At 47.1% G+C, this 142771-nt stretch overlaps 2 protein-coding genes and 1 pseudogene across 9 annotated transcripts in view; all 3 read right to left on the bottom strand.

Moving 5' to 3' along the window:
- Positions 1-10511, bottom strand: part of LOC144107494 (ELAV-like protein 1-B pseudogene) — a 10947-nt pseudogene extending 436 nt beyond the window's left edge. The window contains exons 1-3 of one of the 4 annotated variants that reach the window (XR_013309286.1): positions 10435-10479; positions 9454-9478; positions 1-1902 (exon numbers count right to left, since the gene is read on the bottom strand). The exon at positions 1-1902 is cut by the window's left edge and continues 436 nt beyond it. The product of XR_013309286.1 is annotated as an ELAV-like protein 1-B pseudogene, transcript variant X2 (transcript). Of the gene's footprint in view, positions 1903-9453; positions 9479-10434 lie in introns of all 4 variants that reach the window. The other 3 variants (XR_013309288.1, XR_013309285.1, XR_013309287.1) reach the window with 3 other exon arrangements.
- Positions 10512-26331: 15820 nt separating this feature from the next.
- Positions 26332-59046, bottom strand: LOC144107568 (uncharacterized). Its single transcript, XM_077640640.1, has 7 exons — positions 58792-59046; positions 35488-35651; positions 34145-34314; positions 31760-31935; positions 29003-29063; positions 27452-27666; positions 26332-26733 (listed from the first exon to the last, which is right to left on the bottom strand). Exons 1-7 carry the CDS (start codon positions 58893-58895, stop codon positions 26580-26582), a joined length of 1044 nt encoding a protein of 347 aa, XP_077496766.1. The 5' UTR covers positions 58896-59046; the 3' UTR covers positions 26332-26579.
- Positions 59047-62695: 3649 nt separating this feature from the next.
- On the bottom strand, positions 62696-99625 carry LOC144107564 (constitutive coactivator of PPAR-gamma-like protein 1 homolog). Of its 4 annotated transcripts, none has more exons than XM_077640637.1 (15): positions 98568-99625; positions 92023-92187; positions 88908-89199; positions 88203-88303; positions 87337-87499; positions 86347-86465; positions 85896-86099; positions 82751-82961; positions 81860-82155; positions 79947-80105; positions 79237-79449; positions 78836-79161; positions 69735-69810; positions 69015-69121; positions 62696-68702 (listed from the first exon to the last, which is right to left on the bottom strand). In XM_077640637.1, the coding sequence occupies exons 1-15, from the start codon at positions 99201-99203 to the stop codon at positions 68489-68491; spliced, it is 3282 nt and encodes a 1093-aa protein (XP_077496763.1). In that variant the 5' UTR covers positions 99204-99625; the 3' UTR covers positions 62696-68488. The 4 variants fall into 4 exon arrangements, with proteins under 4 accessions (XP_077496763.1, XP_077496762.1, XP_077496761.1 ...); XM_077640636.1 differs by having other exon boundaries at positions 85896-86102; XM_077640635.1 differs by having other exon boundaries at positions 88908-89238.
- Positions 99626-142771: the final 43146 nt, after the last annotated feature.

Here is a 142771-nt window from a genome sequence, read left to right on the forward strand (position 1 = left end):
CGACAAAGGAAGAAAAAAAAATGCCCACACATACTTATAAAAGAGAAAGAAAAATATTGAAGACGAGTGATGAATGCCGGTACTCTTCCGCTTCCCCCAGCTCTTGAACAGTCTTGTCAGCTCCATTACCAATCTACCGTTTCTTGAGCAAGACAAACAGGGGTAGAAGGTCAGGCATGTGTCCAATACATGATTCGAAGGACAAAAATATATATATCAAGCCCCACCCCTCAAAACGCTACCAGCCCCTAGTGGCGGCCCGCCGTTTTCTTCTTAGCACGCAGGCGACATGTGGCAGCGTGTAGCCAATCCAGAGCGGTTCTCGGAAAAACAAATCAAAAGCGGTGAGGGAAAAAAAAAAGAGGGGAGCTTGCAACTGTGCCGCAGACAGTCACCAGGAGCGCAATGCTCTAACCCGTGGGTTGCGAGAAGTGTATCCAGAGTGCTGCCCAAAGCTTCCCGATGTTACAAGCATGTACCATCATCCTCAGCAACGCATCAGCTGCCGCAAGGTCTTCAAAGCTTCACAAGCTAAGTGCTGCACTCTGGTTAGGACCTTTCGCAACCGCCTAGCAACATTCCCAGCCAGAACCTCTTTACTTTGGCTGCTTGAAGGAGACTTGCAATGGCCGACCCGCATAGCGGAACCCGTTCAGGGCCTCAATAGCCCACACGCAGTCCTGATAGTTGGCCATGGTGACAAAGCCAAAGCCCTTTGACAGGCCTGTGGCCGTGTCGCGGATGATGTTCACCTTGGTCACAGTGCCATATTGGGCAAAAAGTTGCCAGAGCGACTTCTCGTCTGTATCGGTCCCAATGTTGTAGACAAAGAGCACGTGCCCACCAGCGTCAGCTGCAGTTGGAGCCGGAGCCATGCCACCCATTGGATACTGGTAGGAGCCCGTCAGTGGGTTGTACCGGTAGCGACCTTGAGCGCCACGCATGGGCCCACCGCCAGCACCAGGGGGTCCGATGAGCTGACCCTGGGCACCCCGGCCTGCGAGCGGCCGCAGCTTCTTGGCGTTGTCCTCTGCAAATTTGACCAGGAGCGGCTCGGTGGCACCGGGCAACGTTTGGCCCGTCAGTGCTGCCATGGCGGCTTCGGCGTTCTCGCGGAGGTCATAAAGTGCAAAAGCCACGCCCTTGTTGGTGGCGCCCGAGTCATCCTTGAGCACCCTGAACTGAATCAGACGGCCAAAATCAGCAAACAGCTTCTCGGCCTGTTCTGCCGGGAAGTGCTTGGGGATGCCACGGATGTAGAGGTTGGCGTGTTTGATGGTCTCGCCGCCGGGCCGCGCATATGCCACCTTGATCTTCTTGTTCTGCAGCTGCAGGCCGTTGAGCGTCTCAACGGCTCGCGCTGCATCGCCAGCTCCTTGGTAGTCGACAAAGCCAAAGCCATAGCTGTAGCCGGTTGCCTTGTGGCGCACAATCTTGGACGACTTTATGGGACCGATGCTGGTGAAAAGGCTGCGGAACTCCTCGTCCGTCAGGCTTTGGGGAAGGTAGTTGATTATCAGGTTGGTCTGGCTGTTGCCTCCGTCGCCTTCCATGGCTTCGTCTTGTTCCAGTGTGCCCGCTGGGTCAGGCCCTCGCTGTTCTGGTTCGGTATCGCTTGCCCTGCCTTGCCAGGAGCTCAGAGGTGGTGACTGTCAGCTTGGCTCCGGAGGGAGGAAAAAAAAAAAAGGCACTTCCTTCGCAGCACTGCAACGGATGTGTGATGATTCGACCAGGCAGTGGAGTCGGCGAACCGGCCAGGAAGACAGGAGGGCCCCCAACGTCAGCAGCAAGGAGCAGCAGCGATGACGGTAAAAGACGACGGATCCAAGCCGGTAAAAAAATAGCGAGAAAAAGAACAAAAAAAATTACGAAGAAAAAAAAACGGGTAAAAAAAAACACTGGCTGCAAAAGAGCAAAAAGGTGGGAGGGAAGGGGGTTGGTTAACAGGTGCTTCCTTGCACAGCTCTTTGCCATCACATCAAAGCACCAAAAACGATGGGCACAGAGACTGCAAGAAAAAAAGCACAAGCGGCACGGAGAGAAGGGCTGTCATGGAAGCATCGACGTTACCGTCATGCCCTGGCAAATCACGAGGACACATGAGGGACAACGCTACAACTAAAAAGCAATCACACCAGAAGAGCGCCGTAAAAGTGCCAACTAGATAATAACAAAGGTAGATCTGCCAATCAGTTATTAGCAAATTTCTTTCCCACACTAGTCCTAGTAGCAACAAACACATAGAAACTTAAAATGCCAACTGGTGTGAGAACGTTCTCAGTGCTAACAAAAATCATTCCAAGAGATGGTACTTTTGTGCAGGGGAGCTAAAGAGATCTGCCAGTATCAAACAGCAAACCATAATTACCGCCTTCAGTTGATTTGTAAAAATGAAGCACGTAACTTCAGGCACTTAAACTGCAACATGGTTTCCTGGTTGCAAAAATTCCAGAGACAAATTGCAAACTGGGCAGCTATTCCCCTATGCAACACTCCTTTTCCGCGAAGAAAAACCTAAAGTAGAGATTTCATTCTGTCTGAATCCATCTACTCCAATTCAACATTTTGAGCGCATTGTTTGACTTCAGGCTAAAGCCATAAACTAAAATTAAGCCCTATTTCCAACCAGTCTCAACAAGTTGAGGCACTTGATTTTGAAACACCGGCTACTGACACTTCTCATGGTAACAATAAATGAGCTTATAACTGACTAGGAATTCCTCTCTAAATATAAATCATTCTGGTAATTAATGAATAGCCAATCACTGTTTATCACAACCAACATTTAGTTTTAAACCGAAGTGCACAGTTCAGTGAGATATCACCACGTGGTGATTTGCATGACCACAAAGCTCCGTGACCTAAACAGGACAATATATTTAACCCTTTATGGGACACATACGTCCCACTTTTTCCATTGCCATTTTTGAGTTGAGCCAACAACCACTGCATCCATTGCTTTCATACTTCTCACACCACCTCCTGGATGACTAAAGAACCTTTTGCGCTTTTCTTTTAATAGTAAACCTGGCGGCAGCACATATTACATAAAACAAACCGTTCCATTAACGTGTGCTGCATGTGTTTTACAAAGGATATTGGCGCACTCTCCAGCCGGTAAATAATCACTAGTGTCAAAAGCTTATTTCTTACGCACGAGTCCCTAAATGCCTTATTTACTTTCTTTTTTCGGTCCTTCCTATACTAGTTGGTCAAAAATCTGTGCAACATGTAATGCACAACTTTCTAGCGACACATTTTGTCTGTTTTTTATATTGTTTTCGTGTTTTTGTAACCTGGTGGTGCTTGACAAAACCAAGGCAAGTGAGAGCACGATTGACACGCAAAGTCTGTAGAGTGCCTCTTTGTGCAATTTGTTTCCTGCATTTTCAGAACGGTAAGCAGCCTGCTGCAGGAATACCCATGTCTGCTGTCCGCATGTCGAAAGCGAATGGACGTAGCATGAACATTTCTTGAATAAGGTCATTCCATGCCAAACGTCCAACACGCTGCACTTGACCATTTCCAGTTTGTTCATAAAAATTCATGAAAACTCATACTAATGTGCGCAATCAAAGCCTGAAATATTTTTGCCGGAAAAAAAATTGATGTGCGAGGTGAGGGCAGTTTGAATATATAGAAAAGGTGAGAAACCAGGCACTGTTCAGTAATTTATAACAAATTCAAATTTTACAAAAACACTTCGCAATTGTTTTTATTGACATTTGCAGATTCTGGCTTTCGATTTAATTCAGAGCATGCAGCTTTATGCGATATAAATATCTTTAAAAACTCGAAAGTATGAAAATGTACCCTTTTTGTCGTTTTTTGTTTTGAATATCAACTTGCTCTCGGAAATTCGAAAATAGTCATTTTGTTTCTCTAGATGTCTAGTACCTACAAGAAATGTTACAGGTGATGAAACTGCATACATCGAAGTAAAAAAAGATACTAAAGTTGCAAAACGCGTTTTGAGACAAGAACACTCGTTAATTTCACCCTGAGATGGTCCAAGTAAAAACACAAGCAACAGCGGGTTAAGTAGAACAGTTTATTGCCTTTCATTTCTAAAATTTTTATCGATGTAATTTTTGTTTAAGCAAGAAAAGAATTTTTGAAGTTAAAGTTCTCGTGCCGCAAGTTGCGTCATTTCTTGACGCCTCTTCACAGCAGAGTACAACACTGGCCAGCCGAAATGTCAAATTCTGGTTCCTAAGTGAGGTTTGCACTGCATGCAAGCATGAGAATGCTGAGTAGTCGAACAGGTATTCATGGGAAAAGATTTGCCCAACGCTGCAGGGGCGGCATATGCCCAAGTGAGCTAGTTGTTCGGTGTAGCTCTGTCACAGCCAGTCATTCTTGTCAGCGCCATGACAGACGTAAGCACCAGCTTAAAGAGCTTATGAGACACCGATCTGGAAATGACCAGAATGATCCGATGTTGAAACAATAGGCGACAAAGAAGCACCGCGTGGTACCTGACCCTTGTGGCCGTCAGAGGCTCATGCTCGGTTGTTTTCGATGTGATGTCTTGGTCATCTTTGATTTCATCAGTGCAATTAGCTCCATCCCTAAAAATGCTGCACGACAGCGAACGACAGTGAACTGAAGTTATCTGACCACAAGTGTTGTGCCATGCCAGGTGCTGTGTTCTGCAGTGAAGAGACTTTAAGAGACAACACAACTTGCAGCGCGAGAGCCCAACTTCAAAAATTCCTTTCTCGCTTTAAACAAGAATTACCTCTATAAAAATTTCAGAAAAGAAAGGCAATAAACTGTTCTACGTAACCCGCTATTGTTTGCATTTTTACTTGGACCACCTCAGGGTGAAATCAGAGTGTGCTTTTGGCTCAAATCGCACTTTCTGCAACTTTGGTCTTTTTTTTTACTTTTATGTACGCAACTTCCTTACCTGTAACATGTTATAGGTACTATACATCTAGAGAAACGTAACGGCTATTTAAGAATTTCCAAGAGCAAGTTGATATTAAAAAAAAACGGCAAAAATGGTAATTTTCATGCTTCTTTTCGATTTTTTTATATTTATGCCATATAAAGCTGCATGCTCTAAATTATATCGAAAACCAGGTTTGTGCAAATGTCAACGAAAAAAATTGAAAAGTGTTTTCTAAAAATTTATAAATTATTGAGCAGTGCCTGGTTTCTCGCCTTTTATCAATATTCTAACTGCCCTCACCTCAAAAATCAATTTTTTTCAGCAAAAATATTTCAGGCTTTGATTACGCACATTAGGATAAATTTCCATGAAATTTTTTGAACAAATTGGAGATGTTCAAGTGCAACGTCTGGGACGTTTGGCACGGAATGACCCAATATTTTTCATAGAAAGCAGGTTTTTGTACGTTCTCTCATTTATTGTTTGCATGCCTACACTAAGTTCACATCATATGACAAAAATGCTTTTTTTTTTCTGAAGCGGCTGTCTCTCAGTGGTCAGTGGAACGCATATGTCCCATTTTTTTTCTTTCATTACAGAGCTAAAATTTCATATTTTTAAGAATAAACTACTAGGCATTAATTACTATGCCACCCTTAATAGACAGGTTGCATTGCTCACTACCTTTTGTCCTCTAGCAGGAGCAAGCTGATCTGACATTAACACTCCAGTGCCGAAACAAGCATCATGTCTTGATCTATCTTCTTTACACAAGTATACACAGTTTTAAGTGTACAATTCAAAGTTAAAGGGGTGATGACATGGTCTACCAAAAAATTATGCTTTTACCTGGAAGCTACTAGCCAGGACATTATTATGCCTACTTAAAGGAGAAGCAGAGCTCTACACCAGCATTTGTGCTAGGCAGAAGCTACATAGAGAAGGACACGGTCCTTTGTTGCCTTTGTCCCCCTCCAACTTACCATCTTCACCATCCCCACCCTTCCCTTCAGTCGCAGCAAGCAGGGAATGTCACTTTATGTTGTCACGAACTGCAAGCGTGCCAGTGTTGCTTGACTTCCACACAGTTCAGAACTTTTAAAAATTCAATTACGAATTACATGATGCACCAAATGAGCTCATATTTTGTCCAATTGTTCAGAGATGCATAGCAAACATGCAATAAACAGCTAGAGTCTGAAAAATAGTGTCATGACCCCTTTACGCATTTAACCTCTTCTATTAGCTGTTTTAAATCCTTGATGACAATTAGATGCTACAAAAGTGATTACAATGGATGGCCAGTGTCCTAATAAATCTGGCAAATCAGCATAGTAAGTGGCGCCATCAGCACTTTCAAGAATCCTGCACTACCAGCAGCTTTGCTCACACAGTGCTAAGCTGCAATATGGCTGTTATCTTTACAAATTGCAAAACACTTCTTTGCATAACTGTGAAGTGCTTTACCTTTCCCAACATTTACAGCAAATGTCACTGCCTGAAAATATGTGCAATGCTGCAAAAGAAAAAAATCCTCCTAAGAACTTGTGGCCAGTTTTCGCAGAATAGCCACAGCTCCACTTCTACAGAAATAACTCCAGTGTAACATTCTTTGACATTTGCCTACATACTAGCTTCCAGAACCAGCTAAAGTCCACTTTCTTTCATGTGGTTCACTAATTTCAGGCTTAATTAATGCATGACGAAATGCGCTCAATATGAATTAAGTCTCTGGTGCATGCCAAAGCCTGTGCTGAACTTGCCCCCCCCCCCCCCCAACATGCTGGTTGTAACATGTCTCAAAGTAAATTACATTCTCTATAAACAGATGCTCAAGCACTGTACCGCCTAATCAGTGCTACAGTAACATAAAGGCCACCAGATTAGCAATTTGAAGGTCTAAAATCAATCACTATTAAATGATCTTTACTACAAACTCCAAAGCCGCTGACTTCATGCTCACAATGAAAGCTTGGTGCCTGCTACTTCCAATTCAGCCAGCTTGCAGTTAGCCCAACCACACTTTTAAAAAAGGTGGCAGTTCACTTTCCACTATGCCAGCTGCATTACACAGAAGCATTCTAGCATATCACACACCTAATGAAATAACACGCGTGCAACTTTTCCTGCTTCATAATTCTTATGACTAGCTAGGTACTAGTACCAAACCTCTCGTGCACAACGGTATCAGCAGCACACACTGTTACCAAGAACAAGGAAACAAAAAACTACGGGGAGGCTTTTAAATTCCCTTAAGGGTGGAATGCGATAGCATTAGATTTGACATTTGCCGCGGATTCAGTTGCTACTTCTGCGCGTGTTTGTGTCAGTTTCTTTGCAACTGTCGGCTCATCAACCGGCATATTCGGACTGCTAGCTGTAGTAGCAGGTATGCACTATGCTGTGATGGTGCCAATATTTGCATGTATTTTTTTCTCTAATTTTTTATTTCAATCTTACCTCTCTTGACCAATCAGCACATTTTGAGACACCAAATGGCCCCGGGTTGCTCCTGACATGAATTCTAATGCTATTTAGAAACTAGGTTGCCCACAACCCCATGGGCAGGTTGTGGTGATGTCACAAGGTCACGTGACCTCTCTCTACCAATAGGGTGGCCCTCAGGTCAGGCTGCGATGACCTCACACAGTCACGTGTCCTCTCCGCCCAATCAGTGAATTCCACGTCATTAGATGGCAAATTTTGCTACTGACGTGAACTCTAATGCTATTGCATTAATGCTGTTTCTATGCTATTCCTAACAGCAACCTTTTTCCACGGCTGAATTTCCCCTAAAAAGTGCACAGCTTAGATCCACAGGTAGCTGAAATTCTTCCACAGCCCTCCACTACACTACCTGTTACTCTATTCTTCCTTCATCCCTTCCTCAAGGAGTGGTTCAGGTGTCTATCAACAAGCAACAGTTACTGCACCCTTTCCTTTCCTTGTCTTGCTTACACGCCTGTCTTGCTTACACACAGCTGAACAACCCATGGGTTCTCATGGGCCATACGTCCAGACAACTTTCTCCGCACGGAAACTGCCAGTAGTCCTGCGTGGACAGCTCACTCAAGAATGCCGCCCCTTTACATACATCTTCCACTGCAAAGCCACAGTAAGCCTTTTCTGAGTATAATGCCCAGTTTCATGACTAAAGCTTCTTTAAAGGAAGCACTCCAAATGGCCCAGGAAACTTTTGTTTCCAGCAAGCAGACTCTTCAACCTCATGCCGACTGCCAAACAAAGTCGACAAACCGCAAACAGACGTCAAGAATATGGCGGCATGCAGCAGCTGCACTTCCAATGATGAAACATGCCATACAGTGAACAAAGTGCGCTGAAGTGGAAGGAAATGCTGATACATGACCAGCTTCATAGTGCACCATAGCTCTCAATGTTTGCATTATACATTTTATAGCTAAGCGTTAGCAATAACTGTTTGCCAGCACATTCCACTCCTTGACATTTCATTTCACACAGCAGAACACTGCTTCTTGAAAGTTCCCAGATCAATTTACATGTGCATGCAGTATGTTAGTTTTGAGCAAGTTTTTACGTGCCAAAGCGACCCATAAGTTGTGAACCATGCCAAGCATGAGCTATGCATCAATTTTCCCGCAGAAAGCAGTAAGGCTTGTATGCTTCCATTCTAGACACACTGAAAGGCACTAGCCACTGCTTGCTTTCAAATGAAAGAGGCATGCCACACAACCCGGAAACTAGCAACTATGGCTTTTTTGCAACCTCACCCCACAACATGGTAATTAATGGTAACATGACGGAACCACAAATACACATACTTTGCATGGGAAAACAGACTGCACCACCTGTGTGCCCTTGCTCAGCATGCCGCCATACAGGAATCATTACCACGCACACGCGCCAATTGCCTTCCATGACAGCCCACACACACAATGCTCCCTGTCCGCAATGTCTTCCAGTGAGCCTCCTCATGCACTGCTCTTGTTTTATGAGCAGAGATTTTCAGTCTTGCGTCTATGCAAGACTATGCTTGAAAGAGTTTGACAATGATAAGTTTACAAAGCTTGGCCGTTTTTAAGCTGCTAATGACATCCACTCGTCACTGCAGTTTTTTTTTTTACAGTCCTCACAACCATATCGGACTGGTAGTCCTTTAAACATGGCCGGCAACACCGTGCCACACAATCAAAACTTCCTTCTGCGAGTGACTCGTGGAACAAGAATAGAGAAACAGAGCCTCCCTTAGAGTATGGCGCTCGGCTGTCTGCTTTATGCTGCACACTCTGGAACATCCTGTACACAAACAGCGGCCGCTAGCTAACGAACGTAGAATTTTGTACTAATCGCATGACCAAGACAGTGCACAAAATGCGCAGCTTTTGAGACGCATTCCCTCAAGCACCAGATCGGTCCTTTTCCAAAGGTCAGCTCAGAATACAGAGTTGCAGCAGCATTTAATGAACAATATCAGCCTGTTCATGAGAAGACTCATCTGGGAGAAAAAAAATCACCATGGGCATTTTTTATTCGCAAAAAGTTACACAAAAGAAATGAATATAGAAAAAAATTCTTACAAAAAGACGCCCTCAATGTGCGTTACTAGAAAAGCAAAGAAAAAAAAGCACGTGTTATTCATCAACACTTGCACAGCGCACTCAAAAATACAAAAAAAAAACGTGAAATAACATGCTAGGCGCCGGTATGAAAACAGCAAGGTAACAATCGAGCCGCCTCCGTTCCCGTTGACGCTCTATACGTTAGAAGAGAGAGAACACCGGGGTGCGTGGAGTCGCGAAAAATAAACGCGATCGCCAAGATTTCGGTGGCCCGCAAGCGATCCGAAAAAAAGCGCGAAAGGCTAACGGCACCCGACGCATGCGCACCTGAGCACAGGTAATCCAATAAACAGCGTAGGCATGACCTTATTACTGCTCGAGCCAAGCAGTGCGCTTTAGAACGAAGCGCACTTACAGTGGAGAGCGCCTCGAACATCCAAACAAGCCGACATCACTGCGGCGACCCCACCCACCACGGCCCGGAATAATGAGAGATGGGATGGAGAACGTGAGAGAAAAACCGGCATTCCCCGAAGAGCGCGGCCATAGTGGCCATAGGGCACTGCAAGCCAGAGGCCAGGCATGTTCAATGGACGGATGCCGGCCGGAAGCGTCAGCTTACTATGCGAACGACGCAGTACACTTCGTAGCTTTTAATTTTCTGCCAGAAAGTGAGCAACGAACGTCGGTAAGCGCGCAGGAGAGTTTCTCGCCCGCGCTGGCAGCACGTCTCCTCGACCAAAACGACGTCGCGTCCGGGAGCAAAACAAAAATACAAGATCCAACTCCCGCCGACGCTGCCGCCACCATAAACGTTAGGCCTAACATGGTTAGCGTGCATTGGCGCAGACTCCTCTTTCGGAGTGGAATACACAACCAAGCGCCGGGCACAACGTGGGAACAGTAGCGCGGTCGTGGAGTCGCAAACTACGCGGCGTATAAACAAAAAATCCGAGCGAAAAGAGCGTTAGTTACGGAAAAATAAAATCGGTTACTCACAAAGACAGAAATTCACGTCATAAACGCTGCTGCATGAATTTTCGAAAGCCGACCACTGGCCACCTAGCGGCACCGAGGTAAACCGCAGAAATCAATAAACTGCGCACGCACTGCATTACATGACAGTCCATGACTTTTCGGTTTTGATTTTTGGAAGGCAATAGATCTTAGCTTAACAGATGCTATAGTGCTCAGCTGTTAATTTTAGATATCATTAGCAAAAGATTGGGCGTTTAAAGAGCGAACGTAATCTAAGTGTTCAGTGATGTTCCAGGGAGCTTCGAGATCTTCGGTTATTTTTTATTCATCATGGGCACTTGGAAGGGAGGCGGGGTCGGCTCAAGACGAAGTACTTACGATTTCAGGATTACACTTTTCAGTAATGAGCCTTGCGTTGAGACCTCTCGTATTGAAAACAAAGCAAGAACCAACGTTTGTCTGGTGAATCTTATTCATAGGTTGAATAATGCTTGTATGTAGATCAGAGTTACGTTGACACAATATGAATTATATATTCGTTACTATAGTTAATTAACAATGTGGTCTTTTAGACCAGCTTTAGACCAGCTGCACGCTAGACCCACTAGACCTCCAGACTACATCGTGCGCAACGACGCGCATTATTGGAAACACTGGTAAGCGCGCTTGATTCAAAATTATGTCTGTAAGCTTTCTAGAAAGCATTGACTCAACTGTCCGCACACAGCTTAGAATACGTTGACCGTACCATATAACTTATGATGAGCACCGAGAGATCCGTTGCCTGTTCAAAACAACCAGCCAGCCTCAAGCATGCGCGCGTGTATCAACTGTTTTCTTATGTGCGCGGGAAAAGTGACGTACGTTCATTATTTTCAAATAAAATGAAAAGAAATTGGGTATGATGACAGTAAAGGCATAGAAACTGATTCCCTATCGGTGACCTCCCCACTCACCGTTTAACCACTTTAACGTTCGCCCCAGAGCACGCAAAGAGGGATGATGAACGGAGTGAAAGAAGAAAGATGACCACAGACAGATTTATCGAGGCAGTGGGTGGTAACTGCTCTACTCTGTAACGATTAATAATCTAATCCACTGGGCCAACATTCTTCACTCATTTTCTAAACTTCTCCATTTGTTTCCACTTTCTGAAACGTGGAGTTGATAGAGTTCTAAAAATTTCGCCATTTTTACCAAAAGCACCTCAGTAGCGACTTTCGTGCGGTAGGCAAAAAAAAGGATCCGCCTGCCCGTGCCTCCCCGCAGCTGCAGCAGGGGCTGGCGGAACTGTGCGGCTGCATGTATATATAGTGGCGGAAAAGGGGAAATTAAGTAAGCCTGGATAGGTTCCTCGTAGATAAATACCGCAGTAGTCTATGGCCCGTGGCTGAAAAGCGCAGCTAGAGCCATGGGTCTCGACACTGTCTGTCTCTGCAGCCCAATGGCCGTTGAAATTCACATATGGACGTCCCACGTACGTCCTAAACGCCCACAGGACGTCCAGAGGAGTTTGAGTGCCCATTGGGTGGATGTATGCGTGTAAGATTTCGTAACACGAAACTGCGTGTTAACGCTCATCCGCCGATACATCAACATAGTATGTTTAAGACTACGCAAAAAAAAAAACATCTAGCGGCGCACGTAATTATCACCCGGAGCATTGGTGCGCACGGGGGGCCGACTGGCGCTCGCAACCAAGGAATGCGTTTTTTTTTTTGGTTGGTAGCACTTTTTTAAAGTGCGTGGAAGCCGATTATACAAGGTCACGTTCGTGTCATTTAATATTTTATTGACACTACATTTAATTGCATGATAGACATAACACTGAATCGCAGTAGGGGGAAGTCTGCATGCTAAATTGCGCCATTCTTTTGTCGTCACGTGGGTATACGGTTAGAAAAGCGTACATTATTGTGTGCGAAAAGCAGTGTAAGCACGAATGCATAGCTGCTTTGATCGCATGATATTGCGAGCACGTCTAGTCTAGCTGCGTGTACTCCACGTATAGTTTACTGGCGAGTGGTATTTTTCGACCAGACTCGCTGCGTACGTACGTCTGTCAATCACCTACTTTACTCGGCAAACGATTCATTAAGAAGGTAAACTAACAGAAGCTCTTGGGTGAAACACTGTAGCGAAATGGCACGGATTAAATCTGATTAAGTGCAGCCTTAGCTGGCAACGTACTGCGCGGCAGGTATGTAAGCATCACGAGAGGTAGTGGTCAGCACAAGGCTAAGGCGTACTGTATGCTCATGTCCAAAGTTGACACTGTTTCTGCAAACAATTTGACCGAAGTTAGAACGCGCAGGCTAGTGGTGTCACGAACTGGTTAATTTTGTATTCAATAGCTAGCGTCTAAAACAACGGCTGCAATGACTTTTTGTATTTTCGGCGTATTCGCGGAATACGCCTTACGTTGTCAACTCAAGCCCATGCACTTCTTGCGAAATTTCTAAGTTTATTTATTTCCAAATACTGTTAGCCCTTGCAGGTTGTACAGGGTTGTAATGGTATAATCAATCAATACAACACAGTTCCAGTTCTATTACAAAGGTTTCAAGTGAACAAGTTTTGTCGAATACGCATCGAAGTTTAGGGCACCAACCACTCTTTTGATTTGAAAAAGCCAAATCCGCGCACAGGGCCTCTCCGCCCCGCTAGCATGTCGTATAATGTATAAAGCCCCTTGATAAGCAAAGCTAAACTAGCTGAACTAGGGATTTTAGCATGCCGCTAGCCACGCCTCTCTCAACACGCTCTTCCCGACGGCGAGCTCGCTAGCGACTGCAGCGCTATTTCGTTTATTTGAGCATGCATTCAAGTTCGTGCAAGCACACCTGTTACCTAAAATCGATAAGATTAATTGTGCCTTATTTGTTCTATAAGGTTTTTCAGGAAATATCGTTTGTGTTGTGGCGTCAAGTGCGGCGTTAAACGCTGCTTACCTGCTTAGCCTCCTCTAGCGGCATCGGCAGTGGCACTGGCGCGCAGTTCAATCTGTTCTGCCTGCCTGTTATTGAGGAGCTAAGCCTCCAAATTTGCGCTTCTCTTACTGCCCTGGTGATCTCCGCACAGGTATTGTGGACTCCCATACTAAGCAGTTTCTCCGTTTATGAGTTAGGTGGGATGCCGAGAGATCTTTTGTATGCATTTCTTATCAACTTGTCTATTTTCTCCTCCTCTTGCTGACCAAGATTCAGAAATGGAGTCGCGTATGCAATCCTACTCACTATGAATGCTTGTACTAACCTCAGGAGACAGTGCTCTCGCAGGCCTTTGCTTCTGAGGGAGATTCACTTAAAGATACCTATAACTTGGGCGACATAGGTGCTAAGCTTCTTGATAGTGGTTGTGTTAAGTCCGTTCATCTGGAGAAAGTATCCTATGACTTACAGTGTCAACCCTAGGTACTAACCTACCCCCAACGACAACCTGTATTGGGCCGTATAGGTGAGGGAAGCGAGTCTCTTTCTTAATCTGGTCTTTGGTATTAAGCGAGATCTCAGATTTTTGAGGGGGGCAGGAAAGCCCTCTCCAGAGCATAGTTTTCAACTACCTCTGCCGCTGCTTGCAGTCGGTACGAGATGTCAGCGTTCGTTCACCCTGCTGTCCAAATGGTTATATCATCGGCATAAATGCTGCGCTTTAGCCCCTAAATTTCATTTAGCCTGTGGGACAGTCCTCTCATGGCAAAATTGAACAGCATTGGAGAGAGGACTGAACCTTGAGGGGTCCCCTTATTGCCGAGCCCAATCTGCTTTGAGGAGAGCCCTACAAAGCTTATAGTGGTCTTTCCATTGCTTAAGAATCTTTTGACATAGTTAAAGCACTTGATGCCTACTCCGGCCTCACTGAGGCCTTCAAGGACCGCTCTATGCTCCCCATTATCGAAGGCTTTTGTAACGGGGGCAGGGCAATCTTAGGGCTGGATCTTACGTGAAGCAAGAGTGCGATCAAATTGAGGTGTTTGAATTACCCGCGCGAGATCACGGGGTTGTGATGTCACGACTCCATCGACTGGCCTTTTTCAGCCATGACGCGGCCGGTCAACGCACTTGAGGCCTACTCCGGCCTCACTGAGGCCTTCAAGGACCGCTCTATGCTCCACATTACCGAAGGCTTTTGCAAGATCCAGCACCAAGCTTGCCCTGCCCCCTTTAGTTCCGTCGGGATCATCAAGTATATCACGTTTAAGCCATAATATAACGTCCTTTGAGCTAAGGTGCGGTCTATAACTTACCATTTCAACAAGCCAGAGTCCCCCGCTCTCCATGGAGCGCGAGACTTTTGTCTGCACCACCTTTTCCATGAGCTTGCTGAAGCAAGACGTCACAAAGATGGGTCGCATGTTGCCCAGATCAAGACTATTGCCTGGCTTAGGGATAAGTATTAATATAATAGGGATAAGTATTACGCTAAAACGCCTTCTGGCGTGTGCCGCACTAACCGGAAAATCCGGCGTCTGGTAACACGGTAAACGGTAATGTAAATACGGTAACGGTATGCCATAGACTTTTCTTCATGTATGCGAGAAATGGCGCCGAAGAACGCGGCGGCGGTGCTGTATTTGGTCCGAAGCGGCCGTGCAGGGCGCCGCCATGTTTGTTTACAAGCGAACGCTAACTCTCCGCAACGCTAAAAGGGATTCAGTAGAGTGTTTGCGGGCCGGTAAGTGGCGGCGCATGCGCAGACGTCGCTTGCCGGGCCCGGTAAATGGTAACGTAAACACGGTAATGATATGCTATAACTCTCTATTAGCCCACTTAGAAAAGAGAATTATCATCCAAGTTTTTTTAGAGTGGTGCTGGTGACACCGTCAGGACCTGGAGCCGATTTCTTTTTCAGTTCCTGTAACGCGCCCCACACCTCTGCAACCTCGAACGAAGAATCAATGCTTCTATTTTCTCCGCCTTCATATTCCGGTAGTGTTGCCATCTGGGAAGAGCTGATCCGGAGCCACGACCCGGATCAGCAAGGACTCATCATCCGTCAGGCGGAGACAGTTTGCCACAAGACTCTCTCCGCGGTCTCAGGTGCCGAGAGAGCCGACTGGAAGGCACCCCTTCCTAATTGCTGCACCCCACCGTGAGGCCCCATGATGACAGAAATAAAGTTCATTCATTCATTCATTGTTTTGTTTCAGCTTTCTTGTCGGCTGACTTGTACGACGGCGTGAACGCAAGCCAACCGTTTCACCCTTTCTTTTGCAGCGGTTCCGATAGTTGGCAGCGCAGTTCAGTGTTCTATGCCACGTATTGCCAAGGAGGATATATAAAACTTGCCTTGCGTACTGCATATCTAGGTCAACTTGGTGACGCGCGCGTGCGTTGGGGAACACAAGCCAAACGTTTCTTCCTTAATTTTGAACTTTTCTGAAAACACTGCCTTACTGTTGGTGAAGTTTTGCCATTTGCTATGTTTCTAGGTGAACTTTCTGACGGGTGTGCACGCCGTTGGTACATCTGCCTTCCGATTTTTCTCATAATTTAATCAGGTAGTGTTCAGTGGGGTAGCCTTTCATATGAAGCTTACAGGTTCGTTTTGTTGCGTGTTTAGTCCTATTTGTTGTCGCAACCACAGTACTCGTGAACCATATATGTCAGGGACAAGGGGGGGGGGGGGGGGGGGGGCATCCCCCCCCCCCTTCCAAGCAGTGTTCTTGTTGCATGAGCTCTGCCCCCCCCTCCACCCCCCCCCCCCCCCCCTTCCCACCCAGGCTTCGCCGTATACAAATGCCTCAACCCCCCGACCCTGAAAAAAATTTTTGGCGACGTGCCTCATATACGTAGTTTTCTTGTTGAGCGGCATATGGTTTAATTATTTTAATTTACGTGTATGCAGATCAATAAAGTTCAACCTATATTTGGGGTTTTCATTGCTTCTGTTCATTGCCTAGCTTTTCATAGTTCAGAAATTTGCGGGCATGCAGACAGCGTGATTTGGCTGCTTGAAAAAAATTTGGCTTTTCATGCTTACGGGTTTGCTTGAGAGCTAACAAAACGATATTACGTACTTGCTAGACATTGGGCGCGTGCTATTTTTTTTTTTATTCACATTTTCAGAAGCTTGTAAAGGAGCCAACAACCAATTAAGACAACCTGCTTTTAGTTACCTTGAAAGAATTGCACCAAAATGAGACTGTTCTCTTTTGTAATGAAATACACTTAAGGTTTTGTCTCGGACCATATGCATTCATCAGTTCTGCACGAATATATGCGGAAGTCAAAAAGCTGCACCACAGTGTCCGTTAATGATGACAATAAAACTGAGTTTAAGTATGGCACTTGGTAGCTTTGGAAGGCAATGGTGAAGAAAATTCAGTGCACTTACTAGCAATCACAAGAAATCATTAGTAGACATTAAAATCACAAAGAGAATTCATACTGCTCAAGGTTCAGCACTCAAGAGCTGGTCTGCTAGCCTTTTTTTTTTCTTGCTGATTAAAGTTTTTTCCACACCCGAGTGCCATTGAAGGCAAGCGTCATATGTCGAAGTAATATTTTGCTTCAGTCTGCTACATCGCTTTGCTGTTTGCTCTTTCAATCTCGGAAGCAGTCAAAAACAAAAGTGCTGCTAAAGAATTCGAAACTAAGAGCCCATTCGCGTGATTTGAGGGTTTTACACAAGCAGCACAGCGCAGTCTTAAACACTGTTGCGAGATCTATGCACCTTACAAATCAACACAGAAAAAAGCAGTGAATTTTTACTGAACATTTACTGATAAAAAGAACATGACTCAAACAGAGCTGACCATGCTGAGCACACAAATATTGGTCAAACAAATGCGCAGAACACAAAGATGCATCATTGAGCACTTCAGCTTCACACAAATGACTCAATAATAAAAAAAAAACAGTTAAGCTCATGCTGTTCGTCTCTTCAAAACAAAAACTAAGAGCAGCTGAAAATGCATTCAGAGAAAAAATGATCTGCAGATGATGGGAGAATGTTGACAAAAGAACACCCGTACCCAACAACTTTAGAGAATAAGGCTTAAGTGTAGTAGTTCTTGAACAGATATGCTTTTTGCACATGCGTAAGCAAATTAAGTGGTTCTGTTTCAATATCCTCCTGGAAACGAAAAATCCATATCAATTTATGCACTGGTTTCTTTTACCTGCCAGTCAGTACAAAATTCATGCATATGGTATAATACACCACAATAACAAAAAGAAAAAGCTTCGCACGCTCTGCTGACTGCATGAGAGGAGTAGTGTGGTGGAGTAAATCCGACTGTGACTGACTACCACGATGGAAGAAATCCATGCAACATTTTCGCATAGCACTCAGGTACTCAGTTGGAAAGGCATCTACTAACGCTACAACAGGTCGACTGCACTAAAGCACTAACTTTGCTCGCTTCCAAAACGATAAGATTTTGAGTAAGGTCAGCCAAGTACAAGGTCAGGCAATGCACGATATCCACCCAAGAGTAGAACATTCTCTTGGCTATAAAATTTAGCATGACTTCACACTGTGCACACTTGCCACAAAAACTGCAGAATGAGAAAAAAGAATATTCAATCTGCAAACCACACAAGATCATGGCCTTTTCTGCATCTACACTCGCAACACGTTTTGCCCTGTCAGCAGTCTCCCACATGCACCCAAACAAAGGCACACATATGAAAGGCCAATCTGCAGGGAGATAATACCACCGGGTTGAAGTTTCCCTTAATCTAGTGGCCCCTATGCAATGCAAGAACACACGTGGAAGATTTTTGAAGCTGTATGCTCAGCCAGGAGCTTGGTTATTACAAAACTGCAGGTCCCCTCTGTCATTCCAACACCGCAAAATGCACCTGCATGGCTTCCCTATCAGGCAGTCACATGCAAAAGTTCATTAAACAAACGGCACTCAGAAAATTTTTTGTGGAACATTTTGAGTTGGTCTCATCATATTCCTTACAGTTATCTCACTTTGACATAACAAATAATTTCTCAAACACATAGTAAAAACAGTTTAAAACAGCACACCAAACAGCAGGTTATTGACTGGAGCTGGTCTTCGTCAATAATACTGTAATGCCGCAAAGACGTCACTAATGTCCATTGTAAACAATTTTGCACATGCGCCGAATAGCAAAAACTGACTTCCAAGTAGTAACTCCCTGCACGAAATGCCTTACAGCTGAATGCCATGCAGCATCCACTACGGACTGCAACTACCTGCATTCTCTGCAGTAGCCACACCTTGTCGAGTTATTGCAAACTAAAGGCAAAAGTGGGCACCAGTGTGAGGAATCAGAGTGTACAAGGTTTACTGCCAACACAAGCTACCCAAACGCAGTGTTTCCAAGCTCCTCAAACAGCCAAGTGTTTGTGTATGATGTTACATGCGCAATTGCACACCAGAACTATGCAAGCTGCAGACAGCACACAAAGTAGCTCTTGTCATGCATACACATGCTTGCTGTGATTACGTTAAGAAGGGTGCAATCAAATCGATGTCGAGTACACTAGGTGTATCTCCAATTACATTGTTTCTCGACCTTAGAACACTGCCCGAAGAATGACCTTAGTGATTAACATGGGCATTCAATAGTAACATGACTGTCACTACCGAAGCCCCATTTTACAATGGTAATACGCACATAAAACTTGAACCACGGTTAAAACAATTCTGGTGCATTTTGCGAGAGTAAAACTAGGGAAGTTTTGTTGACTGTTGCCCCAGCGATAGTCATTCTTGAACTCGTTATCTGAACTGACAGAGAACACCCGCACATATACAGTTCAAAATCAGGTCCATTAATAATTCATTACAGTTTTACGATGAATTGTCACTGTGTTGCTTTTAAACAATTCTTTGCTTTAAAGGGACACTGAGGAGAAATTGAAGTTGGCTTGTATCGATAGAATAGCAGCTCCTGATCACAAAAACGCCACTCTTACAGACAACAAAGCTCTTGTAATGTAGAAAATAGCAAGAACCAAAATACAGGTGTCGCCGCCACAGGCCAATCTCGCAAGTACAAGCGTGATGACTTCCTAGGACAAGAGGCGGCACCTTGGAGGAATTTTGCTTACTTCATGGAAGCCACGAATCTCTGAGGCTGGCAAAGGAAGGTTGTGCACCGCACCGCTAGCCGTCAGAAATCAAGGAGTCTGCGTTTACGTCACGTATCACGTCACTCCGTTCTGAGACGTCGTAAGAGTTGCCGTGGCGTCATAAGAGTTCCCTGAGTTTGAATCAGAGCGGTGGGAAAAAGTTTTTCATCTTCGAATCCAAATTTCTCTGAAATAAATTCATCTTTCGCGCCCGGGACAAGCGGCAACAAAGCCATGAAATGCCGAACTATCAGATTTTGCTAACAAAAAAAAAAATGATAGAGTTCTCCTCAGTGTCCCTTTAAAAGAAAAACACATCCGAAAGTAAAAGCAATATATACATATAGGAAGGTCCTAAGGTGTACCCTCGGTGAATCCTATTCACTGTTTCCAATAAAACCTACCCACCGAACAGCAAAATTTCAAGGAGACATCCATTTTGCAGTAATGTGTGCCTTTTGTGCTTTGCATAGGAGATCATTTTGGCACAAATAGTTGTGGCCACACATCCTACTGACTGTGCTGGCTTGGCCACAATCTGCACACACTACACTTATGGGTGCCTTGACAGGGAGAAAAAATTTACTTCATGAACGTACAGGGTACCTGATCCTGAAAATTGAACGCAGCCTGTACATCAACTGGATGAAGAACACGATGACTGTTGAACAGAATGATAAAAAAATAGATGAATTCGATCCTAAAAATTCTTAAATTTAACAAGTAAACTACAGTTGCCCAGCTGACAGCCATAAACCACTTTCTTGGGTTCACAGTATTGTTCGAAGCTCCGTTGAACTCAAACAGTCTGAGGTTTCATTGCAATACTATGAGCAGTCTATTCCAAACAGACGAGCGGAAACTTCAAGTCAATACCTGCCTGGCATTACCATACATGTAGCTCGCAAACTCTCTCAATCCTAACCTCAGCACCAGGAGGTCAAACAGCTTACAGATCATAAGAATTCATCCCATTGTCCATCCTAAATTTAACACCTTGCCGCACGAAATTAGTAAGAAAAAAAGGCTCAGGTAAGTAGAGTCAATTAAGCAGCACTCCTTTGCATTGCAATGCAAAAAGCCAGATGCAAAAAGTAAGAAACCACTTTGTAAGAAGGTTTTAATTAAAAGATTAGATCGATCAAAGGCCGCCGCAGATTACTAATGTAATGAAGCGGGCGCATGCATTGATTAAGGCTCTTGAGAAAACCATGCTGACACGATTATGTAGCACAAAAGTTTCGCGCACACAATGCTTGATTATGGCTCATTCAGGGCCGCAATGCTGGAGCAGCAAATAGATGCGAAAAAAGTGTGGTGCGGCCAGAGCTGGGTCGCGAAGGCTGGTAACTGAGGTCCCAGTTATAAAGCTCAAGGTTCACGGGTGCATAATTGCAAGCAGAAGTAAAAAAAAAAAAAAGTTTGAATGATAATGATGCCTGTCTGCGAATGGCATGAACATGCGGAAGTGTTCTCGAGTGACATGGAAAGAATATGGATGACAGTCGCGAAGGCATAATAAGACAGCACCGGACGCGAAGGGGAGAAACACTGTTCAGCAAGCAAATAACAAGTCATAAAAAATATAATGAATGGCACAACATGCAAAATGGTCTTCCAAGTAACGCAGCGAGTGATGAAGACAACAAAAGCCAGTATATGGCAGACTCTATGGATAAAACAAAAAAGGAGCAAAGTAACCGGACTAAAACGAAGCACAACAAATGCTGCGTGCCAGATGCAAAAAAAAAAGCAAACATGTAAACAAAAATTGTCGAAAACCAAATATGCAAAATGAAAAAGAGAATGGCTTCAAAGGGAAACTTTTCTCGCTATACAGCAGCAACCTTTGCAAACAATGATCAACATATATGACCACACAAAAATGCAAGCCACCACCCTTGGAACATAGATAGAAAGAGTAACATAACTGAAAATACAAACGCACGTAAAAATATGCTGGTGAACAACCAAAAAATACTCCTCTATGGTTATTGTATAAGCACACCATTCTCAGAACAAAATAAATCTGACTGGCTCAGGAGTAAAAGTAAGAAAAAAAAACTTTTTTTTTTTTCAAGAGTTGTCTTTTGAACACTGCACCTTTTCTGTGTTGTACCACGAAAAAAAAAAAAGGGGGAAAGCTGCTACAACGTTGCAAACACGATTATGTAATGGAGACATATCTCCTGCAGCGATGACTCCCCCATGCGATTTTTTTTCTCAGGACAATAAAACACAAAATTCTCTCGTGACTCGATGGGAGTGAGGACGTACGTACGTGCTCAGCAATGGCTCACGTGACCCGACACTCAGCACGGTGCAAACGTTTTGGCACGAGCACTATAAGGTAACACTGGCACAAAAAAAAAAGTGTGCGCCAACTCTTATTTTTCTTCTCTTTTTCATCTCTAGAAATAAAAACCCTCTTTGTTTTGCCAGTGGTCTTTCAAATGACCAATGCAAATTTGTACTTGCTAGTTTTTTGTAGTTGCCTCGGTTAAGACCTGACTAGCAACCTCTTGAGTCGTCTGGCCCCTGTGCCACATCTCTACATGGTGCTGCATTAACAGGCTAACGAGACGAAAATTCGATCGGATGCCTTCTTTCAGCTGCCCCCGGACATACCAGCCCGAGCAAACCAAAGGAACACCTATTTGGGCGAGAGCCAAATCGCCTCGGTCAGTGCCGCCCGCTATGTGGCCCTGAAAGGCGAAACCTTGCAGTCAACTGTGACAGCACACCACGAACCACCGCACATTCTAGCACTTTTCAAAGCAGCTGCAGCCTTTGACCCCACCGATCTGTGAAGGGCGTGCTCTCTTCAGGGACTGCTGGCAGCTAATGACATCGGACCAGAAGCGAGAAAAATGTGCGATGACAGCCTTGGATATCACACGAACCTGTGTGCGAAAAGACAGCAGCATTGGAAAAGCAAATCAAGGAAAACCGCCTGCCTGGCGTACAGCACTAAAAAGGGATCATCTGAGCAAAACACAGATGTGTAACCGGGAAAAAAGAAATGGCTGGTGCTTCCTTCTCACAAATTCAATTTGCTCTGTGTGACAAAAATTTCCATGAAGCTACGCGTGAATCCCACTGCAGCTTCATAGTCATGCAGTGTTTGGAGGCGGCCATCAACTACCTCAAGAAACCATGGCAAACCAGGCTTATGAAGCGATTTCACGATACCAAAGAAAGAGTCCTACAGGATACTTCGAGAATTGGTCATCAGTGCTACCCTGTTCCTCTACACACAGCACTGCAGTGCAGTGCAGCACAGCCTTGGTGAAAAGTAATCAGGCTGCGTGATCTGCTCTTGAGCTGTGTAGTGGGGCACCTATGATGCACAATTCCAATCTCCCAGCAATACAGTACCACAACTTCCTGTTCCAGCAGCCGGCTTGTCTCACAGCTTCTTAAATCAAGATTCTGGCTCAAAATCATCTCAAAATCAAACCTAAAGGTAACGCACACACAGGCAAAATGCAAATGATCTATGCGCTGTTAATTAATCGTGAAAATGAAAGATAAGAAAAAAATTTACCGTATATACTCGTGTAGGGGCTGCACTTCCAACTTGGCAGCCAGAAATTCAGAAAAAAAATAAAATGTCGGCTAGAATTGTTTCATGTCTGCATACTTTTCCCATGCGTACATTCCCCTGGGAGCTATCAGATGAAGATAACTGCCTACGACACTTGGTACAGGCCACAGACCACGTCGTCCCATGCGCCAGACTCTGGCTGGAACCGCGAAAACACGTTACCTCAACACTTCAAACTCATCTTGGTGCGCTCAGCACTCGGGGCCAGAAAGGACAAAAAGTTATGTTGCGCAACAGTTAGAATACAGTGCACCCAAATTAGCGGCGAGTTTCCTTGCAGCGACGCAGGCACCCGCCAAGCTTGGGCGTTAGTGTAATGCATGCCATGGTAGCATGCCATGCGCTTGATGTCGCTAGGCCTAGAGTGTCTCGCATCGAAGCCACAGCGAAAATGCTTTGGATCTAATCATAGCTCATCGTAATAGGTCTACCATGTTACCAGTTTGTTATCACATAATAATCGCGCACTAAAATGAATGTATAACTGATTTCCGCAAGGCCTTTGATAGGTGAACGTGCAAAAAAACAGGCCAGGTAAAGGCCGCCTCACACCGACAGCTGCGGGTCGCACACGTGGAGTGCTGTTTCGGATCATTGGCCAAGGCATACAGTCAGTCGAGCGCCTGACTTTCGGAGGATCTTAATAACTCATGACCATATGTTGTTTGCCAGTACACTGATTTAGCAACCTGTTTCACATCAGGAGGTCAATTCGCACTGGGCCATCGGGTGCGCGTCCTATCATCCATACTTTTAGTGCATTGTGTACTTGAAGGATTCGCTGGGGCTGCGTTAAATTATCATAAAAATGCGTGTCCAGCATAACTGGGGAACGCGTAATCTGGGCTCCGCTATAGCCGAATAATTTTACCAAAAATATGATGGTCCTGTGTAAGGGTCGCACCTCGTCAAAACCGTTTGGAAAAATGTAATGTGACCCTTAAATGAGCATATATGGTATTCCGAGCAAAGCGATTTGAACTGATGTCTTAAGCATTTAAAATACAACGTTAATCCACTGTGCCACACAAGCAATGATTGAGCGTTTTCAATAGTGCCCTTATTTGTTATAAAATTTTTCTATTCACCGCTAGATGGCGCTGCTTAATCAAATGCTGTGGTGGCTAAAAGCAATTGGTGGCTAAAAGCAAGACAGGAGTAAAATTTCACAAGACATGGCTAGGTGGCTTGAGCCACCGCCCGATGTAAAGGGTTCAGCCGTATCCATCCATCCATCCATCCATCCTGTGGGACTGTATCATTGAGAGAACAAGTCATGTCTCATGGCACACCTGAAGCAACTAAATTTGTGTAAGGCAAGGGTTCTCCTCCCCTTTCAAGATTTTTAGATATCTGAGGATGTTGCAAGTGCTCCACTGACCTGAAGACTTTTCACCAAGGGTGTACATGTTTTGTCGAGCAGAGAAATTTTTCACACCCACTGTGCTCTGGAGGTGCCTGGCTGAAAAGTAATACATCCACCACCTAAATAACATTTCAGATTAATCATGTGCGACTCTCAGCGAAAGGATTTGTGCAGTAAGCATACCCACCTTGCTCTACATGTCACTGTGCTCCAGGCCTGCAACACCAGGCCGATTCCCTCGTCTAAAAACCCAACTTTGTATATAAACTGCCCAATTCGAGCTCGGCACCTAAGGATCTTCATTCATCAGGACAAAAAACAAAAACCCAGACTTATATACGAAGACAGCACTTGCTTCTCAAGCAAGTATCTGCCTCTGGTCTGGACATGACCTGAAAACTGACCAGTCAAGCTCACCCTTCAATACCTTCACTCTAAACCAACCATGCACGTGCAATACATTCCACACCAGGCCATTACAAAATGAACAGCTTTCGCCTTCAATACATTCACACCAGGCCATTACAAAGTGAACAGCTTTCTCCTTCCTATGTATGCAAAAAAACGCAGAACAAAAAGCGATGTCCACAGCCTACATGCAACTTCATCACTGCGCCAACTGCTTTCAAAACCTGCCACTGCAATAGAAGAAAAAGAGCACAGGGGCAAAGCGGAGAAGCGCTGAACGAGATAACAAAAAAAAAAGAGGCTGTTCCTCTTGGGGTGGCCAGACAAACCTTACACACATTCCGTGCAGACGTTGAACACACACTAACTGCTAACTGTCGAAGCACTGTGGATCAAGAATCGGGATGACACGATGTAAGTGGAATCGAAATGAGACTGCCACACCCCTCAGTGCTTTCGACTGCGCCCCTTAAAAGCTCTCCCAATGCTTGGGGAAAGGGATTGAGATGAATATGATGGAACAATGGGAAGCCCACAGCCGCGCAACGTCGGCAAGATAGGAAGTGTCCCACGCACATGCTCATTTCCAGTCTTCCATTCATCCGCATCCTTCTACGCCGAGCAAAGACACGCTCTCCACCTGCTCAGACACAGCATGCTCAGGCAGCATGGGGTAATGCATCTGTGAGGACTGGCTATCAACAGGACTGCAAGCTGGCTGAAGAGACTTAGAAAAAAAGCCTAGTCAAGGAGTCCAAAGCAAAAACAAAAGGGGGGGGGGGGGGGGTGGGGGAGAAAGAAATGAAAGCTTCTCCTGGCCCAGCTGAAAACATGCAAGCCCAAAAGTCCAAGAGCATCAGATTTCAAGCCAAAGGCACTGCAAAAAAAAAAAAATCAAAGCATCCAGTTCGAGATCAGCTTCAAATTTTGCAACAGCGCCGCTGGCCCAAATATGTGCAGCTCTATCATAAAACTGCCACGAAAAAGAGAGGAGAGAAGAGCAAAAATCTCAGCCTGCTGGTGGCCCCTCCACCACACCTCAGTCCTGCCTCATCAAACATGCCACACAAAACAAACGCCATGCAACAACCATCAACAATGGTTGCCCGTGAACAGCCCCCCATGTCTTGTACCAACGGGAAGCATACACAAGCTTAACTCGGACACTTCAAATGTGCTGAAGCACTCCACAACATCACACAAGGTTGCAGACCGGCATTCATGCTGCTGCTGAGCAGTTACGCCACCTTGGCTGTTGCTGTGGCGAGGTCCCACTGCATCGAAGCGTTCATAAACCAACACATCCGCCTTCCTTGGTGCAGCCTTGGCGCTCTCATGCCGCAGTGGTGTGCTCGGACCACCATACATTTCATAGCAAAGAGCTTGCGTGCAAACACTGCAATCATTCTTTTTTTTTCCCACCAGGACCTTCACTTCAATCCAGTGAGACCTGCTGCAGGTTTCCACAGCTGTGCTTCACAGTAACCGGGCTTGCCACAGGGGCTCAAGCTTTTGCACGCAGCTGGGTGCCTTGTGCAGCAAAAAGGCTCACACACACACACACTGCAACTCCGCTTGCACTGTTGAGCATCCGTCGGCACTAAATCAGACTTCCCTGCCCGACGCGGATGCATGCCTGCTCCATGACAAAGGGCATCCATCAGCGAGGAGATCTCCTGAGAAGAGTCCAAAGAAGACATGTGTCAACTCTCCTGTCAGAGGCCGTGCTCAGATGCTGGTGGAGTAGGAGCGCTTGCGCTTCCAACAGTCGGGATGGACCTTCTTGACCTCGTCGGCGCGGACCTTGGCCTCCTGTGAGTACAGCTTCTTTTCCTCAGACTTCATCTTGCGCCACTGGTCGCCCAGCATCACACTGATGGCCCTGCGTTCCATAGTGAAGTTGAGTGTGATGTATGTGCACATATTTTTATAAAGAATACCATGAGCATGACATTAGACTTCTGTCCTAGCAGTGACAACATTCTGAAGCAGGAAAACCTCCCTGTGATACGAGCAGACCAGGCAGATAAAATCACACACTTGAAGGAAAAAAAGGATAGGTGTTATTAATGGAGGCACCATTGGGAACAAAGGTTCTAGGCCAGTGGCAAAAGCAATTTTGGACATAGGCGACATGTCTGTCAGAAATCGCATCATTTCTCAAGCAGAGATTACAGAATGCGAGTTTAACTTTCACTTACACAAGTGCGGTCTTGACCCGGAAGTTAATAATAGAGCTGTCAACTTCATTTGTAGCTCACGCATCCTAGAGACTTTTGTTCCCGAATGTACATGAACCACTGGCACTAAGTGGTATGAATGCAGTGCAATATAAGTGGACAACCAAATGCACTTCAATGAATTTGAAACATTTTTTTCATGAGTGTAAATATTTAAGTTCGAGCTTCCTCAATTCACAAACTGACGTGCCCTTTTGAGCAATTCCAAACTTTACAAGTACTTAAAGCTGTTACCGTTACTCAATTCATAGGTCAAACAGAACTGAATTACCTGACTCCATGCCCGGAAGGCGCATGAAATTCACAATATTTTACTAGCAGTGCATTCTGTTCCCAAGCCATGTCGTGGGCATGCGGTACCTGTTGTCCTTGCCAGGGTGCAGGTGTGAGTACTCGCCACGGTGCTTCTGAGCAAACAACATGAAGCCATTCATGGGCCGTCGAGGCTTGGCCGGGTCAGGGCACGACGTGTGGCGTGTCCTGGTGCTGACCGACTTCTTGGATGGCGAGCACTGCACAGACACTGCTGCCGGTTCCGAAGGTGCCGTGGGCGCTGGCGGGGCTGCTATGCAGTGCCTGCACAGAAATAGTGCAGTAAAAAAAAATCTGTAAGCCTGGTTTTACTAGCAGTAATTTGTGGCTAACCAATAACGAAAAAATAATTGGTTCTTTGGGAAAGGAAGGTTGCAGTAGTAGTAGTAAAGAAGTCATGGAATGATTAATTTCATCTCCTGCATACTGGAGAGGTTACACTTTTCCTTGTTACAATTAATGCAGCATCAATGAAATCTCTTCTACTAAAAATTGTTTTCATTTTAGCTAAGGAAGCCTAGAAGACGAGAAACCAGAAATGAAGTTATTTTAGTTATTTCAGATTTCCTGTCTGTGGCCTAATAGAGTTAATATAAAATAACAATCACAACACAACTTTTCGCACTCATTTCTACTTCGACACCGTTCTCTAGCAGGAAAAGCAAAACTGATTTAAAAAAAGATGAAAAGAAGACAACTTTTGAGGTCACAAGCACAGAAAAGTGAACATCACTGTAACATTTCTTGCCCAACACTGGCCACTAGTGAACACCGAAAATCATTACTGGCCACTATTAAATTCACTAACAAACTGCAAACTGTGACCACCTGCAGTATAAGGATGATGCAACTGTCTGATGACACAGACTAGGTATTCTCAAAATTGCTTTTTGAGAATGCCCTTGAGCTCTTTGGACCGTCTTTCTGGTTCCCTAAGCACTCAAATCAATGCCTGCCCATCCCTATTCTTCACTGCCAATAGCTACGGCCAGTCATTATTGATTTGTAAGCACTTCTTGAAAGGCCCGCTAATCTGCATGCATTTATGCATATATTTCGGCCAGGAAGAGGCACGGGCAGCGACATGTGGTTCCCTTAGCACTTTCTGAAAGCTGGTGGAAAACCTAGAAGCCAAAATGTTTGAGAACCTGTTGCAGCAACATCGGCAGGTGCCATTAGTAATGCTGCTAAACACAACACAAATACAACAGAAGTACACCTACAATCTCAGCACACTAGCTGAAAGTGCTCCTGCAGATTACAGAAGGCCAAAAGAAAACTTCTTACCATAGTTCTGATGTTAAAAGTTTATGGGCTTTTAACGTCCCAAAGCGACTCAGCTAAAGTTGTGAACACAGAATAATCATAACATTCCTCAATGGGCAGTATTGTGATGTTGCCGTTAGCGCTGCAAAAGCTAAATAAAGACAGCTATACTTACTTACTGAAAAAAAAAAAAAATATCATTAGTCCATGCTAAACAACCTGCAAGAAGTGAAGAAAGAAATGCACTTAGTAAAGTGCACAGCCCAAAATGAATGCTTGCAATGGGCTGCAAAGTCGTGGGCTCTGGGCAGTAATCTTTAACAAGTGGCTTACTTTTGCCATGGTGCTGAGTGTGTATGCAGCTGAACGGTCTTCAGGGGTAAGCGGCAACACTCTGGAAACATGAAAAGAGAGAAAAAAAAAAACGAGTGTTTGGTACACACATATAATGAAGCACTGAAAATAAATAAATAAATCCTGCTACAAATCACCACTAATGTTTATGTATGTGGTTAATGGTTTATGGGTTTATGGGATGCCGTAATGGTGGGCTCAGGAAAATATTGACCACCTGGGGTTCTTTAACGTGCACAGACATCACGCAGACCACGGGTCTCTAGCATTTCGCCTCCATCAAAACGTAACCACCACAGCCAGGATCGAACCTGCATCTTTTGGGGCAGCGTGCCGTTCGGTATATCAAGTATTCTGCAGAACATGAAATGTTCTCACTGTTTGATATAAGCAATAATTTGATATATCTGGGCTCGACTGTGCACAAAACTGCCACAAATCTCATATGCTCACAAAAGAGTGGCATGTTTTCTGCTTCCCCATCTGCTGCAAATCACAGAACTGCTACAAGTCACGTGTGCTCGCCAGCGTCACCTTTATACTTGAAGAAACCCTTCAGATTGTTTTGACAGTCATATTCCGATGCATGGACTCCATAAGGAAAGTCCTGTGGGAATCAGTGTCAGGTTTAAGCATGCTGCGTAACGGCAATCATTTATCAAAATCCCTTGAAAATGACAACTCCTTCCAACTGAGCACCGCTGTCAAGCTATGGTTTGGTTTATGGGGGTTTAACGCCCCAAAGCGACTCAGGCTATGAGTGACGCCGTAGTGAAGGGCTCCGGAAATTTCGACCACCTGGGGTTCTTTAACGTGCACAGACATCGCACAGCACACGGGCCTCTAGAATTTCGCCTCCATCGAAATTCGACCGCCGCGGCCGGGATCGAACCCGCGTCTTTCGGGCCAGCAGCCGAGAGCCATAACCACTCAGCCACCGCGGCGGCGAAGTGTCAAGCTATCAAAATGAGCATGAGATTCGAAGCTGCATTGGTGCGAACAGATCTGTTCCGCTGGCCAGTGCTTCAGACTACTATGCCACAACTGTAGCCACACATCCTCACATTGTTGAACAGCCAGTCTCTTGTGCTGTGATCTGGATGTCGTCGCCTTCATCAACTTCCTGTGTTCTTGCGAGTAAACCTGCAGTATCTCGCGCTGTGCTTTCAATGCCATCGTCTTCAACATCTTCCATTCATAAATTGGCGACAATCAGTGTGTACGGCAGCCATGGCGCCACGTATAGCGATAAATGTGTGTGTGTGCATGTGGAATGCTACATTATATCGCACACCAGGCTGAACACTATCTAGACGTCTGTTATTTTTTTTTCCTGCAGCTCAGAGAATTGGTACTGCTGCACTGTTGGTTGGAAGGCTACTGAGTGGCAAAACTAGTGAACTGTTAGGCTAAGACATCATGACATACCCATGGGTGAGACAGTCATTATTGCAAAGGCCATCCAATGACAGCGAGAGGGTAGGCATTCCTCTACTCAAGCCAGCCTGCGGCATTGAGATCTAAACCCTTCCCAGTCTGTCTCAGTTGCCGGGACGATGTCTTGCTATTCCTTCCATACCAACCCGCCCTCCAGCCCTTCCATCTCAACCCCCCAGAGCATATGCAGGAGGCCGATTCTGTATGGTTCCTTGTTAAGCATCAGCTTGCGAAATACCGAGACCACTGACAAAAAACAATCGTGGCAAAGACCACGGGAGGGTTTCTTGGCTACAGAGCACCAGTGCCAAGAGATGGTACAGTGCTTACAAGGAAAAGCGTAGCCCTAACTCCACAAAGTGTTAGTTAAGAAGGAACATCATCAATTGGGAAGGGAATGGTAAAATGCACACTTGGTAAATTTTACTCCTTGAAACAGGATGCTTGGAGGAGGAAACTCTCGCAAGAAAGGGTTGTTTCAGCAGCGCCCTTTGTCCCAACAACAATCCCCCCTTCCTTAGGCAAATGTCCTCTCATTAGAATCTTCACAACTATTAAAGACAAACTTAGAACTAACCGAAGTCGGCCTGCATCCATAGATTACTGTGTTAAATTGAGACAGATGCTACTTTCATGGGAAACAGTGCTTTCATAAGCTAGAAAACGCCAAGCAATTAAATACACGTGTTGCTACAATCGGCCGCTTTTGCACGCAAACTGCTGCGCATCAAGAGTATTTTTTTGTGCGGATCCCTGAGGCCGGGCTACACCAATCCACTGAACGGAGTCCTTTTTGGCTTTTGTGTCGCAAGTTCGAATCAGGTGGCCGGAAATGGTTTAAATCCGATTTTCTCACCAATAAATGAGCCTTTTGCTGCCGGACTAATGTCAACGCAGACAGAAGAAGTCAAAGAATCGATTTTTACTGACGAACAAAAATTAGGTGGAGTTGTACTGCTCAATGTACACTCTAAACATGAATATGCCATATGCGAGTAGAAAGACAATAAGATGTCCTGTAGCGCACCCCCTTTTATAAAAGGAAATACGCTAGAGAACAGCTTACTCCCTTTTTACTCCTTTCATGTTTAGGGTGCAGCTGCAAGCTCACTTTTGACTATAACGCAGCCATGCACCACTCACTGAATCCTTCTCCAATTTCGTTAACACTAAAACTTCGTGTGTTTTCTAGAGACGCAGGTAATTACAAAGCTGAGACTGCAGTAACTGCTGTGCATCTTCTGAGGTGCAGTCTAAATATTTGTGGGGCTTAGCTGCCTGCTCAGAGTGCTCCTTCACCTGGGAGTGTCGTCGATGATCCCCATGGGCTGTGTGGCGTGCGGACCTGAGCCCGGCGGGCAGTGGGAGACAGCATGGCCCAGGCGTGGGGGCAGCGGGGGCCGTGCATAGGAGTGGAGCGCCGACAGGCTGAACGACCGTTGGCGCCCCGGTGGGGACAGTGGCGGTGCTGCTCCCTATTGGGGAGGGACAAAGGGGATGTCGGGAGCATGGAGGAGGGGGGAGGGAGCAGATATGTTATTTCTGTATAGCTGTAGACAGGCCCTCAAGCACATATTCCTAGTGTTTTTCTGAAAGCCAACCACCTGAGATGCCATGTGACTTTTTTTTGTCTGCTGAAATTTTTGCGACAGTGCGTGTCAATAATCTAAACAGTTGGCTTGCCAGGATGAAAGACTGTCCCTTTCTTGGTGAGCAGGGTATCTTAACGTTTGGTTTGGGTGGATTGGTTTATGGGGTTTAACGTGCCAAAGCAACTCAGGCTATGAGGGACACTGTAGTGAAGGGCTCCGGATAATTTCGACCACCTGGAGTTCTTTATTGTGCACTGACATCGCACAGTACATGGGCCTCTAGCATTTTGCCTCCACCAATATGAGACTGCCGTGGCCAGGTTCAAACCCGTGTCTTTCGGGTCAGCAGCCAAGAACCATAGCCACTGAGCCACCACCGCAGCTTGGTATTTTAAGGCAACTTCTGATGCCCACAACTTGAGCATTTCACATCAATTGCATCATATATTTTAAGAACTCTACAGCACATACCAATGCTGCCAACAAGCTACTTCTGGAGAGCTAACCGTCATCATTTTTTGCAGTGCATCTAAGTGCTCCAATAGACCCTTTGCGAAACTCCATAAGTCAGCATCCCTGCACAGCAAGCACCCCTTTACCATGGCGACGCAGACCGTCCTAGGGGAAGAAGTTGGGTGTAGCCTTACAGACTTCCACTCCACGAGCAGCACTTTGACACAGCTGCCTTTCACCCTTCCTAGCTAGCTACAGCGACGGGGAGGGCGAATTGTACCTGCGAACAAGAGCTTAGGAGCTTAATCTCTTCATCGTGACAGCAATTAAAGGCAGAAGCATGCAGGAAAGGGGTATGGCATTAATCTGACGATAGATGTCTAGAGTGCTGCACCATATTTCTGCCCCCAAAACCGATTTGGCCGCCATGGTGAAGGGGTTTACGCTATGCAGAGAAGCTGACTTCCGGAGTTTTGCAAAGGGCCCACAGCCACTCTGTCCACCCATCATGGGCAATGCCTAAAATCCATGCAGATAATTCCAACCTGCCTTTTTTTTTTATCCTTTGAGCAAAAGCCTTTTACCTATGGAAAAACTGGAGGCAGCACTTAAGCTGAGTCTTAAGGGTATGATGCAATAGCGTTAATTGGTGAATGCCCATGTATGCGGAAATGTTCATTCTATACTTCAGATTCATAGATTGCTGGGAGTCCTCATGCCCATCCTGGCACAGTGGTGCAGCAGTTAAGCGCTGCGCCACTGCGCTGCAATGCCAGGTGCTACCACCGGCGGGGCTTGTGCGACCCAGGTTGCCCTTCCCGAGCAACATCTCACGACCAATCATTAATTTAACTGCCACCTGCCATGGTGAGCAGTTTGCTCACAATCCCGTGAACAGGTTGTGATGTCACAAGGTCATGTGACCTTGGTGGCCCACCTGCCACCTAGGTTGCTTCTCTGGGGATTTTTTGTAGTATTTTAGCTCACCAGCCAACGACGCCGGCTTTTTTCCAACACTAGACCCTTACTGCTATCGCATTAAATGTTAGCAGTCCGATGTGTTTCGGGGAACTCTCCAAAGTGAAGTAAATTTGAAACAAGGGAGTAATTACTCATTAGAATCCACCGAAGCGTAGCCATGCAGCTACAAGGGAAAGCTATACAAAATTCTCAGAAAACTTAGCAGTTGAACAAAAAAACGTCACAGCTAAATACAAACAAAAACGAACAAACGTTCTCACTTCAAATTTTTGATTAATTTAGGCCTTGCCCTGTCCTGTGCCAGCCATCCTGGTAGTTGTTAGAGCAAATGGCTTAAACAGGTGGTGGTTTTGCGTTTGATCCCTGAACCAAGATGAACTTTCCTTCCACTAAGACGTTTCTGTCAAAGCTGCATATGTTTCCCTTGTAGCAATAAGGCTGTGTTTGGGTGGATACCAATGAATAATTACTCACTTAAAGCAAGGGAACTGCTCCCACCACAAGCCATCATACCCATTTCAACACTACCAGCAAGATGACTACCATCATTTCCTGCACTCTGACAGCATGCCAGCCTTCCATCTACCTGCTCCTCCATCTGAACATGTGTGCACCAACACTGTGCAGAAAATGAGCATGGGCGGCAGCAGTGGCTCACCACGATGGATGACGATGACGATGAAGGAGGGAGGACAGGCGGTGGCGAGTCCCTCAGGAGAGGGCTCTCGGGGCTCGTGGCGATGATGGCCAGCTCGTGCAGCCGGTCGAACACCACCTCTGACCCAACTGGATACTGGGGCCAGGATGACATCACAGGTGGGCTTGTGTCTGCACACCAGCACACACACACCAGTGATTTCCCTACACACCCCTTTGCTTTTCTGAAGGCACCCCCCTAATTAGTAACTTTTTTTTTTACACATGATTGGGAATTTTGTCAACTTTATCATTAGTGTTGGAATCATAAATGTTGCTAGTCCTATGCGACATATTAACAACACAAATAATAAAATTAAAAATGACTACCACTTCTCCTATGCCCTCAAAAACCGCCCTTCCCCCCTCCTCACAAAAAATCAGACCCCTCCTCACGATTTTCAATTCCTGGATGAACTCGTGACAAACACAAGCTATACTCAGCAATGGGCCTCAAGCCAATTCTACCAATTGTCTCTGAGAATGTGGTGGTGATGATGACGGATAAACTGGCAGCCACAGGAAACACTACTGTAATGACGTAGGTTGTAGCCACTGCTGGAACAGCATGAAAATTAGTAGGAAATCTAAGAGAAACAAGATAGCTAGCTACCAGTGCATCATGAGACAACAAGCTGTGTCCTGCAATGAGCTGGAAGAAAGACGAGAGAGAAGGGCACTTCTGAGAATCAAAGCTGCATCCTGCAAAAGGTTGGTGGAAAACCTCTAGCCATTGATGGTTTCTTCTAACAACTTGTACCACTTGGCACGCATACTTGCTGTAACAATAATCCACCGACATGGCCATCAGTTACGGACAAATGCTATTCAGACCTCTACATTGAAAGGCAATGTGCCGGCTTTTCCCCGCAAAAATAACTTGGTTCTACAACAAACGACTCTATGTACTGATGCCCACTGACTTCACACAAGCAGCATCAACATTGCGCTGACATACGTTCCCTTTCCACGATGTTCACCAGCTCTACAAGAGCATCAACAACATTATGCTGACATACATTCCCTTTCACAAAAAAACATCCTTCTCAAAATATATTAGCAACATATATCTCTGCTGCTGTTGCCAATAGCTACAAATTATGGCCAACAGTAACACCGTGTATTTAAGCATTGCCTCCACAATCATTTAGAGGCCTCAGTGTTACGCACACTGGACAGACGAAGGAGAGGTCTGCCTATTAGGGAGGACTGAGCCTTTCACCAAGCTGAGAATTCTGGCCTCGGGAAAGTGATGTAGGCCCCCAAACAGGATAAAGAAAGGTGGAAGAAGCACCTGTCACTCACCCATGAGCCGCTCACTGGAGACGTAGGCCGAGTCCTTGCAGTCTGTCGATGTCTCATCCCCAGAGCTGGTAGAGGCACCACCGACGCCAGCTGTCGGGTCCGGACTGGCCCCGTCACCTCCTGACCCCCTCCGGCTCATCATGGGCATGCTGGCACTGCTGCTGCTGCAAGGTCACACACAAGATGGCGCCATCAGTGTGACTCATGTGCACAGGGAATAGCCAGGTTCATGCACGTATAGATTTTGTGTCTATAATAAAAACTGCCTGAATTGTTCCACATGCAGAAAACTGTCAGAGTTAGCTGTTGAAACACTATCCGACATTCTGTCAGCACACTCGAGACATTTAAATGGATGTCGTCAACGAGCAGTGCACTCACACTCACACTAGAAGCATGCAGACCTGCACAAGTGAAGGCACAGCACTTACTCGCAGAGCCCAGGGCAGAATGTTGCAGCCCCAAAACCACTCGGTTCATTGCAGGCACTGTACGGCTACTATTTTGATATTGTTTCAGATTAAAATTGCTAAGCTCCTGCTTATTTTTTACCACTTACACCAGGCTGCCAATATCATACCCACAGCATCGGGGTGTATGATGTCACAAAAAACAAAGCCATATGCTCTGCAGAACGCATCCTGACCAGAAGCTGCTGCATGCACGACGATATATAGTAAAGCCTTGGGATTTCAGTCCTCCCTGTTCTATCCCTAGTAGCAGCCTATTTGTTCAGTGACAGGGAGTGAGAACGAATTATTCTGAATGCTCGCATCACTGCTTGAGTGGGCGTACCACCTCACTCGCTACGTATCACTTAAGCATCCTGGCATACTATTAGACACATACAAGCACTGCCTAGTAAAGGGAGCAGGTTTCAGCCCTTCAGCATGGCTTGTATTCCTTACCTCCATCCATTTTGCCAGAGCCCAGGCCAATAACACTTTTTTAGCAAGGAAAATTTACTAAATATAGCAGGTTCTTGGCTATGGTGAGCGTTAAACCAAATGTTTCCACTGATTACTTGCAACCTGTGTGATGCAAGAATCTTTTCAGGCCTGTTAGCACTGATGGGCTTGGCTTTGGGTGCCTGTATTAAGTGGAAATCAGTTCCTCATTCCTTCCTGTTTTTTGCAACAGCTCTCATCCAACAGCTTGCATTTATGTATGTAAACTGTTGTCACATGTTCTGTCAAACACAGCGACATCACTAAATATTTTTGCATGGCCACGCTTGTGGGAGCAAACACAAAACATTATTGTAGCAGCTTTTTTTTTTTTTAATGCCTTTTTCCAATTGCTGCTTGAGCTCCATATACTCTATGTCATGAAGCAAGCACTACCAGTATTTTATATCTACGCTCTTTCTACCACTGCTGAGCTTCTGAAACTTTCATTTCTCTTTATGCCAAGATATCCTTTTACACACTATGCACTCAACTTTCCCCCTCACAACCAGGCATTTGAAAAAGGTATCTTTTTTCTTCTGTTACCAGCTGTATCTCTAATGAACCAAAAACTATTGACCAACGATTTGTTAGCTGCAATGGTGCCACTTTGTTGCAGATATACAGCAAGAGAGCTGGATTTACATAGTCAAAGTGTGTGCTACCTGATGGGAGGCTGTCATTATCATGCATGCCTTTAAACACTCTTGCCCCGGCTGTGCAGCTTGTGAAAAATGCACATGCTGGGCCACAACAGAGAACTCGTCATTTCTCTATGCCACATTTAAAACGCATGATACTATAGCTCAATAATATCAGTGACCAAAGTGACACTCATCTGAACAGGTGACCCACTGGGTTCTTAATCTTTGTTCAAATCACGAAGCGACTCGTACTCACAGCAATAGAACGGGGTATTAATTAGCAAATCACAGATGGCATGCCGTTTCTACCAGCTATTTTATCTGATGTGAGTTTGGTTTGGTTTATGGGGGTTTAACGTTCCAAAGCGACTCAGGCTATGAGAGATGCCATAGTGAAGGGCTCCGGGAATTTCGACCACCTGGGGTTCTTTAATGTGCACTGACATCGCACAGTACACGGGCCTCTAGAATTTCGCCTCCATCGAAATTCGACCGCCGCGGCCGGGATCGAACCCGCAGGCCAGCAGCCGAGCGCCATAACCCCTCAGCCACCGTGGTGGCCCTGATGTGAGTGAACACTAACACTACCACATGGCAAATCTGTAATTAGCCTCTGTACATAAACCCTTCCCATTTCTGTACACATGCCGCTTGGTTACTGCCAAGGTAACCCAATTCTTGTGACTCATAGCACTGTACTTTACCTATTGGTTGCCATGTGTTTAATTTTAACTTCAACTCTTCTTTGATATAAGAACGTAATGCATTCAGCATACCGGCATGCTTGCTTGCTTGCTACACAGTGTTGTACCCTTTAGGCTCGCTTGTATAACACTCATCTCAGCTCCTGAAACAGAGCACACAAAAATGCTATATGCACCGGTGTCACGACAAATATGCACATGTTCCACTACCACCTGTGGAACAGTGGTGTTTTCCCTCCCTCATTCCTGGGCGCACCTAATTAGCATGAGGATCATGGTTTCCTTCCTGGACACACTCTGTGGTGCATATAGCATGAAACGTTCAAAATCCACTAAAACAGGAACAAGCCTTTGAACGATGAAAGAAATTGGTCACAAAGTACAAACACTACTACTCTTCTACAATTTCGGGAAACCCCCATATTTCAAATGCAAAAACAAGCAGTGCCTTAGGGTGTAAGGCAGCATTGTCCAAGATAACATTTCTTAAACATAGGCAGAATGTGCAAGTCACTGCACCTGGGACTGAAGACATGGCAACGCAGCAGAAGCAGCAAATCAAAGAGAAGAAGATTAGAGGATAGTGCTGTGATTGGGCTCTGTAGTGGGTTTTTATCTATATCAAGCCCTGCGTAAGGGTGCAGCAGAGTAAGGTAGTTGCAGGAGAAAGGGTCTCACTTACTTTAATCTACTCAGTTTTAAATGTCATACTGGTTATGCAAATATATGCAGGCTTGCCCAAACTAACAAGCTGCAAGGCTATACCATTCTAGCCTTTGTTGAATTCGGAGAAGGCACCCATTCTTTTCTTTACATTGCATTGAAATATTAAAACAAAAGCTACAGCCCTCAATAAGAGCTGAAAATGAACTGGGGCACACTGCAAAGCATTAGCAGATTAACTTGGATGCCCTGAATTATGCGAATGACACATATCAGTCACCGAACCAAACAAATAGTAAAAAACTGTGCCTGCTCATTGCGTGTATACCCTTGCATGTCTGGCAAAGTAACTAACTTTTACATTTGTTTGATAATTATTTAAAGCTACAAAAACATTTCTAAGTAGAGAAGTTCTGTTCAATGAGTCAAAGTAATTTTCATTTGATTATTAATCTTTAAAGCTACAAAATCATTTCTAAATAGAGAAGCGCTGTTCAATGAGTCATGTTGACAGCTTCCAGTCTGCTGACACTGCCACCTTATCAGAGGGTGAGCTATTATTGCTGCTCAGTTATCATTCTTTCGCTTGCATCAAGGCTGCTGCATTCTCTGCAGACATACAGAGGCCTGACAATCACAAATGATATGCCACACATGGACGTTGTTTACTGGGCAATCTCTCATCATGTGTCATAAGTTTAATCTGTGCTAAAAATGTATTTGGTAGCAAAATGTAGCCCACCCTATCAATTGCAATACATGCCATTCACAGTAAACCCGGCTGCACCTATAATGGATAGCACAGTTGACTTCTGATAATCAAATCTGAACTTGAAGTGGACAGAAAATTTGTTTCAGTTACACAGCGTTTCAGTTACACAGCAGTTACAAGCCCTTTCAATGCACTTCATCTTGACCAGATCAAAGCGTCAGTTTGAATCATCCAGCGACTGAGGCAATAGATAGGTTTAAATCAACAAGACTCCACAGTATTTACTTTACTGCAAAAGGAGCAGGAGGTATTCATTGAGGTCATGCTACCAGATGGCGTGAGCGTCGTGGCAAGCGCGCCATGTTTGATGTTGTTTCACGCTGGCTCGTGCAGTGTCGTGGTACGCTGTGAGGTACCCGGCCTGAACTGGTTGTAATCCATAACATCTTTGCACGTTCTTAAATGTGTCAATGTCCATTTTTCTTTGTCGAACGCATATTGAGCATGAAGTTTGCTGCAGAATTCTGTGCCATGACATAACTGAGCAGAAGTGGCCTGCTGCACGCAAGAATGTACAGGACTTGCAGCTTTTAATATCAGTTGATAACTATCAGCTACTCATGCAGGTCACATCGTGGATAAACAGCACATGATTAGTTACCCAAAATCCAAAACTGGCGGCCGCTGACCCGAAAGATGCAGGTTCAATCCCAGCCACGGCGGTCGAACTTTGATGGAGGCGAAATTCTAGAGGCCCATGTACTGTGCGATGCCAGTGCACGTTAAAGAACCCCAGGTGGTCGAAATTTCTGGAGACCTTCACTACGGCATCCCACTAGCCTGAGTCACCTTGGGACATAAACCCCTCATAAACCATAAAACCATAAACAAAACTGGCGCCGCAGAAACTCATATTTCCGGTGGCTGTAGTCCGTGAACTGCTGAAGCTTCACAGACGGTGTTTTAGCAGAAAGGCAAAGAGTCATAGTTGCCATTTTTACACAACAGAAAGGTAGAAAAAATACTGTCATGTGCTTGCAACATGAATGACAGACCTAGCGATAATGTTTTACAGTTTCAATTGCAGCAGTGCAGCGTTACTTCGAATCAAATGCACATGAACTGGAATCTAGGCCGGTTCGCAGCGACGCGATGTGCAGTGATTTCGCTAGATTCTGCAGCAACACATCACTTTCAGCAGACAGAGATGACAAGTTAAGCTAGCTAAACGAACAGACACATTTAATTACCTCTCCAAAAACGGCACTTCGGCCGTCGGCACCCTCAGCATGGCTCTTGGGCTCGCCTGCTTCTCAAGCAGTTGCACCCTCTCCAGATTTGTATTCTTTAATTCCTTGGCCTGTCAATAAACTCAAGCCGTGCACAAGGCGGGCTTCGATATCGGTGAATTCAATGCGCGGCAGCAGTCCTGTACATTGCACACCACGCCGGCGCCTCCACATTCCTACGGGTCGACGTTTTCACAAAGTGGAACCTTTTTCAGCGTGCCCGCTCTTTTATATTATGCGCAGTTCACGGAGTACCCACTCAGCCACACAGTGTTACAGGTTGGACAGAAATTATTTGCGGCGAGATGCGAAATACACTCACATTTCACACATCACCAGCGAGTTAAATGCAGCGACTGGCTGCAGCGACTGCGCGCGTGACCAACAACATGGCAACTGCCGCACCGGCCGCTAGTGCCGCTTGCGGATGACGTCATGTGAACACCTCTGACCAAAAATGTGTGGCGCAAAGTATGAAGTGCTGTGTTTAGCTGCTATTCTCCCCTGTCACAGCGCTGAAATGGCCTGTCCATAATGATACACTGACCAGTCAATGCAAATAGCGACTAGCACAGGATATCAGATGGGTAAAGCACAATTACAACCAACTATTCTCTGGATCAGTTACAACCCATTCTAGATGGTACAAAAATGGTGGCACAAACTTTTTCCCAATTCCATCAGTAATTCTTATTTTCACCTGGGACAGCTCTGCTGATTGGCATTTGTAGTACATTAAATGATGAATTGCTGCAGAGACAGCTGTGCAAGAAGCAAGGATGAACTGCTCGACATTGTGTCGGATAACTATTTCAATGGGAAAATAATTGAACTTTGGTTGCTTTTATTAAAGGTCTCCTGGCACTAATGACCCTGCTCGTCAACAATGCTTTTGGCCTCTCCATCTGATGCAGTTCTGCTTGCTGAGCGACTTTAATGTGCCCAGTGTTTCGCAACAAAATTTACATCCGTCCAACAGCAGCCACTTGGCATTTTTTTTCTCATTTTTTCAGCTCATTAGAGTATATGACCTTAAATAGTTTGCTAATTTTCGCATGCATCTTGGTTCAATGCGTACCAGTATCATGGATTCGTTGTTTTGCAATCATGGCAATATAGTCAGCTCAGTTGTTTCAATCGATGCCAGGAATAAGTGATCACCACATAGTAGTAGTGATAGAGCTGTACGAAAGAGTTGAAGTAAGCAGGTCACATTCAAAAATGGTATTCGTGTACAGATTCTGTTGGCTGTAAAGCACTCAAATACCTTCAAAAAATTTTTTCACACCGTTCAAGCACAGCCTTCATTCAGGTTCTTCCCGAGTAATGCAGCTCACAGTTTTGCTTACGATGTCACTATTAGCTCTGACAAGAGTTGAAAACTGTTTCTGCGGGCTTTAAAAAATTCTTTAATGTTGCACTGCAAAATCCTCTTCAGTATAAATGATCATTCCTCGGTACTTCTGCATTCCAGTGCTGGGATAAAGAGAACTTTGGTGACATTCAATTATTTGTATTAATCACCAGCTGACGCATTATCTCAAACCCCACAGGGATCAGCTTTAAAGTCCTTTTTTTAAATTCCGTTTGCTAATTTATAAATTACTAATGATTTTCCCCCAGGTCTTCAACCTACAGCCCAACTTTATGCTGACACCTGCATCCGACATTTTGAGAAGCACCGAGATCTGAGAAAGTTTGAGGACCGAGGCCCCACGCAATGCCCAAGAGAGTGTTCAGACATCTCTGGCTCCGACGTGAGGGTAATAGAGAAACACAGGCTGTTTCACAACTGCAATGGTAGGAGCACTTGGAACACCAGTGCTTGTATTGACAGATCAAACAGACAACACACTGTAACAAAGGAAAGAAGGAGGGCAGATAAGGAACAACAGAAAGGGTGCATTATGACGCGGAGTGAGGCAACAAGGCCCACAAAGATTAGTGAAGTGGGGAGTGTAATGGCCAGAACTGGTGGACGTTAAAAGCGACGAAAAGGTGTCTTCCGTGCTCAACATTTAGCTAGTACAGCAGCCCAAGCTTTATAACATTGCAAGGCAGATCAAAGGTTAAATGTCTGGCATTTGAACCAGGTGCTAAATCCACAAAAGAGGGGGAAGGGGTGCATTTTCGAAATAAGCAGCCATAGAAAGCTCAGCAATTAAGTGAAGCAATATGACTGACACAGTGACCACACTGCTGATAAGATACTATGCGTCATGCTCCTACCTCTGTCACGGTTCTGAAGTGTGAAAGGCTAGCAGATTACACTAATGGACGACAAGGAAGCATTCTGGAACCTAATAGATTATCTCTCAGCTGACCACTGGGAGCAGTAAATTGCCTTCCCTGAAACTTTTCGAATGAAACTGTTTTCCTTTGCTAAATCTGCTCCTTGAACCTTCTTCCTAACAACAAACAGGCTAAACAAAACAAGACTTTGTTGCTGAAAGTTTCCTAGTGCAGGCCTTCCTGTTCCACTATATTATCTACGTACAACCTTAGTAAAAAGTTTAAGAGCCCACGGTGTTTTGCTCCTTGGCTGCACCTTGTGACTTATGTATTCCCAGCACTCCAAATCTCTTGAAGGTAAAAGCAACACCGGCCCTTCCCACTTTTAAGGTTCGGACTTCCATGGACACAACAAAAGCCTCACCACACGGCTTAGATTGCAAACACCCTTGGGCTCTAAACTTTTGACAAAGGCTTACCTCAAACAAAACATTTATATGTGCACATAACTACTACCTCACATTTTCTGCTATTTCTATATGTCACCAACAAAATCTTGCTTTACTCCTGGGTTGTTTCCACATGAAAGGTAATATTAAAATTTCCTGGTATTTTAAATTTGGCTGAAAAAAATTAATACGTCAGCAAGACCCAAATAGAAAAATAGCCCCTTCAGGCGCTGGGTCCACATATGTGGACGCGACTTAAGCCTCCTCATATTTTCGTACCCAAGGCGAATTTCCACCTTTGAGTACCGCACTCTTACCATTCTGACCCTCCCTGCTAAGTTTGTGGCGCCATCTCTTGCAGCTATTGTGAAATGCGTTTGTAAAAAAAAAAAATATGTGCATCATGTTGTTCTTTGGCGGGACGATAAATAGTTTTCTTTTTGCATTCTATCTTTACAAATGATCGTGAATGGTGCAATTTAGGGCTCGGAATAGGTCGATCTGTTAATGTAAAAACGGCACACCAAATTTCATCATCACAGACGAAGAAAAAGTGCTGCGGTGGACGTTCAGAGTGGTGTGTCCACATATGTGGACATGGCGCCTTAATGCCGAAAATATCAGTGGCGTTTTCCCGCCACAACACGCGTTTTTTTTTGTGCACGTACGGTAGGAAATGGGCTAGCTTACTGCTTACGGGCGTTGAAAACTATTCTTGTGCAGAGAACGTTGGACGACTCCAGCACTGAAGCGTTTTTTCATGAAAATAGCCGATGTAGAAGCATCTCCAAAGAAGTGCAGCCGACCGAGCAATAAAGACCCGCAGGTGGTTGCAAAGAACAGCCACTTAGCTGAGCCGCTGTCAACAAACACAGTGCGCTATGACCAGTGAATAAGGTCAGGGAGGTCTAGGAGGGTCTTAGGCCCCCTACCAGTATTCAAAAAGGGATCTGAGACCACCTGTGCTAGATTGTAGAACGCATGAATCCAGAGGAAGCAACCATTTTCAGTGGCAGTCAAAACATTTTTTCTCTCGTTTTGAAAATTTCGCTTCAGTTTCTAGCAAGAATCACTACATTTTCTATGAAACCCGAGATGGAGAAAAATACAAAGTGGCAGCACTACACAAGAAGGGATGGAAAAGGGGAACCCGCGCCCTCACACCATAGTCAGTTCAGAGCTGGCCGCTCATCTTGAAGGCTACAGAACAACAATCAGCACATTGGTAGAGTGAGGGGACATTTTGTTTCAGGTCTCTGACATAAATTGAGCAAACAACGACCTTTAAAAATCACTTCTCATTTTTGTAAATACCATGTGTAAAACAGGCTGCAAGATGCTATCTCTCTCTCCCTTTCCACCTGTGCTCAGATCACTCGAGACCCCTTCGATGCAGCCGGACTTGAAGTATTACTTATGGTGAAACCAACCCTTGGCCCCAAATTCTGAATGCGTTAATTACACAACGGTGCTGACGTGAAGGCTGCACACCTAAAATCCACGTTCGGTGTTCGAAATACGAAAATTTCCTCTGCCCGTCGTCATAGAATGACTGGTTTTTTCTGTTTTATAAGGCATGAACTACAGAATAATTCCCTGAAGCGTATATTCAGACAGCTAAACATTTATTCATGTCTAACGATCAGTTAGAAAAGGCACGCAAATGTAGCAGTGTTTACGTTCATGTATCAGGTTTCAGGCGCTATGTCCACAAATGTGGACACGGATAAAATATGCTCAAATACGAATATTTTTGCGTAATTTTTTGCACATCACTTCTGCTTGGTCTACTGATCGTCAGTTATGCAAAAGATGGTTTTTTCTTTAAGCAGATTTTATTGGCGCCTGAAGGGGATAGAGATATTCTTTGCAAGACATTTTTTTCTGCAGATATTATGCTCCAAAGTAGAAGAAATTACTTTAAATTGGTACCTTCTGAAAGTTATTGCTAATAAGAAACATTAACATTTCAGCAAGTTGGCTAGACATGCTTTGCGAAGACTGGCACAGCAGGGCACGACACACATGAGGAGAGAACATGTTATGCGCATCGGTTCCTGCTAAGCCACTCTTCACAAATTATTAATAAATTGCTGCCTGGCCCAGAAGTCTATGCTGACACATTCATGCACTGACACATACACTCATGTGCCTGAATATAAATAGTGAATGACACCATTCTGTATTAATATAGGAACCCCCAGAACGGAGAGAAATATTGACATTTCTGCATTTTTAAGTTAATTTGGAGTCTAAATTAGACATAATTTAGGAATATCTTTCTTAAATTTTTTGCCAGCAATGCTTGTGCTGAAGTTGATAAGAGCCACCATGTTGTTTATTAATTTAATGGCAAATGTCCCGATTTCTGCGAAAATGGCCATAACAAAGGCTAGAAAACATGATGTGGGACAACGGTGTATGATAGTGCAATAAAAACCAGAAGGTCAAGTGATCTAATTAGTTTAACATGCCAAAAAAAAATTGAAAAAGTACTTTTTGCTGGTGCAGAGAAATCATTTTTTTCTAGAGTTCTTTCAGTGTGGTGACCAGGTGCCTACATAATTGATGATGCACATGAAAACACAGTGACTCTTATAAACATTAACATAAACTATGCTATTATAAGATTTCAGAAAATATTGCACAAATGTTATGTGCCCATACCTGGGCTTAAAATTTACGAAAATGCAGAAATGCCAAAATTTCTCCTGTTTGGCACTCCTATTTTAATGCAAAATGGCACTGTTCATCTATCTCTGGGCATGACAGGGCTAAGTGACAACAAACTTCTGTGACGAGCAACAGTTCATGAACAATAATTTTCAGAAGATGCCCAGTTTGAGATGCACCTTAAAGCATGACACCCGCAGAAAAAAATTTTTTCCTTTAGATGATTGCTCCTATTATTCTATTTGGGTTTGTCCTAGTCATATTAATTTTTTCCAGCACAGTCTAAAATACCAAGAAACTGGTGTCTCCTTTCACATGGAATGACCCTTCTTCTAAACCATTGCGTAGTTTTTTTCAATTCCATTCATATCTCCTCGTACATCAAAACAAAGCAGGATTTTCCAAACGTATCTCCAAACCTGGCAATACCTCAATATCATCTCGTAGTCATAATGCTCCAATAAACATTAATGGTGACTCATCATCTTTTTTCAGCCAGGCTGCAATAATCTGTGGCAACACACTTGTATTTGATAATCACTAAATAAACAGACAAAGATGTACCAGAGAAAAAAAAATCAAATCAGCAAGCAGCTGATACCTAGATCATGTGAACACACTTGAAAACAGTTGCCCAAGCTAACTGTCTAGTGAATCTCGGTGCTACCGAATTAACCACAAACAAGTTGCTATCCTGGAGCACAAAGAATGCCAGCATAATGCACAGGCAGCCAGAGGACTGCATTCTCTGAGAGTTGCTTTACAGTAAAACAGGTCAGTTCCAAAGCCACACCCTTCTGCCGAAGGACGGAGCTGCCGCTAACAGCAGCAGCCGTCTTCCTCTCAGATTTGATAAGCACTGACACAAACAGCTTTCGAGGGCTGCCGTAATCAAGCTCTGAACGCACTGCCAGGTAACGAGCTTGTTTGCACGGTCCAAGATAGTGAAAGACCATGGCACTGAGGCTGTGCGCTCTACTTGGGTCGACGTTGCTTTGGCTATGGGCCAGAGCCTGTGGTAACAATAAACATGGCATTCACCTGTGCAGTGAACCACATGCATGGTCACTCACTGCGACTTTAGGTCGAGTGACATTTTTTGGGCGTCTTTGGTGTGCCTCGTGCTTTCAGCTCCTGTAACTAATGTCAAAAGAATCCGTTTATGCCTATCTATAATTCCCCCTTCAATAAACTTTCACCAGAGTTGCCCAGAAACTAATGCGGTGTGCTGGGGCTCACAACACAATAGAACCTTAAGCACACCGGTGCAATTATGGAAGATAAAATAGTGCATCGGTGCCATTTATTGAAGATGTCAGGACAAACTGCATCCAATTTTTGTTCTTAGTAAAAATTGATTCCACAACTCTTTCTGGCTGGGTTGATGTTTTTACTGCAGCAAAAGAAGCATGTAATGCTGAGAAAATTGGATTTAAATGTTCAACATTTTTTTCCCAGCCTCCCAATTCAAACCTGCAACATGAAAATCCCCCCCCCAAAAAATATGCCACAATCACTGTTCGCAAGTGTATAGCAGTGTAGATCTTGCTTCAGGGACCTGCGCTAAATCTGACTAGACGTCACGCAATTCACTTGAAAAACGAGCAGTTGTGGCAATGTAATCTATCTTTTCACCTTCCCTAGCTTGTAAAAACTCAGGTTTCGGTTAATATGGTTTTTACCATTAGAAGAGCCTGTGTGCTGCATTTCCATTGCCTCGAGCAGTGTGTTATGTCAATCACCTTGAAGCAGTGCGGAAATTGTACAGAAGAGCGGGTCTCCCAAATTTCCACAGATATCAGTTGGAAGCTACCCTACATATTACATAGGAGGTGTTACCAATTCTTATGGCTAAAAATTCAAATTCTGTTATCCTGACATCCGAGAAGCGCCAGCAGCTTCTCCGGGGTACAACCATATTCTGTATCTACTCCTGGTACATGGGCATTTATTACTGCAGTAGAAATTTCGGCCAGCCTTGACAATTTTGAGATAAAACAAACGCTTGTCCAGTAAGTGGAACAGGATATGCTTTCTTTCTTTTTTTCACACGCAAATGAAACAATTTTAAACGTTCCCCAATTCTCAACGTTTTCTCCAGTCCATTTAAATTTTAGTAATGACTAGTACAGTGATCACAACTCTCCCATGGCTGCTCCTATGAGCTTGAAATGACTAAGGTGACCGCTTACACCTCCAGGTTCCACTCTGACAAGGGCATGCCATTTCTGCTGGTGCATACTAACCAGTTTTAAACACGGATACAACTAAAGTAAAATGTCTAAAAGACACAAAATAATACAATGCAAGTTATTTTCAAGAACGTGTGCACAAAAATAACATCTTTTCTTCCAATACAACCACAAAGGTCTTCCCACAAGCAATTACTGAAAGAAGCACGGATAACTAATATGTTTTGCAAGTAAGCAAAATGGTATGGTATGCGGAGTTTGATGTCTCAAAACTGTGCACAGGCTGCAAGCAAGTAAAGTACAGATGCAGCCATGTTTATTTTTTAACAAAAAAGTGTGTCAGAACCAACAACACCAATTAGTGGTTTTTTGAGGAAAGGAAATGATGCAGTAATTCTCTCCCATCTGGGTGGACACTGAACCCCACTGTAAGGGAAGGCAGGAAGGTGGGAGTGAAAGAAGAATGAGAGAAAGAGGTGCCATCGTGGAGGTCTCCAGAATAATTTCGACCACCTGGAGATCTTTAATGTGCACTGACATCACACAGCACACAGGAGTCTTGCGTTTCTCCTCCATTGAAATGTGGCCGCCGCGGCCGGGTTCGAACCTGGATACTACGGCTCAGTAGCCGAGCGCCTTAATGACTGAGCCACCAACCACTCAATTCAAACTTGTGAACACATTGCATCGAAAGGGACTCCGTGATCGGTGTTTTGAAGTGAATGGCAGTGAAGCTTAGCCTTTGGGATCCGCAGCCAAAAAACTGTGTCAATGCAGGCAGTTTACCTGCCAAATTTGTCGGTTATAATGTCACATGTACCTTGTTTTGTTTTTTTTTTTACCTTTTGTAGCTAATAAAAGGTTTGTTTTAAGTCGAACTCGCATCTCTGTTATTAGAATACGGTAATGCATCGATACAGGTCAACTTCAATCTGTCCTCAGCATCCCTCCAAAAAGACACTAAACTGAATTTCACTCGCTGCAGCATGTTAAACAGTATGCCACATAGATTATTAGTTGATATTATATCCCAGCTCCGCGGAATTTGTTTACAGAGGGCAGTAACAGAGGTAACTACTAGTGACTCTGGTGAGCCAAGCCATATGATGTGTCCATCGCCACGACGTGTAGCACCTGACATGCCATTTTGACAATGCAAGATTTTTTTAATTCACTGCAGTTGGCATCATTGCCGCTGTTTTTTCCCAAAATTTATTTCTCAAGGACTACTGTACGATTTTCATGTGCATTTCACTTCAGGATGTTTCTGTCGTGAAAAAGAAAAACAAAAGCAATGACAGTACTTTTCTCGAGTATTTTAAGTCTTGCTTTGCTGTGCAAAGTGATACTGTGATCGATGTTGCAAAATAAACTGCCCACTTTGATATGCTTTTTCTAGGGAAGCAAAAAGAATGTGTCAAAGCTTACTATGGCCTACAGATACTGGTCTCGTAAAGGAGTAGAGAATGCGCCTATATGGGAGTAAAAAGGGAGTAAGCTTTCCTCTTTACAAGGGAGTGCACTGGAGCACAGCTTACTCCCTTAATTTTTTTCTCCTTTCTGTTCAGGTGTGTGCTGTCTTTGGAGTGATGTGCAGCACACCTGAAAACATGGACAATCACATGGATTGCATCAACAAGCAGTAAATAAATTATAACCTTTTTCTCTTGTGCTGCTTCGGCTTGAATGGCCGAACAGTTGAGGTCCTGTGAGGCATATAAAAATTGCAGTGTACTCGCTGCATTCTACATTTTAATTCATACCACCTCTAACACAAGCCTGCCCAAGGGTTGGAATAGCAAAAAATGAGCAAACAGTAATTATATCGCAGCTTTAAAATGACCTACGTGACCTCAGATTGTCTGTTAGGTCACAGCTGTTGTTTGGCTATTGAAACAAATACAACAGAGGAAAAAAAGTCAATTATAAATTATTCAGCTGGCTAAGTGAATTCAACGTTGTGAATCATGCTTTCTGTATCCATTTAAGCCTACTCTCATGCTTCAACATGAATAAAGGTAATAAGAAGCTCCGGCTGTGTTGAAAGCCTACAGCAATGACAAGTACACAAAAAGGAAAGGAAATAAAGGAAAAAATGCATAACTTCTATACACAACAGCAAAGCTCATGAAAATGAACGAGCCTCACAAATTTCAATGCGCTGCAACAGGGAATCAGAATTATGTACACCTTGTAGCTATTCTCTCACTAATCATTGTTCTTTATATTTTTCTTCCACTCCATCATACAAAAAAAAAAAAACATTAGCTGACACCATGCCTCTTTCTTTTCCTTCCAGCTATTCACTCTGCACAATAAAGCGATACATAACCTCATTCAAGATTCAGGCTGTTTATTAACTTGGAATAGTGATAGAAGTGCAATGAAAGAAGTGCCTATTTACCTTTGCGCAAAATGTTACATTTGACAAGTTCTGACCTTTATATGCGAGAAAGTGGATGAAAAACGCAAAAGGCGAGTTGTCGGTGAAAGTTATTCAGTGACATCTCTCACTGCTAAATTTTTTTTTTGCACTGAAGCATAACTGATTTGCCAGTGCGAACTTCTTGATGTCCTAAACGTGAACATTAGTAAGCCAGAAGAAGTAACAATTCGTAGTGAAAAACAAAAACGCGACAGCGAAGCAGTGTTTAACAGCGCATTGTGATGACTGTCGGCAGGTGTGCAGCACACTTCCGTGACAAAGGTTGTCTATTATTCTGATGCTGCGGGCGGCTATCCTGTACACAGCTGCTGTAGGCTAAATGGAGGCCTGCGAAAGGACACGTGCGCTTCTTCCAACAAGAGGAAGGCTGAGAATAATCAAGCGTTAAATTCCACATCTTGCGCAAATCAAGACAGCTTTTGTGAGCAACCACATTTTAAACCTTCAAAACATGTCACGGTTGGCAGGGTTTGGAACTATGGTCAAATTTTGGATATTACAAAGAAACCCACACTAGTATACAAACGCATAATTTAACATTTATCTGTGCATTATATGGTGCTCCTATGTCTACTGGTTCTTTTAAAAGGCAATCTGACTGTATGGAAGCACCCAAAGCATTTTCCTGGGTGGAGGGGAGGTTGTTTGGTTCCTGCCCTGCAGTTCATAGTCACTGACCCAAGTTGGTTTTGTGAACTGAGATTATTCAAAAACACTCCAAAGACTGGTAATAGTGCCTCAGTTTACTGATTTGACTTTTCTCCGTATCTAATCAAAAAAGTAAACTGTATGCAATGTGTGTTACAAGAGCCCTCAAGAGATGGCGCTGCACGTCAAACACCAAAATCGAGAAAGAGAAGAGTTCAGAGGCTGAGGGGCGCAAAGAGCCTGCAGGAGTGTTGCCCAGCATGCGATTGCAATGACCATTCTCGAAGGCTAGAAAGGCCTTAATTACTGGCTGCAAAGGGCTCAGCAAATTCATTTTGATGTGTGCCCCAAATAGAAACTGTGATGACAGGGTGAAATAAGACACGAAAATAAAAGAAAAAAAGAAGATAGAAAAAGGAAAGCAAACCACGCTTGTCAACCTGAACATAACATAAGAACATACGAAGAAAGTGCTGCTGAAATTAATAGCATAGATGTGCCAACTAAACATCATGAGTCTCAATGAAAATAAGTCTTCAGCATTAAGGGTGCTTTATGTTAGTACCAACAATCCACTATGTGCAAGTAAAGTATGCAGAGGCATAAACCTACAACGCTGCTCCCCTCCCAAACTACGCGTATGTCAGCAAGCCGCTTTTTTGCCCAAACCATTCATTCATTCGTTCTTCACGTATTCTTCCTTCTTTCATTGTATTCGCGGCATTCTGTGGTCACACATTAAATGCTGCGTAGTAGTCTGGAATAGCACATACCTGAACTCGCCACAGACAAAGTTTTCCACGTCCCCAAACGAGCTACACCGAGACAAAACGGTGGGTGGCTCTCGTCTTGACGGGTAGTAAGCCGGCAATAAAAGGATTCACTGCATGACGTTCTTCCCAAAAGAGAAAAAGAAGGTCCACTACAATACCCTACATTCGTATTTTTTCACCACCCGAAGTAATCGAGCTACTCTGCGCCTGCTTGACAGAAGGAACGCGTGCACCAGGAACCACAGAACGCATCTGGTGGCGCGCGCCGACGCAATTGGTTATTCCATAACCCTTAAAATGTAGTGTGAACTATAGTGGCCAAATGGCTCACTGTGTCCACGATAGCATCCTAATGGGCACTGGAACTCCCTTCGACATCCTGCGGACATTCTAAATGTCCAAAAATGCCAAAAATTAACGATGCTAAAATTAAAATGCTAAAAGTTGACAATGCCAAGAATTAACTCCCCCTTTGACGTACGCCACCCCTGTAACAATATCCTGCGGCAGCCCTTGGTATAGTACAAGAGCACAGACCTTTGGACGAGTTGGTGCATTGCAATCACGTACAAGCGCAAAAAAAAACAAGGACAAAGAAGGGCTGGACAACACGAGCGTTTACTTCCAACTGAAGATTTATTAACAAACAAGCACATTAAATACACCTTGCTGCATGACATCAAACTGACCGCACACAAAAATATGGTTTCCTTTTTAGTCAGTGAGACAGATGGTGCACTGACGCGGGATGGACCCACTTTTCTAATCAAATCTGCCTCTATTTATCTCTCTAACATCCTGACACCTATGCTTGGCAATATCTTGCATGCGCTGAAGAAAGGTTTACATGCTTTCTTATTCTTTTCTGCACACTCATGACAATGTTCAGAAAAATTACCATCTCTATAATTGCTTACCTTCCTCCTATGCTCCAGCAATCTTTCATTCAGACATCGGCCAGTTTGAACGATGTACCTAGAGCCACACAATAGAGGAATTTCATGTACTACTTCAGAAGCACATGCTACAAAAGGATCTTGGTGCTTGATACCTCATGGCTCTTTTGTCTTTTGGAAAGGATTGGTCATTAACTAGTTTTTCCAGCTTCTTGGGTGCCGAGAGCACTACTCTGACGTCACTGCGTTTTGCAATCTTCTTTAGGCGATGCGAGGTGTTGTGCAAGTAAGGAATGACTACTATCCTATTTCCATTTGCTTCGCTCAGGTTCTTGTCCTTTTCCTTTGCCGTTTTCAACATACCTTCAGATACAGATACAATGAGGCTGATCAAATATCCAGCTGACTGGAGACGCGTGACTTGCTTTTGGAAACTATGGCTTAGTGAATGGCACAACACGACTTTTTCAGTGCATTATTTAGACATCGCTTAGCGATTGCTCTCTTAACAAGCTTCGAATGAGGTGAATGAAACGGTATGAGAGGTTTGTATGCCCTTGGATGGTACTCCCGAGACGTAGGTTTCTCAGTGAGAATTAGCTTCAAATCTAAAAACTGTAAAACACGATCTCTTGGAATTTCATGCGTCAGTTCTAAAGGATTAAAACACTCACCACAAAGGGCTAAAAGCTGGCTGACAGAGGCCGGAAAATCCCTGCGCCCTTGTAATGAAATTAAAAAATCATCAACGTATCTAAAAACAGTCACATTATTAAAATAATTCAGGCGGTCAGAAACGACTCTGTCACAATGGGCTAAAACTATGTCGCTAAAAACAGGGGAAATACAAGAGCCTATACAAACCCCTTGCTTTTGAATGAAAACTTGGTCACTCCATTAAATTTAAGTTGACCTGAGATAAAATAAAAGCAATTTCAGAAAACTTTCTACGGACAAACCTGCTGCATTTTGAAAAGCTGCTGACCCAAAACAATCAATGCACTCTTCCACACATCTGAGGAGTTTTTCATGTGCCAAGGAGTAGTATAAATCCTTTATGTCAAAAGAGCAGGCCAGAAGAACTTTGTTATGATTCTTCTTCAAGAACTCCAAAACTTTTTCAGAACTTCGAATCAGGGATCGTCAATCGTTAAAGGATTTAGTTTCCTTTGTAGGAAAAGTGCGACTGATTTTTGCCACGTGCCATTTTCCGATATAATCACCCTTAGGGGACACTCCACTTTGTCGATTTTAGCAGTGAACATGACCTGCAAAAGTGCAGCATTACTTTTTTCGATGTTTTTCGCCAATCTTTCAAGGTTCAGTTTGTTGCACATAACTTTGCCAGCCAACCATAGTTTTTTCGCAGATACCGCTTGTGCCTTATGCAGGACTGAGGTCTTGCAGCAAGGTGTATTTAATGTGCTTGTTTGTTGATAAATCTTCAGTTGGAAGTAAGCGCTCGTGTTGTCCAGCCCTTCTTTGTCCTTGTTTTTTGCGCTTTAACATGACTACTTGCTATAGTAAAATCCTAACCTACAACTTTTGGCTGTAAGTTTGTTCCAACTGAAAAAAGGCAACTGTGAATCTTGTTTTTTCCAAGGGTTTTCATTTTATTCAAGAAGGTCAGGTGGAACATCTTCCTGACGTAATAGGATAATGCTTGAACTATGTGTCTGCAGGTGCCGTCTGTCATTCCGCTGCATTCGTTAAGCTTCATAACAGGATATCGTATCCTTGATTTTTTTGGGGGCAATATTAGTTCACCAGCGTTATAATTCTAGTTACATTAACAGTAATCGTGTGTATAATTCTATTAAAATATCACGCGCTCAAAATGTTCTTCAGCGCTAATAGGAGATTATAGCTACCCTTCCTTTACTTGGACATCTCATGGCTCGTGGAACTGGCGGGTGTAGCATCAGCTGGGAGTACGACGCCCACTACAATTTCCAAAATGGAGGCTATTCATGCATTCATGCAAATCGCCTCATAGCGTACCATTTTCAACCCACTGTCAGTAATTATTCTTCCTTCAAGTTCACTTATAAATGTGTTAGGACATTAATATAACGGCCTAACCCATGCTGCTGCTGCTTCTTCCAAGACTCGCTTCTAACAGCTTTGGTTTTCACTACTAATTCGGATCTTATAACTGAGTTTCATGTCGCTCTTACCTGGTCCTAGCGTCACTGTTTTTCAAAATTTTCAGTTTAATGTTAGCGTACCGTCTAGCGAAATAAATGTTATAAAATGCTAATTTTGTTGTAGTTAACAACGAACTTCCACTTTGCAAATATCATTATCATTCCTTTCGGGCTGCGACGCATGTTCTCAGGTGGGACACAGTTGCTAATAAAATGATACATACAGAGATACACGTGCAGAAAACTCTACCCCATTTCCACTTTGTACAGGTGCTCAAACAATGGAAAGAGTGATTTAAAGGGACTGTGGCAGATGCATTGCTGGGATTGCGGCTGTCTGTACTGGACGCTTTAAAATGACTTCTGCCAGAGACTATATACTGCATCAGCATTCCATCTCTCATTCTCACAGAAACGGAAATGATTGTTGCTTTCCGCGAACCGACAGTCCTCGGACGTGTATGCGTATTTGACCTGTTCGTCGCTTCCCATAATTTTGTTTATTGTCTTCTTTCTCCTGCCTTATGACCACTTGCTTGACTGCATGCTTTTTTTTTTTTTCGCGCGTTCCTTCACTTTTGCCGCCGCTGTGGCTCGTGGTCGTAGTGGTCGGCTGCTGAACAGAAAGACGCGGGTTCGATACCAGCCGCAGAGGTCGCATTTAGATGAGACGCAGGCCCGCTAAAGAACCCCAGGTTGTCGAAATCGTCATGAGTCCTCCGCTACGGTGTCCCTCATAATACGAGTCACTTTGGGACGTTAAATCCCGGTCATAAAACCGATCCAGACCTTTCAGTTGAGCTTTTCCCACACCTCCTACTCTTTGTTCATGCCTTTTCTTTATTGTTTACCGTCGTTTCGTTTCATGCTTTTGGCAAAAGGTTTCACCTCCCATTCACTTTAGCCATTTATCGTTCACTTCTTCAGCTTCACTGCTTATCACTTGTAATTGCTTGTTAACTTCGCCCACGTTCACTGCCCGCCTATTTGCTCTGCGTACATGTTCCCTGTCCCAAATGGTGTTTTGCTGTGTGTGCCTTTGGCTGGCAATGCATCCACAGGGTGCACCGCTCAGGCGACGTGTTCGCAGTCGGCTGGTTGTGGAGTGAAACCATATGTGTGATGCGTTCACCCTACGTTTCGTAGATTTTTTGCACGTATTTATGCCTCCGAGGCACTCTCTTACCCGCTTTTATTACCAAAACGAGCTTAAACTGCCACCCTTTTCCAAAAGCAACGCTAGAACTCGCTGAATGCAGTGATGCAGCAACGCAGATGAGCTTTTTTTTCTCCTCTAGTATTCGACGGCAGGGCGCGTGCGGCTGACCACTTTTTTTTTTTTTTTTTTCAGCGCCTACCACCGGAACCCGCTTCGCTCTTGCCACTACAAAGCCTTGTAGAACACTGCAACTAGAGTGTACTAGAACCTATTTCTAGTACACTTTACCACGACTCTCCCAACGCATTTGCTCCGGCGCCCACTGGCGGCTCTGGCTGTTCATCACAAGTGCTGCCCCTTAAGTTCCTGCACGGTGCCTATATATGAATAAAAAGAACAGAAGTTTTTTAAGCACGAAAAAAGATTATATTTTTTACCATTAAAGCGTCAGTCTATGACTCATTTCCAGCTAGTTCATTTCAACTTATTGCTCTTCCTGTATTGCCAATCAGCATGAGGTTTGGTGGAGAGTTCTAGCAAAACATGAATTTTTTTCTCATTCGCATGCATCGAAAGAGCTGGAACCACTCAGCCGTGTTATATCACATTAATTTACAATTGTGGACTTTCTGCACGAGAACTGCCCGCCTATTTGGCTATGAGTGTTTTAGTGAGATTAATGTATGCTGCGCTTTCCCGTTCTGGCTGATTCTGCTGTTTCTTTTTGTGCATGCACACTTTATGGGCTACTAATACATGTACTCCATCCCTGCAGAACTTTTTTTTTCTCTGTACACTCAGCACCTTGCTTTCACTTACTGGTTTACCCTCCTCCATATGCAGTGGTTTTGCAACTGAGGGTATGTAACGTTAACCGGCGAATAAATTAATAAACTCGCTGATTTTTGGAAAGGGGAGGAGGTTAATTAAGGATGAAAGTGGTGAGGAAAAAAATACCCTTTCCCAAAAACGCGTGAATGAGTGTTCGAATACGGGTCTGGGCACGGCGCATACGTGCGAAACAATTACGGAGCTCGCCGACAGGCGCCAAACAATTGCGGTACACGCACACGTAGTACCGCGCGTCGGTTTCACCCCGGAAACGTCGGTTCAGCTGGCGGCCGTCGGGGCGCTCAGTGAGAAACCTACGTGGCAAGGAAAGCCGACTATCCAAATGCTGGCGACCCCGTACAGCCGCATACCAGTAGCAATCTATCGGAGCCGATCTACCTCCGCCACGCGCGCCGCGACGATCGGCTCAGGGAAGAAACGAAAGCTGGACGGGTGCTCACGAAAGACGCAGGAACCGAGACAGAACGGGGCTCATTTGCATAAGCCAGCACAGGAAGCAAAAAGAACCGCCGGCGATTGCGGTTCTGCAGGCGCGCACGTCCTTGAAGCGGTCCGCGCGCGCGTTCACGTTGTAAACAACACCGAGAAAAGAAGGCTCTTCCTAGAGACGTCCGCGTTTACTGGCGCCTGGAGCAACCACCGAACACGCGGCGGCGGCGGTGCCGATTGTCCTCACCTTCCGCGATATTATAACGGAGTTCTTTTTTCTTTTTTTCGCGCCGATCGCTTTTTCCTAGCAGACGAGCGGCGGACACAAGCGACCGGTACATGGGCGGCGCGCGTCAACAGCCGATCGCGGATGGGGGACCGAGGAAGAGGCATCCGCACGAAAAACGATTAAAACGAGTCCAGCCCTCCACCCTCGACCTGGCCAGCCGCAGTTTACGGGGCACCGGGAACATTTTTCAATGAAGATAACAGGTTCAGCTAGTCTGCCTCCACTTTGCCCTCACCCCAACAACTGCGCCGAACCTGAATTGCAGAAAACGCACACACACAAATGCAAAGAGGGCGGCCGACCGGGAACAAACAACAACGCGATCTCCGAAAACGCAACGCCCGCGGGGCGCTGGTAAATAAGTTAAAGTGCCGGGGCATGTCGTGACCCCTGTTGCAGCCTATTAGCAGGGGCCCGGGAGCCTGCGGCTTTAGCCGACCGGGCAACACGGTAGACCCCGCGCGCGGCGACGAGCCGAGGAACATGTGTTCGCTTTTCAACCGCTCGTCGCGGCTCCGCAAAGGCGTGACCCGCGCGCCGATCCAGAGCGAAAACAAGCAGACGTCGGCGCCGAACGCACGCCAGCCTTGAAGTCTATCGCTGCGACAGTTGCTTTTTTTATCGCCGAGATCCAGTCTGTATACGACGCGGCCCCTTGTTTACGCGGCGAGGAACAGAAAGAGGCGCTGTTCTCGCACCGAATGGAACAGTTACGGATTTTGCACTTGCAGACTGTTTCATTCTCGAGAGGTGCGCGCGTGCCCGACGTTACCACTCACGCGCGAAACAGCCGCTGGATCCAAAAGGCAGCCACGATTCTTTTTAGAGTGCCTGGTGCATAGCGCGGAGGGGGGGTCAACGTTCGGCACCGATCGCGAGAAGGCGCGCCCGGGTCTCACTTTTCCTCAAAGCCTTTTGCAACTCGTCGCGGCCGAACGACGAGTCTCATTCACGAGGCTTTCTAATTCCGGCCGGATGGCTCTGTCCGATATGCGCTCGCGCTAACGGGCCAAGATTTGGCAGTTTCGAAAACTGCGTTCGCCCGCCCCCTCGAGCGGCCCGCGAAAGAATGCCGCAAGTGTGTCGCGCGACGAGGAAACGGAATACACTGGACACGGCTCGCGGCTGTCGCTAACGCCGTGCTCGAAAGTAGGACATACCACGGCTGTCGTGCTGCTGCAGCGGCGGCGGAGACGATGTTGTTTTGATAATGAGAATGACTGAGGAGGCTGCCAAACTGCTGCTGTTGCTCGACGTTGAACATCTTGGTGGACCAGTTCCTTCCCGTCCCCGCGGCCGGGGTCGGAGCCCTGGGGAAATCGGCTCTTCCGGTGTCCCGTGCACTACAACATCGGCCGCCACAGCCGCACCGAGCTCCTACAGCGCACGACGCACATGCGAATACTCAGCCTGCTCGGTTTCATACATTACGCTCTCGCCTTGGCTGCCATCTTGTCGGTGACGTCAAAAGAGCACAACAGGTGGCGACACCTCCGCAGCGTTTCCGTCGCGACGACTCTGGAGGTCGGGTTGTTTATTGTGCAAAGTCCGTGCTTGTCATCAAGTAGAGTTTTCAACTTTAGTACTGCGCTGCAATTAGTTCGTGGTGTGCCTTCAAGGAAAGAAACCGCTAGGCCCCCGACAATTTACTACAAGGTATCCGCGGCAAGTCCTTTTAAAAATGGCGGACGGCGCGGATCGCCTGGCGGATCACCGCGCTGCGCAAAGGACAACCGGCCCGAGGTGACGCACGCGGTTTGTTTACATGTCGAGCCGAATTTTTGAAAATAAAGCGCAGACCCGGGGAGTTTGCAGCCTGTTGTGAGGGCCCAACCAAACGTGAGCAGCACGCTGATTGATCTGGCTCGGCGCTCGCGCAAGCGCAGTCCGTCCCCCAGCGAACCAGGTCAAATGCTACGTGCCATCACGCACGTAAACAGTGGCCGCTCGTAGATACCTCGTGGCAGTCTTTTTCGCTCTGCTTAGGCTTACGGTGGCATGCTCAAATATACCGCCGAGCTTTCCGGAACTGCGTGGCACGCTTGGCGCTTTCATTTGAAAAGAATGAATGCGGTCTGCAAGAAGTGAATGGAGGCGAACGTTTCCGTCGGTCGCCCGACCGGCCCGGCCACACAGCGCTGTAAAGATCGCGTTGCCAGCTCTGGGTATTTAATTTTCGAAACGGGGACGTCACTTGCTCTCATTCAGAACGTGGCGTTTCTGTTGTACAGAGAGCTGGCGCCTTCATTACACACTACTTCAAAATAAATACATTCTGCTTTACAAACACGTCAGCTACTGAGTTCTCATTCATTGTTCCATTCATTCGCTCGGCGTGTGGCTACAGCCGGTTTCAACAGTCGTCGTATTAAGTGTGCAGTTTCAACGGCACGTCACCGATTATATAGCGATCGCAAATGTCACTCGGGTATTCGCACTGCATCTGTTTTTGCAAGTTCATCAAATTGTCAAAAAATGTCGCGTGGCACTCAGATTTGCGACTCGTACCACTGCCGTCAAGTGAATGAATGCTTTCCAAATCTTAACAGATCGTTGCGCTAGCACGTCGCAGCTGAAATTACGTGCTCTAGAGCACGTTAAAATACGCGAAGGTATGTCAGTTGCGGCTGACCGCAAGGTTCAGAGGCAAATACGATACGCATTTTTTTTTTCGTCTCGGTGGGACGAAACGCGCATTAACACTCGCATCGACACGTATATATCCAATCCGTTGCATGGCACTAGGCTAGAGTAAAATGACGTAAATAGCCGAGCTCAAAGTAATGGCCTTTACGAATGGCGACGATATCGTTTAATTTTGAAGATCACATTTCCCTCCAGCCAAGGGTGGCATTCGGGAGGTATGTTGACATGCAGTACAGTGTAACCCAGACAATACCAAACGTCCCGAGGACGTCCTTGAATGGTCAGAAAGTCCTCATCACGAATAAAACATTCAGAGTACCTTTTGAGTGCATCAGGAACAAATGTCCTCACGAGGATATCTCAGTTTGTACTTTTCTGAACGACTATAGAATGAGAATTCCTAAAATCTCCTACAAACGTCCTAGCTATTTCAGAACAATATTGTGGCATTGAACTGAGACACAAACTTTATCCCTCGCACTTGGCTTTCGTTATTTAAAAACTGCAGGTTTATTAAGAGATACTTGTCTACAATACCGATATAATGAAGGAAACTATTGTGACTGAAGAAAAGAGCCTTGCGGACATATCTTAAAATATTTTGGCTTTTAAACCTGTTCTTATATACTGCATGCTTCTGACGGGGTTGAAATGTTTAGATTTTGGGGCCATTTGTCCAAATGAAAAATATTGCACAAAGAACAACCTATGTGACCAACAAATGAGGTAAACAAACCAGTACGTGTAGAGCAAGGTGAAACTTTTGCAGAATTTGTTCGCTAGAATCCAAGACAAATGAAGCAAAAAAAGAAAGCTGTTCCACAAGCCCTGTGCACACTGCCTACAATAATTAACCAAATAATGACCCACATTCTCTGGGCTAAATTGCCAGCTGGTGTCCTGAAAACATACTAAGAAGGTCCGTCAGAGGAAACTTGAGGATGTCCCGAGGACATACTGAGGCCAGACAACAGGACTATGCGAGGACTTGTTGACAATCAGTAGAGGACGTCCCCAGGACAAAACATCCTCAAAAATTAATCCTCGGGACATCATGAGGATGTACTTGTGTTATTAGAGCTGTCCTTGATTGTGCAAAACCGCAAGTACTGCTCAAGCATTCGAATGCAAGGTAGCATGTTCATCAACTTTTCCTTGGAATTTGCTAAGTGCACAGCTAAAAGCTGTTAACTACCACACATCATCGTCAGAGGGTCGTCAGTGTTTTAGCTTCGGTTGATCAAATTTTTTTTGCACACACAGCACATTCCATCCGAACGAAACACACTTAATTTCATTTGCTGCCATAAGGACTCCGCTCATATTAAAATTGCAAGTTCTCATCAAACTTGGATGTTCCAATAACTTGCAAGGGAATACGATGCTAGCCTTTGACAGAGGTCCTCTCGCATGGTTTGAAGTTGCACTGCCGAGACTGAAAATGCAAATGCTGAAAAACTCAAAAGATGAACATGGCGGTGTGTTATCTGCATCCGTATTTTCAGTTTTTTTCCTCTGCAGCACAACTTCGAAATGTGTAGTGTATACCAACTAGCCCAACGAAGTCTTGGTGAGGTGCCCTGGTCAAAGTGGCTCAGCAGGGGTTCAATAATTTGAGAGTTGAAAATTCAGATTTGCTACTGACAAATTTAGAGTGAGCATTGTTTGCTGTGGTGGCAAGTAAAAGCAGCGTTTTGAGATTTTTATGTATGGCACTTGCTGCATTCTCTATGCCAGAATTCACGACAGTTGAGACACGACAAATGTTTGTTGCTGTCGGACAGCTTTACAAGCTATGCATTTGTTCCAGCTCCAGTGAACAAGTACGAAATCTTCGGAGGAAAATTCTCTCAAAGGCACAGAATTGGACGTTATTGGTCTGGAAAAGCAAAAGAACGGCATCCCACTGCACACCTTCATAGTCAAGCTACTCCAAATCCCAATTCCATTATAGATCAAGTTCTTCCTGATCCACATACATGTGTTCATAGATTGGTAAACATCCACCAAAGGTGAAATTTTCCCAATCTAAGGAAAGTTGTCTTTGTAGTCTACACAGTACACTTTAGATGAAGCTGATTTTACTACCTAAATTCAAGCTTTATTTTCTTTCTGCACAGTCACTTTTAGAGAGGTATCGCTCAAGGCATGCCCTACTTGGCAAGCACTCACGCATCAGTAGCAGGTCAGGAAAATGCTGCTACAAGCTGGAAGAGTGCTTTAAATAAAGCAATGGTGGTGTCTCTCTGCACCATGAGAGATGCGGCGCTTACTCAGAGGCGTTTCCTTTTAGTGTAGACTACTCTGTACTGTACACATATAAAAAGCTTTTTCTGTGGCACACACACATTACACAAACTTGTGTAACCATTTCCACTGCGGTCATATGGCGACCACAGCCAGAAGAACAGTCGCCGCCGAGGAAAACAATGACTTTATTCACAAAACTGGCAACACATGAAATACATCCCTCTCCAGAGGCCCAGCTTGACCAGATGCACGACCGCGAGGGCCTTGCGGCCGCTGCAGCAATGCCTGCTCGCACAGACTTTTTCCTTCCTGGCAAAAACATGCCATGCTTGCCAACAGAGACCTCTCGTCGTTAACCAACACCCAACCCATCCAGAGACAATTTCCACTCAGTCCTTTGTTACACATGCCCCATACCGTGCTTAGCCATTTCGTCCCCAATCCATTTCGATTCCACTTGATGCTCCCCTCCCCAATTTCAGATTGTCCCAGCCTCGACAGCTCAAATTTGTCAACTCCGCCTGTGACACTTCTAAGCCGGCCTTCTCACATTGAAAAGGCTTCTGTTGCCTGTTCTCTGAATCATTCAGCTCTATCCAGCCGTTTTAACAGTGGAGAAAGTGTAAAAGACGTAAAAGAATACGACCATGCGTTGCAAAAAAAAAAAGTTACAATTGACGGTTAAACCGGGCTTTGAAGAAACCCGCACGCTGACATGCAAATCGCATACGGTAACTGGAGTTATGGTACGCGGCGACGCTTAATGAATCCAAAATTTTCCCGTCCTTTTTCCTTTTTTTTTCTTCGCAACCACTGTGCGCGGCCTTCCCCGCAACATTGATTAATGTTAAGAAGATACACTGCTTATCAAGATAACTGGTTACCATGGCATAATAAATGCTCGTGCCAAAAAACTGACAAGTATACAGACAACCCACTTACTACAACACGTTGGCCTAAAGAAATAAGGGGCAGACAGGTTTGTTAGTAAGGTGCACTCCGAGAGAACAACAACCAAAGAAATTGTGATATATATGCAGAGAAGACTGAGAAACGCAAATGCCTGCTTTATACCGGCACACGATGGCCCAAAAAACAGGCACCGTGCCAATGAGGTCGGGCAAGCAGCCAGCCTGATGCGCGCGAGACAATCGTCCCATGGGGTTCGGTCTAACCACAGCGGACTACCACTGCTGCCAATGCAACAGGTCCAACACTACTTTCAGTTCAGATAAAGAAAGGTCTCCATTCTACGCACGCCTGGAAGAAAAAAATCTATAGTTGAAAAAAATGCCTGCGATAAAAGCCCAGCACATCATTGTTTCCATATTAAACAGAGGCCAAACGGAATGTACATACTGATAGCAAAAAGTAAATGTTAAAAAAAAAGAAAAGCTGCTATTGGCAGCTGCCTTCAGCTGGGGCATGATGAACGGTCGTCTCACACGCACCAAGCCTGCAGATGCCCCTGTGCGACCCACCAGTTTGTGTGCTCAGTGTTCAACACATTGCTAACATGGCCTGCCAACCTTTTGTGTAGGAGCAGACGCACAAGAGATGGGGAAAATGCTGCGTATTCACCAAGTGCTGCCAGATTAGCATCCGCGAGTGGCTGCTTTTCAAATTTAGCACTTTATGATGCTCGGAGTTTCAGAAATTTTAACTTCAGGTCAGCTGCCTGAATAATGCTCTAATCCAAGTCCATAGCTCTCCAATGCTACTTTGATGGGCTACCACCGTTTATCAACAAGCCAGCAGTAAAGTAACAGAGTAGTTCCAAGCGGTCCGCTGAAATGTACTACGACAGCGCATTTATGGGTAGTTCGATAGCAAAAGCCATGAACACAGCAAGTGACCTCGGAGCCGACTGTCAGTTTCAATGCCCGCTTGCGACAGAGACAGCAAGCCATAGAATTCAAAGCTGAAAGAATATTTGCAGCTCCCATCAGTTCATGCAGAGTTTCCACCATTCTCTGTGCAGCCGAATGTATCCAAGCCGAGCCACTGCAGCAGCGACAGCAGCAGGCATGTCGGCTGGAACGCAAGGCTTTCCTACCCCACGCCGACACGCTTCACAAAGCACAAAGATTATTACACTGTTGCTCAAAGAATGAAGAAAGCAAAAAATACAGCACCCGCTCACTCTATGCTCGGACCACGATGGCGCCGAGAAAGCGGCTCAAACAACTGAAAACACTGCAGACGTATATTTATCTAACAAACCGATACGGTGCACCCACTCGTAGTAGTATGTTTTTCCACAGCACATAGTGGCAGTAATATCGGTGCTTGGTGTTAATGCTACAACATGAATCTTTTTTTTTTATTTCTCTCAACCGTGTTTGTTCACTCCAAAAGTTTCCTACCACAGAATAGTAATATAACAGTAATGATTATAATACGCGATTTAAGCATGCAAACCGCCTAAAGGTGCCATGGCCTGGCATTACATAGACAAAAAACACTAAACTCAGCTCGATACGGCAAGTTTTGGATGTCAAGCAGGGCAGCAGATGTAAAAATAAAAGGGGGGGAATAGATGCAGGCACTGCTCGACACACACTGAGGCTGAGGACCACTACGAAGAATGGATGCATAAGCAAACTTGAGGTATGAAGCAAGAGTTGGGAGAAGGGGTAGCTGCTGCCACCTGCCACTGATGCAGCATTAAAGTGAACAAAATAAAACAGGACCTGGTCCTAACATAAAAGTCAAAAAGGCAAATGATGCAAAGCTTGTGCACTAGTTGCGTAGCTTCCCGCCTACACTCTTCACCTAGTGTTGGGGTAATTGTCACTAAAGTGCATTGTCTACACCGAGCAGCAGCAGCAGACAACGCAAAGCGCAGACAAACGCTGCGCTCAATTACAGCAGGGAAAAAATAAAAGGGGAGAGGGTATTAAGAAAATGACACTGGATGCAACAAGCAAGTCGCCCCACTCCAGTGCGCAAATGGAGGGGGCTTACAAAAACGAGATTGTTTGAATCACCTGCGCACATTTCCACTGCATTCAACGGCAAAAGGGGGGCGGGCGCGCGTGCAATTGGGGACGAACCTCGACTGCCGCGTTTGGCGATCAGGTCGGTTCTGCTTCATGGTTGCTTGACAGAAAGAAGAAAGTGCCCTTGCTTTGCAGCACCCAAACCCCCTGCATTACGCGCTAGGTCTGGTCATCTATGTAGTAGCGAAGCCACTTGAACAGCTCGCTCTTGAGATGCCACATTTACGTCACATAAACTTTTACATTTACACTGCTCTAGCCTGATCGCTCAGGCGCCCAAGTTATGCTAAGCGTTGATGGGCCATGGGTTGTCTCTTGAAGATGCGAGAGAGATTAAAGTCTCGGAGGTCGCATGACACTGCGCCTCTCGTTTATCAGTTCGGGACTCAATACGGAGCTCCCTCGTTCTCGAAAGTGAGTTAAGCGTGAACAACTGTGTCTGCTGTGACGCTGCGTTGAGAAGCAGGACACTAGTTTGAAAAGGTGCACAAGACACTTTCGTCTGGCTTTAAAAATGCAATTAAAAAAAAATTAGGGAAACAAAGAAGCGCTTCTTTGCCTCTTGTCGCAGTGTTTGGGAAAAGAATCATCCCTCTGTGCAAGCACAGTGTCGCGGCAGCATGTCAATGCTGCATGGGTGCCCACTGTGGCGCCCCCTCTCATTTTCTTTGCTTCAGTTTATAGTCTCTCTAAAAACTGAGTAAGCGTTTGTGTTGTCTTTGATCATTGCTGCGCAATGGCTCCACCGTGTGCAACAGAACGCCAATGCGTTTATCGCTGTCGAGGAAGGCCATCACAAATCGTCGCAGGCACGCTCTGCACTCCCTGTCAACTCGGAAACAACAGACAATGATGCTTCGCGGCTGCCCTTCGTGGGTGGGGGAGGAGGCTAGCTTAAACAGAGATTGGAGGAGTGTGACCCCGAGTGCAATCCGTTCCCGGGTCTGCTCAGTTTACGACAGCGGAACTTTTCCCCCAAGCTCCGTCGTCGTCGTCGCAGCCCAAAGAAAAGTAACCTATGAGTGTCACCCAGCGAGCGTCCCGCACGATACTGCTGCAAGAACAACCTCCTGAAGGGACTCTGCAATACACTTTTTTCCCTCTCTTCCATTGCTCTATGGGCTAAGGGGAATTGCGATACCCCGCCTCAGTTCCCCAGAATGCAAGGGTGCGGGGTAAGAGGCACTGTGCTCAATGCACAATCGTGCCTTAGCAGTTTTTTCCTGCTTTGTTTATTAAAGACGCATTTTACTTTCTCCCAGCCCCCCCCCCATTACTACGGTTTCGTGGTTTGCTGCGAAACCAAACGGTTGGGGCAGCGATAATCGCCTGCCCTCAAGACCACTAACAAAGGCGACACATAACATTGCATTCTACTCATAAAAAAAAAAAAAATCGCGCCACGACCTGCCACCACCTAAATTCTGGCGGCCATACCAGCCAATACATCACCATCATAGCTCATTTCTCCGTCGCCCCTTTTACAATGAAACACGTTCCGTAGCCAGTCTGCGGCCATCTTGTTCCCAGCTTCCAACACACTGTCGTTAAATATACACCTCGCATAACCTAACAGGAAAAAAAAAATGAAATAATGCGAAACACTGTACACTGCACACCGTACCCCAATGCCTGTCTGCCTGCGGTCACTTAAAGGTCTGTGCTACAGAAAAGAAATCCAGAACTGCATCCATCAACAATGCCAGTTACATATGGTCAATTCAGCTGTTTCATCAGTACTTACAGAACAAGGAACTAGGCAGGCACAAATCTGGGTGCACTGCATTCTGCCCATTTTTCTGGCATTTGCAAATGTTTCCACAACACAAAGAGAGGGAACATGGCCAATCATGGTAGATCAGGTGCTAAAATAATTGCCGTCACCAAGAGGCCAGCTATGTTTTAAAGCACAACTCCCATGAAGCAGAGAGTCTATTGAACTATTAGAACCACCTGTGTCAAATGGAGCATAAAACGCGGCCCGAAATGATGCCGCACAGACTCCGAGTGACCAGCAGGCAGCAGTCACCGAGCAGGCGGTATGACAAATGCCACGCCTTCATCTGAAGGAGAACAACATGGTGGCACACCCTACGTGGCACGTCCAGTTCACTCAAGTCAGATGCCACAACAACGAGTCGTCACTTGATCTCTGCCAAGTCCTTGATGAGTTAAAAAAAAAGTAGAAAAACTAATGGTAGAGTAGTCGTCGATGAGAGAAGTCTTGTCTCACTTTTGGTCACAGACATGCACGCGCACGCACACACACGCACATGAGTTCCCTGGACAGTTCGTGCCGATGCCGCCGTGTTCAGGTACTCTGCGGCCCACCACCGCTGCTTGTCGGGCACGACTGGTTCACTGCTCACCCAAAGGAGAACGGAGATGGGCATGAGAAATTTGGAAAGGACCCCACTCGGGAAGCCTCTCCGGAGTTGTCCGACCTGCCAGGCCTTCCGACAACAGTTTTAAAGGACCCTGATATGATTTAGATGGGCATATTCTAGTGCAACACATATGTAGAGGTGTTGCACTAGAATACGACAATCAAAATCATTTCAGGATCCCTTTAACAGATGCTTCAAGGGACCATGACGCAAAATTGAAAGCTAAATTGAAGCCAGAGAATTGAGAAAAACCCTTTGCCAGGAATAAACCAGAAAGTGGATAGTGACATCTCAGGCCAAGTACCAGAAAAAAAAACAAAAGAAAACCAAGGCTCACCTGTGCCACATATGAGCACCTGTCAAGCAGAGCACGGGCACCAGATTACAGCAAAATGGTTCCAGAATATTGTAAAAAGTGAAAGCAAGAGCGAAAGAACAAATAAATAAAAGCGAGGACAAACAAGGAAGAAAACAGCCAACGAAGAGCTTTTTCACAGTGGAAGGCAAGGCAGGACGGTCAGTGCCCTAGAGGCTTCCCGCGTGGGGCGATTGCTAGACTCCTCCGGCAGGGGCTAGACGGAGGCAAATTGTTCCGAGGCCGGAACATCGGTGCCAGCAGAACCATCGCTGCTGAGTGGGCCATCGGTGTCGCTCTCTGTGACAGTGGCACCGGCAATGTGCAGGGTAGGCACGCTGGCGGCCGGGGCAGAGCCACTGCTTTCCTCCGAGCCGGCACTGCTCGTGTCCAGACCCGTGGCCGACAGCTGGCTCACCTCGATGGTGCAGCTACGATGAAAGGCAGAGGAAGGGCAATAACATGAGCTCGAGGTTGAAAATGATCATTATGGTTGGGGCAGGTGCCTCCGAAAAGGACTAGATTTCCAACAAGGAAGCAACTTGTGGTTATTCAGAGACTGTAATTGCTCCTTTCTGGGAAACCCATTCAAACTGGGAAGCACTTCCCTAGGCACAATAAAGCAGCATTACTCCTGCCTCAAGTTTTTGGTGCATACTGCTCAGTTCTGCTGTATGTTACTCCTTTTGCATAAGGAAGCTAAGGCTTCAGCAATGCAAACAGAGAGAGAGAAAAGGACTCACTTGTCATCCGTCTCAATGGTGCACCCACGGCCCTTGCCGACAAGCTTGGGTGTCGGCTCGTCCTTGGCTGTCTTGGTTGGCTTCTTTTTGTTGGCACGTCGGTTCAGCTGCAGCACACAAGGACACAAGCCAGTCACACCATCTAGACTAGCCCCCACAAAGAACCGACAGTAAAAACTGACAGGAGAATACAAGAAAACCCAACAGGCAAGACGGAAAGGTGAAAGCAAAAGGCAAAACCGAAAGACAGAACAAACTCCAATGCGACACAGACACTGATTACAGTGTCATCCAAAGCACAGCCAACAAGGCAGTGTACAAGCAGCAAGCCATCTCTACCCCGCCTTTACAGCAGATGAGGCAAAATAGGAAGCCACTGTGTGCAGCATGATTATTCTGCTCGGCAGGCCCATAACTACCACTTTAAGGGGCACTGAAGTGTTTTAAAAAGAGAGAAAAAAGAAAAAAAAAACTGAGCTAAGACTCATTTGATGCATTTTTCGCCCCAGAACATGAATACCACGCAAGGCCAAAACAATTCTTAATTCCCCCCAAAATGTGCCCCTGCAGCCCCACTGACATAGTGGCTCTGGCTGCCACCTGTGATTCGCCATGAGAGCCACTACCTCAAACTGGGGTCTACTTCAATGCCCCCACAACTACCAGGTGACACACGCTCTGTTGAGAGTGCTTTCTGTGGGGACACTTATATGGTCTCACCTGGTTGAAAGGTGCTCCTGGCCGCCGGTTGAAAGCCATGGGGCGACGAGCCATGAGGCCACGACCCATGCCATACCTGCAGGCACAGCAAAGAAACTTGCAAGTGGCCACAGGGTACTCTGTCCCCCCTCCAATAAGAGCCAGCAAACAGTGCCGGGCAATTCGAGACGGCAAGTCACATGTCTGCTTTTTTGAGGGCTACATGCAAATCACAAGGCTGCAACCAGTACCCACTCAACAGTTTGAAATATACAGTTAAACCTGGACCCAGCAAACCTCCATGCAGCGATTATATACGATTATATCAACAATTAAGGAAGGAAAAAAATCCTAGTGCTGCGAAACAAGTCCACACTTCGTAAATATCTGAAGCTGTACAGGACTGCATTTGGATTCAGTCAGAAGATTTTTGACGTGCTGAGCAAGACGACCTCCTCATTGGATAATTTCTCGCGTCACGGTGGCCTCCTAGTGGACGAAATGAAACTGTCAAAACACCTTTCCGTGACCACAGCAGACCATGTGGATGGATTCGTCGACCTTGGCCCCTTAATTTCAGCAGGAGACAAGCACGCTGTCTGTGACCACGGCATGTTCATCATTTTTGTACCTTTTGTTGGAAAATGGACACAAATTTGCCACGCGTGGAAATGTACAACCTTTGTCCGTAAAGTTTCGAGACTGATTTATTTTCTTCTCTAGAAATGATTCCCCAAAACAAATGTTGGTGCATATGTGTAGCGCCATCTTTTCGGGCTAACCCCGAGCTATTTATGTTAATTGCTGGGGCAGCCACTAGATGGCACTACATGTAGAAAAATACGTAGTCACTAGACCTGCGCATTCTACTGTGAGTGAATGTGGAGAGATGGACGTCCACCTCGAACTGCGTGTAAACATAAAATTCTGTGTGAAGCTTGGCAAGACAGCCACACAGACGTACAAGCTTGTTCGTGACACGGCAACAAGACATTATCGCGGGTGAGAGTTTTCGAGTGGCACAAGAGGCTCGTTTCGGGTAGAACGTCCGTGGAAGACGACACAAGGCAGGGGCGGCCTTCAACCTCGCGGAATGAAAACAACGTGGCTCGGATCAGGAAAATCGAACAGCAAGACCGCACCATTACAGTCCGCATGCTATCAGATGCTCTCGACATTCGTAAAACAACATGCCACCAAATTTTGTGTGAGAAATTGGCGAAACGAAAGCTGAATGCCTCATACAGGGCCAGAAGGACACGCAGGCATCAGTGAGCGCTGATTTGCTCTCCGAGGCAGAGAAGGTCAGTGCTGAAGACGAATCATGGCGTTTTCAATACGATCCTCAAACGAAGAGGCAGAGCGCCGAGTGGCAGTCCACAAGCTCTCCGGCGTCGAGAAAGGTGCGGCGACAGAAGACCAAAACAAAGACTATCCTGATAGTTTTTTTTTTTTCGATGCCAAAGGTGTCATACATCACGAGTTCGTCCCACAAGGGCAGACGGTAAATCAGGAGTGATGCACTGCGACGCCGTCGCCCTGACTTATAGGCATCTGGACAATGGAGTCTTCTACACGATAACGCAAGGCCGCACGCTGCTCTTAGCGTGACAAAATTTCTCGCCAAGCACAGCATTATTGTACTTCCCCATACGCCATACTAGCCTGACCTCTCCCCATGCGATTTTTTTCCCTGTTTCCTCGTCTGAAGAGAGCCCTAAACGGTCGCTGGATGGGGAGCGTGGAGGTCATTCAAGACGCCACGACAAAGGAGCTGACAGCCCCGCCAAAAGAAGCGTTTTGCAACTGTTTCCAAGACCTCAAGAAGTGTTGGAAGCTGTGTATAGACTGCAAGGAAGACTATTTCAAAGGGGTGCTGCACAAAATGATTTCAATGTTAAACGCATTTTTTTTAATGAACTCAGTCTCGGAACTTTACGGACAAAGGTTGCAGAAGGCAGTCTTCTGGCCAAGATCACGGTCGAAGCTGTAGTTCTAGCAGAAAAGGCTGGACTGTGAGTTGATTTTATTAATTCAGACGGAGCAACCTGTAATCGGAAAATGTGGACAAAAATGGGCATTGCTGCATCATTCACCGGGACGGCCAAGTGCAGCGCTCTGCATCCTGTTGACCCTGATCGTCAACTCTACTTCCTCCCAGATTTACCGCATCTGATAAAATGCCCGCGGAATCGGCTGCTCAAGTCTGACTACCAAGTGCCTGAAGGGAAAGTACCGTAAAAACCGGACTATAGGTCGGACCGGAATATAGGTCGACCCCCTAACTAACCAATTCTAAAAATGAAAAAGATCTTTTTTCAATGGGAAAAGTACCGAAAGACATCCTTACTTTGAAACAAATGCGACTCGAGAGATTGGACAATGGTGACAGTATTTAATTTCCTTTAAATGCTGCTTGTATGTCCACCCGGCAAATTTTTTAACAATATCGCGCACCAATCGGCCCGCGTGTTTGTTTCTGGCACAGGCAAGTACGGCGCCGTAGAGCAAAGCCCTCCTCTTCATGAATTGCCGCAACCAGGATGGCGAGCCTTTGAATTGCGCCCTCGTGAGTCTAGAGGCACGCGCGATCTCTGCCGCTTTCACGCGGATGCATTCGGCAGTCACAGGCAGCGATCTTGCTCGCAGCGCAACGTTTCCTTCCTATTCTCGATACACTACGGTCTGCCCACGAAATGTTTTCTTCTGGTTGCTGCAAGTTGTAATACGCAGCTTCTGCCTTCGCCAGTACTGCTCTTTTCAGATACTCCAAATTCGTGCTGTACCGCCAGGTTCCCGTGAGCTTCCTCGTACTCAATCGTGTTTTTCTTGAAGGCGACGGTAAATTGCCGTTAGCGTCCGCTTTGCATCTACTAAAACGCAAAATGGCAGCACTGCTGCTGATGGCGATGGTGATGGAGGCTGTTGACTTCAGCCACCCATTGTTGCAAGACTTCCGTATTTTTTCCGCCAGTGACCGGTATATAAGACGGGGGTCGACTTTTCACCATGGTTTTTTGAAAAAAAGTTCGACCTATATTCCGGTTTTTACGGTAAGTTCGAATAATTTGTGCAGCTAAACTGCACACTGTGCTGCTTTTAAGCTGGGTTAGTCTTCGCAAAATAACCATATATTCAGTGACTATGCCATTGCATTCATTTCAGGTTTCCATGCACGTGGTTCGGAAGGCTCTCAGAGTGGACAGCACCCGGAGTTGTGTCACTTTACAGGCGATGCATGGGATTACAAACAGTCACACGAACCCCAACAACTTTGAAAGTATGAGGGTTTCATTAGTATTTCAGCTTTTCGGGAAGAAAGTCACTGATGGGCTCGAGCTCTACAAGACCACGATCGAAGAACATTGTGGTGACATCACAGCCACAGTAAACTTTTTCAAGTAAGTGCGACACATTTGTTCTAATGTAGCGCTATTTTGCTTCTGCTTAGTAGCCTTTTCTATTATTATTGCAATTTACATGTTGCGTTAGTGGCAATAATCAGAGTATAACCTTTGCTTCTTCTCTTTTTCAGAGTTATTCACTACCTCATCGAGATCCTGACGTCACGCTTTCCTGCCGAGGCTCTGCGGCCTAACCCTTCTGCTGTACAGAAGCTCAATTCATTCTTGGAGTTTTCGAGGAGCTGGGAAAATCACACAAAGGGGCCACAAGGCTTCCTTAGTAAATCTACAACAACATGACTATGAGTGACAACAGCAAGTGTACTTGCACTCGAAGTGCCTATGCGATGACCTCCGCATTAGGCACCTCATGACATCTAGAGCGAGTCCTGTTGAGCGCCTTTTCGGAATTGTACGCCAGTCTTCAGGCTGCAACTCTCATCCAATGCCCCAGAAGTTTATAACCACTGATAACTGTCCGAGTTTCAACAACTTAGCACACTCAGTGCCTATAGGAAATTGTGAGGCAGGAGTTCTCAGTGCTCCACTGCCTGCAGATGCTGGTCTCCAAGCTAATCCAAGTACTAAGCAACAACCTGTTGACAACCTGCTTACGGACAGTGCCCCAGACCATTCATCCTGTGTTGTTGCTTCCAGCAACAACAGGCTGATTTTCTATACTGCCTGGTATGTTGCCCAAAAGTGCATAGTGAAGTCCGGATGTAAGGCATGTCTTACTCGCCTCTTGATGACTAAAGAGGCTGCAGAATGCTTGGACCTGGCTTCACTCACCCGAATGAGAGATAATGGCGGCCACCTCTACCCTTCACGTGTGCTGTGTGCGTTTGTTGTGAATTTGGAGGATGCCTTCATTGAATGCTTTAGCCTTTTGGAATTGCATTCTAAGAGTGTTGTTGATGTTCTGGGCCACATTAAGCGAAAACAGAAGGTTGGGGTGGATGCCAAGATCATTGTGAGCAAGTTGCAGCTGAGGTTACAGCATTTTATATCACAACACGCCTACATTTTTTCACAGAAAGCCTAAACCAGGCGAGCATCAAAAGGCACGAAGATGTAAAGCGCCTAAAACTGAGCTGGTGCTAAACAATGCCTCATTGCTCTTCGAATAAATCAGACTTCAGCCCTGCCTTTCTCTAATTCTTTTAGCAAGCAGCTCTCTACCATTTGTAGAGCGCTGCACTTATGCTGAATTGCATGCAAAAAACTTACTGGACAATCAAGAATTTATCTTGAGGGTGAACTTGGGCGTACGTGGGTCGAAGGTGGTGGTGGGAAGGTGGGCAACCACCCCATAGCTAGTGGCTGCGGACCAACCTGGTACAGTAAAACCTCGTTAATTCGAACTCGAGGGGGACCGGAAAATTGTTCAAATTAAGCGGAGTTTGAATTAACGAGCGGGCGCTAAAAAAAGCGGCCATCACGCCCGGCAGCACGGGCCGAAGCTAAAACAGGCATATCTGAGATCGTTATCTCTTACTACGCGCTACTACACATTTGCGGCGGGCGATTGCGCGAATTAAAATCATAGAGCCCAAATGTCGAAGGAAATAAAGTTAATTTGTTTATGCGGTTGGAGCTAACATCAAAATGCATTCGCGTAAGCAGCAAGCTTAATGATTAAATATGACACTATGCTTCAAAAACATGTTTATTAACAGCAGATTGGCAAAGCATATCAAAGAGAAAAATAATCGGTGATGCGCATTTGTTTTCGTTTTCTTTGCCGTGACTCGACAAGCATCGTCTGCAACTTGCCCAACAGCTCCAACGCAGCGTCCGAATTATCATCGGCGGAGAAGTAGCGCGCAGCCAGATCGAGTGCTGACGCTGTTTCACATGCACTCGGGGGTGGCAATGGATCGTCGCCTCCGTCGGACTCGTCGTCGCTGTCAGCTGTGCTCGCTGCGCCCGAGTTGTGCGGCATCTGGTCACCGCAGGCCGCTTCAATAATCTCGGCATCGCCTAACGGCCCCGATGTCTCCACGCCGGTCTACGAAGCTCTGGAAGTCAACACCCTCCGATAAAGCAGCGTAGGCAGGGTGCAGCGCGACGGAGTCATCACAATGAGCATCCAGCTCTGCCGTGCTGCAGGCTTCTGGGCCTTCAATGAAGCCGCACTTTCGGTAACAGTTCGCGACTGTGTCCGCCTTGACAGCATTCCACGATGTTGCCAGCATGTGGCAGGCTCCGAGGAGATTGACGTCGTACGATTTGCCGCTGTCCATACACACAAGAATCCGCTCTAGGAGGTGGCGCCTGTACAGTGTTTTGAGGTTTTTAATAACCCCAAGGTCCATAGGCTGCAGCACAGCCGTAGTGTTTTTCGGCAGAAATGCCAGACGGATCGCCTTCAGTCCGCTGATGTCGCAATGGGCTGAACAGTTGTCGACGAACAACAGAACATTCCTGTTCTGTGCCGCGAACTTCCTGTCGAGTGTGCGCATCCAATCCGTGAAAATTGCTCGCGTCATCCACGACTTTCTGTTGAAAGTATAATCAACAGGGAGAGTTTTTAGCCCTTTAAAGCAGCGAGGCTTCGCTGCTTTGCCTATAACTAGCAAGCGGCACCGTTCCGTGCCAGTCGCGTTTGCGCACACCAACACCGTCACTCTTTCCTTGTTTCTCTTCCCGCCTGAACACGTGTCGCCTTTGTAACTGACAGTCTTGTTCGGCAGCAACTTAAAATAAAGCGCGGTTTCATCTGCATTGAACACATCGCTGAGCGAGTAATCGGCAAGGTAGTCCTTTAGTTGACCTGAGATCCAATTTTGACACGTTTCTTCATCGACTGTGGCTGCCTCTCCACAAACGCTTTTAAACGTAAGTCCGTGACGGGCCTTGAAACGCGACAACCAGCCTTCCGACGCGCTGAAGTCACTTATGCCCATCTGGCTGGCGAAGTCCACTGCCTTTGCGGCAATTATTGGTCCACTTTGCGGAATGTTCCTGCTGCGAACGTCCTTAATCCATGCCATTACAGCATCCTCCATCTCTGGATGAGCCGATGTTCTTAGTCGTTTCCGCGAGGGCTCCATCTCCTTTTGATACGCATTGAAGATAGAGTCCTTGTTCTTGAGGTATGTGGACAGCGTGCTTTTCTTGACTGCAAACTTCTCTGCGATCGCTGTCTTTGTTAGGAGACCACGTTCGACCTCCTGTAATATCTCCACCTTCGTCTTCAAATCCTTTGCGGAGTACTTTCCACGGTTTGCCATGATTGCCACAGTCGATGAGACGTCACCAGCGAGATACCAAACAAACGAGGAATATCACGCAACACAAACTTCGCTAGACACCGCGGCCGGGTGCTGCGTGCAGGATGAAGGAAAGGAAAGTCTCTTCGCTTCCCGAGCTGCACAATAAAAGGGTACCGGAAGTCACGCGTTCTCGCAAGGGCTACTGGGAGAGTTTAGCCGACGGCGCAGCCAATAGAACGCTGGGCGCAGCGGCGTCGTCTGCTGCATGGGCAGGCGCGCTGGGACGGCGCCCAAGTAGAGGGAAGCGGGGGAACGGGGAGGGGAGGCCCGCTTGATTGAAACGTTTATTTCCATCAGAAAAAAAGCGCGGCTTCAAAAAAATGTGACGTAACCGCCTCTCCCGAGTACTTCCTTCCTCCATGGTGGCGTGCGTCTCCAATGGTCACGACCGCCTCGGCGCAGCGGAAACCTGCAACGGCTTGCGCCGGAGCCACCGTGGCCGGAGCATAGGCGGCGCCCGCGGTAGGGTGGCTACCCGCGTGACCGCGCGTCAGCCAAAAATAGACAAGCCAATGCTTCGACGCTCCGGCAGCGAAAACCTGCTACGGCATGCACCGGCGGGCTGGTTCGGGCAACGAAATTCACGTCTCACCTCGTGCGTGCTGGCTTATTTTTTTTCTCATCATTCTGCATTTTTTTTATTTTCAGCGCATTGTATTTGCTACGAGGTGACTTCTATATGCGAGGAGCAATGCCAGCCATCGGCGCCTAGTTCGAATTAACTGACGTGGATACCGGCATATTCGAATTATCGGGAGTTTTGACCCATTGAAATACACAGGGCTTTGCCGGGACCCGGCCGTCAGTTCGAATTAAGCGATTTCGAATTAACGAGGTTTTACTGTAGCAGGTAAACATTCTTAATGAGTCTGCGTTCCATTAAGAGTTAAGAAACTGGTCATGAAGAATGTTTACTGCTTTTCGCGATGACGTCGTTAAAAGGACGCAGATGCAAGTCACGCAAAAACGGTAAACTGGACGCTCATGCCCATGGACAGCTTGTGCTTGTTCAGCACAGTAATTAAGTGAACAGTTCGCACTGCTATGGAAAGGCGAATGAACTTGTTCCTACACCCAGCCAGCGATTCGCTTTTACTCTATTAAGAATGCGTAACACAATGTTTGGGGGCGTAAATGATTTACCGGCGCATTCATTACCAGGAATGTGCAAATAATGAGTAATCGCATGTGGAAGATGGCTGTGTTTAGATAACAGCACCAATCGTTTCGAAGTCAAGTTACTGCCCGCGGAAAAGCCGCAGAAACCGTAGGCCGCTGCGCCAAAGCATTAGGGAAAGTTGCAGTGGCGCCATCTAGTGGCATCCATGTGAAAACGGGATACCTGCCTGGAGCCGTTCGCGCCACTACAATATATTCTAGTTCACTATAGCCATTGTATAAATGTTTCAAAACAAAGTTCAATTCAATTCAATCCCCATCGTCATCAAGCTTGTCAAGCCAATGAGGGGCCAATGAAAAGCATAGGCAAATCCACATTCATAGTCTGTTTATTCTTCCCCATGCCATTGGCCAAGTTTTCTTCAGCCAGTGTTGTTCAGCCTAGTGTCAGGCGCTGTTTCGCGTACTACACCCCAGTTTGCACTGTTTGCCTGCTTTGTTTTCGCGTCATGAGTGCGACTCGACGGCAGTGTTTCACAGCAAAAGAGAAGCTAAAGATTACAGCCACTGCTGAAGAAATCGGCAACAGAGTTGCTGCTCGTACTGGATGCTCGATGCTCGCACTCGATTCCTTCCGAGGCCACTGCACTGATGCGGTGAAGGCTCGCCTCGCTGAGAATGCCACCGAGCTTGTTATCATACCTGGCAGCATGACGTCCCTGCTAGAGCCACTCGATGTGTGCCTGAACAAGCCGTTCAAGGCACACACGAAGCGGCTACATGCCCAGTGGATGGCCGACGGCCTTTACGCCCTCACGCCAACGGGACGCATGCGAAGGCCTGATATTCCATTGCTGCGCCAGTGGATCGTAGATGCGTGGAAAGTGATAACGGTCGACTTGGTGCGTAAAGGCTTTAAAAAATGTACCATCAGTAACAGCTCGGATGGTTCCGAGGACGACTACGTCTTTGAGAGTGGCAATGAAGCCTCGGATGGCAGCAGTGAGAGCGGCGACGATTGACAATTGGATGACCAGTGACGTGGTGGTGGTCGTTTGAATAAATGTTCTGAAAACGAAATGATCACCGAGTGTGCAGTTGTATCTCTCTAGCGCTCATTTCTTTTTTTTTTTTTTCAGGTAAAAATGTGGGTTATAAGCGAGGTTTTTTTTTCTTCTCGTGGAGTTCAAAGTTAGGGGTGCGGGTTATACACAGGGGTAGGTTATACGCGAGTAAATACGTATGTTATGGCACAGAATGGGGTAGACATTGAATGGCAGAGATGATATGAAAGAGGAGAAGGCAGGTTGTGCAGACTCACCGTCCTCCCACGGAGGTGACCTGAGGAGGCAAGGGTGGGCCACGTGCCCCACCCCGGTGCGGTCCTGCTGAAGGGCCCCGGGGCCCCTGGCCATAGTTGGCCCCCCAGGAGCCCACCACCACACCGGCTATCTCCAGTTGCCCACCGCGTGCCAGCAGAGCACCCCGGCGGGGTGGGGGAGGAGGTAGCCCACGGCCTGCACCCCTTGGGGGCGGGCCCATGCCCATGGGCCCTCCACCCACTCGTGGGCCCCCGTGTGGTGGGTAGCCCGGCATAAAGCGCGGCACGCCGGCCATGGTGGGCAGAGGTGCTCGTGCAAACTCGACCTGTGCACAAAAGCACACCCGTGGAGGGAGACTGCCAAATGCAAAAGAGAAACAGAGTGCGAGGGGACATGCTACCTGGAGGCCTTCGAGGATGGCGGCACGCATGCGCTCCACCTTGGCCACCTGGTCGATCTGGCCTCCGCAGACTTCAACGAGGCTCTTGGCTTGGGCTGCCCGCAGGAGCTTCTGGTGGAACAGCTTGCCATCAAAGTACAGCCACGGGCAGCACATGAGCCAGGGGACGGGGGCACCGCAGGCATCGTTGGCAAACAGCGCATGCTCCACACCCTGCGTCGCACGCAAGGCAGAATGGGTGAGAGGGCAGGCCACAGGGCTAAGACAGGACATAGAGCATGACCCCACGGTGTGCAAAATGTGACCCATCCAGCTTTCGCATGAAGACGCGTGCACCTTCACTTGCAGCATTACTTACTGCTGCTGCTTCGTGCCCAACCCATCTTTTATTTTTGCCACTAAATCTGCTCACTGCATACGCTTTTTAGAATTAGTCAATCGCGGATTTATTGAAGTCAGATACCGTATTTACGAGCATAATTTGCGCACTTCTTATTCAGAAATTAGGGCTCCAAGAAGGGGGTGCGCAAATTGCGCGGTGATTTCACGAGTGCGACTTAAAAAAAACTTCACAAAGGTCATAACGCACAATATAGGTATAGTGTATGTTGCTGCGTATATGTCAGCGCCCGGACCTGCACCCCACGGTAGGACAGCGCCTGCTTTCACTTCATGCAACTGCGCGAGACTCTGCAGCCCAGCCCACCCACCTGGAGAAAAAGGGAGGCAAGCTGTGCCCCTCGCACGGCCACCAGAGGCAGCTGCATGGCCTGCGTGCTCTGCGCATCCATCAGCTGCGGGGAGACCGCCTGCGCCAGGAAGGCGTCCAGCTCCTGCCGACGCAGCACGGCGGCACCACCAGGTCCACCCTGAGCAAAGAGGCATCGTGGAAAGGGGATGAGAAGGTGCCACCAATCAGTCTTGCCTCCAGAAGCAAGCGTACTGCGGCACACACAACAAAAGGATGCAGCAGAGGCTACTCAAAACCACACTTGCACCTCATCATTTGTAAGCGTCACAGTGGGAGCTACTAGCTTACATGTGTTGGACATTTGCCCTGACTTTTGCTCTCCATGATCTGCTTCCCTCTTGCCCGGCCAGGAAAAGCAACTGTCACACTCCGAACCCAAGTGGCTCCTATGCCAACCGTTCCGCTGCCCTTCCATCCGTATGTCATACTGCACCTAGCACCCTGCTGTGCTTACTCCTCCAACTGCTCTAGCACCCTCTCATGGCACTTCACCAAACTCTACTCTGCAACAACTTCTTCTGAGAATGGAGCAGAAGCTCCGAAACACACCCTCTCTTGCTACGCAGCAAAATACAGACCTTTCCACCAGACGAGGAGGATGTCGAAAAAGTGGTTCCACTGTTGCTTCTACAGTCAAACCCCGCTACAGCGCAATTCACGTGTGCGCGAAAAATTTCGTTGGAGCGGAAATTTCGTTGTGGGGAAATCAGCCAAAAAACTAAGATCTGACTGCACTGTTAAAAAATATCACTTATCTTAAAAAAATTCTGTCATCTTGGCTTGCGTCCTTTTAGTGGACATGAGCGTCGTGGTGCGAGTTTCACACTCGGCCAACAACTGCATCGCGATGTCGTCATACGCACCAATGAGAGACGGACGCTCTTTGGACGTCCCCGAATAAAGAGCGGCGGTGATGGAGTCTTACGCCTTTAAAATGGTTGAAAGCGTGCTATTAGAGATGCCGAAATCCGCAGCGATGTCACCTTTCTTCCTCCTGCTTGAGGCCTCTCGGATTATGCGTGCTTTTTCCTCCAAAGGAAGGAACTTGTGCTTTCTGCACGGCGTTGCCATGCTGGTGTCAAGTCTAGGACACTAACACAAATGAAACACCGGACAATCGCATTGCGTCGAGCCTGCTCTGCTGCGCTTCTCTGTCGATATGACGGACGGTATGACGGATGATATCCAATGGCGCCACCCATTCGCACTCAACACACTATGGGGCACGCATCAATTCCAGCAAGTGTTTTCGGTGAAATTAAGTGCCATTAACTTACGGACTGGTAACGATATGCTTGTTGCGTCTCCACTGCACAAAAATTTCGTTGAAGCGGAAGCGCAGCTGAAAAGATAATTCGTTTTGGTGAGAACTAACATGCATTGTTTTCTATTGCTAGCTGACAGGGAACCTGAAATATTTCGTTGAAACGAAAATTTCGTTGGAGCGGCGTTCGTTGTAGCAGGGTTAGACTGTACCGCGATAGCGCCTTGTACACACAGCAGCCCAGTGAGCCATGTGGTGACACCCGGGGAACCCTCAATGGAAAGGTTTGTAATCCTTGCCTGGAGTTATTTGTTTTCCCTTAAAACATGACATACTGTCAATGGTCATTATTTAAGGCACATTTCTAACACTACCGCCAATTTTCAACGTTGGAATTTAAGGAAAAAAAAGTATCCTTGATTACAACAAATTTGCTGGTCACGTCTAGTCACAAGAAGCTTTAGAAGATGGCGCCATCAGCTCCAGCGATAGAATTACAGGTGCATTGCCTCTACAGCCTTTCCTTCATTGCCAAGAAAAACTGTCGCTGGGTTTAGGTCTGTATAGGTGGGTATAGATCGACACCACACATTCCTAACACAACCTACCTGGGACATGAGGAAGCGCAGCACGGTGCAGGGGATGAGCAGGTGCTGGGGCACGTACGTTGTGTTGAGCATGAGGGGCACGTCACTGCGCATGCAGCTGAGGAAGGCACGCAGCCGGCACTTTTTGTCGTCCAGAGAGGGTCCCAGCCAGAGGCGCTGCACTGTGGGCACGGGCCAGCCCAGCTGGACACCCTCCACCAGCTCGTAGGGGCGCCGGGAGCCACCCTTGCCGCCTGATGACGACCGGCCCAGCCACTCCACGACCACCACGGGGGCTGGGCCCTTAGTGGACGAGTCTGCTCCACAGAACAGGTAGAAGAACAGCCCTCTGTCAATGACAGAGCGGCACACGGGAAAGACAAACGAGACAGAACTAGCTCTACAGTGTGCGACAATTATGCCTGACAGCAACTTCCGGCTGTTTCATTCTGCCTCCCTCGTGGGTGTGGTCACTGCAAGTGCCTCCCACTTCCGATACTTAGATCTAACTCGTGTATGAAGTAGCAAACACTCCTTGTGAATTAAAGAGCTTTCACTGTATTTATTCTCATGGCACTTATGAACAAGTTTCCCCACAATCTTCATTTTTTTGCTGATCAATACAACAGTGATGCCCACTTCTAACATGCATCAGCTGCGCATCACATGGTCTCATGACATCAGACAGCCCGTCGACTAATCAGTGAATTTTATTACATATACCGCACAACATTGGGATTTTTTTCTCTCTGATGGGTCTTTTAATGCTACCGCATTAATAAAAACAAGCAAGATAGCTGACAGAGTGGCACCAAATTATCTCGGAACCAGTGACAACACGTGCGGTATTCAAGCCCCGGCTGTGTAAAAGCCTCTCAACAAGCCCTCACGACCACAAGAGGTCAGCCTCACCATCAGAGGTGGCACCCTCCTTGGCCTTGGACGAGTCGCTGGCTGCTGCGGCAACCGCTGCTTCCCTCTTCTGGCGAGCGACAAATGCCAGGTGGTGCATGTTGAACAGCACTGCATAGACCATCTGCCGGATGGGTCGGAACAGGGTCACCCCCCAGGGCAGGTCCCGGGGAGCCTCGTCCTCAATGGCCACGGGGATCTTGATGGCACCCTGCCGTGGGAAAACGGTGGGTGAGGCACCTTGACCATGCTCACCTTCTGTGGCCAGTTTTAACTGCCACTGAAGTTACATAGATCTGTTTACCGCGCCTTAGTGAACTAAAAACACGGTTGGCAGCATTCTTACACAGGTTCATCACTAACGCTGCAACAGCAAAACCCAGGCAGTACATGACATTTGGAGAGAGCTCCACCCCGACCAGATGGCTGGACTCTAGTCAAATCTTTATATCCACCACGTACAGAAAAGACGGAGGGCAACTGAAAAAAAGCCCTCATGTACTACAGGTAAGGCAGTTCCTGTCTCTTACGTGAGAGGTCTCTTACAAGCAAGGTTCAGTGCTTTCAGTATTTACTGATATGTCCCTACCTTGATGTCTTTCAGTGACAGACTTTCACAAAAGAAGGCTTAAAAGCACACTTCACTAGTTTACTAGCTGCAAAACTGGCTGTTTTATTTTGTCTGCTTGATATGCAGCATTCGTGAGAACAGTTCATGTCCTTGAATGCACTGCAGCTCCACATGTTGCAACGCACCGATTTGCTACAGGAGTACAGTTAACCCTCGGCAGGTTGAATTCACAAAAGGCAGACAAATATTCGAATAATACAGTTCAGAGATGAGCGAAGTAGCGAAATATTCAGTTCACTGATCGTAAACTGTGTCCAGCTGCGAGCTCTCCAAGGTCTCCGCTGCGAGTTCGCCAAGCTACAAAGCCAGGAGCGCAAGTGATGTGCACCGAAATCGTAAGCTACAGAGCGTCGTCTGCATTGCAATGTACTAACAGTGGCTTGCTTGTTGGTTGTGGCATGACTTGTGGGCCGCGTAAACGACTGGCCGACCGCCCTTTTGCAAAGTTTCGAGCTAGCTTTTTGATCTTAGGAGCGGTGCAAAGAGGAACACCCACCACTCGTACCTGCCATTTTCCATGCAGGCAGACACACCCATCCTCCGGCGCACGTGCTCCTGCCAGTTGGCTGGAGGCCCTTTTCTACGCAGTGCTCGCCCCTTGTCAATGCTTTGCAGCTAATCGGACCACTCTGTTGCTGTCTCCCTCGAGCATGGACGCGGCTGCGGTTCGTGAGTGATGGTGCCACGGCCCCGAAGTGGGCATGAAACCCCACAAGCAAAGTTAAAATGCCTATTCTAAGCGAGGTTACTGATCGAAATTCAAAGACAATTTGTCCTTTATTACCGAATGTCTTCGGCCCAATGTCTGTTACAAAAGAGGTTCGCTCATAATGGGAGAGACAGGCCAGCCAACCAAGTGTGCAAAGAACATCTTATTCTCAATTGTCTGTCCAATCCGTGCCTTTTATAACGGGGCTCAACTGTACAGCGGATACTCATTAAATGGAACCCCAAAGGATGAGGATATGTTTGATTTACCAGGAGTTGCATTTACAGACAGAATGAGTAGAATGGTTCACCAAGAGCAAGAACTTTACTGCAGTAAAGTAATAAATGGATATGGATTTTTTCACAAAGTACACAAAGTTTTTTACACAGTGAATGAAAACAAAGAAAAAAATTATTGATTGTATGATCCCTCTCTCCACTTGTAAAATAGTAGACTTGAAACGGCCACTTACTGCATCAGTGGAAAAAAAAAAAGTTTACATTTGTTTGCTTTAGCCAAGAATTTTTAAACAGCACAAAAAGACCAGGTTGAAGCAAGAAATGCGTGCAACCTGTTCTTCTTATGTTATTCAAAAATGCTTCACCTTCACCAATCTGCACAGTTTTGGTTCTGTTGCTTTAGCTCTTGCAGCCTTTTCTTTTTAGCTCTTGCAGCCATATTGCACATTGCACAGAAACAGTTCTGAACTTGCTCTTGCTGAAGAGAGATAATCAGCATTTGCGCCACCAATTCTACATCTGTCATTTGAAGCCATTTTTTGGCGACACTGAACTCTGGTTTCTGCTCCACAATTTTCCTGACGGCACCACGTGTAAGACGATGACTCATTTAGATGTTAGCAAGAACAGCCAACGACGTACAAGATGCATGAATTACGAGACTTGGAGAAGTTTCTTCTCATGATAAGTTCGCGAAAGCGCATGGTCAACATGGTGACTGCGGAGCGGGACTCCATAATTATCTTCGTATTGGCCTCATCTGATGATCTTTTGAGCAGCTCGCTTAAAAAGGAAGGGGTGCAGAAACCTCTATAGCCCTCTATAAACCTATAACCCTCTTATGCCGAAGGACGTATTTGCACAACAACAATAACGACTGCTGTACTGTGTTACTGCCCGGATATGGCCTTCCTATGAAGACGAGCCAGGAAAGCCAATTTTTGAGGTTCTTTTGCTTGTAAGCTGCCGCGGTGGCTCAGTGGTTATGGCACTCGGCTGCTGACCCGAAAGACGCGGGTTCGATCCTGGCCACGGCGGTCAAATTTCGATGGAAGCAAAATTCTAGAGGCCCGTGTACTGCGCGAAGTCAGTGCACGTTAAAGAACCCCAGGTGGTCGAAATTTCCGGAGCCCTTCACTACGGCGTCCCTCATAGCCCGAGTCGCTTTGGGACATTAAACCCAACCAACCAACCAACCAACCATCTTTTGCTCGTAAACTTTTTACCAAACTTTCAGTACAATGAAGCCCAGTTCCTCGTGTTTCATTAGCATACACTTTTTTCAGTGTTCCGCGCCCACAAAGGCAACCCTTGCGTTAATACTGTGTGCTTTTTCCCCGCCAATTCACACCTACAAAGTTGACCCTTGCTTTACAATCATGATTGCATTAAATTCAGGTAACTACAGTATTACTTCAGAAAAGCGGAAAAAATGGGACAGTCAGTGCATATGTGGTCACAAAAATATGAAAACAAAAAAATCAACCAAAGCACACTAGTTTTAGAACCTCCTATTTGTACCTCTTCGATTTCAGACAAACATTAGGAGGCTCGGGAAGAACTCACCTGGGAGAGCAGCTGGTAGATCCAGGGGGACATGAGTCCCTTCTGGTGCCTCTCGCTGGCTGTGCGCATGACCTCGGGGGGCACCTTGGGCAGCTTGGGTGTCTCGGGCATGACAAACGCTGGGATCTTGCCTTCTCCGCCACCGCTGCCACTGGTTCCTTGTTCACTGCCAGTGGTGCTTGGCCCAGCGCCACTTTTCTGGCCCTGCTGGCAAGAGAGAGGAAAGCATTTTTCACGCCCAGGTAGAAACAGCACGAGTGTTCAGGTGAACTGGGTGGAACAGGCCAGCTCTCCCATTTACAGAGCCATCGCCACCAAGAGTGCAGGTTGGCATATGCAGGGAGAAGCAGCTGCCCAAATCTGGCTGTCAACCATAACCGCACAATGCCTCACGTCAGAACAAAGTGCACACAGAAAATAGCGCTCCTTTGAGCACAGCTCCAGCGCTCACCTTGCGTCCCTGCCAGGACTTGGGGCTCTGGCGGCCGGGGCTGGAGCTGTTGCTGCTCGATGAACTGGGACCCGGGGGGCCGCCGTTCACGTGTGCTGAGCCGTTCTGCTGCAGGACACCTGCGTGACAAACCACCCACTGGGTCAAAAAAGTTGCTTACGAGGCCTCCCTGAGGCCAACTTAAGACATGTGTGTTCCTCTGAGTACAACGCGTGCAGAGAAAGGTTAGGTAAGGAAGCACAACAGCTCTACCTAATGCACAGTATTGACGTGTCCACTGTTTCTCCTTTTTTTGGTTACAAGCAGGAGCACTTCTGCTGTGTTTGCATTTTGGTACAAGATGAAATCTTGTCTCGAATTTTTAAATAGCTTTTTAATGCAACGTGCATTATTATTTTGTAAAAAAAAAAAAAACTATGCGTCTTGTTTGAAGGCTGCCCGCATACTGAACGCCACACAGTACGCACTAAGTAATTTGAAACTTGGAGTGCGCTAAGGCAGCATTAGCTATCCTGGATCAATCTTCGCGAGAAAAGAAAAGAGTTGAGATTAAAAAAATAAGAACCTTCAGTTTGAAAACTTTTCCTGCAAATGGTAACCTGCACATATTCGAAAGTGCAATATAGATAAAAGGGAAATTAAAAAAAAACATTAAAAAGAGAGGCACAGAGAGAAAAATATCGCTTCTCCTAAAGGCCAACAATCAAAACTGGATTTCTGACTTGGAACGAAGAATGATCCCCAACATGTTAACAGCACAGGTAAAACTTTTGAGCTGGTTCAGACCGTTCTCCCAAAGGAGCACTAAAAGCTAAATGGGACAAAGCAAACGTTGTTTCCAAAGTGTGTGTTTGCTTCGTCACTGTGCTCTATCTAGCTTTCTGCAGGTACTCCCATACGAACATTATGGTAACAATCGTCTGGGCTTAACTGGCACTGCAGAGATGGCCAGCGTACAATCTCCACTAATGGGAAGGTGTCACCACGTACCACTGGCGTCCGATGCAGCAGGGCTATCATCTTCGGTGCTGTTGCGACGCAACACGTCCAGCGTGTCGGGCGGCTTGTAGGCCCCGTTCAGCACACTGCCATTGGCCCCTGCTGTCGGGTAGCCGCCACCCGTTGCCTGGCGGTACGCCGTCAGACTTGACAGCTGCCAATGGGATGGCCCTCAGTCAGTGGACAGCGGAACATCTCGTACCACAATGAGAGCCCTGTTTGCGAGGGTTCACCGGGTGCCCGCACAAATGGCAGGTGCCAAAGATGTTGATACAGCTGCCATTCCAGACACAAGTGGCTACAATGAGCATCATACAGAAGCTATAGGGGGCATACATTATGTGGGAAACAAAAGTAGAGCTAAAAAGTAAAATCCCTTGGCACATACCCACAACTGTCAGCTGAAGTGCAGACTAGCAATATGATTACTGAATGTGTAATAAGAAGGCAGTAGAACAGGCTGAAGCCAATGTGAGACCTGGTCTAATCCCAAATACTGAGCAACAGATTTTCATCAATGGCTTCCAAATTTTGAGAAACAGATTTGCATCAATGCCCAGAACCATCTTTCAATGGTGAGACATGTCACAGCCTCTGTCTAAATTATTTCCTGCCATGCCCCTTTGCCTACATCAGTAGCCAGTTTTTTGCCCTTACAGCTACTTTTCACACTGCCTCAGTTCTTCCTCGGAAAGAATGCAATGCCAGCTCCTTCCAGTTGTCTTGCAGGACTAATGGGAGCTACGTGGTGATCTGCCACGAAAGCAATGCACACTGTTCAAACCTTGGATGCAGTCAACCTGCCTGCCACCACATGAATCAAACAGGAGTAACAGGCGAAAGACACGTGCGCCTACCTCCCTTTCATCCGTCTCAGAGGCAAACTTTGAAGGATCTGCTTGCTGCAGTCCGTCCTCTCCGGGCGATGACAAGTCCAGGCTCGGCGAGGAAAGGTCAGCTGTGCGTGGGTCAAGAGGCGAAAATCGGGATTCGGAAATGAGAGATTGCTGGCAGCAATGTGTGAAAGGACTTTAACACCGTGTGCACCTAGCAATGGTGCACACAAAAATAGGATGCCCATGCCACAGCAAGCAGAGTTTGCCAAGCGCTGAACCCTTTTTCGTTAGCCTTCTTGCCATCTTGCATTAAATACCCAATTCGTCACAAGTCTGTTGCACTGTCAGTCGGCCCTGCCCAAATACTGCCATCAGGTGTACAGAATCGCTTGCAATGCTACTACCCCTACTTTATCTGAGGCCCATTAATCGAGTGGAACTGCTTGCCGACTGATCTGAGATGTGAAAACTATTCGCGGACCGTTTTGTTGTTCAATTCTATGTATAATTGCTAGCCTGGCCTCAACTTGCAGCCCTTCTTGTGCTATTTTGCAACCCAACATGTATTTACTGCAATTCTCAGCTTTTGTCCTAGCAATTAAAGACATTTCTGAGCTCTGCCCTCTTCTGTAATATACATATACGCGAGGGCAAATAAACAAGAAAGACAGATCAAGAAACATGCAATCGGTTATAAAAACATTTTGCAATGGATCGAAGCCCTACATTTCCCATTGACCGCGGGCTGCTCAGAGATGGGTGGTAGTGCCGAAGCGGATGCAGTCCCCGAGGGGTAGCAGCCTGACTCGTGGCGGCGCCCCTGGCTGGAAGGCCGGTAGCGCAGGAACCCATCACGGGTGCCGTTGAGGTAGTAGTGCACGCAGTTCTTTAGCCGCTGCACCTTCTCGCGAGGTGCACCGGGGAACAGCCGAGCCCCCAGGGCATCCAGGTCTTCGGTTGAGGGCAGGCCCCGCACAAACTCCACCACCGCTGGGATCAGAGTCTCAGGGGGGATTGTCTGTGCACAAGAGGGAGGTTGGGGCTCAGGACTCCCAGTCTAGAGGTGCCACAAACCACAGAAGGACGGTATCAGTTCCACACGCAATGCATAACACTCACTGTAACGGTCCACTCAATGTGCCCGCATGGAGAAAAAAACCAGCACATCACACACTCAAAAATGCAACGGTAGCCCAACTAGTTGCCGAGTACATGCGTCAGCATGGAAAATTTGCTGCGACAGCTAGCCACACCGCATGGCATTAAGCAAAGTGAGCCTGCTGTGCTACATGTGATGCCACTACTAGAGTTAAACCCAGACGTAACAAATTTCAATGCAGCAAGTTGCTCGATATTATGAAGTTGTTCAATTCCCTGACGCTGCCCTCACTGAAGCATGGAGTTCATGTAACGAAGGTGCTGCAACGGTTGACCTCGATATAACTAACTCGCTATGCTGACTGTCTCTTAACTAGCATTGCGTTGCTTGAAATTTGGCCTAGCCATGAAGAAGTTTCACAACAATAATACAAAGCGCTAAGAGAAGAACGTTTACACTAGCAGCAAGCAAACGCAGTTGACGCAGCGTGCCCCATTCTATAGTCAGATACAACTTAAGTCTGCAGTGAAACTCTGCCCACATTCAGGACCAGCGCACAGAATTCCTCCATGACTAAAACTAGTCCATTGTTTCTTGTCACCTAAACAAGAAGCTAACCACAAGAAAAAAGTTATAAGCTCTAGAATTTTGACACCTGGCCTCTTTAATAAAGTCTAAATGTTAAAACGGTGATTTCATTTACTTTTGTGACTGGCTGGTGGAGTAATACAGCATGCCGCGGACCGTGGCCCAATGTTAACAACTGCTGTTCCTACTATATCATCGTCGCCACCCCTCTGCAGTAAATGCAGCAGTATCCACAATTTTTGTTTCTGTAGCATCCCATCAAGTGGCATTACAATGCATATTTAAAAGCAGCACGAAAGAAGAGGTAGCAGCAAAGAAGAAATGGGACAAGGTGCGTGCACCAATCGCCACTGCTCGGTAGTTTGAGTGACGCCGGCGTCAACAGCTGACTCGCGCTTGGCACGGGGACAGCGAAAAGCACCGACATTACACAAGGTCGCTGTGCGTTTCCTAGGGCAATGACGGCCAGGCAGACCGAGAGAGAGAGAGACAGGCATGAAGGGGCTTAGATGTGGGTGGTCCGGCCCTTCCACCTCCCCCACCTCACACACAGCAGCATTGAGCGAGCCGCGTCGGAGAAGGTGGCAGCTGCCGTCATGGTCATGTTATCGGCATGATCATGAAATGTTTTTTTTTGCGACTTCGAGCAGCTGGGTTAACTGAACATTTGCCAGGTGACGTCACCTACACTTTTTTTTCTTCTTTTTCTCATTCTGGTTTTGCTCCTGCACTGTCATTTTAAAACTTCACACGATAATAACGAAAACCTGCATGCTGCGACAAACTTGATTTTTTTCAATTTCGCTACATCCAGATTTCACTGCATACACACTAAATCCACTGCATTCCAGTAAATTCATCCGAAAAGTTGTCACTAAGGGCATGCTGCTGGTGTAACATTATTTCTTGGAACATTCGTTAGTGTGACTGATGCCTCCCGAGGGAAGTCTTTAATAAACTTACCCCACAAAAAATTTAGGACACTGTACATCAGCATTCGATGATTAAAAAGCAGATAGTCCAATGCAACCACCTGTGTTCACTAGGCCAACAATGAGCTTAATTTGTTTCAAGCACTTGAACACACATTCTGTGACCATAATTCTTGGTGTACATTCCTGTTTGGCCATCATATAACTGAACAGCAGCAGCAGCAAACACAAGGAACCCAAGAATTCCAAAAAAGAATGAACACAATAAGTTCCCTCATGCCGTTTCTACATTATTCAGTTGATGAACATCAAAGAGTCCTTGTATGATAGCAACAAGGTGTGCTTCCATGGCATTGAAAGCTTGCACATCCCAGCCCATTTTTCATGCTGCACCAAATACTCCGCTAACTAAAGTGCCAATGCAGGATGCAAAGCAAACATCTAAAAAAATCCCAAGAGAGCGGCATCTGCATTCATGAGCACTTTTGCCAATACAGATGAACCCTAATGGTGTGATCACGGCTAATGCGAATTCACAAAATTCCCCGGTTGAAGTGCACTAGGTACGTTATGCACAATTCGGGACATTTCAAAAACTTTCTTAGGCTATATGAATGTGCGAGCAGCGACTTCATTCTTCACAACGCCAGTGCCACGATCGCGATTCACACAGTGCATGCTGCAAGCACTGAGTGGTGGCACATGGCCGCGAATAGATTTCTCTTGCCTTGGCATACAGGTTTGGTTTGTTTCTAATGACATAAATTTTGGGCAATACGAATAATTTTTGTGACCCTGTGGCTGATGTACTTTCACAAAATGAACCGTCCAACTTGGTACATCACCAAACCAAAAGATTAGATGATACCAGCACACTTCAGCTGGTATGTCTTAGCCATCTTCATTGTGACAAACCAAGCTGTCATTAAAACACTGTGATAGCATATAACTGGCAGGCCTGTCTCGATGTGTCAAGTTTTATGCTTGAAGAAAGGCAGCCACCTTAAATTGTCTTAAAATAAAAAACTTGTGGAAGGTCATTCAATCCTTAAGTTACAATCTATGTGGCAACCGTAAATTATCAAATTAAGGTCGTTACACCCAATTCTACTTCTCCAGAAAACCAGCCCACTATGCACTGATGTGATACTGGCAAAAATGAAGACTGCCATCTTAGAATACGGCTTCACAGGCGAAAGCAGCACACACAGTGTTCACTCACCTTGCCCTTCGCATCGGGGCACAGGGAACGGTGGAAGGATGCAAGGTCCTCTTCTGACAGCAGGTAGTTCCCGAGCAGTGCTGCGAGCACGCAGAAGCGGTTCGGGTGGAGGTCTAGACCACGAGCCACTTCATCCAGAATGAACTCCCGCGTTTCCAGGGAACCCTGCATGGGCACACAGTCGCAGAATGATGGCTCCTTCAACAAGATGGCAACAACGCCAGCCCAGCGGACTGAAGTTGGTCAAGTTCAGAACAGAGAATAGAAATGAACCAACAGCACTCCTGTTCAGAACTACAAAGTTTGGAACAGGGAGTTGAAATGAATCAAAAGCATTCTTGTTCCGAACTGCGAACAACATTACGAACAAGGCCCACATGTTGAAACGTCAACGCATAGCCCTAGTTCACTGCAGAGGACAACACTACTTTGCTAATACTTATCCTAGCATAATGAGCAAAAAAGGCTGCAATCGAAGACAGCTCTACCTCTGCAAAAAGCTTAGGCTGGTAGCTCATCCATACCATACTCTTTTGCTGCGCTATTCGATCACTGCCCCGCTCATCTCATTTCCTATTTCAGGCTTTGCTCGTGTAAAGTTGATATGGGACGCTTGCAATTTGTTTTCCTGAGGGTTCTGTGCCAAAATTTTAGCGTGTAGCTTTAGCTTAGATTATTAGGTGTTAACCAGTGAATGCTAGCCAATATTTTTTTCATGAATTCGGGATAAACAAAAAAAAAATCTGGGATCTTGAAACTTCTGGAAACTGCTCCAGACACCAGACCACATGACTTGGGTCTCTGAAAGTGTGCATAAAAATATGCTGCTCTTAGCAAAAGAAAAACAAGAAAGAAAGACATCAAGAGAAAATTTCAATAACACTGAAATGTGCTCCTGGGAAGTTATGGATGGCTTGGAATTTGCCTGCAGCACAGTGCACGGTAAATATAGCATAGCTTGGTTGATATTCTATAAAACCAATGTGAAGTCAAAGCTCTGGTACAAATTTAACACGCAATGCGACATATTTTATCTGATCACAGACAGGCAGGCGGCATGATAACTACTTCAAAAGAAATTTGAGACTTCTTGGAAAACAAGTGTCACCATGAAGCAAGCAAACGTGTCAATTGATCGCACATTTCTGATATGCCACTTGAGCTAACACCACAAACATTGCCAGCACTAACGTCGACCCCAGGTACTTTTTCCCCTATGAAATAATATCAGACTCAGTGATTGATTCGTTCAGTAGGAGTTAGGCCAAGTATATAAATATAAAACCCACTGAGTACAGTCGTGAGCAATATAAAAGGGAAAAAACTTTTTGCACAAAATTACGAATTTTCTGGTCATTTCACACCTAAACTTAAGAATGACTTATGGATTAATCAATAATTATAATTATAATCATGGAGCAATCAATAAATGATGCACAAACCTTGTTCCCTCCCACACCGCTCATGACTGTACGTGAGACAGACCAGACCAGTCAACGCTACAGTGAAACAGCACAAACACTGCCCTCCTTGAGCCATACTTGCAAATATCCTGAAGTTCAGCTTTTTATAAACATGAACTACAAGAAGAATTAAAAGGAACAAATAAATAAATAAAAAGTGTGCAAAGACACCCACAGACTACATGGAGAAGACAGGTGCACTCTGAATAAACACACAGATGCAGGGCAAGAATTGGATCAAAATGGGAAGGAAGCCCACATTTTGGAAGAGAGACAGAAGTATGGCGTTGTCAGCTAACAGATATGGCAAGATGAGGAGCGCAAATGCAAACATGGGTTGAAACAAAAAAGAAAACAAGGAAAAAACTGAAAGAGAAAGATGCCTCGCCGTAATTGCTCAGCAAAGGCTACGGCAGCCATTTCACCACTCTGAATGTTACAGTTTAATTAAGCGGATATGAATGTTGTCAGCCATATTGTCAGCATTTCTAGGTCTAGTAAATTTGATTCTGTCCCTGTTATGTCCGCAATTTGGTGCCGATGATGTCACCAAAGGCTGCTGTGCGCAGGACAAAATAAAGACTGCTCCCTGGTGCACAACACCCCTCTCGCCTACATTACGAAATGGCAGTCAGCTCTCTCCCTCCCAAGTGGTTAGGGCGCTCGACTACTGATCCGGAGTTCCCGGGTTCGAACCCGACCGCGGCGGCTGCGTTTTTATGGAGGAAAAACGCTAAGGCGCCCGTGTGCTGTGGATGTCAGTGCACGTTAAAGATCCCCAGGTAGTCGAAATTATTCCGGAGCCCTCCACTACGCACCTCTCTATTCTTCCTTTCTTCTTTCACTCCCTCCTTTATCCCTTCCCTTACGGTGTGGTTCAGGTGTCCAACGATATGTATGAGACAGATACTGCGCCATTTCCTTTCCCCCAAAACCAATTATTATTATTATTATTAGTCAGCTCTCTGGTAGTCAATGCAAGCAAAAAAAAATTTGAAAATTGTGCACGCTGCACAGTCTACCACAAAGCACACCGGACATCTGCCTCACCTATATATGCCACAAAGGCACGTCAAAAACCTTCTTGAATAATTAGTGAGAGAAGAGACGGACAAGTACGAGGAACACTGGGGAAGTGCCAAAGGTTGCCCACCAACTAACCCCAGCTGTTAACCTAGTGACCAAGCTCCTGCCTGACAAAGGTATGAAGAAAGTACACCCACAAAGAGAAATACTTAAGTTTAACTAAGTCACATAGGCTACGGCAAGAAGCAGCTGTCCACTGCTTCACTCACAGTGTGCAACCCTGTGAAAGCTGTGCAAGTAAGTAGCGCGCAGGCAAATGCCTAACCATTGCCTGCATCATTTCCACTTCCCAAGGCCTCAGTGAGGGACAGAACAGAAACATGGCGAGGTATAAAACGTATAAAGCTAAGCCGCGGTGGCTCAGTGGTAGTGGTTAAGGCGCTCATCTACTAAGCCGGAGTGATTAAGGCACTCGTCTACTGAGCCGGAAAACCCGGGTTCGAACCCGACCGCGACGGCTGCGTTTCGATGGAGGCGAAATGCATAAGGTGCCCATGTGCTGTGCGATGTCAGTGCTCGCTAAAGATCCCTAGGAGGTTGAAATTATTCCGAGGACCTGCACTATGCCACCTCTATTTTTTTTCACTACCTCCTTTATCCCTTCCCTAACGGCGTGGTTCGGGCATCCACAGAGATTTGCGAGACAGTTCATCATCATTTATTGGCCCTTAAAGACCCCTGGGTGGCGGGGTATTACATTACGTTTGATTTCATCAAATCAAATGCTAAACAATGCAAATCTCGAAACTTGCACACTGTCCCATAAATGATGCTTGCTTTGTCGAGGTGGCCAGGGGTTTCATGTATTGCTCCTTCAGATTCGACCACCTTCCGAGCCCTCTACTTTGCACCAACTAACGCCTACTATCTTGGGCACAAATACAGTCAGCGCAAATGAGCACATTAGCTTTGCAATCGTAGCACACTATGTGTGAAACGGAGCATGCAGAGTACCCGAAAGGCATGTGCAGCGACCTACCAACCTTCCTGCAAATGAATTGCCCCCCACAGCGTGGCATCAAATCATTACTCCCAGCAGGCCAGCCGGGCAAGCAAGTGCCAGCCGCTGCCCTGTGCCGACAAGCGTATATATTTAGAAGCATCGAGATTGAAGCGAGCCTCGCCTGTCCCCCCTCTCGCATGAAGGCAGAAGCAAATCTAAGTGAGCACATAGCGTGGACTGGGGGATTTAAGAAAAAGGAGCAGAAGCGGAGAAAACGTGCAGTCTGCCGTGCCGGGGACGCGGTGCCACAAAACAGCACGAGGGCAATCTGCCATGAGCTGAGTCTGCACGTCTCCCCCCCACTTTTCAACTCGGCCCTCTGCCTGAATTTGTCTGCACTTGTTGCTGTTTCTACACTGAGAGAAGCACAGCGGTTTGTGTGTGGAGCAGTGATGCCTTCAAATCTTGAAGTTTCCCCACTTTTTTCCGGAAATGTCGTCAGGCAGACCGACACAGCTGGCTAGGGCTCTTGCCAGTGCATACAAATTCGTTCTAAGATAGATAAGGCCCTACTTTGTTGCCTACACAGACATCTAAATCCTGCAAGCGGAAGCAGTGGAAGAATGGTTCCTTCTTGCAAAAAGCAAGCTGCTGCAGAGCACGTTAACCCAGGCAGGTCAAACGTAGTGTGACCACCTACCCATTTATTTGGACTGTACAGGTGACATCTCAGTTCCTGGTTTCAGAGCTGCAATAAGTGCTACGGGCAATCTGGCTGACAGTATATTTAGAGCTTTCAAACTTCCCTCTCAAGAGACAATGAAGCCTACAACCACGCAGACACCATACGAGGCCCTTGTTAGCTGTCTCCTTTCCACTTATCAGACCCTTACTGCAGAAATTGGAACACACCCTATGAACAAACTTCGTTTAAGAACCACAAAATTGGGAGACTTGATAATCTTGGAGCCGCAAAAAAAAGCACCCCTGAACAAAAGTGGTTTTCTCCCACGAGCTTCATTCTCCACATGAATGAGTTGCTGCTCCGTTTAAACAGCTGCCACTTCATCGACCGCTCTTGCACTGACATAATGACATATTGGAAACAAGCATTCTGGAACCCTCCACAACTAAAGCAACTTGGTCAAGTTAACCACCTGCATCGTAGGTGGCTCCGTTTCCGTTGTTAGTGGGTACCTGCAGCGACTACAGAATCTGTAAAAGCTTCACATCTGGCGGTTAAAGCACAAAAACGCGGTATTACTAAAGGACTATGCAGAGTGGAATGAAAGAAGTGGAAGTCAATGGCATAGCAAAGCGGTGTCATAAGCTTCACAGCTTTTTTAGACAAGTCCATCACTAGGTAAGCATAAGCATTCCAAAGGAAACCATATCAGAACACAATTTATCCTGGCTACAACTGTTTAGGAAGCAAAGTGGGGAAGGAGGCAGAATTCTGTATGGCTGCGATCTGCCTATCAGCATTCAGGTACTAGGCTTATCATTTCTGGCACAAGCTTAGAAAGAGCACAAAAAGGCAGTGGGAGCACCACTGCCAACAGTGCAAATACTCCATTCCTATCTTATGAATACCTGAAATGAAAAACACTCAGGCACCTTAACATGTCCAATGATTACGTAAGAGGTCTATCTGTATGTCACAATGGCCTCACTTGAACAAAAGTGCAGGTGTGCGAATGAAGACTGAGCAATGCATTAAAAGTACACCTCACTCTTATCTCCCATCAGCAGAGAAATGTGGTGTCCTTTCAGTACAAGGGTCTTGGTAATCTAATATTGTAGGCATTAGCAAATGGCGCACAACATCGAAAGCAGTCAACAGGTGTGTCGGGTTCTGTAGTGCACCAAGGTTCAGCTTTATTCTCAAAACTTCTGAAGCCAGTTATGTCACTGCTTCAACGCTAATGTGCCAGTTCGAGCGCTCGCTAGCAACGCCTTCCGGGACAACGTCCGACCCCGAGTCATTTCCTCATTAAGAAGGCCCACAACTGGGAGACGACGGCGCAAGTCACCGGCCCTCGACCAGCACGCCAAGCTATTGCACCAGCAAGCCAGAGCCTGCGCGTGAGGTGACGACCGAAGTTTTGCACAACATGTCTGCCTAGTTGGGAAAGCATCACGCGCATGCACCTACCACCGGCTCGGGATCTTTCGCATGCATGGCGATTCGAGAAATACGGCTCTTTCCCAAGGTTCCGGCCGCGATCCGTAAACACGGATGCCGCCTCCAGTTCCGTTCAAAGGGGCTGGGAACGTTTATAAACATGCCTCGTGCGGATTCGGCATTTGCACAAGGAAGCGATTGCACAACCTGCACTTCCCTAAAGATATGCGGCGCACAGTGACTGCACGCACTTCACAAGAGCAGGTAGCTGCGACGATATAAGCTTCAACATACATTTTTTGAACGCCACCTTTGGAAGTTATAAGCCGAAAATAAAAATTCCGTTTAGCCTATCCGCGTTCAGGCGCCACCGGCTGCGTATCACAAGCGGGTGGAAACGAAGCACCTCCGCCAGCCCGACACCAATGAATGAATGGCGCGGCACACTTCGGCTAACAGAAACGCTAAAATCGTCATTGTACAGCCACTCCATTTTGCCTGCTTACTGCTAACACGCTCCAACCAACTACATTCAAAACACGTATAGCAGCAGATGAACAACGTCAAGCGCTATCACTACAGCGCGATTTCGAGACGCGCAGTTTGAACATGCAACATGTAGGCAAGAACAAATATGCCAACTATGCACCGTCAGGTTAAAAGACGCTCTATCGGCACATTTTAGGAAGATGACTGTTTGCACGCGCTAAAAACAGGTCGATCAGCGCCTAGCGCCGTTCGCAGCTCGTCAAAAATGAGACAGTTCCGGGAATGGATTAGGCCTAGCTCCAGCCGGCTCGCCGCCGCAAGCGAGGCCTACACAGTGCTCCAGTCGTCAGTGCTCGCGAGCCGAATTCCACGCGCGCACGCAGACGCTCCGCGAGGCGGGTCCTGCGCGTGCTCCAGAGGGGCTACCTACTCCGCTCACCTTGTACGTGAGCTTGAGCTGCGCCGATGAGAAGTAGCGCGGCGGGTCGAAGATGGCGTATTCGGCGTCCTCGGCCATGAGCCCGTGGAAGCCGTTCTCGCGGCAGAAGGCGATCACCTCTTGCCGGTGGTCGTCCATGCTGCACAGCACGGTGACGTTCAGGTGCCGCAGAGCCATGCGCAGGCAGGTCCTCAGGCAGACGGGCGCTATCCACCACACCTTGGGCGGCGGCGTGGCCTTGGTCGCCACATGCTTGAGGACCTGGCCCACTTTGCGCCGCTCGGCCTGCTGCTGACGGTGCCACTCCTCGAGTCGCTGCGGCTCCAGGCTGCCGTTGAAGAACACGGCGAGCTCGATGTTGTTGTTTTGAATAGTCTGGATGAGCACGGAGAGGAACTGAACCATGCGGTTCCACTGACCGCCGCACACCCAGTCCGAGAAATAGCCCCCATAGAGCCGGTCTAGGCAGCACTCGCCATCCACGACTAGGCACAGCCGATTGCCGGCGGGCACCCTCGGGTTTCCGCGCCCGGTGCGGCGGACCGCAGCATTGCGCGCAATCTTTAGCAGATCCACGGGCACGCAGGCACCCGGGCAGTTGGCCTCGATGAACTTCTGTAGGGCTTGGATACCCATGGTTCGTTTCCTGGGACGTCGATCGCACAAACACACACACACGCGCACCGGTCAAAGCGCACTACGGAACGGAGCGGCGCGGTGCCTGGTGCCGGTCAGCGGCCATCTTGGCGACGGCTAGTCGACACCCCATGTGGTGGGAGCAATCTCCCGCCGCTGGGACTACACCCACCTTCTGCGGAGACGGTCGCTTCGCTGCGGCAGGAGCCGGCGCCTCACCTATCCGTTGTCTTCCGTGCGCTGGGAGACGGGTCGAACGGAACCGATGAGACGGAAGGGTGGCCCCAGACGATTTACAGCGCTTTTTTTCCTTTCCTCCGATCAGTCGCTGGCGGAAACGAGTCGACGGCTGCTCACTCACAAACCGCGGAGACGCACGCACGACCGGCGGCAGGATCAAGTTCAATGAGCGACGTAGGAACGCCGGGGTCGAGGGTACATGACATTTACCGCGGCGGGAATTTTGTCGTATTTTTTGTTGTCGCTATCAATCGGCGATGATTGGCCACACGTGTTGCGCTCCAGATAAAACTTTCTAAAACAGTTCTACAGATTACGACTCATGTTCTTACATTTTCCTGTAGTAACAAAGGTCCCAAAATTATTTTCATTGATTGTTTGTTTCATTGTAGATGGCGCTAGTCGCGCTATCAGAGAAAGTTTTTCGGGAGTGTTACTTATTTTGGAGCAGATGGCGCCACCAAACCAAGCAGTAGAAAATGACGATAAACGTTTTTTGGCGGGATGTTCAAGTTCCTCTCACTGCCCCAAATGAGCATGACAGTTCGACTACCGCACCCTTCACGCCTCCCCGACCCAGGTGTGTCGCTAAATACAGGGTTTTATTGGTTGGACATCTCCAAACACACCCTGGGCATGTAAATGCATCGAAGAAATGTCCATCGTTCATGTTCCGCTGTCTCATGCGCAGCAAAGCTGAATAGACTAAACGCACCTGCTCGCTTTCCACACACATCCACGAGACCACGGTACACCAGAGGCATATGCGCCGAGTTTCCAATCTACCAGGAGTGAAGGGCGGGGGGAGGGGGCAGTTAGTACTCTCTCTCTTTATCCGACAACAGAGTAAGAACTATTATATTGTTACGAGCACCACCTTGACAGTTCATAACTTTCGAGCTCGTAAAAACCGACTTCATACACTGGCTTAAGTAAAGGTATAGGGATATAGGTCATGGACTTATAACAAAGAATGTGCTCCAGATGTGCAATTTCTGATACCCGATGTGTTTAGTGGCTAACCCAGGGCAGTAGAAATGCCAACGTCAAACCAATTGAATTAGAGGCGAGAAAGATGAAAGCTAACATAGCTGATAAAGGGGACTATTACAGCGTGTGCATTTATCTCCTTAATTAAGTACCAACAATAAGCGGCTTAAGCGTGCCAGTGTTAGACGCCTTTAGCTTTTGTGAGAAAAACAAGCAAAACTATGGTGCTGCTAATTGCATTAGGACCATGCAAAACGAATTGACTTGTATAAATATTCAAGTGCAGTGCAGGAAGGAACATGTACCTCTTCATTTCCCACGCTATGCTGTGATATCTTGCTCAAGTATCGCGGTGGTAGCAATATAAGTGACTTAAAACAATCCCGCGATTACTATGCATCTCCAGTGATCTTCTGAATAAATGCCCCAAAAGAAATCTTACGGCACTGCAATCCAGGCATATCATCAACCTTATTCCAACCACTGTGGTTTCTGCTTGCAGATTCGACCCACATAGACAACGAGTAAAGAATAAATATGAATGACAGCACAGAAGAAAAAAATGTCAGCAAAGTTTGAAAACTAAAGTATGCTTCTCTAGAAGCCGCGTGATCACCTTTAGGACGCTCTCTAATGCTGCCCATTCACGTGTGACAGCTGAAATTCCCGGTTACCTCTGAGCGCCTCTGTATTGTGTGTTTCTCGTACTATTTCGCTGCTCTCACACGCTAGTTATCAGGTCCTCTCACTCTAAAAGCCAATCATCCTTTTTTCAGTTTTAAATTTCTCGAACTGTGTTTAAGCCGGCTAACCGTCGTCAAGCGTTACGACGTTTAGGGTTTCCTTGAGGCAAGGGTATTAGAGTAACCACTTAAAGAAGAAAAAAATGACCGGACGGCCGGTTACCGCTGCTAAAGCGAGATTCAGTGATAGCTGTCAAGGCATTTATATACTTCACGATATGTTGCGGTAGAAAACATGAAAGCGATCCCGCAACTAGTGGGGATTCCTCCCCTCACCAGATACCTTGCTAATTCCACGGTAACCACCCTCCAGATGATTTCCGTGGTAACCACCCGCCGGTAACGCATTTCTCCGCTCACGTCATGTCATCCCCCTTGCGTGGTAACAATCCTCCAGTGGTTCCCATGGCAACGCACCCACCGGTTATGCCGAGCACTACAACACATAATACCACTACAACACGAAACCCGGGAACGGGCGATTAACAGCTATCGCTGTAAAATGGGTTAAATGTGTGGGGTAAATCCAGGCGTTAAGTTAGAAGCCCATGGCGCCAATGGGTCGTCGCTCCCCCCCACCCTCACCTGTTCCCAGGAGCGGTCATGCCCTGGGGAAATAGAGGAATGTACGTCGAGGCGTGACGCCCGCGCTTTGGGTGCCTCGTTGCCAGCTATATACGGAACTAATCGTTTTCTGTTCTGGCGCCGAATCAACCATGTCCCTTGGCTGTCAACGGAGACGGCAAATCCGATGCGTGGCAATCGATGGAATGCACATGCAGCGAGCTGCGTACTCGGAGTCACGCGCCCTGCACGTTCCAGGAGGAGCGGGGTCCACTGGGCTCGGACCGGTGAGCCCTGGGCTCCGCCCGCTTGCACGTACGGTGTCACTGCACCGCGGTTGGTTAAAACTGGGCGAGAGCTAGATTGTTCAAGCTCCGCCCAATTATCGAAGGGGTTAAGAACCCGCTGGGAACAATGACTTTGGAGGAGCGCGCCGAGTCTCTGCCGCTTTTAAACTGCTTTATCATCACTGCCTTTTTTATCAATCCCTTCTTTAATGAATACGTTTTGTCTTAAGAAGTTGGAACTGCTGCCCCAACCGGCAACGTGTCGCCGGACGAGCGGACGAAGACCCGTCTTGATACCGCTAACCGCCGTATATTCGATCACCGGCCAGCGTGCCATCATCATTCACCGCTCGCGAGGAGCAACCGACTAGCTCAATCCGGCCATCACATCAGAAGGAGGGCAAGAAGTTTAACTCCAGGTGTAGACCTACAAAATTACCTTTGATTTGTGGAGGGAGGGGGGGGGGGGGGACGAAATGTGGCAGAATACGTTTCGTGCTAAAACCCAGAAGGAATAGTGCGGAGAAGCAGTCTCCATGCAGCATAGCGTGAAACAAAAACTCAAGTGAAAAGCCTACAGGCGCTATAATAGCCAATAGCAAGCCAAAGACCAATGTTCTCCATACAAAGGTAGGTAATCGCTGCTGCATCATGTGAGGCTTAGAGAAAGCGGGGTGGGGTATGTTCCGAATGCGTAAAAGTGTGTAAGTTTATGTTGCTTTCCTCTGTTCCGATTAATATCCTTAAATAGATTCATTATGCGTTGCAGAGACCAGTGAAAAATAATTGTTCAAATCGGAGCATGCAAATGAAAGTTAGTCCGCTTTGGAAATTCAAAATAAAAAGATCGGATGAAAACTCATTTCACTCACCCAATAATGAGATTGGGCGCTAACAATCAGAACCGCGCCTAGCGCACACGCAGCGGAAGCTTGCATGCAATTGTTGCTTTGTTGGGGCAGCCTACAGCCGCGCATTTTGACGGCGTCATCCCCCCGTGTATGCGGCACCGTATAGACTGGGGCAGGGGTGACAACCACAAAGGAAGTTTCCCGGTGTTTCTTTGTTGATAGGACTGGAAGGCTGTCAGGTCACGTGGCCTTGTGGCGTCATATCATAACCTGCCCACCGGATTGTGAGAAAACTGCCCAGCGTGGCAGGTGGCAGTTAAATAAGTGATTGGTCGCTCGGGAAGAGCAACCTGCGTCGCACAAGGCCCACCGCTGGGAGCACCTGCCATCGCAGGGCAATGGCGCATCGCTTAGCCGCTTAACCGTGGGGGATTTCAGGGCCCTTTTATTCTCTTGGCTATACATGCTTGCCATGCTTGCCAAGGAGCTTAAAGGGGCTTATCGCTGGACCTTGCACACATATAAGGCGCCCTTAACTACTGGTAGTTACTCTCCGAGGTGGCGCAGTGGCTAAGGCGTTACGCGACTGCGTTGGGCAGGTGCACGGGCTGGTAACCCGGCCTCGGAGACTGCACCCAGGTAGGAGAACGGGTGCGAAAACGCCCGTGTACTGTACGGGTACACGTACAAAGGGAAGCCTTCCGCAGGACTCCGCTGCGGAAACAGCGCAACTGTAAAATAACATAAATAAAAACTAACAATAATCTAAGTGTAACATAATATAAATAAATAAAAACTAATAATAATCCAAGTGTAAAATAAGTTATCAACTGTAAAATAAAAATCAATAATACTGCAAGTGTAAAATAAAGTGTCCAATGTGATCGCTTACCGCGGCCGCTAGTGCGCATGCGCAGATGGAGGCATCTGCGCGTGTGCATTGGCGGCTGGCGGCCGCGGTAAGGGGGAGGCGCGCGGGCGGGTGGGTGGTGGAAGCTCGTACGTGGGAGATGGATTTTTTTACAGGTTGAATTTTTAAACGCGACAGCGCTAAATGTCCCGTTCTCCAAAAAATCCGGTGCCGGCGTTGGCGTTGCGAGCGAAAGATCACGAGCACGGCTCTCCCTAACAAAAACTTCTTTAAGACAGTCTATAGAATGTCCATAGACTTCTGTCTATAAAGTCTATAGACTCTCTATAGACGAAGACTAAAGAACAGTCTAAAGACAATACGAATCCTATGGACCTCCTGCATGTTTGTAAACAAACGAGGTGGCGCTGCAGTCGCTAGCGAGCTCGTGGTAGGCAAAAGGTCGGGGAGTGGCGTCGCGGATAGGTGTTGTGCGCGGGTTTTCAAGGCTTGTAGGCGCGTTTCCGGTTTCTGCGAATCACAGCAATGGTCGATGCTTCCAACTTAGCAATTTGTCGAAGTACACGAGCTCGCGTTGTCCACGTGCGGCCTATAAAGAGAAATAGTTTGCCACTGTGTATTGTATATATGGTTAGTAGTAAACATGTAGAAAGCGTTCCTGCCGTTTATTTACGCGCTAGGCATTGAACAAAACAAGTTTTGACACTCTGCACTAGCCGGAATGATTTTACTTCGGGACAGTAGTGAGGGGAAGTGCTGGCGTTGTTTCGCCGGAGCAGACATGCGCTCATCGTCTGCTGACATACGTACGTGTCGCGCTGCGCGAAAAGTGGGGACAGAGTCGTGTCCCCGATCTCCTGTCTCGCTTAGCGCTGTTTTTAGCCGCATGACCACGCACCAGCCAGGCCGACTTGTCCTCTTGTTAAGCTGGTCGATTTGGTGAAAATTTTTGATTTCTAGAATTATTTCCTTTCCTAGCCCTGAAGTCTAGTTTCGTGACGAAAAATTATAGCAAAATATTGAGTACAAATTTATAAATTACGCTTTTTAGATGTGTGGTCGTCAAAAATTGTGAGGTAATTTCTTTGATTTCAGTGCCGCATTTCTTTGACCAAAGCGAAAGCGAAGATGCCATAAACGAGGGAATAAACTTTAAGGTTCGTTTTCTGACCTCTCACATTTTCTGCGACTGGATCACTCACCTTCGTAATTCGCATGAAAATCAAATGATTCCATTTGTCGCAAACTATTCCTGAGACGTTGAGGAGCGTAATAAATCTCTCGATTTTTTTCCCTACACGTGCAGTATTGTGTTAGTTATTTTTTGTAAGAAACGTTTTCATGTAACTATCCATGCATAAGTACTGATCATATAGAAAAACAACTAATCGCGTCATCATACAGAACAGGGCTTTATGCACACGCTGGCATAAAAAAAAACTGCGCACTATCTACTCAATTATTTGAGACCTAGCTTGGGGGGACTTGACGACGGTGTTAATTATAATTACCCAGAACTGCGCCAGGTATAGCTATAAATAAAAGGAATGACTGAAACTAGCGTAGGAATTTCATATTTGCACCAAGTTTAGTTACATATCGCATGCATGAATAACGAAAACACTTTTCATGCCGCGTCCCCTCAATCTCGCCACGTGTCTGTTAGTAGCACGCCTGCGGCTGCTTCTTTCCAAACAAGCTTCGCGATCATGTATTACCTCATGAAACATGACACATGCATGATGCAATGAAAAAGCATATGGCGTTTAGCACACTTAAGGTACGCTATTCTAAGCATACCAACGCGACCGCGCAAGATTGACACAACTTACCAGACTTCTTTCTACTCGAATGAAATAATTACGTCGTCATATCAAGAAACAGTTTCAAGTAACTATTAAATGTCGCAAAACGCGCCATTTAAACATGGTGTGCTATTAACAAAAAAACGCATTCCTTGGAGGCGAGTGAACCTGTCGGCGCCCCGTACACTCCGGCTCAAGGTGATAAGTACGTGTGCAGCTACATGTCTTTTTTTTTTCCTTGAGCAATTATCAGCCTACTATCCTGAAGTTCAGGTGAATGAACGCAGTAACTTGCGTGCATTAAGTGCATTGAGTGGCAGTGCCTATCGACTCCCAGACTTCGCGCTTTACTACCGTGGCCCAATGCCTGTTAGCCAGTTTCCGAATGCGGCATTTATGCGCGAGAAACCTATCGAGGCTAATTTAATATTTTTTATGCTACTACGCGGATCCAGCAGTGACGCAGCTGGTCAATATATGCTGCTTCTGCAGTGCACAGGCTTGAAGCAGCCGCCGGTAACTGCGGCAGCTGCGGTAGGCACGGGCAAGCGGAACCTGTTTTGCCTACCATGCGAAAGTCGCTGCTAACATCAGCGCCACCGCATTTTCGTGACGTCGCGGGGTGAAGGAGGTCCATAGACAGTCTATAGAGAGTCTATAGATTTATGGCCATACACTTTTAGTAGACTTTTGTCTATAGACAGTCTGTAGACTGTGAATATACAAAAAGAAATATGTATCGGAAGGCACTAGTCTATGAGAAGCCTATAGGTCACGTGACCTATGTGCCCAAACCTATGTGACCAAACACGTGACCTATGTGACCAAACTGCCCACCGTGACAGGTGGGCAGTTAAATAAATGATTGGTCGCTCGGAAATAGCAACCTGGGCCGCACAAGGCCCACCGCTGAGAGCATCTACCTTCGCGGGGCAGGGGCTTATCGCTTAACCGCTGCACCACTGCGCCCGCGAGGAGGCGCAGTGGTGGAAATGAGGTACAACGTGTCACGTGGTGGTTGACGGACTGGATCGATTACGCCACCAGCTCGTAAGTGGGAGATGATTTTTTTAACAGTGGGTGTCCGCAGGTACACCCAGTTTTGCTGCGTCATCTGTATATTTCTCTTATTAGTGCTGTCATCCTCTGACGGACACTGATTTCTCTGTATTCATTTCCAACAGATATTTTGTAGTGCCTTTACATATGCTTTTTCAACGCCATGAATGCGCAAGGCCTGCGTGACTACTGATGCATCCAGAGGCTGAAATGCTTTCTAAGCGTGAAACGCTCTTAGTTCCAATCCGCGGCAAAATAAACCGAAAACTGCCTAAAAACCGTAGTGAACGTGAAATAAAGCCGAACATAAAAAAACTGAAGAACTTATGCGTAATGTTCTGAAACAATGCATCCGGGCCATACCTGAAGAACTAGAGATCTTATCCGTAATATCCTGAAACACTGCTTCCGTGTGATACTTAAAAGAAGAAAGAAATCACCATTACAATAAAAAACTGGATTTAACGAAGTGAAGAGCAGGACGAAAGTAGAAGGCGCCGACCAAAAGAAAGGATGGGATGACGTTACGGCTCCCCCACGGGGGCCTTGTTCACAATAAGGCATAACGTAGCTTCGTCGTTTATTTATACACTACGTACTGCCCGTCTGTGTATATCGCGAGTCGGGTGACTTTGAGCGCAAAATACGTGATCACCAGAGTGACGTCAAAAACCGGCGCGCAATTCAAAATGCGCTTGCCGAGCATTCGGTGTCCACCGCACACAACATAAACTGGGCAGAGGCACGTGTGATCGCGAAAGAAAGGGACAGGAAGTCACGGCTCTATCTGGAATCGCTGATTATTCAGACGACAGCGCACACGTTTAATCGAAATGACGGAAACTTGCCCCCAATCTACGCCAGGTGCCTGGGTTCGCTCATCCGCCGTGTATAAATAAACGACGAAGCTACGTTATGCCTCATTGTGAACAAGGCTCCCGTGGGGGAGCCGAAACGTCATCCCATCCTTTCTTTTGGTCGGCGCCTTCTTCTTTCGTCATGTACCATCCCGACCAGACGGGTTTCCGTCAGATATAGTGTCTATAGACACTATAGTTTGGTTTTGGTTTATTGGGGTTTAACGTCCCAAAGCAACTCAGGCTATGAGGGACGCCGTAGTGAAGGGCTCCGGAAATTTCGACCACCTTGGGTTCTATAACGTGCACTGACATCGCACAGTACACGGGCCTCTAGAATTTTGCCTCCATCGAAATTCTGCCGCCGCGGCCGGGATCGAACCCGCGTCTTTCGGGTGAGCAGCCGAGCGCCATAACCACTGAGCCACCGCAGCGGCTCAGACACTATAGTTCCGTCAGACACTATATAGTCTATAGACTTCAAGTGAAGAGCAGCCGCGAATTATTTCGTTTAATCGAGAAATTCGTAAAATTGAGAATGGCATTTTTCGACCCTTCGAAATCTAAGATCGTAACGTGGCGGCACCCAAAAGCTACCGTGGCATCGAATTGGGCGGCCGCGCCTCTGCGTATGAGAAGCCCGCGAAGTGCCCGGAAACGCCTCCCTGACGCTGCGTTTAGCTGGGACGCCAGAATCGGTAAACGTTTGAACGCACGAAGCACCCGCTCGGCGACTACTGATCCGGAGTTCCCGGGTTCGAACCCGACCGCGGCGGCTGCGTTTTTATGGAGGAAAAACGCTAAGGCGCCCGTGTGCTGTGCGATGTCAGTGCACGTTAAAGATCCCCAGGTGGTCGAAATTATTCCGGAGCCCTCCACTACGGCACCTCCTTCTTCCTTTCTTCTTTCACTCCCTCCTTTACCCTTCCCTTACGGCGCGGTTCAGGTGTCCAACGATATATGAGACTGATACTGCGCCATTTCCTTTCCTCCAAAATCAATTATTACTAGAGGACAGCTTAGACCTTCGCGCTTAGAGTTATAGTTAACACTAGCTCTCGCTTAGTTTCGCGACTTACGCGGCACAGTGTGAGCGCTGTAATATTTTTTTTTCTCGCAATCGTGGCAACCTGTTCCCCGAAGTTTGGAAACTGTAAAATATTTCCGACTGGGTTAATAATTATCGCTTTAAGGAGAGGACCGGCTTGCAAATGTGCATCGCCACAAAAGGCGCAGACTGCAGCGCACATGTTTGGACGCCGTCGCTGAAAACACTCGCGCAAACGTCAAAGCGGACGCGTCAACAACGGCGCTCCGAGCCCAAGGTTATAATCGCGTGCACGAACCGAGGCCAACCGTCGCGGTGCTACTGATTACAAGCGGGTCAAGGGCCCGCTTTGCAAGGGCCGCGCCGAGGTCTCCTTATCACGGCACTGCTGCAGTATACACGCAAAACAGTGGAAACTCGACACGACGGCGCAGGCGCGCATATTATACGCCAAGCGCGTATAATTAAGCCATGCTAATATCGTACCATGGTTTGCCTGGGTGTGCAACCAGACGAAACTGTTGATTCCCGGTCTCAAATGGAAGAAATCCGGGCTGCATCCCATTAAAGGCACAGAATACTGGATTTTAAGGACTCAAGTTTTTTGGCACAACGGAAAACTTGCTGTCTAAGGTGCTGTATTCAGCAACGGTTTTATTGTCAACGCTGTAGGAAATTTTAGGAAACCTAAATCCTCTAGATAAGTTTTGATAAGTACCGAAAACGTTTGCGGTGACGTTGACGCATACTATTGGACAGCGCGCACTTCCGGCATGGGAGCTGCTTCCGTCCGCCATGTTCTTCCCGAAGCAGAAAGTAAATTCAAAGATGGTTCTCTGCGTTTCTTCGGAGGGGCACAGGACCTATCCAAACGTGAATTCGACGGTGTTGAAGGAGCAGACGATGATTGATGCCAGATGATGGAGACAAAGAGAAAATATATTTACAGGATGTACAAGGGCAAACTTCGTTACAAGTTGAGTCACACAGACAGTCAAACTGTAACTTAAAAGAAATGATCTCACACAGAGAAACTCGACAAGACCTTACTCATCGACCCGAGGTTACAGTCTAGGTCTGTACAATTACGTGCCACTACACGGAGCCTTTAGCTCAAGTAGATAAGACTGCCCTCCAATGATTTTACATGCAATTTTCAAGCTTTTTCAAACAAAGAAGTTTGGGCGGGCATATTTCGAGGCCCGCCCTAAGCTTCGATAACCAATGGAGGTAGTAGCCACAGCCCCTGAAGGTTGGACCCAACTTCGAGCCCGGGGCTTGGCTATAAAGAAAAAGAAACACATACAGTAAACATTCTGAAAACCCTCTTCCCGGGGGAGGGGGAGTTCTCGCCCTTATTGCTTGATGCTTTCCCCTTCCCTGCCGCACCCGCACGTCGCCTCTCAAAGGATGAAGCGTTTTTTTTTTCAGCTAATTGTCGGAACCACTGATCCACTGGCTCGCCGCAGGAATGTGAGACGGCGGAGAACTGCGACGCTTCGGTGCCATCGAGAATGCCAAAAAAAAGAAGAAAAAAAGAGGGCCCATCGCGGAATGCGAGGTGGTCCGCATTCTCTCGCCCTGGGAATGCTGCCTAAGGCCAAGCGGCACCGCGTGCTCGTTGTGCGCGCCTCGCATACTTTCCTGGTGCGCTTAACAAAGCCAAGTGTCTTCGGCCGTCACAGCGGTCAAGCAGCCAGTGCCTCCTGCGCCTTTGCCACTGCTTGCGGGGGTAGGGGGAGGGGGGGAAGGCACGCGGGTAGGGGGGAGCGTAGACCAGAGGCCCGCAGTGACCGCGAGCTAAGGTAATAAAAAAAATGTGCGCGTTGATGAAGCGCGGCCTTACACAGAAGTACTTTTTTTTGAAGCGATGTTTATTGCCTCAGGGCATAAAAACTTTGAAGTGAGAGATGTGTAAGATGGTTAAATAAATGAAAAAAGGTGGGCTGATTTGATGAAATCAAGAAGTTAGTGATGATATGGACCCTGTGTCCAGGCAATATAGGAATCCGGATTGTCCGGTGAGAGTCCCACTGATGCCAGGTGCCGAATTCTCGTCGGCTTCAGCGCCGGGCAGTCCCACAACAGGTGGTGGATATCCGCCTCACAGTCTCTGTTCTTGCAGAAGAATACTTGCTGTTGGGCTATTTGATTCATCATAAATTTGAATGCACTGATGAAAGGTGGTGTTTTCCGCAATAAACTCATTTGGTAGTAGGCACTATTGTTCTTTTGCGCCATTCAAATTTGTTTTCCTGGAGCAGTCCGGCTCTAAAGCTCCTAGACGTTTTATGTACGCAGGCTCTCATTTTTTATGTTTTTGTATGCCGGAAAGTGTTGTCCGCCGTAACTGCGCTTATTGCCATCGACTTATAAGCGTACAGTGCATCTTTAGGGGCCACCTGGTTGAAAAATTTTGACGCGAACTTCCTCACAGCAAGCGTCGAGGCGACCAGGCATTAGGCTTAGTTCACGCCGAGGGAAATGTGCGAGTGAGGGGCTGTGAATGAAAAGAAATGAAGTGGGATATTGGCTCTGGTGCATTACCCGCCCCTCTGGTGAGAACACAAGCAGTTCACATCCAAGGCAACCAATATCTGTGCGGTATAGAAGAACGTGATCGTCGAGAGACTGAGACAGCCCGCCGGCGACTGCCCACCGGCCACGGTTGGCGTCGGCCGCGTAACTCGCCGGGAATGCTGGGAACAAAGTTTATCGCCGGTGTGAATTGCATTCCCTGTTAGTGTTCCTGGGTTGTGTGCAGTGGTTACGGCTTCCAGATCACCCTGAGATATTTTTCAACCGCGTAGCGAGATGCAATGCAACAGCATCCACTGTGTTCTGTGCGCTCTGCCAGATATTCGCGCTGTGCGTTACGTTGGGATATGCGAAACTCTTAAGTTAATTTGCGCACTCCTCTATAAGAAAAATGTGAGTGAAGTTCGTCGCTACGATAATTGAGAATGGGGGATATTTGCTGGCTTTTTGTTCGTTTCTAACCCGAGTTATAAGACTGATAAGCACAAGTCATGGCTGAGGCCAGTTTTGTCAAACCTTTATAGTCGCACAATTTGATAACATTGTTTTTTTTTAGGTTCGCTGGTCCAAAACACCTTATGCTCCGAAAGTTATCGTAAATTCCTTGTCGCGACCTGAGGTTGGTCTTCTGCCGAGATGACTGGAACCTCAAGTCATGAATCTTCTGCCGAGGCGACTGCTGCCTCAAGTCAAACTGGGTTTGGTTCCGATGTCTGATATCTTCACCTCTGTCTTTTGTATGTCTTTTCAACAGTTCCTTTTTCTTGCTCCGGTATCAATAAACATCCAGTTCGTAGCAGAGCTCCTGTTGTCTCTTCTCTCGCACCGTCCCGTTTTCGGCGCTAACTCCTGTAAGACATGAAGCCTATGCGGCTACAAACGCCAACAGCTTCTACGGCTCCATTGCCGCACGAGGCTACATGCCATTCGGAAGCTTTTCGCGCAGCTTGTATGTTGAAAATAGCTTCAACAGCAGCGTACAGTGGATAGATACAGCGTGCCAGAAACCGCCTGGGGAAACCTTCCTCCGCGCTGCACACTTCCGCCGCCCTGACCGCTTGCGGCCAAACACCGCGTAAATCAAAATTGGAGCACACTAGCTGGAACTTTTCGCTTCTAATACGTGTCTAGCTCATTTACCCTAATTTTCACAATCCGCAAAGGCAAAACTGTCCTTCTGCAAGGTCCCCCAGCGCACCGCTAGGATGAACATGGCGGGCGATGCGAGCAGCGCAAAAAAGGAGGCTGGGTGAGGAGGAACTTGTCGCTACTATACTCATAGCAAAGCTGATCTAGGGGCTGAGACATGAACACTTTTTGCCCATGGAAGTAGCCAGCCTTTTCCTGCCGACAGTTCGGGACATTACGATTTTGTGGATGTGTGTATACCACCATAACGGAAAAGTCCACGCACTGGTCAATACAGCCAGTCAAATCCACTGGTAAATCCAGCAAGGGTCAATCCAGCCTGCAACGATGCTAGAAGCACTTCTCTAGGGCTTCCTCTGCCGAATGTGGCCAACATTTTTTAGCTTCGTTCAACACGAATACGTTTTTGCTCACTTGTCACAGAGCAGAATCAGGATCAAGATCAGTCTTTATTTGTTAAAACGTTTCATACATACAGCATATCATGCAGAAGGAGGTCCCGAAGTCAAAGACTGTGACTGTCAAAGAAGTCAAATAATGGGATAGTTGAATTACGAAAGAAAGCGGTCACTCTGCAGACAAGAACGAATTTTGTTCTTATTTCTTCGCCGAAGTTAAAAAATGCTTCGTGGTATTGCTCGTCCATGCGAAAAGAAAAACTGTTTACGCAAAAGGAAAAAAAAAATTGGCGGTGGTTTAGCTTTGGTTATACCAGGAGTGACGCGGTAGCTAGAGCTGGCCGAGTGGAACTTGGTGACGTGACCAACCACGTGACGAGCCACGTGATCAGCCACAGCGCCGCGCCGCCGGCAGCTGCTCCGCACCACGTGACCAACCACGTGACAGCATGGCGGCGCCGCCACGCTGAAGGCTTGAAATGCTACCGTAATGTAGCTATCGCTACAAAAAGGAAGAACGGAAGGTATGGTCGTCACTTCTAATTGTGCAGTAATAATTGGTTCACTGCTCATAAAATCTGTGTTCTTTCACATACCTGTACGCTAGGCACCTATCGTGAAGTTTCCCCGACTTGAGGTTCTCGTGCACGATTTTAAATAGTTTCAGCGATGCAGTTGGTAGTTCATGCTTCAGTGCCCATAAATTCCACTCGGACGTTTGCGTGTACAGTCCTTCGCCAACGTCAATACTTTCTTAAATGAATGCGATCTCCAGACTCTCGCTGGTCTCCTTGTTTGTCTTTCAATCCACTTCTATATTTGTGAAACCACATACACACAAAAAAAATGTCCCGCATGGACGGGCAAGGCTTTCGAAAGCCCAAGGCTTTCAGACTCGCCTGAAACCCTTTTATAATCATGCAGAATTATCACGCAAGAGCGCTCTCTTTGCATCTCCGTTGCAGACGGCGACTGAGAGCCAAGCAGACAACAGCAAACGCAGTCCTTCCGGGGAAAAACGATAAGCCGGACACGTTGAATCTTGCTCGGGTGAAAATGTCCCTCGGAAGAAAAACAGCGAAATCTGACACCTGCTCAGCTTAGCGACGTGTTTACAGTATAGAGCAGAAGTTACGCGAGAGAAGCGACGGTTCCAAAAATATCCTGTTCTTCTGCGCTTACGAGCGAGAGTTCATGGCTTTGCACTTCAATGCGGGCAAGCTGCGAGACGGAATACAGTCTGCCTAGGAAGCTTTGCAATACACTTTTGTTTGGTTTATGAGGGTTTAACGTCCCAAAGCGACTCAGGATATGAGGGACGCCGTAGTGAAAGGCTCCGGAAATCTCGACCACCTGGGGTTCTGTAACGTGCACTGACATCGAACAGTACGCGGGCCTCTAGAATTTCGCCTCCATCGAAATTCGACCGCCGCGGCTGGGATCGAACCCGCGTCTTTTGGGCCAGCAGCCGAGCGTCATAACCACTCAGCCACCGCGGCGGCCATCCAATACTCTTTGTATTGGCCCCACTGAGATACCACTATTAGGTTTCTTATCTTATCGTGACGAACAAGTCACTGTTGGTGCACATTGGGATTGTTTTCCGGCGACTTCTGGGCTGTCTTAGGGAAGTGCATTAGACCCCCAGATATTTTGTTATCCTATATCAATGCGGATTAATGACGTCCTAGTCGAAATCAATTAAGCGCAAGAAAAGGGCTCGGGCAGGGCATGTACTGCGAAGGCCAGATAACCGCTGGTCCTTAATGGTAACGAAGTGGATTCCAAGAGAAGGCAAGCGTAGCAGAGGGTGGCAGAAGGTTAGACGGGCTGATGAGATTAAGAAGTTTGCGGGGATACGGTGGCCGCAGCTGGCAAAGGGCAGGGTTAATTGGAGAGACATGGGAGGCTGCTGCAGCTGTAAATGCGTAATAAGTGAAATAAAAAACATTAATGAATTTTCTTTGCGCAAGATAGCTGGGCGCCGCCCTGCGGCACAAACTGTGCGTCGAAGTTGTCTTCAACTACCGATTGTGCTGTCCACCTGGGCCATCCCGCCATGAATAATCGCCTCGAATAATGCCAGAAAAACGCTTGCAAACACTGACTTGCATGAAGAAATCACGATAATGAGGATACGCCGGCGACAAGGAAGGCTTTGTTTTATCTAATCATGAACACGCAAAAGTTGTTTCAGCCGCGAAGTCCTTCAGAAACCTCACGCAGTACAGCGCGATAATGCCTTCTTGCCTTTAATTCTTATGGCGTGGCTAAGGAAGCTTCATTTCTGTTTGTGTTTAGCCCTATAGCGGGCGTTTCAGCGAGAACTTTCATACATTTCTTAAGATCATCATCATCACCATACTGTGCCCACTGCAGGGCAAAGGCCTCCCCCATGTCTCTCCAATTAACCCTGTCATTTGCCAGCTGCGCCCCCGCTATGCCTGCAAACTTCTTAATCTCATCCGCCCACCGAGATATCTGCCGCCCCCTGCTACGCTTGCCTTCTCCTGAAATCCACTCTGTCATTCTTAAGGACCAGCGGTTAATTGCCTTCGCATTACAGGCCCTGCCCAAGCCCATTTCTTCCTCTTGATTTCGACTAGGAAGTCAGTAACCCGCGTTTGTTCCCTCTACCCACTCTGCCCGCTTCCGGTCTCTTAACGTTACACCTATCGTTTTTCTTTCCATATCTCGCTGCGTTGTCCTATTTACTTAAGCTAAACCCTTTTCGTTAGCCTCCACGTTTCTACCCCATAGGTGAGTACCGGTAAGATACAGCTGTTGCATACTTTTCTCTTGAGAGATATTGGTAAATATACAATGGTCTATAAAAAAAAAAACAGTTTTCTACAAGGTGTATATTTACTAACGCAGACGCTTTTAGAATTAGAGCAACCTTATACACTTCAATGAACCAAAACATCAAGCTTGCCTTCGCAAATGCTACTCGACTGGCGTATTCACACCATCAACGAGGTGATAGGTAAATGCGCAGAATATCACCAGCCCCTGAATATAGCCTTCATATATGTAACCGAAAGCATTTGACTCAGTAGAAGTCTCAGCAGATATGAAGGAATTGCGGAAACAAGGAGTAGGAGAGACATATGTAAAGATGCTGAAGAATATCTGTAGCTGTTGCACATCGACCATTGTCCTCCACAGGGAAAGTGATGAAATCCCAATCAGGAATGGTGTCAGGGAGCGAGGCATGATCTCTCCATGCAGTGCTGTTCACCGCGCCCCTCATAGGCAGCATTGCTTCAGGAAGTTAAACCCCATAAGTCATGCTATTCAGGTGTGCGGCCAGTGGCTGCTTTCATTAGGTAGGTTGCTCACCCGGCAGGTCTGTCGCTGGGAGCCAATGTTGCGATTGTTCTGTCTATTTTTAGTTGCCAGCAACTCGTCCCTCGGTCGCACCCGCATTCACACGAAACCGACGTGCTTATCGGTCGCCGGGTCCATGACATGGCAAATTAGGAGCAAGGGCGGATAGCGCGCGGTTGCTTCCAGATAAAGGTTGCCTACGCCAGCCGCGCGGAATGCACAAAGTGGTCGAGTGGCGAGTCGAAGGGCGGTGGCAGAAAAAGTCGCTCCGTCACTCCCAGGATAAAAGCACGCTGTACAAGAAACAAGAAAGGAAGCTAGCAGCAGCGACTACACCTTGGGGCGTTATCTGCAATGCCATATGCAGGCGCGATAAGGAGGGAGTGGGGTGGCGGGGGGGGCAATGTGCTTCGTCAGACGCACTTCGCCCCTTTAGTGCGCGTAAACGGTGTTTCATGATGGGTTCGAGGTTGTTTTGGAGCGCTGCTGTCTTCGAGTGCAAAGAAGGGAATTCTGTAGGCTGTTAAATTTATGCCTATATTGAAGCATACTGCGGTATTCAAAAAAAAAAAAGGCTAAGCGGGTTGACAATACGTTGCCGTACGTGAGCATAGATCGAAACTCGTATCAAATCAATGCATCATCGCATCATAAACGAGTCTAAATCGCTAAATGTACGCACAAATGCTCAAAAATGCGCAATAAACATGTAAACAGGGAAATATGTTTATGTGCCACGTATTACATGAAACAAAAAATTGAGTTCAAACAGCGTACTCACCGTACGGAGCCTCTCTGATCTTTGATCTTTTCGCATACGATTGCATCGTATATCATGTCATCAAACGCCGTAACGATCAGGTAATTGTAAATAATTGTCTAGATAATATAGAGCCATGGTGTTGCACGTGGCATATCAATATTAATTTAAAAAAAAACGCCGGAGTAAGACTTAAGCGAAAAAAACTATCCCCTACATTTCACTTATATCAGTAACAACTGCATATCTCTCGTCAACAGCTATAAGTATTTAGGAATTAAAGTTACATCTGAATTAAAATTGCATGAACACATTGCACACATGCAGAAAAGGCGACGCGAACGCTTGGGTTTTTACGAAGGACAACCGGAAGTTCTACAAAATAAATTAAACTGCTAGCAAACAAGACCAATGTCCGGTCTATACTAGAATACGCGGCTCCTGTATGGGTCCCACACACAATAGCAAATATTACTAATTTAGAAAAGGTGCAAATAAAATCAATTAAGTTTACTCACAACGCTTACAGCAGGTACACATTCCCTTCGGTACTCCTACAAAGCTCGAACCTTGCAATCCCTAGAAGACGGGAGTTCCCACAATAACCTAGGTATATATAAAAATTCACAAATCAAACCCATGAATTCGCGATTAATAATGTCACACCGTAGCAAAAAAGTAGGAGCACTATCATGCGAAACAACTGCTTTCCAGAAATAATTCTTGCCTCGTACAGCACGCGATTGGGACGCCCTGCCAGCTGATGCTGTCATCCTCCGGCGTTACTTCATTATTGAATGCGATAGTGATCCTTTAGCTGTAATATTTAATGTAATCACCATATGTGTAGTCGCCATTGTGCGCGCCTGAATTTGTGCTCATATTTCGCGCATCCATTGTCTTGTTTTGTTTTACGCTCTTTCGTTGTTTCCTTGTATTGCATGTCGCAATGTCGCATGTCGCACTGAGGCCGGCAGTACCTGATAAAAAAAAATAAATTTGAGGGCTAGGCTGTGGGAGGGCGGACATTTTTTACAAGGTTATGCCGTGGGGAGGTCGAATAAAACAACGAAGTGAGGGTGGGGGACGATCGAGAAATAGAAGAAAGATGCGCCCATGTCTGGCCAGGAGGCCATTTGAGAAGAAACCAAGAAGAAAATTTTATGTAAAGGTAGAGAGAGAGAGAGAAAAAAACAAATATTTATTGAAATGCCCTATGTCCGGGCTTATGAATAACTTTTAAGGACCCTCCTTCATCACCTGGTCATCCCCATAACGATGGACAGGTGGCGAAGGAGAGTGCCCCAAGAAGAGATTGCTCTGCCCAGAAAGCCAATGCGTTGAAACTTGAGAGAGCCCCTACGGTCAGGTCCTTTGTCGCGTATGCTCAAGACACGATGTACAGGGTCAGTCAAAAGTCCCCAGGCCACAAGGTCTGCTTCTGAGCAGTACAGTCAGGCGGTTACGACACCCCCGAAGCTCTAGATATCTGTAGAGGGCAGAAGAAGCATCGTTCTAAGCTCTGAGAACCTTGATAGCTTTATCGGGATTTTAAGTGCCGGGATATACCGATGGACAGCAGATCCTGTGGCCTGGGTACTTTTGACCAATCCTGTACAAAAGGAGAAGGTTAAGATACGTTATAATGAAGAAGAGGAAAGGCGCCGAAGCCGCTCACTCCTGGCAGATACTCCGAAACAAGTCCCGTGGGAACAGACGAAAGAGAAATAGGAGGGTGGTTGAAGTGCGGGTATGTACTGTCGCGTTCAATATGAGCTGCAACGCACGAGATGTAGTGAGAGTTTTTCTCTCGACGTATTGCGAGCCCAGCGGTGCTCGAAATTTATGAATTTAGCTGCCGAAGCAACGAGAAAAGTGTGTATTTCATATTTATGCTTGTTAGGTGGCTCGCGTGTGAAGGCGGGTTGATTTACTGTAAACCGGAAACCTCAAGTATATTCTCTCGGGACGAGTTGCAACTCTTTTGAGCTCGGTGTACGTCGAAAACAGAACAGTCGCTGGAGACGTAACACAGACGAAACGAAATGATCGGCAATATCATCGCGCGCTTCAGTATTAGGCGAGATAACGCTATATAAGAGCTCTTTGCGATGAGATTACGGGCGCTGCAGAGAAACGTTTCTTGCTCATAACCGTTGGACCTTGATTTCTTCCTTCCTCAAGGACCACTCGTGTCAGCGTCACTCTTTCATTCAATGCGAAAGCGACAGATACAAGAAAAACAGGTCAGAGATCGTATCCGCGTCTCAGCGGTGTGATGACGGTTGCGTCCAAGGGTCCTGACGGTTGCGGTGCCTTTGCCAAGAACTTCGCTGTACACAGGTCGCTGCAATCTAATCTCTCTATATCGCGCAAATATATCTGTTTTCTGCCAACTGGTCGCTAAAAATTGGACGCGTAAGAAAATAGGGTGACAAAGAAGATAGCAAGAACACAAACGGTGATGTGAGTCATCGCACGTGACCGTGCCATGCAGAGAAGCGAAATCGGTGGAAGAAAACCGGACAGGAAGTGGTGCGAGGGGCAAGCGTGGCTTTCTGAGAGATGCTGAGGCGATAGAGAGCAGAGCAGTGCGGCAGGCAGCATGGTATACGGCCGGGCAGAATTTTTCCAGCGGATTCTATTGCGGGCGTATCATCCGCGCAGAGCGGAAAGTTTTGCTGCCCCCCTCAGGGCCGGCCTTCCGAGAAAAGGAGAGGCGGTGTCAGGGGCAAGGCACGGGAAGGCTGCCCTTCGGGCTGCGGTCGCCGGCGGGGCCGGTCTTGCAGTGCACTGCGCGAACACGTTGCCGGAGTTTTCGCCGTAACTGACGGCGATTCAGGAGAACCGGCTTTGTCGCGAAGGCTTGCTCTCTCTTCGAGCCGCTTGTCCGCTTTCATGTAGTAGCTCGAATGCAAGTCAAGAAATTAAATCGCCACTGCTACAAGGTTTGTTGTGGTTTAGTCGTATACTCATTAGGAAGTGGCTCTGAAGAGCAGTAGGTGGTCTTCAATGCTGAGCTTACGCCGCTGAAGGCAATTAGCGGCACTACAACACACCGACAACATATCGAGACCGAAACATTATGGACTGACTCGGAGAGCGAAAAACCGGGGAAGATAACTGCTTTATGAGCACCTGGATTCCCAGGTGGTCGAAAGATCACCTACATCTCACCAAAATATGACCGGTGGGGGATCTGGGTGGGCTACCCACACCAGGCCATGCAGGCCGAATATGGGCAGCTCCACTTGGGCTACGTGCATTCGTCCTAAATGGGACCCATCGGGGCACATGTGGGCAGCTCAATGGGGTCGACGAGGGCCCGTGTTGCAGAACCCATATTGGCCCCACAGAAACTCACCTGGACTGCACGCATTGGACCAACAGGGAGGCCTCACTTCATAGACCACATTGTGCTGCACGAGATATGATATGGGCCTGCCAAAAAAAAAAAAACAATTGATATTATAAGTCGGCTAATGCGGGAAGGGTGAGAAGTAGCACTGTCAAGCTAGAACGAAGGACGTCGACGTCAGCGTATCGAACGTGCAAGGGCAGCAGCTTACGGCAACGGAGTCCCGGAGCATAGGACACTACTTTCCTCTTCCTCACCCGCTCACTGTACAACAATAAACATTTCCATCATCATCCATGCGCTCTAGATATCTTGAGCGTCTGCTATGGGAACGCGCGCTGTGTGTATGACGTCACCGTCCGGTTTTCGATGCATATCCGAGTCGCCACAGCCTCTTCCGGCGTTTAGACCAATCCGGTGTGTCCGAAAATGAGGAAACTCAGAGAAGGATAAACTTCATTTCCGTCGACAAAAGTAGGAGATGGCGCGGGGTTATAGCCCCAAAAAGTGGCCATGAGCCCGTGGCGCTCGGCGACTTCTGGGGCTCTTGTCACAACCCGGATCTGTGTGTGTGAGCCGGAGCTGAGCAATGCGGCCCCCCACTGGCCTGGATTCGAGAGCTGCAAACCTCGAGGAGGGGAGTCCTGAGGGCAAGCCCAGAGTATGTGGGATAGAGGGGCATGTTGGCCCCATAGTTGACAGGAGGGAGAGTAGACCCCAGACTATGCGCGGGCATCAAGAGGTTGCGTGGAGGCAACTCCACACGAAACTCGGAATACGGGCTTGGGGCTCCAACCTGTCGGTGCGGACGCCAAAGTATACAGGCCCAATTACCGTGGCCCACAGGCCACGGTTAGAGCCCTTGATCATATGCGCGCACGGAGCACATTATGGGGTGCACACGCTCCTCAGCCAACATGGCCATCAAGTTTCAGCTAAACACCACGTGGATGACATATCCTCCTCGGAATCCGGGTGAACGCCGGATTTGGACTATGACATACTAAGCTAGCGCATTCTGCATAATATATCATTGCCCAGCCGTAACTGTAAAGATGCCTGCAGGACAAGCAACAGTGACTAAACAGAGGTCCCAGTTATCGCACCACTGCACCGCCCAGCAGGCTTCCAAAATAGCAGCGGTCCTCGGCGAACGAAATAACAGTACACACGCGCCCAAAGCAAACAGCGGCTGCAGTGGCCACCCGTGTAAACAGCAGTGAAGTGGCCCTCCGCTGATAAATGCACAGCCGTCCCACTGTCCGCCGTCACACAGGATGGGCGCGCGCGATTCGCGACGCGGTCGTGGCGTCTGGCACGCAAGCTGTCGCGCGACGACCGGATTCCACGAAGTGCGTCGCGGCCGCCACCCCGTATAATCGCGGTTTTCGCTGAAGTGGACGCACAGCGTGAAAGCGACTGGCTGCGATGGTTGCCTTCACGCGGCTTCTTTCTCTCTTTTCATACACCTTTCCCTCTTTTTTCACTGCCACCTTTCTCCCTTCCACCAAGGCGCGGTTGAGGTATCCACCGAGAAGTGAGGAACCTACTGCGCCCTTCATTTCTTTAAAACGAGTTTATTTCCCTCGTAACACGGTTTATGTGATCACAGAAGTTTCGTTCACATGAGGCTGACAGTAGCGGATCGAGTTAGCCGTCGGGATGAGCAATCTCACCGCAACTCAACGAGTGCGCGTTTACATCAACTCGATACCAGCGAGTCAAGACAATTGCGACGCGCCAGTCAGGTGCGTGACGGAGGGGCAGCAAATTGACTCCTGCACCATTTCCTGCAAATAGTTGTGTTTCCTGGCGAGAAGGGAATTAGGTGCCATCTGCGGAGGTGGTCTGGTTAGTCAACACACCCTCTGCTGTCGGGATGATTCAACACGACCCGACGGTCTTTTATGTAAGGTTGACGCGGCGGTCGTTTACATAAGCCTGACAGTGCGAGTCGACCCGACGTTCATGCAAACGCACAGAGAGTGAGAACTCCTTTGCTGTGCCTCTCCTACCTTCACAAATTCCCCCTCTCCCTCACGCGTCTAGGTCTCCAAGATGCGCGCGCGTTTCGATGGAGGCGAACTTGACGCAAAAGGCACCCGTGTGCTGTGTGATGTCAGTGCACGGTAAAGAACCCCAGGTGGTCGAAATTATTCCGGAGCCCTCCACTACGGCACCTCTTTCTCCCTTATTTCACTCCCTCAGTGAGCGGTTGGGCCGTCCAACCAGAAAAAAAGCAGTCGCTGCGTCGTTCCTTTCCCCAAAAATCAATTTACGTCAAGGTGCGGCGGTGCTGTCTCCCCATTGCTGTACCAGCACGCCTACGCTACGAACATCCAACACGCGTGCATGCTTACGTGCAGCCAGCCTCAGCAGCGAACGGGAAACAAACGAGACAGAAACGTTGACCGCGTGCATTTCCTGCAGCAATGGTCGCCGCTTTTGGTCACAATAACGCTGCCACGTCCTCATTTACAAACCTGATGGAGGCCACCCTTCATGACTGTGAATAAAAGGTACTGTAGATTGTAAATTACATGTAGGGTTTAACGTCCCGAAGCGGCACATATGGCCCATGGGGGACATTGTGGTAGAGGGCCAGTAAATTCAAGATGGTTCTTTGCGTTTCTTTGGAGGGGCACACGACCTCTCCAAACGTGAATTCGACGGTGTTGAAGAAGCAGACGATGATGGATGCCAGATGATGGAGTGGAAACTAAACATTTTCACAGATTTGCCCGTCTGGTTGGGTTTGAAGACTTATAATGAACTGCACATCTCCAACCAAAAATTTTAACTTAACCAACGTTTCGAAGCCGACTCGGCTCCTTCATCAGGGGTGACTGAGGGCAGTAGCTAGCGTCTATTACGGGGGGGGGGGGGGGGGGGGTCAAAGGAACGACAGCTGTGACGCGAAAGGCGCGAGGGAGGGGAAGGAGGTTTAGGCTGTTAGTCACGCTGGCGCACTGCAGGGAGGTGGTGATTGGCGACTTTTTTTTTCGTTGAGTTGAAGAGCGAAGTCCCTGGCAGGTTTCGTTTTGTGCGGTTGATATTGTTTGGGGTGGTTTGGATATGCCAGGATTCCAGAAGGAGCCTCTTGTGATAATTTGTTTCGGTTCCGAGGATGCGGGTTTCTTCAAAGTTGATTCTATAGTCGGAGTTCTCGGAATGTTCGGCTACTGGATTGCGCTCTCTTGCGAATTTGCGGACGTCGTTTTTATGTTGCCGAATTCTTTCTTTGAAATTTTTGGTTTCGCCGATGTAGCTTGCGTCGCAGTCGGCGCATGGAATTTCTTAGACAATGCCTTGGTCTCTTTCTCACGGCGGCCGGTCTTTGGGAACAGGTAGGCAAAGCGCAACAGTGTTTGTGGACTTGTGCGCAACCTGGAGACCCGATTTTTTCAGGATTCGGGCGATGGTATCGCTGACACCTCCGACATAAGGTAAAGTGACGTTTTTGATGGTGGCGTTGGTCTTTGTGTGTTGATTTCTTGACGAATGTTGTGTTTTTGACGTCGAATGGTTTTTTGAATAAAGTCTTTTGGGTAGCCGTTCATGATGAGTTTTTTGAATACCGTTCGTTGTTTTTTTTCTGTCAAGTTCTGTGCTGCAGTGTGTCTCAACTCTTCTGAACAGCGTCTTCACCACTGATGCTTTATGGACTGTCGGGTGGTTCGAAGAGAAGTGGAGATACCGGCCCGAGTGAGTTGGTTTGCGGTCGTGGTTTCGGGACACGAGGACGCCCAAAAACGGCAGGGAGTTTTCTTGTTCCACCTCTAGCGTGAACTGAATGTCAGGTTCTACTTTACCGCAGTGGTGGCGTAGTTGGCTGAACGCCATCTCGAGCTGTCCGGTGAGTAAGGTTCTTCTTATCGTTCGAATTTTGGGACTTGTGATGGCCTCACACCCATATCTCCCAGTGTTGCATGCGCACAGCATCCGGTGATCACTCGGTGTCACAAAAAAAAAAAGAAGCCTCAGGTTCTACGGAGTTTAAATGACGAAGGAAATTTTGAGTCTCAGATCTTTTGATGACGGCGAAGCGGTCGTCGACATACCTGAGGAAAATCGTTGGTTTCGGGTGGAATGAGTTGAGGGCTCGTTGTTCGATGTGTTCCATGGTTAAATTTGCCATGACGACAGAGATGGATGCTCCCATTCGTGTTCCTTTCACTTGTAGGTAAAATTCCCCGTTGGACGAGAAGTATGTGTTTGATAGGCACAACTCCAGGAGGTGGCACACATCATTTACATTCAGCAGGGTTCGTGCGCTGAGTGTGTCGTCGCGTTGTAGGGCGTCTCGGGTAGCGGTCACCGCAAGCTTCACGGGAAAAGGGACACCACGTCGAAGGAGACAAGGCATTCGTCGGCCTCAAGGGTGGCTTGGGACACCAGTTCGATGAAGTGACTGGAATGACGGATATGGGTTGCTGTTTTTCCTGCGATTGGGGATATGGGTTTGTGAAGGTATTCTGACAACGAGCGAAGAGGGGGCGCAAAGGGATCTCCGGTTTGTGGACTTTGGGCAGGCCGTAGAATGCTGGAGCCGATCCGTTGGTGCTCAATAACTGAAGGTAGAGGTTTCGGAAGGTGGGGTGGTTTTGGAATACTTCTTTCAATGTTTTGTTTAGCCTTGCTTGGGTAGTGGTTGTGGGGTCCTTCTTCAATTCTGCATTTTTTTTTCAATTTTTGGTTCGAGATGTGCAGTTCATTATAAGATGATGGAGACAAAGAGAAAATATATTTATAGGAAGTACATTGGCAAACTGCGTTACAAGTTGAGTCACACAGACAGTCAAACTGTAACATAAAAGAAAAGATCTCACACAGAGAAACTCTTACTCATCGACCCGAGGTTAGAGTCTAGGTCTGTACAATTACGTGCCACTGCACGGAGCCTCTAGTTCAACTAGACAAGACTGCCCTCCAATGATATTACATGCAATTTTAAATCTTTTGCAAACAAAGAAGTTAGGGCGGCCATATTTCGAAGCCCGCCCTAAGCTTCGATAACCAACGAAGGTAGCCACAGCCCCTGAAGGTTGGACCCAACTTCGAGCCCTGGGCTTGGCTAAAAACAAAAGAAACACATACAGAAAACATTCTGAAAACCCTCTTCCCGGGGGAGGGGGAGTTCTCGCCCTTATTGCTTGATGCTTTCCCTGCCGCACCCGCGCGTCGCCTCTCGAAGGATGAAACGTTTTTTTTTTTAGCTTATTGGCGGGACCACTAATCCACTGGCTCGCCGCAGGAATGTGAGGCGGCGGAGACCCGCGACGCTTCGGTGCCATCGAGCATGCAAAAAAAAAAGGGGGGGGGGGGCATCGCGGAATGCGAGGTGGTTCGCATATTTCCGCAGACGCGCAGTATTGGGGTCTGCCCCCGTGGGAATGCTGCCTAAAGGCGGAACCGCATGGCGCGATTTCAGGCGCGATTGACGCGCGGATGGTGGGACGCGCGCGTCATTTTGAGGCGTGCCCAGTATGATCCGTCACGAAATCGCGCCGCCGCGTGCTCCTACTCGGAGGAGAAAAAAAACGCCTCGCGGGGCGCGTCCGATCAGATTTCAAGTAAGTCACGTGGTATTTGGTCACGTGGCATTTTTGGTTTTGCCACTAGATGGCCCTACTCTCTGCGCATCTCGACGGAACCTCTTCGGCGCATTTTTTTTCGCTCTGCAGAACCGGCGCGCACGTGAAAAACACGTGCTACTGTTTCGTGCGCGCATCGTGTTCATCGAAAATGGAGAAAGCAGTCTTCAAAGAGGCCCTTATCACGGAAGTGGAGAGGCGCCGCGTCCTGTGGGATATACGCGACCGCCTCTTCTGCTCTGTAGTAAGCGCCCGACACTCCATTTTCTATGTCGAGTTGTAAACAAGCAGCGGCCTCTTGGCATGCAGAAAGTACATAGTCGCAGTTTCGCACACACTCTTCCTGCTTGAAATTAAGCTTGATAAATATACTTCGGAAAAAAAATGTCGTGTAATTACACTTAGATTATTTCTATTGCAGTGTTGTGTAAGTTTAAGGGCATAATACATATGCGGTAGCAGGGACAATTCATGTCGTTGGGAGTTACGTTGTCTGGCAACCCGGAAAACGCGCCGCGAAGGCGCCGCTCCCCTCGGGTGCTCGCGCGTTGACGGCAACGCGGGCGTCCACCGCGCGTTGCGTTTTTCGCTCGCGGAAAACAAATCCAGGCGTCTTCGGCCGTCACAGCGGTGCTGTCAAGCAGCCAGTGCCTCCTGCGCTTTTGCCACTGCTTGCGGGGGTGGGGGGCACGCGGGTAGGGGAGAGCGTAGACCGGAGGCCCGCAGTGACCGCAAGGTAAGGTAATAAAAAAAAAGTACGCGTTGATGAAGCGCGGCCTTACAGGCCCCATATTAATGTCGACGTCCTCGAGTACGTTCTTCAACGTGCACCTTAACAGAGAGTTTAGCACCGTCGCGAAATAAATACGCAAAACTACGCTAACTACGACCGTACGAAAAATGCAGCTTGCAAACACGGTTAGAGCAACGTCCCCGTGTTGGCCGCATGGCTGTGCTAAATCTCTCTAATCTCCCAGCATTCGTACACTGGCGCTTTTGCATTCAGCCTTCACTTCACGCGTTTCGCTAGGGACGCCACTGACCTAAGCGCCGCCCCATTTGCGCGAAGTCAGGTGGGGATATGAAAGCAGGAAGCTTGCAAGGTTAATGGGACCGCGGCTAGAGCAGAGCAGGGTTAAGTGGAGTTTAATAATAAAGGAGGCATTCGTACTGGCAGTGGATGTGGTTTTGGGCTGAGGATAACGAAGATAATGATGCTGTTTGCCTGAATTCACAGCTTAGCTTACATCTGTAGTGAATTTAAATCCAAATACTTCTCCTAAATAAGCGACCACGCCAGCGCAATCGTCTCTTATGGCTCTACAGTATAAGTGTACAACAATCAGAGCGCAATGCGCTAACCTTTATTGGGGCCTCAGGAGAACACCATCACCGGACGGAACTACGTGTTGTCCTGGAAAGCTGTCATTTTCCGTCGCCTTTGCACAAGCAGCGTGACCCTCCACGGGCTTGTACGTCGACCCGTCTGGCGAGCCACGCTCCCTCTCTGCTTCTATTTTGACTCAGTTTCGCGTGCTCCCTGCCTTTGTTTGCGCACTGCGCCGCATGGCAGTAACGGTGATTTCGGTGGCTTCGCAACGGCAAGCGTTCCTATCGCTCAGCGGACACCCGTATCGCACTCCTGAGCTCTCCCACTCCTCACCCGGGCCCCCAATAGCTTTCTCCTCTGCTCGCTCTAATGGACTGCAGGCCCCTGCCACACTTGTGTCACACATTCTCGACGGCCCCTTCACGCGCCAACTCGAGTGTTTGCTCTTCGCGGTCCGACTGGGGAAACAGGACGCGACTGCCGACCACCGCATGGCCAACGTGTCTCCTCTCCGCTTCCTCTTCTCCCTCTCGACCATATGCCGCCGCCACTTGTTCCAACACACCTCTCCCCTTATATCGCATCCTCGGCATCAATGCACTAACGTCGGATTTCCCCCGATTGCGTTGCCATAAGCATTTGTGTGGGTATCCACCCCCACCACACTCTTCCTTCGTGGAGGTGGTGCCGATATGGGCTGCTTTGCGAACAGCTCATGTTTTTGGAAGGTCCACGCGTTACCGGTCCTGCAGCGGGCGTATAGTCAGGCTGATGATGATGGCGCGTTACCAGTAGCCGCTCTAAGAATGGTGGGAAACTAAGCATGTTTCATCAATGTCGGCTTAACCTTAGCTATGCAGCGGATAAGACGACCATTGGATAAGTGGAGATAAGGAGATCGAGTCCACGAGGAGATCATAGCGTATTGTGTAAGCTGTTCGCCACTTGAAAAAAGAATACACAAAAAATTGTTTAAACCTCTAGAACCGCAGCTGGCTCTCTCAATAACGAATTCAGGTTAAAACCCAGGGAACCGGCTCAGCACGTAGTAGCTGTATAAAGGCCCAATGCCCAATATTTAGCTTTGGATGCATGAACAAATCGCGGTTTCTGCACCTTACACAATAGCTTTTGGCTCATAAAAAGGGAAGCATGTTTTTTTTTAAAGGATTCTGATAACAAATTGAAGCTAGTCAGTATCGATACGTTACTGCATTCTTAGAGCAAAAATGCTGCTTTCAGAAGCTAAAAAAGAACACCAACAAATGAGAAACGAAACACAGAAGTCGCCACCACGGGTAGAAGTAGTCCACCAAGACAAGCAAGGCAGTCTCGATATAGTACAGGGTCTTATGTGGGCAATGGGTGGCGCGAATGCATTCTTGCAACAGTTGTACCCGGCGTTTAGCATGTCTCTCTGCGGTTTTTTTTAACTACCTTAAACGCAAAGCTCCAGCAGGTTACCAAGAAAACTGCGGCGGATGCCATCGCTCGAGGACATACTAACCGAGCGACGGTTGATGCGTTGGGACTCGAGCCGCTCACCCAGACGTACGGGGACATACTGGATCACCTTAGGGAACTATCCCCCACCCCATAGCCAACTCACTAAAGAGCAGACTGTGGGTTGGAGGCAGCTACAAACACATACCCATGCTTATTTGATCTAATTGAGGCACGCCCACATGCCCATGGTGCGGAGAGGCAGCCACACTATACCACACCACATGGGGATGCCAACACAACCCTGCAGTCCCAGTAATACATAATGCCACACCGGAGCAGTGGGAGGTAGCGCTGTCCAGCTGGGAACCCGGAGATCAGCTTTCACTGGTCGAAAGGGCCCAAGCTGCCGCAGCCGCCGCAGGAGTCCTGGACTAGGGACACCACCCATGAAGACTCTCCAAGACGCTATGGGCAGTGTAGAAACGCTTTGTCTCTCTGTCTCTCGATGCTAGACAACATTGTTGCGTCACACATGTCACTGTGGGAGTTTGTTTTGCTTCAGTTTCAGTTTCTTTGTCTTAGAACGTTATGTAATAGCGTAAGAAAACACGTGTACGTTAAGTAAACCGGAGTAAAGAAGACGCGCTGGCATAGACTCGCTAAGGAGGTGTCATTCAATCGTATGCGCACAGTACTACGCAGATCAAAGACATTAACCACAAAGAGATGCTTCACTTTCTCCCGGGAAGAAGTGAGAGGGACAGGTGTTTGCACTCAATAGCGTATTTGTTCTTTTCATCCACCACGGTGGCTCAGTGGTAATGGTGTTTGCCTGTTGAGTCTGAGGAGGCGGGGTCCAATTCCGGCCGCGCGGGCCGCGTTTCAATCGAGGAAAAGCGCAAAAAAAAAAACACACCCGTGCACTGTGCGGTGAACGTCAGTGGACGTTAAAGAACCACAGGTGATCGAAATTAGCTCTGATTCCTCTACTATGGCGTATCCACAGCCCATGTGCAGCTATGGGAGGTTAAACCCCGCATACCATACCATGCCGTGCCATACCATACCATGCAACCATATCGTGCCGTGCCGTGCCGCGCCATGCCGTGCCGTACCATACAACCATACCACACCATACAACCATACCATACCATACCGCAGCAGGGGAACAGCGCAACAGGGGCGGGACATGGACAAGAAAATGAATGCATACAAACTCGCCCGGACAAAATACATACAAAAGCATTTTTAACACTTCTGCGTTGAGCTTGAAAAGTGATTAAAGGTGCCATGCGCCTTATGGAAAACTGTTTAGACAGATTCAGTGAGTATGTCTGTTTCTTACTCATGCCTGAGGAGTAAGCGTTGACCGGATGCTAATGAAATGTTCCCTTTAATATTACTTAGACTTGTACGCATATACTGCAGGCTCTCTGTGGGGCCACGTAGAGGCCACGATCTTGTTAAAAAGCTGACATCATATGCAGCGTAACCAAGCCAGAAAGTTTCAGGCGTGAAATCAAGTCTCCCCATCCTAGGGAGAAAAATTTGCGCATATTAAACGAGAACGTGTCACCTGGTGGGTGGTGAACGAACGAATGGTCAGTAGGACATATTGTGGCACGCCAGATGCAAACCTCTTTTGGAAGAAATATCTGCACTTCAGCGCCATTCTTCAAACAAGGAATGACTTCTCGTTAATTTCTGCCAGAATTTTGACCAGCTTTTGCCATTAACGAGCAAACTTTGTTCACCAGCTCAATATAAAAAATAAAGACAAAGGGACTTGGGCAGAGTAGTGGTTGCATGGACGCGACAGCCACCGTTCAGGTGGTGACCACTTCTGACGATTCCACGGCTTCGCGCCGTCTCCATTACGAAGGGTACAGCGCAGTTTGGGCATGCAGAGCAGCATATATAAAGGCAAATTTATGCCTCCCTCGATCTTATCGTTCGGAGGGCAGGCTACTTGGCGCCTGGCATATTCTCTCCGCCTCGACGTAACCTTGAGTGGGGCTAGCCAAAAAGAAAAAAACACTCGTTCATCTTATGCAAACAGGATGATATCAGAACGGCAGGAAGTTTAACCACGCAGATAGGAATCTTTGGCTAGGTTTAGACCAGAGACAAGGCGGAGAGGAGATAAAGGAATGCAAGGAGGAGACAGCGGAAATGGCGCTTCGCCCAGTTCTTATCTTGGTGATAGAGCCCTGTCCGTGAAGGGTGCGAGCAGGAGCCCTCCTGTTTTGAATGACTAACCGACTCACATCTTGCCCAGCATCGTTATATTATGAGGAGGAAGCCGAGTGACAGACGCGCATGTTCTCAAGTATGTTTCACTAGGCTGAGGGCTAGGGGAAGGGGAGAAGGAAAGGAGGAGAGACTAACCGGTAGGTGAAACCAGTTTGCTGCCCTGCACGGGGAGAAAGGTCTGGAAGGGCGTATGCAATTACTAGGAGCTATTAGTTAGCAACATTGCTGAGCACACATGAATAGCGGACACCTCCAATCACGAAGAGTTGTGAGTCTGACCGTTTCTGTAATGACAGCCGTTATTACGGCATGCGTGTATGGTGATAAGGTGCTCTGTTATCCACGGAAAGGGAGGGCAGGGTGATATATATCCCATACAAAAAAGTCCTATGGGCGTCTATGGAAAAAGCTATGTCCGTCTATGGCCTTTTATGAACGTCTATAAGCACCAATAGAGGTGCTTATTGACAGCTATTGAAAAATCTATGCCACTAAAGCTATAGCTTTGGAACCATAAAATTATCTTAAGCTCTCTATAGAAAAATATATCAGCCTGTATAGACAGCTATAGACAGAAATAGGAAAGGTCTATAGCTATTTGGGCCAAAATTCTATAGCCGGTCATAGGACATTTTTGTATGATGGCTTCATTCGTATTCCACTTCATTTTAATTATTTTCACTTTGTTATCGGTAACTGCCCTCTATGTGACTGTAATCAGTCACTAAGACTGGTGGATGATAAGAATGCAATAAAATTGAACGAAAATAACTGTGTCGTAACAGCCGCACATTCATTACGTGCCATCCGTTTGCCGCTTAGGAAACAGAGCGCGGAAAAGGCGACTCTGTTGTTCTCGGTTTCCATCTGTACAAGCGATTAGAAGCCTACGGTCATATTAAAAGTAGCACATGGTCAGGCACCTCACCAAGGGGTGGCCCAAGGGGGCACCGCGATGTTTCCTCAGTTCCGATTAATGTCATTAAATAGATTCATTACGCGTTCCAGAGACCAGTGCAAAAAAAATAATCAAATCGGAGCGTGCAAACGAAAGTTAGTCCGCTTTGAAAATTCAAAATAAAAAGATCTGACGAAAACTCATTTCACTCACCCAATACTGAGATTGGGCGCTACCAATCAGAACCGCGCCTAGCACACACGCAGCGGAAGCTTGTATGCAATTGTTGATTTGTTGGGGCAGCCTACAGGCGCGCATTTTGACGGCGTCATCCCCCCGTGTATGCGGCACCGTATAGACTGGGGCAGGGGTGACTATTACAAAGGAAGATTTCCGATGTTTCATTGTTGGTAGGATTGGAAGGCTGTCAGTTAGATCACGTGGCCTTGTGGAGTCATATCATAACCTGCCCACCGGATTGTGACAAAACTGCTCATCGTGGCAGGTGGCAGTTAAATTAATGATTGGTCGCTCGAGAAGAGCAACCTGGGACGCACAAGGCCCACCGCTGGGAGCACCTGCCATCGCAGGGCAATGGCGCATCGATTGACCGTGGGGGATTTCAAGGCCCTTTTATGCGCACCCCCCCCCCCCCCCCCCCCCCCACGCTCTTGGCTATATGCTTGCCATGCTTGCCAAGGAGCTTAAAGGGGCTTATCGCTGGACCTTGCACACATATAAGGCGCCCTTAACTACTGGTAGTTACTCTCCGAGGTGGCGCAGTGGCTAAGGCGTTACGCGACTGCGTTGGGCAGGTGCACGGGCTGGTAACCCGGCCTCGGAGACTGCACCCAGGTTGGAGAACGGGTGCGAAAACGCCCGTGTACTGTACGGGTACACGTACAAAGGGAAGTCTTCCGCAGGACTCCGCTGCGGAAATAGAACAACTGTAAAACAATAGAAATAAAAACTAACACTCTAACTGTAACATAATATAAAATATAATAATCTAAGTGTACAATAACTTATAATATGTAAAATAAGAATGAATAATACTGCAAGTGTAAAATGAAATGTCTAATGTGATCGCTTACCGCGGCCGCTAGTGCGCATGCGCAGATGGAGGCGCGTGTGCATTGGCGGCTGGCGGCCGCGGTAAGGGGGACGCGCGCGGGCGGGTGGGTGGTGGAAGCTCGTACGTGGGGGACTGATTTTTCTTTTTTTACGGTGGGTGTCCGGAAGTGCACCCAGCTTTGCTGCGATAGCAGTGCAGTCTTCTTACAGAACGATTCATCTGATACAGCTGAAACTGCTGTGAAGCACTTGGATACCGTGAATCAAATGCTGTACCAATGAGTTTCTTTCGCGTTATGCAGCTCCAGATACCCGTCCAAACACTTTGTACAAGTGGGTGACATACAGCACACTAAATGAAACGGGAAACCGTGCGGTGAACAGCCTAATGGGTGCATTTTGCAATCTTGGAGAATTTGATCGGATAATTTAAAAATTGTTGGGCTTAGAAGACCTATTCGAATTCCTTTTTGTAGCGATAGCTACCTACATTACGGTAGCATTTCGAGCCTTCAGCGTGGCGGCGCCGCCTCGCTGTCACGTGGTTGGTCACGTGACCAAGTTTTACTCGGCCAGCTGTAGCTATGGCGTCACTCCAGGTTTAACCAAAGCTAAACCACGGCCAATTTTTTGCTTCGTTTGACTTACTCTGGTAGCAGTAGTAGGACCATTCCGCAAAATTCCTGCGTCGCTGTTTGAGACCACAGACTGCATCTTCATCATCAGACGTGTATCAAAGGGAAGGGGGAGGGGGGCGGGCGAATACACGCCTTTACACCCTCGAAAAACGAAAGCCTGGCTCACACAAGGTTGCCACCATCTACAGGCAAGCGCGAGCTTCCATCTACACTCTAACACGAATACGCCTATATATATGCGGGTAAAAAGGACTAAGGTGTCCTCTAAAATGGGAGTGCGATAGAGGAAATTTTACTCCATTTTTTACTCCTTTCTGTTGAGAGTATTGACTGACTACAGATGGAGCCCTCCGTTGCGCCACCATACTGAGGCGCCCTCTGTCGTACTTGAGGCGCCCTCTCTAAGCCATGCAAGTCACCAATACAGACACCGACGTCATAGCCGTCGCCATGCTGGTGAACCAGGACCATGCTGGAAGTCTGCATGCTTGTCTAATCCCTATTAAGCGCCATATGTTGTGACAACCACTACTGAAGGTTGGCGCCCATGACGTCACGGGCATGATGGACGTTCATGTTGACCTCACAGCGCGAAACACGCAAGGACGATATACATAAAAATCATGTCTATAGTCAACATCAACGGTCACCAATTTGCCCAAACGAGGAATATGACCCATGATGGCCGTTGTGCGATGTTCAGCAACTCGTCACAAGCTTGTGTTAGTGTAGCGGTAGGAGAGGCGATGGCGAGGGGTCTATAGATAGTTCCCTGGCCCCATGCCCTGGAGCATTTCACCACCCTTCTCATTTGCTCGCCCTATCTTGGCGCCTATAGTTGATTCATCTCCTCTGGTCGAGCGGCTATCAGCGAGGATTGCACAGCTGACATATCGTTCACTTCCTCGTGCATTCTGCGTCCTTGGGCACGACTCTCTTCGCTGATGCGTGGGGCTTCGTTCGCGGCGAACCGCCGATGACGCTCTACGAGTCAGAGCGAGAGGGAAAGAGAGAAAGAGAGAGAGGAAAACACAAGGCAATCGCCCGATAGTGGGCAGCGGAAAAATTTACCGTGCCTCTTGCATGTCAACAGAAACATATTCCGGGAAGCGGGGTATATTGCGGCATTCGTTTTCGCTTTCCCTCACTCATTTGTTGTCCTATATTATTAAGCCATGTGTTCTTCGCTTTATGTACGTGTTCTTTCGTACGCATGTACCATCAGAGCGGAGAACGAAAGAGGCCGCTTGCTGCCTCGTCGGTCCAGTAAAGTTTCGATGGAGGTCGAGCCCTCAGAGTTGTGCAATGATCCATGAAGCCAGCACTGCCTCCTGTATTTGTTCATTTTCGATAGCGGCAGCCTCGTACAGGGGTCAAGAGTGAGTGAGCGAGTGAGTGAGTGAGTGAGTGAGTGAGTGAGTGAGTGAGTGAGTGAGTGAGTGAGTGAGTGAGTGAGTGAGTGAGTGAGTGAGTGAGTGAGTGAGTGAATGAGTGAGTGAGTGAGTGAGTGAGTGAGTGAGTGAGTGAGTGAGCTTCATAACGAATGGCGTCGGCATCGTCAGCGTTGTCATATTGTCGCGGCTTGCTTGACGTAGAGGCCGGCGGCGAGCACAGGTGATAGCAGGAGCACAAAAAAACAGGCAGGTCCGCCAGCAGCAGCGTCGTCGTCGGCACTCGGCGATCGCGCTTCCACTTTCTCTTCGCTACAATATGTCATGACCGAAAACTGTTGCGTTCACCCGCTGATCAAATGGAATGTCACTATAAAAGTAGGCCTGAACCATAAAGTGATATATGGATGGTGGATGGCATCTTTCGTCCCGTGGTTCAGAAGAAGCCGACTGCTGGCCTCAATGTTAGCAACATCCAATGATTTGGACGTAACATTTCTCTACTGACGCATACTATAAGCACCAATAATGAGAGATTGTGAATTGACAGGGTTGCGAGTGCGTGCGGACAAGCACGAACCAAACGACACCGCAATAAGGTCCCTCTGGCAGCGGCGGATTTCGGCGCAGGGGGGGGGGGGGGGGGGGGTCGCACACAGGAAAAAAGATGCTGAACCCTATTGTTTGACGAAAAAAAAATCGAATAAATACATGGTTCAAACGGGACCGCCTTGCCCCCTATCACCGCCCCCTTCAAGAGTAATCATAAATCCGCTCCTAGCTCTTAAGCAGCAATTCAGAGATAGCAAGGTTTCCGACTATGATCAGGCACGTTCAATGACCCTTTTTTTTTCTTCTCGGTCCAATCTCAATTTTTGCATGAAAAATGCCGAAACATTCATTCATTCATTCATTCAAATGAGAGAGCATGTCGGCTTGCTGCTGGTAAGGTGACAGATCTCTAAGTTGCAGCGCTGTGGAGGATACGGCGATCTCAGCCTGTATCAGTACAGCGCGCGCTGGACAAATGTGTTCCTCCGTGTCCGTTATCCCGGAGACTCCGCGAACGCCGTGTTCACGAATAGCGGCGCAGCACTTCGCAGCACTTCGCTTCCATAGTGTTGTGTTCGTGCCGGCTTTCTCTGACATTTTAACCAGTGAGTTAAACACTCGCTGTACTTTCAAAACATTATCCCCAACTACCTTTCCCATTACTGAATAACTGTTTAAAAAATAGTCACAACACTGCTCCAAAATTTCAGGGACGATTTGTTGTCTTCCTTGGTCCTGTGCTGCAGACGACTTGTGACTTGGAGTACAGTGGACACCATGAGGCGGAAAACTTACTTGAGGTCAACAGACAATATACCAGATTAAGTGACCAGGTTAAAAAGCTTGCTGAAATAACGTGGCCACTACTGGCACTAAACTAATCGGCGGTCACCATCATCAGCTTGACTACGCCCAATGCAGGGCAAAGGCGTCTTCCTATGTCTAACCAATTAACCCGGTCCTCTGCCAGCTGCGGCCACCGCATCCCCGCATACTTCATAATCTCAACCGACCACCTAACTTTCTGCCGCCGCCTGCTACGCTTGCCTTCTCTTGGAATCCACTCCGTTACCCTTAAGGACCAGCGGTTATCTTGCCTTCGCATTACATTCCTTGCCCAAGCCCATTTCTTCCTCTTAATTTCTACAAGGGTCTCATTAACCCGTTGTTTGTTCCCTCACCCACTCTGCCCGTTTCCGGTCTCTTAACGTTATACCTATAATTTTTCTTTCCATAGCTCACTGCGTTAATTGTCCTTAACTTAAGCTTAACCCTTTTCGTTAGCCTCCACGTTTCTGCCCCACGTTAACGGTCACACCCGCAGTAAACTGATTCAGGCAGATGGTAATTATCAGAACCAGAATCCAGAAACAGAGAAGGCCAGTGCATGCGCGCAACATTTTCTCCCAAGCCGAGGTGCACCATTACTTGTGAAATCGCGCTGTACGGGGAAGCCAGCAGCACGGTGTTGCAACTCGTCCGCCTAGCCGCATGCACCGAAGGTCTTCGCACTGCCTCTCCTCTTTGCACAACGCTGCCGCAGCAAGAGCAGAGCAGTTTTTACTTCGAAACCTCGCTCTGCAGACACATCGATCGTTTAGTCCACTGGCGAAAGACGTCCTAATTGGATAACGCGTTCCGAGAACAAGCGGCGTTTCACTAATTGTTCAACCGTACATGCGGAATTATATATGGCGCCCACCACGACTACTCGCAGACGGCATTTACATAACTTTCTCAGTATACCTTCTTGTGTGAGGGACTGCAGCCTTGTGTTAGCTGGGCGAGCGCCCGATGCAGTGTGGTAAATATGTCTATCTCTGCAGTGCCGGACCGTCGAGCTGTCTAATGCGAAGCAACTGACAAAAAAAAAAAAGGAGAAAAAAAAGCCACTAGACGCTCGGCTCAACAGACGAAGCTTGTGTGCCGCGGTTGTCTGCCTCTTCTCCTTCTTTTCTTAATCTTTCTAATCTTCTTATCTTTCTCACGTTGTCGCCACCTTCTTAGGGACCACTTAAGATGAGACTGTAATCCAAGAGTTGACCTTCGTCGGATAAATTTCAATGAGTATGTCGCCCCTGCGCTTATTAGGGACGTTGAGTTTGATACTTGTACATTATTTGCGTACGGTGCGTACGACCTCACAAAGAAAGCAGTGCATTTCATTCAAACACTTTATGCGTGTTTTTTTTTACGTTGGTTTATTAGAGAAGGACACGACAAAAACTCTCTAACCACTACGAGAGACGTTAGTATTATGAAGTCGTTGATGTAGTCTTTTTTTCTGCCAGCCATTGTACATGACTGGAATAATGACTAACTGGCTCACTGATTGACTTGATGACTGAATGACTGGCAAACTTATTAGGTGACATGAATGAACTCACTGACATGAGTGAAGCCACTGAGCCTTCAGCCTGGTGGGCCAGCTTTGCTGATTAACTTCGAGCACAGGTAAACTGGCGTTCGCTTTATTTTAAACAAGCACCATCGCCCCTTCGCAACCTCGAGAGACACCTAGCCCACACCAGACAGCCTCGCGTTCGTCAGAGATTAGAGGCGAATGTGACGACCACCGTGTATCCCGGATCGTAAAACTCCCTTTCAGCGCCGCTGTGACAGCGTTCAACGAAACACAGTTCCTCGAGTCCGTTATGCCGGAAATTGTACAGCATTTACTCATAGGCGAGCCGTGGGCATAACAGAAAGTTCTGGGTACGAGGGCCGCTGCAAGACAGGCTGTCTTACGATTCTCTGTACTGTTTCACAAGCAAGAAACACTGTCGGGAGCGGCCCCCTTTTCTGATTCATCCGGACAAGCTTCAACGTGTCCGGCATAAGTTTCCGATTCTGGCGTGACCGCGTTTAGTGTCGTCTGCTTGAGTACTCAGTCGCCGTCTGCAATGGAGGCGTAAAAACAGCACCTTCGTGCGATGACTTTAGATGATTCTGAAGGTCATTTGAACGAGTCTAAAAGGCCTGACACTTTACAGAGGTCTTTGCCAACGTATCCTGCTCGTTTCCGAGCGATGACTATTTATAAGCGAGGAGATGGGGGGGGGGGGGGGGGGAGAGGAAGCGGGGAGGCTCAGAAATTTAGGAGAGGCTCAATTTCACTAAAAGTCGAAAGATGCGGGACGCTGGCGACAGGTATAGGGAACATATGAATGCCGAGGAAAAAAAAAATGTACGAGCAAAGAGAGTAGTATTCATATGTAGTGAACCGCCGCGGTGGCTGAGTGGTTGTGGCGCTCGGCTGCCGGCCCGAAAGATGGGGGTTCGATCCCGGCCGCGGCGGTCGAATTTCGATGGAGGCGAAGTTCTAAAGGCCCGTGTACTGTGCGATGTCAGTGCACGTAAAAGAACCCCAGGTGGTCGAAATTCCCGGAGCCCTTCACTACGGCGTACCTCATAGCCTGAGTCGCTTTGGGACGTTAAACCCCCATAAACCATAAACCAACATCGTAAGTAGTGAAGCTCGCCGGCATTGTTGAAAATCTAGCGCGAACATCGTCTCCTAGTCAGGAAGACTCCACGCATCCTATCGGCATCCTCATGTGCACTGCGACAAATGAACAAAACCGCGTTCGGGTGGAATGATGGCAATGAATGCGGACCGGATTCAACAGAGGCAGGTTCTAAGGACGTGTGCTCTCTGCAGGCTCTAAAGCTTCCGGTACAACCGGTTGGATTCCGGCGATAAACAAGTTCAGGATCTCTACATTAGTTGGCGTATTGTTAATGAAGCCTAAAGAGACACGGGAGGGTCATGGGTAGGAGACGTAGGTACGAAGAGAACGATACTCACGAGAGCCAACTTTCTTCTCCGTCTGAATCGCTCGACAAGTAGCATCTTTTATTGTATATTTGTCAATTTAAAAAGAAAATTCCGGTTCCTTGTCGTATCCTGCGGAGGAACAGTGGCGAAATATGGGGCACTGCAAGCTCTGCCACACAGAGACTATGCAGTCACACTGGCCGAACACATTCCAACTTACCAACACCATTCCAAATTTTCCACCCCACAATGCAAAAAAAAAAGTGCTAGGTTTTGAAAGGGTTAAACCGAGTAGACGTTCAAAAGTACGTGTTTAGCCTGGTTGGCTCACGGTTTTGCATAGTGTTTCGTGCAGTGGCCAGCGAAGCTGATCTGTTCGTGCCGCCGCAGGCTCGAAACCGAGTTGCGGCAATATTTTTTTTTTCCTCCAGGATGTCAAGGTCACCCTCAAGGTCAAGCTTCACATAAGATTCTCAGTAGGAACGGTGTTGAGTAGATTCACCCTCAAGGTTAAACTTCACAGAATACTTTTGGTTAGAGCCGTGTTAGGTGTTGCGTTCGCAAGAAAAAGAAAATGTGTACTTCGAATCAACACTACAATCGCAGCACTCACAACAGCGTGCGAGGCATCCCCCTGCCGAATTCCGCACACGTAGGCTCTCGCTCAGTGACTGAAGCACCTACACGTTTGTCCGATAGACGTCGGCCCACCAGCTCAACGGTATCTCGTATAGATCACGCGTGCAAAACAATCACAGTAGCGAGTGGCGCGATTCTTCAAGCACGCAACGCTTTTGTTCCTGCACATCACGGGAGGAATGCAGCAGCAAGCTTGCACGGTTCGGAAAACGCCACTCTCACCTCACATATCGCTCCGGCACATTCTTTACGCTTTGCGGTACTCTTGAGTGGCACGACTCGAGTCTTTCGGTTATTTTTTCGTTTTTTTTTTAAGGCGAAAGCCTTACTTGCCTCATGAGTCCGCCAAAAGTGTCCGCTCTCAGGAAGTGTCCGCCTCACCTGTCAATCAAATGACGTCATCAAACTGAAACATAAAATTAAAAAATAAAACAGAATAAAAAGCAAAAATCAAAAAGTTTGGAATAAAGGTAAAAATAAAATACAAATGTACAAATTAAAAATTAAAAAAGAAATAAAAACAAAAATAGAACGGGTACTGGCATCCTGGAAAAACAAACCCGCGTTCTAGAAAGCTCCATGCTTTCGCAATCCTGCACGTCAGCAGCCTCAAGTGCCCTCAGAATTTTTTTTTTGTAGGCATCGCATTTTCCGCCAGCTTCGCTTTCCCAAACCACCGGAATTACGTCATCTACAGAAAATCCTGCAAGCTCTTCACTTCTGGAATCCAGATGCCAAAAATTCTTGCCAAATCATGGCGGCGAGTCCTATCGTTAGTGTTGCAGCGATGCACCCCATTGCCATGGCCTTCTTGAACAACGCAGAGCGCGCGCTCTCAAAAGGAGCTACTGTGGAGGTTGCGAACATATATAGGCTCTCAATATTACCTAGAGGGAAAGCTGGCGCCACCGGTCTATGCGAGTTTTCTTAAAGGGCACTTGGTCCACCACGGGAATTCCGGGGAGACGAACTTTGTTACTTGGATTGGCTAGTTTTGGTCCTAAAACATGGATCCTGCTCGGAATCGGCAGCTGCAACACGAGGCTCTCGTCTGCGCGCAGATGAACTTATTTGAATAGTGCGTGTTTCACTCATTTAATAAAATTAACATAAGTGTTAGGCTGGTATAGATGCTTCTGCAGCATTTCTTCGAGGTTTACCGCGAGAAGAGTAGTATTGTTATTGCTAAATCCGCTTTTCCAATGCAACAATAGCCAAGCTATAAATACGAAACATCATCTTCCCATCTTTTTTACGCCTTTCCATCCAGCTCTTGCTCTAGGTAGTATTAAAAAACTCTATGGTTATAAGGAAGGTAAAGTCGCACTAACTCGCTCTATGATGACGGTCACGTGAACCCCGCCGCGAGAAAAGGGGCGAAAAGGAAGATAAACGAGGCAGAAACAAAGAGGTGCTTTACTTTAGGGCTGCGGTTTAAGTTGGACTATCTGAGGTTCATTAAAGGGCTACTGAATATGTTTTAAAATTCGACGAACCATAAGGGATCGAGTACATGTGCTGTGTCTCTTAAAGCCTAACCGACTTTGCCTGGTAACTAACTCCCTTGGTACTTCGCGGAATGGCTTAACGCACACCTCAGCTCGACGGTTAATAGCAGCCGGCGTTTCCAGCACACCTCCTGCATGTTTTACGCAGAGAATGCCTGCTTAATTCTATTATTTTTATTTAAATCATGGAATGCATTAGTCTCTAATAGACTGTCCATGGTATTGTGTCTATAAAGTTTATAGACATTCTATACAAAAATTCTATAGGCTAGTCTATAGGCAATACAAATCATAGAGACAAGGTACAGACAATCTAAAGATTTATGGCCATAAACTTTCAGTAGACATTTTTTTATAGACAGTCGATAGAATATGAATAGACGAAAGGAAATATCTATGGGAAGGCAATAGAGTCTATAAGAAGTCTACACACAGCCTATAAACCATTTTTGTAAGGGCGTGCAACGTATACACTGCAGACATGACCACGTAGCTAGGAAGATAGGTCATTCATGCTAGGTGAGCTTAGAAGTGGAAGACAAAGAAGGTAGCCTTGTGTTTGTTGTTAGGAGGCAAACAACAACAACAACAAAATACACGGGCTTCTCCGAAAGCTCCCGGAAGTATAGAGCAATGGAAAGTGTTCCACACCTGGACTACCGTGTTGAGCCTGAGGAGATTGAACGTTCCCATAGATGACGTCTCACGCATCCTGTACCCTGAGTGCATGCTCCCGAACAATTAGTGTCACGATCACTGCTGATGTTTTTAGAGAGCATTAGTATTATGGGTCAGTGGTAGAGAGATGCAACCTCTTAAATCAGTGACTCAGGCGGACCGATTGCCGACAGGCCTCCTTAAGGCTAATCCCGCCGGCCAGTATATTTACGCCACCACCACCACCGCAGTAGTGCAGTCCAGGTGCAAGCATGGATTAGCAGATTTCGTATCAGCGAGTACAGCGCTTGTATTTCTCTTCCTGCGCGTCCACGTGCTTCCGTGCTCTTCAATGCATAAAAACGTTGAAGAAACCATTACTCAGGTTGCCTATTGAGTGCGAGAGCATTCGTCACGATACTCACGACGCAACTCACTATGAACACAACGACGCAATCTGTTGAGTTTAAATACTCTTTGTTAATCCACACTCTCAACGCTATTGTCTTCATGAATGGTCCCTAGTGAAGACGTGACCGATGAAACTGTTAGTTGTGTTGTTGACGCTAAGTCTGTTGTGCTTATAGTGTCACATTAAAGGTCATCTTGCTTCATGTATTGCGAGAACCACCGGTTTGCAGCGTTTCAAATGTCCTCGTTGAAATCTCCCCCTGCTACAATCATTTGCATCACTCTGTACTTTGACTTGTCGTAGAAGGGTACGCTGTATCGGGGCGTCTTCCCGCGCAGGTTTACCTTTGCAAATGTCAATCTGCTCTGCTCTACACCTGTTCCCATCCTGTGCAAGCCAGCCTACGACCAGCTAGCATGGCACTGCACGGGCTTCAGTGGTAGCCTACCTCATCAATACATGTCTAAGGTCACCAGTGTAGCAAAGGTGCATCCATGTATTTGTAAAGCATGGATGATAGCCTCGAAGAATACACGTACTACCTCTAAGA

This window comes from Amblyomma americanum, chromosome 10, assembly GCF_052857255.1.
Source record: "Amblyomma americanum isolate KBUSLIRL-KWMA chromosome 10, ASM5285725v1, whole genome shotgun sequence".
Classification (NCBI taxonomy): Eukaryota; Metazoa; Arthropoda; class Arachnida; order Ixodida; family Ixodidae; genus Amblyomma; species Amblyomma americanum.

Coding starts and splice junctions, on each gene's coding strand:
- LOC144107568 (XM_077640640.1), bottom strand. CDS start 58,895: ATGTTCAACGTCGAGCAACAGCAGCAGTTTGGCAGCCTCCTCAGTCAT. Junction 29,064..31,759: donor ATCATCGACGACACTCCCAG/GTGAAGGAGCAC, acceptor TCATGTTTCCAG/AGTGTTGCCGCTTACCCCTG. Junction 26,734..27,451: donor CACCCTGGCAAGGACAACAG/GTACCGCATGCC, acceptor TATGGAACGCAG/GGCCATCAGTGTGATGCTGG.
- LOC144107564 (XM_077640634.1), bottom strand. CDS start 99,203: ATGGGTATCCAAGCCCTACAGAAGTTCATCGAGGCCAACTGCCCGGGT. Junction 89,239..92,022: donor GCCCCGATGCGAAGGGCAAG/GTGAGTGAACAC, acceptor TGGCACCTCTAG/ACTGGGAGTCCTGAGCCCCA. Junction 79,450..79,946: donor TTGCCTCCCTTTTTCTCCAG/GTGGGTGGGCTG, acceptor CGTGCGACGCAG/GGTGTGGAGCATGCGCTGTT.